General features: G+C 38.7%; 5 protein-coding genes and 3 long non-coding RNA genes across 11 annotated transcripts; 3 read left to right on the top strand and 5 right to left on the bottom strand.

Annotated features, from left to right (window-relative positions):
- Nucleotides 1-7,138: 7,138 nt before the first annotated feature.
- On the top strand, nt 7,139-7,597 carry LOC148847433 (uncharacterized). Its single transcript, XM_088949608.1, has one exon. The coding sequence runs from the start codon at nt 7,139-7,141 to the stop codon at nt 7,595-7,597; it is 459 nt and encodes a 152-aa protein (XP_088805734.1).
- A 5,875-nt stretch (nt 7,598-13,472) lies between these two features.
- APG10 (Aldolase-type TIM barrel family protein) lies at nt 13,473-31,801 on the bottom strand. 2 transcript variants are annotated; one of them, XM_088949696.1, is made up of 10 exons: nt 31,263-31,620; nt 29,178-29,210; nt 26,025-26,172; nt 23,297-23,355; nt 18,524-18,731; nt 16,951-17,036; nt 16,717-16,818; nt 16,067-16,200; nt 14,416-14,464; nt 13,473-13,807 (listed from the first exon to the last, which is right to left on the bottom strand). In XM_088949696.1, exons 2-10 carry the CDS (start codon nt 29,190-29,192, stop codon nt 13,631-13,633), a joined length of 978 nt encoding a protein of 325 aa, XP_088805822.1. In that variant the 5' UTR covers nt 29,193-29,210; nt 31,263-31,620; the 3' UTR covers nt 13,473-13,630. The 2 variants fall into 2 exon arrangements, with proteins under 2 accessions (XP_088805822.1, XP_088805824.1); XM_088949698.1 differs by lacking the exon at nt 29,178-29,210 and having other exon boundaries at nt 31,263-31,801.
- Nucleotides 31,802-33,053: 1,252 nt separating this feature from the next.
- On the bottom strand, nt 33,054-35,938 carry LOC148847431 (uncharacterized). 2 transcript variants are annotated; one of them, XR_016100357.1, is made up of 2 exons: nt 35,845-35,938; nt 33,054-33,695 (listed from the first exon to the last, which is right to left on the bottom strand). It is a non-coding gene; the product is annotated as an uncharacterized LOC148847431 (long non-coding RNA). The 2 variants fall into 2 exon arrangements; XR_016100358.1 differs by lacking the exon at nt 35,845-35,938 and adding an exon at nt 33,807-34,132.
- Nucleotides 35,939-36,070: 132 nt separating this feature from the next.
- On the top strand, nt 36,071-40,750 carry LOC148847430 (pentatricopeptide (PPR) repeat-containing protein). 2 transcript variants are annotated; one of them, XM_088948381.1, is made up of 2 exons: nt 36,071-37,685; nt 39,952-40,750. In XM_088948381.1, exons 1-2 carry the CDS (start codon nt 36,212-36,214, stop codon nt 39,960-39,962), a joined length of 1,485 nt encoding a protein of 494 aa, XP_088804507.1. In that variant the 5' UTR covers nt 36,071-36,211; the 3' UTR covers nt 39,963-40,750. The 2 variants fall into 2 exon arrangements, with proteins under 2 accessions (XP_088804507.1, XP_088804508.1); XM_088948382.1 differs by lacking the exon at nt 39,952-40,750 and having other exon boundaries at nt 36,071-39,153.
- A 1,374-nt stretch (nt 40,751-42,124) lies between these two features.
- On the top strand, nt 42,125-102,460 carry LOC148847427 (Iron-sulfur cluster biosynthesis family protein). Its single transcript, XM_088949057.1, has 13 exons — nt 42,125-42,870; nt 54,684-54,791; nt 54,901-55,001; nt 55,175-55,258; nt 64,007-64,079; nt 64,167-64,232; nt 65,361-65,447; nt 66,056-66,121; nt 92,118-92,260; nt 92,353-92,439; nt 92,549-92,612; nt 94,427-94,570; nt 101,961-102,460. The coding sequence occupies exons 1-13, from the start codon at nt 42,472-42,474 to the stop codon at nt 102,102-102,104; spliced, it is 1,566 nt and encodes a 521-aa protein (XP_088805183.1). The 5' UTR covers nt 42,125-42,471; the 3' UTR covers nt 102,105-102,460.
- On the bottom strand, nt 71,395-76,794 carry LOC148847429 (uncharacterized). Its single transcript, XR_016100590.1, has 2 exons — nt 76,118-76,794; nt 71,395-72,360 (listed from the first exon to the last, which is right to left on the bottom strand). It is a non-coding gene; the product is annotated as an uncharacterized LOC148847429 (long non-coding RNA).
- On the bottom strand, nt 93,232-94,558 carry LOC148847428 (uncharacterized). Its single transcript, XR_016100591.1, has 2 exons — nt 94,348-94,558; nt 93,232-94,136 (listed from the first exon to the last, which is right to left on the bottom strand). It is a non-coding gene; the product is annotated as an uncharacterized LOC148847428 (long non-coding RNA).
- A 1,645-nt stretch (nt 102,461-104,105) lies between the features above and the next one.
- LOC148847426 (glucan endo-1,3-beta-glucosidase 14-like) lies at nt 104,106-108,889 on the bottom strand. Its single transcript, XM_088949056.1, has 4 exons — nt 108,675-108,889; nt 106,736-107,766; nt 106,244-106,398; nt 104,106-104,671 (listed from the first exon to the last, which is right to left on the bottom strand). Exons 1-3 carry the CDS (start codon nt 108,730-108,732, stop codon nt 106,342-106,344), a joined length of 1,146 nt encoding a protein of 381 aa, XP_088805182.1. The 5' UTR covers nt 108,733-108,889; the 3' UTR covers nt 104,106-104,671; nt 106,244-106,341.
- Between the last annotated feature and the right edge of the window lie 7,241 nt (nt 108,890-116,130).

Here is a 116,130-nt window from a genome sequence, read left to right as displayed (position 1 = left end):
TTTATTTGTAGTCATCCAAAGTCTTGAATATATTTTGTGCCATTGATGCATTTATGGGTATTTAATAAGTGTTTTCCTACTCTCTCTCTCTCTCTCTCTCTCTCTCTCTCTCTCTCTCTCTCTCTCTCTCTCTATATATATATATATATATATATATATATATATATCTTAATCAGCATTTTAAAAATTACCTAGAAATGGAACCGTTCTGGCAACTGGTTTTCGGGTCGACGGTCTGAACGTTCGGTTCGAATGAATAGCTTGTTTTAACAAATAAATTAAAAATAATTAAAATTGAAAAAAATGGTTAAAAACCGTTAAACGGATTGATGGATCGACGATTCGACTACACAGGTCAACTTGTTATTTACTTTTTTTAGCGGGTTTTAACTAAAAATTAGGTTTTGAGTAAAATGGAACCGATTGCCTGGATGGTTCTTGGTCCAAATGGTCCGACCATCCGGATCAACAACAATTTGAACCGAATTATTCCACCGAATCCATGCATTTTCTACATATATCCTAATATGCTTCTGAAAATTGTATTTTTTATACCCTTTGATGGCCTTATGTATATATATTATCACCAAAGTATGGATACAACTTAGCTGGTTTTGTAAGGTTCAAGGTATAGTTGGGTGTGATATTTAAATAATAAGAGTTTGGTGATTTGAATTGTTTTAAATATTAATAATTGATTTGACAGATATAAACTCTCAATGTCCTAATCTTGCATATCGAGAGTGTGGATATATATACTTTGAATATAATCTTAATTTCAGCCACACTTATATGTGGTTGAGTCTTAATATGGTTGCAGTTTCAAGCTTCCATTTTTCTTCTTTCTGTGAGATCCAAAAATGGAGGGGTGTATTCAACCTTACTTCAAACAAAGTTTGGTTCATTTTGGTTTCTTAATCAGTCATACATCTCATACTACTTTTGAAGCATCATCCCATTGACAAGCACAAACTTACACTGGTAAACAGTGGTGACCCATTTCTGTATTGATGCTTACATGTTTAAATTGACATCTCACAGTGTTTTTCAAGCAATGACAGTACCAAGATGTTTGGATGAAATTAAGCTTCCCAAAGTACATGTAAAACAACAAAAAATTTCAAGTCAAAAGGAGTGACCAATGGAGAAAATTCACCGCGGCGGTGCCGGCCAACCATTCAGCTGACGAGTATCGCAATAGTGTGCCAAGTCAGCCAGCAATGGTCCCTTCTTCCCCACTTCATCTAATCCACAGGCCTCAAAGTGGCCCAAAAGGGTTACTTTTTGAGGGGAAATGGGTGAGGCTTGTGAGTTGGTGCAACAAAGAGAAAGAGAGAAAAAAAGAGAATGAGAAAAGAATATTGTAGACTTTGAAAGAAATGTTGCTTTCTCACTCTTATGCGAGCACATAAAGCAAACATTTTATGCTTTTCACAAGCTTCCACTAATGGCAATAACATTCCTTCCACCAAAGACCAAACAACCAACTCTTGGTTCTTCCCAGAATGAGTGAGAGCATATCACACTAGCTACTTCATTAAAAGGTTTTAATTAAAAATTATGTGTACAAACAAGTATGTATGTTAAACAATGATATCTTATGTAATTTAATGGTGGAATTTGGGGCCAAACAACCAATAAGACTCCAAGGACGGTGTGTAACATTGAACCTGTACAAAGAAAAAAATAAGTTCGTAAAAATTAAAAAAAAAAAATCCTTTTTATAGAGAAAAAAAAAATTCAGCATTCTTTACTAAAAAACATAAAAATAATATGAAAAACATTCCGATCTGTCGCAAACGCGTTGACGTGTATTAGTGGTGAATATAATAAAAATACAAACATGTGTATAAGACATTCAGACATCTTTTTTTTTTTACTGTATCTTTGACTAATTTATGCTAAATACTTTTCATCCAAGTTGTTTAAATTTTATAACGTAAAAACAAGCCATTAATCAAGGTTTTTAAAACCAACCCGGACAATGAACCGTTTAGGGTCCGGTTCCTGGGTCGAATGGTCCGACCATGCAAATCAAATGATCAGCCTGTTTTGACAAAAAAATAAAAAAAAATGGTCAAACCATTGAACGGTTTGAATGGTTCAACCGTCTAGATCAGCGGTTTGCAGACCAAATCAATATTTTTTTGGTAAAAATTCGATTTTGAGAAAAAACGGAACCGAATCACCTGCCCGGTTTTGAAAACCATGCTATTAACAATTGCAAATTATGGATTAAGCTTGAACAATCCAAATTAATAGAAAAATGCGACTGATTGCATTTATCAGATGAAGCAAACATGAAAAAAGTAAAATTGTCTTGATTTTTGTTCTTTGAAATTTTATCTCTTATTCTTATGCAAATATTCTCCATTCCTTAATTTGTCTTTTATTTCCTCTTCATATTTCTATGAACTCAGCAAATCCATTCCTGTTGTATTTTTATGGTTGAGGAGGAAAAAAAAAAGAAAAAACTCTTGACATTCTAACACTTTCTTCCCTAAACGTGTTTCTCAACATCATATTAATTAATTAATTAATCAAAACTAGATGTCCTAATTTGTAAGTTACTTGCTTTGTTTCAAGAAGACAGATTGATCTCCTATATCGTTTTCCATCAATCACTGTAGCTTATCAAGTTTATGTTCATAAATTATAAGAGAACACCCACTGTAATCCCACACCATATACATACTTGTTTGTACACAGATTTGCTAAGTTTTATAACCTAAATCTAGCTGGTTTAAAAGGATTGACCAAAAAGAATACCTGTTTTGCGAGTTTGGTTGCAGTGTAATTTTATTTGTACTAGTACAAATACAAAGAAGTGCAAATGAAAAGAATGTAATTTCTGATTTAATTAATTTTGTTTTAGGTTTTACTTTATTCTGCTTTAAATCTTATTTTACTTTATCTGTACTGCAATCAAATAAAATAAGCTAAACTTTAAAATTAAAATAAATCAGAATTTGCATCAGAATCATTTGCACTATCATTATTTTTGCATCGGTGCAAATAAATTTGCATTGCAACCAAACACAGCCAAAGGATGTCTCTCCTCTATGGGTGAGCATTATTTGGTTAAAACTGAAACCAAATTTTTTTGTTTCAGTTTTTTCGGATGTATATATATATATATATATATATATATATATATATATATATATATATATATATATAATGCATATATAATATGTATAAAATATATTATATTGTATTATATTATATATTAAAATTTATAATTTATTATATATATTGTACAATATATATATATATATATATATTTAATATATATTACATATATAATATCTATATTGTATATTAAAATATATATAGTGTTGAAATTCAGTTTTAACTGAAATAACCAAAAACTGAACCAAAAATTTTGGTGTCGGTTTTTCAATGTTTCAGTTTAGTTTTTCATTTAAATTTTTGGCCTATTAAGTTTGGTTTTTAACCAAATAAACCATTTTCTCACCCCCCCCCCCCACCCCACTACACTACTTTGGAAGAAGGAGATCTCTTACATGAGTAGAGGCCCAATTTCCCTTTAGGCTCATTTATTGCAATCCAATTTCATTAATTTGCACTAGTACAAATGTATGGAAATACAAATCAGAATAGGATAAGTCTGCAGTTTCAATTTTGTTTAGGATTTCACTTTGCTTCAAAATTTATTTTACTATATTCACATTACAAACAAACAAAACAATAAAATTTAAAATAAAAATAAATCAAAATTTGCATTCAACTCATTTGCACCTTCAATCCTTTTACACCATCACAAATGAAATTGCTTTGCAAAGAAACTAAGCTTTAAGTTCTAAATAAATCAATCTGCAAATCATGCTTATTCTATAGAATCTATGTTTCTTAGACCTGAATGTTCCTCCTTAAGTGGTGAAATATATAGTTTGGTTGTTCTAATCAAAATGAAGATTTATAGAGTTTGATTCTCCCCATTCTAGAAGAACTTCAAAATGAGGCAAAGATAGGATTTATCCCTCTCTTTACTTCTTTTTTTCTTCAATGGTCTCTTTCAGCTGATTACAGATAGTCTGCCTCCCACCTCAGTTGTATTAATATGGACCATATGGTTGATCAACTGAAGCACGCATGTGTAGATGATAGAAAAGTATAGTTTTTAATTATTATTTAATTCTTGAGAGGGTTGGGCAATAGAAGAAACCCCATCATTTCTTTTTCCATAATCACTCTTTGAAATCTAGTGCGTGGCCTAAGCAATCTTTGATTTAACTTTTTTTTAATATTCTTTTACAAGCTTTCTTTCATTGAATAATCTGATGTCCTTATCATAACTATTATAAATAAAGTCTATAAGATAATATTACTTGAAGTATAAACATGGAGAATGGAACCAAAAGCTAGCCAACAAGATCAAACGATCAACAGACTGAAAAACTGAAATCATAGGCTGCAATTTTTCAATTGAGTCGATTAAATTTCTAAGCATGGTCATGGCTGCAACGTCTGCAACAAAGGTTCAAAGTACCGATATGCGTGACACACAATTCAAAGGGATGATACTCTTAGATTAAAATATTTTTTTAAGTTTTAAGAATTGAACCAAGACATATTTAATAATGATATTTATATAACCTTCAAAAGTAGTTAGATGTCATCGATATATATCATACAATATATACATCCATCGATATCATATTGATACTTTAAACCTTAGTTTGCAGACAACAGCGTTAATGAATTACAAGAAACGGGCCCTAGACATGTTTGCTTTTTGGGTAACTAGCAAACGGATCCTACGTGTGTAGGACAAAGATTTTCTCCCTTAGAAATTAGAATTCCTTTTCTGATGAATGAGTTATTTATTCTTAATTATGATGACTGCGTCCAATAATTAAATACCCAAGCATCAGCATGCGTGTTGACAACATCACTAGCGCACTAACCAAGCCTTCTCTAAATTCTACATGAATGAATCATGCCCTTATCTCAACTGTATTTCTGACCACACACAATCAAATTACAGTGAAATAATAAAGAGCCATCACTTTTTCTTCCATTTTATCTTCATAATCAATGACAGATGAGCATTCCTTGAAGGCATACTCCAACCCCCAGCAGCCCTCCACCCCTAAAAATAGAAAACCAGAAAACCTGAATTAGGGGTGGCAAATCTTGACCTGACCCATTGACATGCTTGTTTTCTTCTACCTCCACTACATTCATGATTCCTAGACAAAAGGGTCGATTGTAGTCGGTACTTCTAAAGTTTTATGCCCCCATGGGCCTGAGTATACTGTTTAAGGATGGCAATTTTCTTCATTTCCGGCAAGAATTTGACTTTTCCGACTTGATGGGGTCGGGTTGTCAGGGATGGGGATTGCTTTGGTAGGGTGGGGACAGGGGTTAATTGGGATTCCCAATTAGGGTCAGGGTTGGGGATGGAGAATACGGTCCCCGCCTCGCTCCGACTCCAATTATATATTAAATATTATCCATATTATATATATATATATATATTATATGACATTATTTATATTTTCAAAATATATTTAAAATTTTATTTGTATTTTAAATTTTTCATTTATTTTAAGTAAATTTATTTTTCAAAAAATACTGCTAACTAAAAAAATTCAGGGATTCGGGTCCCCGTGGAGAACTCGTCCTTATCAGGGATTAGGGATGGAGGACAACTTTTATCCCTAATTGGGGGACCAGGGTTGAAAACGGGGATTTATTCCAAAATCGGGGTCAGAGATGGGGAATATTGACCCACGCCCCGTTGCCATATTTCTAATGTCTCTAGCTAGCTTGCATTTTCATTTTTTTTCTTTTAATATAATATAACTACTACTAATCCAGTACTAATCAACTAATTATAAACAGTTCTTTAATTTATCTAACCTAGTGACCCCCTTAATCACATTCAACCTCCATTGTAACACACTATGAGTTTAAATCTTATTTGTTTATAGGGTTCTGATGTTTGCCAGGCTAAAATGAAGGTGAACTAATGGTTCTCTTGGGAAATGAATCACATATTCCTAATTTTCCTTGTGTCATTGTTTCACTTAATTAGCTTGAAAAAGTACCGGATTAGTTAAGAAATATATAAATTTTGCAAGATAGATCGAGAGGAGAGCAATCTTTGTTTGGAAAATGACTTGTGGGGTAAAATAGAAGGAACCATTTTCCTTGCTACAATATATTAGTATTCACTTTTTTTAAAATATTTATTTTCCAATGCTACTTTACATTTCTACCGAACAAGGAGAATATCAATTTTCAGGAAATCATTCATGCATTCTCCTTCATCTTAAGTATGTGCAACCAAATGGAACCCTAATTAAGCAAAAATCATGGTGTTATTACATGGTAACAACTTGGGCCAACTAAGCTATTCTTTGGCATGTCCCTCCAAAAAGCTTTTATCTAACTGAAATGCATCCAAGAATTGGCATGTTATGGATTTCCTTCATTAACACACAAAGAAAGAAACAAAAATAGATTGAATAATTAATCAAGTAATAGAAATTAAGCTTCTAATTATATTGGATGGATCAGAAGTTAAGCAATGGATGGAATTTAAACTAATGGTCAATCATGCCTTAAAATTAGTCAACTCAGAATTTAATCACATGATCAGTTGTCCCAGGGGTCAACCACTATCTAGGGTCCAAAATTTTCTCCCACTACAAGCAATGGTGGGTAGGATGACAACCCACTTAGCCTGTGAAATTTGAGGAGCTCTATTGTAATGCAACATGCTCTCTTGGACTCTTGGCCTTTGGGCATGGGATATGACTCTGCTTCAAGTCACTAGGGCATTCAGGGCTACAAGTTTCTAGTGTCATCAGAGCTATATAGCTTAATCTGCCAAAGCCAAGGAAAACAAAAAAATCTATAGAGTGGGGTCAGGCTGTCAAGGTAGAGTAAGGCTTTTCTCTACTTGAAAACAAAAAGAAAATCACTAGGTGGGGTCAAAGGACAAAGCTCTTTAATTCCTGTAATTTGAGGCACATTAATGGGGTATTTTTGTAGACTTCCTCCTTTAAATACAATTCATTCATTCTCCTTCCACCCTTCAACTCAAAATACAAGCTTTCATCCTAACTGAAATTGCTTAATTAGTTTGTTTCGTAGAGACCCAATCATGGGGAACTGCTTAGTTCTATCCAGGGAGTCCATCAAGGTGATGAAGACGGACGGGAAGGTCCTTGAGTATCAAGCACCCCTCAGAGTTCATCAGGTGTTAGCTGATTTCGCCGGCCACGCCATCTCCGACACACTTCCGGTGCTTCGCCACCTTCCTCCTGATACAGATATGCTTAGTGGCCGTCTCTATTATCTTCTCCCACCACCTCTGCCGTCCACCAATGTTGCTGAACCTCGACGTGAAGCTGGTGTTGTGAGAATTAAGCTGGTTATCACTAAGCAGGAGCTCAGGGAGATGCTAGCCAAAGGAGGAGTCTCGGTTGACGAGATGGTCTCTCAGCTTCAGGGCAGACAGAGCGAAGTTGGTGTTGTTGATGATGATACTGAATGTTGTAAAGGGTGGAGGCCTGTGTTAGAAAGCATACCAGAAGGAGAAATGACGACTGATTCAAGTTAGAGTTTTTGAATCTCTTTCTCTTTCTAACCTCTTCTGAGACTAAAAAAAAAAGCAAAAAAGCAATGTTAGGTTTAAACTAAAATACATATATAGCTATTATAGGTCTTCTTTTTATGCTCTTTTTTCTTTTTTTTATCTCTGCTTTTCAAGAAGCAACACTGTAAATACTTTCTTTTGTCCTTATATTGATCATATATAAGAGCATAAGCTCATGCTAACGAAATTTCCAAATACTAATACTTATTTCCATGGAAGATGGTGGTGATGGTGGTGGTTGTGGTGGTCGCTTAGTCGTGAGTACCTTGATGAATCGAAATATGGACGTTCAAACTTCAAACAGCTAATGATGTTGTCTGGGGTGCAATCAACCGAGTCAACGAGTCGACTCAACAAGAAAGAAAGAAAATATGGGCGATTGCAGTGTTGTAAAGACTACTGCACCGGACGGTTGAACCGAATACCGATGACCCAATGACCTTCACGACTCCCAGTCATGGTTTGAACGGGTTACCAAAAAAATCGAGTTAATAGCCGAATTAACCAGTAAAACTGTGACCTAGTGAGCATTAATTCGGGTTTTCTGTCTGGTCGGATCCATCTTGGGCGATTGTTTGAAACCCGGTGGGAATGTTGGGTTGACTCAGCCACAAGCTTGGCACGGTTTAATAGAATGGGTGGCTTACGTTGTTAATTTCCGACCGATGTTGATGTCTGTTTAGTTTATTTACCAAGGGAATGACTACGAGATAACTCGAGTCGAGACCCATCTCTCCCATGGTTTTGTAAACCACAAGTTGCAACCGATTTGTTTGCCACGTGGAAGACCATTACTGGACCAAGACATGGACATGTCACGGCCCACGGGGAAACAAGATGACGTGGAGACATCTTGGAGTTCACACGTGCGAAAATCAAGATAAAAACAGAAGGCTAGAGCTAGCCTCTTCTGCTAAACAACAACCCAAAACAATTAGATAATTGTGTTGAAACTAACTAAAACAAACATTCACCTGCAAAGCCAAAAAGTACAAGAGAGTGGGCCCATATCCATTCAAACCACAAGGAAGACAATACGCCAATTTGGTGGTTCAGTGATGTTGAGGTCTCCTAATAACCTATTCTCATATATCATGCATACACTGTAGCTGTGGGCCCCGTGGCCTGCGTGGCACACTGTTGTAAATTTTTAGGGTAAAATACAGAAGCCTACCTTTGTACATAGGAGTGGTAACACTTAGCCCCTCCCAATTTTGTTTCTGCGATAAAGACCCCAAATATATGGATGTCAACACCTTACCCCGACTCCGTTAATGGGGTTGACTATGAAAGTAAAATTAAGAGTTGATGGGCTAGGAACTATGGTATCCTCTTTTTCTTTTGGACTAGGTTGATCTACTTCAAAGTTCAAAAACCCTTGTTGAAGAAGAAATAGGGTTTCCAAGCACATCAACTCAATTCAAAAGAGATATTGTGCTTTAGCATACCCATTTCATCACTTTGATGCCTTTCTCTCTCAACACATTTGAATCTTGAATGGGTAATTTAATAATTATACCTTGGACATCAACCTTGTTAATGGGGGCAAAGTACTGAAATCTAAAAATTCAGGTCTTAGTTGCAAAACAAAATTTGAGGGGCTATACCCTTAGTGGTAGCAGTCTGTAATCTACCAAATTTATTGATGGGCAAATTTTGTATAAAGTATTTTATAATTTAGGAAATTGACTAATTCTACGTCATTATCCTTACCGTTTACATATTCTGATAATTGTCTAAAACATTCTTTGCCATTAATTTTTCTTTACATATGACACGATATATTTTTAAAAAATTCTTAAAATACCCCTTTTTTTTCAAAAAATCTCCCCTTGGCGCATCGCTTTCGGCTTTCCCTTACTTGTGTGGGGCACCGATGTGAACTCAAAAGCGCCAACGCAACGCTTTCGGCTCAACCGGAATATTGGAGATGATTTTGGTCCGAGGAGGCAAACCAATGGCAAGAGGCAGCGGCTGAATGATGACAAGTGTCGAGTGGGAGCATGATCTTTATCAGGAGGATGAACCACAAGCATCAAATCGCAAAGTTGATGGTAGAAGAGATGTTGAAGCTCCAAAAGAAGGGTTCCCAGAAAGTATATCAGAACGGAAAGGGTACTATTACAGGATCTGAGAAACTATCTGGGACAAATCAGTAGCTCAGCTGCTTGGAAGAAAAAGACTCAATCAAAGGATGGTAAATCAGTGGATGGCTTCATACAGTCTCTAAGTCTCGAAAAGTATTTGATTTATTTTTCAGGCAGAGGAAATTGACATGACTTCTCTGGTTAACATGACTGACGACATCTCAAAACTTTATGGATTCCCATGGGTCGCAGGAAGAAAATACTGTTGGCCTTGGATTCCAGAGTCTGAAATTGGGAATCAGCTAACTAGGTTCACTTGTATGTCTCAAAATACAACACTGAATTGCAATCGTTGGTTCATGCTTACAAGCCTGACATAGTGGCATGTAACCTATTTGGTTTTAATTATTTGGTTGTATTTTGAAAGTGGTTTCAGCGGGACTGTGGGAGAAGTAAATAGAATGCTTACAAGCCGAAGGTGGAGTTTCGATTTAATGGATGTTGTGGTTATTTATGAATAAAAGAAAAGTTCAAGTTTTGCATTATAGTTCTTGAAATATTTCATTTGGGTTTTATTTTGAAAATTTGAAGAATAATAGAGGATAAATTGGACATTTCACTTCATTCCTTAGTATTAACAACAATACCAATTGCCAAAAAATCTTAAGGATACTTTAAGCCAATATATAAACACTAAAGGTAGAGTTAGTCAATTTTCTAAATCATAGGGATACTTCAAACAAGAGGCTGCTCTGATTGTTAACTAAATGGGCTGGGCTTAGATCGGTCACCAAGCCCACATTGCCGGATTGCATTTCTTGGATCAATTATTTGGGCAAATCTCTTAAACTACCCTAATATAAGTTTTAGAAAATAGATTAAAAGTATCCCTATTATTTGTAGAATCCCTTAACTATCTAACTCTGCCCCTACGGTTGGCACATTCTCTCGGCATGTGATTGTACATGACTTGTAACTTTTTAAAAAACCAATTTTGCCCCTCACTATTTGTATTTGATTGCATGCGAGCATGGGACCCAAGTCTCAGTAAAGCCCAGTTTCTTATTCATCTCCATAAGCCCACACCAGTGAACCATATAGGTAACAAGCCGCAGGAGTGGCAATTTTTCACCCAACCTGCCCATTTACTTCGCAAGTTTTAACCATTATAGACATAAGTATTAGTTCCTTAGCATTTTTTTTTAATTTTCTTCATTTGAATTAAATAATTTATAATTAATGCATTAGTTTTCTTTTAATTATTGATTAAATTTAGTTTGTCTTGAATCAATACACTTTACCCAACATAAATCCAAATCAATTTGACCCAAGTCCAAACCAGTTCAACGCGGTCTGACCCGATCCAACATATACCGAAGCGGTTCGTCCCGCATCTGAAATAGACCCTGGACGGGATGGTTCGGTACCGCTTGCTCTGCCCAGTTTGGGTCATCCGGCCCAACCAGTATTCACACAACCCGACCCAACTCGATACAAGCCGATCAGAGTCAATCCGAATCTGAAATGGTTTCGGGCGAGATAATTCGATGTCTGTGTGCTTTGCCCGATCCGAATCGTCCGTCCGACCAATATCCACATAACCCAACTCGATTTACTTACATTGACCCACTTTGGGTCAGTCATTTCAGTCCCAAGCCTGATATGGTCCGATCCAAGTCAATCCACCATTGACTAGATCGGTCCAATTGGACTGATCCAGATATAAACGGTTCAACCACCCTTGATGTGATTAGTTCGAAGATAGTCCAATTAGATAGTTCAAGTTGGTCTAACTAGTTTGAACCTAAGTGGTTTGGTCAAACCCAAAATCCGAACATAGTCAAATGGCTTCATCGCTTGCATAAAAATAACATGCATGTAATGTGATTTTAACCTTCACCACCTGTGTAAATAATAACTACCAAGGTTTTAAATTTCCCAACATATCAGCCAATACGATGCGTATCGTTTCAGAAAAGTTTCAATACACGGAACATGTACAATTTGATTGTTTCGTATTTTTTCGTCTGTACCAAACCAATATGGAGTCGTATCGGATTGTTTTGGATATGTATCGGCCGATACGGGTGCGTATCATTTCAAAAGAGTTTCGATACACGGAACATGTACAATTTGATTGTTTCATATTTTTTCGTTCGTACCAGACCGATACGGAGCCGTATCAGATTGTTTCGGATATGTATCGGTCAATACAATTCGAAACGCACTGATACATACTCGAAACAGGCCAATATGCATTATGTATAAGCCGAATTTAATTTCCCTCACCCTTTTAAATTTAAATTTAATTTATCTCTTCTCTCTCTCATTAATATCAATTTTAATTAAGCTTTGAGATTTCAATAAATGCTAATATAATTTAATTAAATGCTCATCTAAGTTACCTTTAAGGCTTTAATTACAATATTTAATATGTCATTAAATGTTATTTAAGTGAAATAACTTGTTAAAAATCACAAACAAAAAGTAACATGTTTCAAACCCAAATCATTTGGTTACAATAATAATTAATTAACCATTATGCCAACCTTAATTACTTATTAGAACAATATGTTTTTTTATACTTAAAGTAATCTTTCTTGCCTTGGTGGATGTTTCTCAACAAATGCTATAAATTTGATTATTAGTATTTATATAATAATAAGATGAATACAAGTTATATTTACTTATTAATAATTAAGGTATATATTAACTTGTATACATAATAAATATTATCTAAATCTATATATATAATATATATTAACTAATAAATGACTTCAAAAAAATATTAACTAATAAATATTAGTATATATACACACACATTTTAGTTCTTTTACTATTTTTCAATGGTTACTAATTATATCCCGATACTTTATATAAATCATTAAAGAATGGTTTTTATGTTTAAATAAATTAATTATACTCACATAAAACTCATTTTTATTATTGTTTATATTTTTAATGAATTTTTTTTGGATTTTCTAGTGTATCAATGCATATTTTAATTTTTTGTCCGTATCTATACATTTCCAAAGCGTATCTCGATAAATCTCTTAAAATTACCTTTCCGATACACCTTACATTTCTGATACTTTAAAACCTTGTATAAAATTAATGGGTTTGGGCAGATTGGTTTGAGTTAAAGCAGGTTTGAATTAAACCCAACTCATTTAATTTTATATAACTAGGTCATTAATGGGTTGGCGGGCTAGATGGATTGAGTTTAACTCAACCAAAACCATACCCAACCCAACCCAACCCAACCCAACCCAACCCGCCCAATTGCCACCGCTAACAAGCCGTATGCAAATCATTTATCAACGAGTCCAAATTCCAAAATGCTCCCTATTTCAAATTCCAACAATTTGATTTACTGATTTTTTTTTTTCAGTTTCCTCTTATATTCCTTAATTCAAAAGTGGAGCAATGAGTACCAACAGATTTCCTTGTTTCTAATTTACATGAATCGCCAAACTCTCAGTTCCCAAATTTAAGTGTAACCTGGAATAATTTTGATCTTATTTTCAATATCAGATTTGCCCCTCAAGAGAATTTTTCACACCAATTACACAACTACACAGCATATCACATATGTGAATTGTAAACATCTCCCCATAAAGGACAACATACAAGTATGGGAACGCTCTGTGAAGAGCAACTCTGGATTCCTTAGTTTCCTACAACCAGTAATATCGTAACTTATTTACCAAGAAATAACATGATAAGAGATTTGGCATGCATTAGACTGCAGATTCACCAGAAGCCACACCAACAAAAAGATTTTTTTTTGGAAAGAGTTTGGTTTGTAGCAACATTTTCTCATTCTGCACACTTTTTACCAAGTTTTGTCCATTCTAAAATTTTATTATTAAATATAATGAGCAATAATGAGAATTGAACCAAACATAACTTAAACTGCCACAGCTGCCTGCTTATCATGCCAAGCAACAACATCCTTGTATGCCAAGTCACCGCCAAAAATATCCAGAGCACTCCCTACTGTAACATCCACTCGTCCCATCCCCGATGCCTTTATCGTTTCTAAATCGGCCATTGTTGTGACTCCACCAGCATATGTCACCGGAATCTGAAACCATAACAAAGAATGAGGAAAACATAAATGTCAGAGCAATACATAAATCATAATTCTCAGGAATGAAAGAACTTAAATCTATTGGCTGGAGAAGTCTATATTCAGCCACCGATGAATGTATCATTGGAATGAAAATATTCCCAGTTTGCCCATAAATATGCCCATAGGTAAAATAATAATTACATGGTGGATATCTGTGATTCCTTCCCTTTTGGTGACCAGATATTTTTTATTCCAGATTTTAGAATCATAGGATTTTCTTTTATAAATGCAAACAACATTGAAATAAATGTTTAGCTGTATTTTTAACAATTTAGCTATTACATGTTTGGCAATATGATGACTTCCCTCTTTTCTATTGAGAGAACTCACTGTCAATTGGCCAAGTAGCATACCTTTTATCATAATTAATTTAAAGCACTTCAACCATCATTAAGATTTGTGGCATTTTATAACATTGAGTCAAGAAGAACAGAAGTAAATTCGTTCAGATGCTAGTGCATTTGGCTTAGATCATATGGCATTCATTAAGGGATTCCTTCTAAGGTACTTTTTGGAGGCAAGGAAGAAACAAAAGTACAATAGAATCAAATATTACACACCGGTGAGCTCCTCCCAAGCAATGCCACGAGGTCAACATCAATTCCTAGCCTGAAATATACAAGACACTGTAATCAAATTCTCTATGAAAAGAATATTAGAAAGCAAACACAAAGATGCTTTTAGTCTAATGTGTGCTCCAACATCTTTTTCTAGCAGAGGGGTTTAATAGTACAAGAAGCCAAAAAACGGGAGGTGTCTGCCAACCAAATCATTAAAATGAATAGCGACAACTCCAACATTGTATTTACTTATTACAAAGTGAGAAAATGTATGCTGTGTGCATTAGATATTAGTTCTCTTTTTTGTCTTTTTGTATTTTTGGTCATTTCCATTATTAACAAAAATAATTCTCATTTGCTAACTTGTCTTGGTTTAATATGATGAATATATAATATTAGAAATATGCCCAATTTTTCTAGAAGTTTTCTGTATTTCTCTCTATTTATTATTTAATTATGATGTCACAAATTGAACAGCTGACCCACCACCCAGATGGAAAGGCCATTTCATTTCTGGGTCAGTTGTAAAGACAGCTAAAAATGTCTTAGTGAAATAGAAGCAAATACATGCAAATATGACTGTTATATGAAACAGAAAAACAAAATTGCGGTCAAATTCTCATTCCATGTGGACAAAAAACATAATAAAGCTGAACTGTTACCAAAACAAAGACAAAGATAGAAAAGAAGAACAAAGAAATAGAAAGAGGGGGTTGAGGATTGTGAGCACCACAATGTGTGCATCAAGACAGTTAACTATTATTGCCATCATATCCAAACCAAAGACCAAGATAGAACCCTGAAGCTCAGACTATTCCCACTTCATCTCCTCCATCTTCATTGTAATCACTTGCAGATTTCCTTCTTCGCTACTTTAATTCCCATTTGCTTCATCTCCATGATTTTCTCTCCCCACTTATTAGAGGCACAGAGGCGGAGAGGAGTAAAAATAAATAGAAAACCTAGAGATAAATAAAAAGAGGAAAGTTTCAATAGAATAAAGATGAAGGAGAAAGGTCTGAGATGTGGAGATGATGGCATGAATAGGAAGTAGGAAAGACCCTATATAATTGGGTTAGTTCAATTAGGGTCTGCCTAACCTCTTGATAGTTCTATATAAGAGCACAATTGCTAGTAAAAGTTTAAGAGTTGACAGAGGTGAGGAGGCAAAGATCTCATTTTTAATAGGTAATGGATGAATAAAGTGTAAGATCAAAAAATCAAATCTGCAAAGAATTACATGAAGAGTATACAACTAAGATTCATCAAGGTATTCCGTAATTTGGCAAATATGAAAAAGCAAGTCAGAGTTTCCATCAAGTAAATGAAAACATAAGTTTCACCAGGAACCTTTTTTCTTCCAAATCTCACATTTCTAAAGTGAATTATTTTTGGAGTAGATGCAATGACTGAAATTGATACAATTGGCATCTCAACCTTAGTTATCATAGGAAAGGGGGGGGGGGTATCTAACTGTGCAAAAGCGCAGATATGTAAATGTATCCAATATTATCTCACAACATATAAGCAAGTGGAAGCAACCCCACTAAATAAAGTCCAAGGCAATGATTAAAATGCCATCATTGCTGAAAATAACCCCCCCCCAAAAAAAAAAATTGTAATGCCGATGTTAAAATATTAGTGAACTTACTTTTTTCCTTCAACATCAACTCCATGAACCAGAAACTCATCAGCATAGGTGGCAAGAAAATTTAAAGTTTCCTCATCAAGATATACATCACTAAACTTCTGCCATCTATCAGTCACAACTGCATATTTCCCTTCCTGCACACCAAACTAATTGCTGATAAGATTGAAGGAAAACTCGGAAAATCCAAAAGCTCGTTATAAAAACTAAACTTTTCAATGGGAATGTTCTTTGGTTTTCCTCTCAAAACCTTTGGAGTTCCTAAATGGTAATGTAATTACATTATCAGATTTCAAGCTTCTGTAACTATTTATTCGGTGTACCAACGTGCAAGATGGTCCTTACAATATATTCAATTTGTTCTGGTGGGCTGCCTCTTGCATCGATGATGGTTATATATCTACATCTATATAGATGGACATTAATGTTTAAACCTATTAAAAGCATGGTTCAAAGTATCAATATGTATTGTATTGTACCCTATTGTATGATACTTACTGGTTTTCATGGTCAATGGAACGCTAAATACTCACTGGTTTTCCGTATTTTAACACTTACCTGATTGTGCCAAAATTTAAGTGGATACGGGAACTCCCTTTGGCTTCAGAAATGTGTTTGTGAGTGTGTGGTTTCTAAAGGTAGAATTTGCATACCTTCCTTCTGCAGCTTAGATCCAGCACAAGTCTTTGTTTGCCAACAATACGTACAAGATCTTTGAGCCTTTCAAGGTCCATTTGTCCATCTTTGAAAACATACTGCCATAAAAATCATAAAGAGCAAGAGCATAATATTTTAGGAGAAAAGAAATCTAAATAATCCAGACCATCACTGGATGAACATTTTCTTGATAAATAACATGGTATCATTTCAGGACATAAATTACATACTGATGTAACAATGACATGGCTTGCCCCTTCCTCTAGATAACTCAATACATTGTCTGAATTGATCCCACCTCCAACCTGCAATCCACCTAGAAGTTTACATTCCTCAATGTAATTTCAGTAGAGGAATGCAATAATAGGTTTAAACAACCATTATCCCATAATATAAAATATGGAAAAATCCCACCTCTAAAGAACAGTAATAAACTAATAACAACTGAGGTACAAGTAGAGTTCAACATGAGACTAGGTACAAAGCCAGGGGGGACCATGAACCCCCACCCCCACCCCCCCCTGCCAAGTAAAAAAGAAAATTGAAAATACCCCACATATACATTGGTGGTGATAAGAGATGTCACCCATCCTAATTGTAATACCCCCCTCCTTAATTATTATAAGGTTTGTTTATACAATGGCCTCCCACCACCTCTGCATGGAACATGATTCGAGCAACCAACATTAATCCCAATTTCCCCTTTGATGATGCGCATGGGAAGAAACTGAAAGAATATACCAATCAGCTGGGAAAAAACTACTTTTCACTTTAAATTCATTGTCAATCTTTTGTCACTTAGACATCCAATAGAGACCTTCTTACTAAGGATTATTTTGTTCAGCTGGGCATTGTGGAAGACTCAAATGTGTGTTATATTTCACATACAAAAACATTTGTCATCCTAGGTTTGTTTGTTTCATAATAGAAGGAAATAGATGTGATAGCAAGAGAAATGGGAGCCAAGTTTTGCTGCATCCACAAATCAGCAAATTGTTTGGCTGATGCCATGGCCAAACAAGGAGTAGTTTTTTTTTTATCAGCAACAAAGAAATAATTTCATTAATTAAAAAATTGTGGATACAACAAGAAGTTGTGAAAGAAACCAGCTTTAGTAAGCTGACCCAAACCAAATTTACAAATGAGCCCAAAACATGTCTTCTTTGAACCCCTTGCTTAGCTAAGCCATCTGTCAAGCTGTTGGCAGATCTCCTCACCCATCTCACATGGATTGACATGTCCCTTGACAGCCACTTAAATCACCTGAATTCATTCCTCAACTGCCATGTCTTCTACAACCATTTTATCACAGTTTTCAAGTCTCCCTCAATGATCAGTCTATTAATACCCACACAACTCCCATCAAAGTTTCAGACCATGATGGTTTGCTAAGCATGATTGTAAGCAATAATGAACATATAGGTGGTTTATGCAAGCCTATATGATGGTTGGTAGGCATGATTGTAGTTATTTCATTCTTTCTTTCTTATAATAAAAGTTACAAGTTACCAATCAAAAAAAATATAGTACAGAAGGACCATGTATTCCATATACAGTAATTAAGTACTTAACAAAAAGAAGAAAACACACACACACATAACATGAAGTAGCTACTTTCCAGTATCAACCTGGATTAATCTCTCACACACCAAAATTTCAATAACTAAGTACAGTTCTTCGCAATAACAGGACTTCCAAGTCAAAGATAGAATACCATGCAGTAGCACCTAACTATATGAGAGAATTAGATGAGGAAGGGGAATTCAGACATTCATCAGAAGTAGATAGTAACCATCATCTTACCCGGATAGGCATGCAAAGCCTCAATTGCTGCTGACATACTCAATGCATCTGCGCCCAGCATTATTACATGACCACCTGTAAGTCCATCCTGTTTGTACAGGTTTGCATATTCTGCTGCTGACTTATCTGATTCAAAATTTGTTATAAGACTTGACTTGTCCTCTTTCAAATCCCGGAGGGTAGATCCAACAATTTGTTTCACTTTTCCCTGAAAATTTTGAAGTTAAAACAGGAAAAAAGAAAGGGAAAAAAAATGGTGATTCCAGATCACAGTACTTTAAAAATATCAATCACATTAGAAGTTTAACAAGTAGTATCTAATAAGATCCTACAAAGAGGTTAGAAAGAAATGGTTGATCAACTCAACTTTGTTAGGGTAGACAGTTCAATCATTGACTCTAACTGTGATCACAGCATACTTGAACTTGAAGTATGGCTACCAAATGACTGTACCAGAAGGTCCAGAACTAATGTCTGTGAGGAAAAACTTTATAAGAGTGGTCCATTTACAATCTTTTATTTGGAACTTTCCTTTTTCCATTATCTTGAGTTTGTATCAATTGAACAATTTGGATTGATTTACAAGGAACAACAGAATGAAAGCAGTATTCAGTGAAAAATGTTAAACATTCATGGCTGCTCCATTATAACCTGACCCCCAATTATGGGGAGAGACTTCAAGGGAACAATGAAGGATTTGGTTGCCACATTCAGGCTCAGATGGTGAGAATACAGCAACAAGGACAGAGATATTGGCCCTACTATAAGACTTTAAGGTAGGAGACTTTTCGAGCCTAGAGTGTAGATGGAAGGACAATGAAAATTTAGAAGGTACATTCTACATACGGGGATTCCAAATCTGCTACCAAACGTGAATTGCTGGTACATCTAGTAGCAGTACAGAACACTGGCATGTTTATTCCAATACGGTATAGCAGCCCATGTTACCAATCTTGTTTATAGCAGATCTAGAGTCACATAAGGGAGACAAGACCAATGGCAACCAGGACAAGAAACATTCTACATACGGGGATTCCAAATCTGCTACCAAATGTGAATTGCTGGTACATCTAGTAGCAGTACAGAACACTGGCATGTTTATTCCAATACGGTATAGCAGCCCATGTTACTGATCTTGTTTATAGCAGATCTAGAGTCACATAAGGGAGACAAGACCAATCGCAACCAGGACAAGAAACTCGTTCAGATGGCTTCAGAGGTCAGACAACACCCTTGCTGAGAGTGTAGCTAAAGGAGTAGAGAGAGAAGCTTTGTAGTGGGGATTGAGAACTTTTTCTTAACAATTATTTTTATTCTTTTATTTTATATATGATGGTCAGACGTTAGTTCTGTTGATCCTTATTTGAGGTACAAACATTGAATAAAACCATAGTTTTCAAGGCGCCTTGTCACCTAGGCGATGGATTTTTTTATGTAGAAAAAATAGATCCTAGGGTAGTTCCCTAGGTACCATAACCATATTTCCTTAGTAATTATTCATAATTTTCATAAGCAAGTATAGAGTTCATGTTAAAGTATAGAAAATCAACATATTCATGAGAAGAAAAAGAAGGAAAAGAAAATTCAAAAAATATAGGGGCTGAACCCTTATTTTTGTTAAGTTCTTCCTTACTTATTGGTTCAGGCTTTAAAGTCGTTGGGGGTTCGATACAGCATTTAGCAATGTTTATATTGATTAAACCCTAACAAATAAGAAAATAATAAAAAGAAATTAGTATATAAGCACATGAAATGAATATTTTAGTTTAATAGTGCTTATTTTATAATTATAATGTCAAAAAATAAAGAATAAAAAAGTATTTTATAATACATAGTAGAAAACTGTTTGGCGATTAGGCGAAGCGAGCCTCAAAGGGTGCCTTGTCGCCTAGGTGTCACCTTGACAACTATGAATAAAACATTCACGAAAAATGAGAAGTAGACAGAATGTGTTTTGACCAGGGTCACACACTGGTTAAGAGCATTGGATATTTTTTACCAACTCTCCTTTGATGATATTTGGAGAAATTAGCTTACAGTGGCATCTAGCTCAGTGCAGAAGGATAGGGTAAATATGGTGTGGACACCTCCTCCTAAAAGGTTTTTTAAATTTAAATTATGATGGAAGCAGCCAAAGTAACTTAGGCCCTTCTAGACTAGGAGGGGTTATAAGAGAAAAGGAAGCAACTTGAACTTGGAGAACTTTTTTTGATAAGTAAAGAAATTTTTTATTATATTAATTCAGAGGTTCAAACTAATACAAGCATCCCTTGGAGAGGGGCAAGCTGCTGCAGCCTCTCCCAACAGATTTCAAAGGATTAGATATCAAATTACAACTGAGCCCAATAAAATTGTTCTCTACTTGCCCCTTGCTTGGCTAACCAATCAGCCAATGCATTTGCCGAGCTCCCCACCCATTGTATTCTTACAGACATATTTCGTGTCAGCCACTTAAATTTCTTGATTTCATTCTTGTAACACCAAACAACATCCTCTCCCCTCCAATCAATAGTTGCTCCATGCCTAATTGATTTGCAAATTTCACCGCTTGTAAGGGAGCTAGTAATTCTGCCATAGCAGAGTCCCCAATTCCCAAAGGACCCAAGTAAAGAAGTACAACCTCTCCAAGCTCCTTTCTCAGGGCCTCTCCATTCCAAAGGGACTTGAGTTACTTGACTGCTCCCATCAAAATTCAGCTTCAAAGTTCAAAGAACCTTCAGGAGGAGAGTATCCAAATTCCAACTTGCCATTACCCTACTCTTTATAGAGGAACACCTAGCTACCACTGGTCAATTCCTCCATATATCATTAAAAGAGAAATAGTGAAATAACACCAAAGTCTTTAACTAATGCATTACCCTATTCAACAGACACTCCTTTAATTCTTGACGGCTTCTCTCCTTCTCTTGGAAGATTCTAGCACTCCTTTCTTCCTAGATTGTCCAAAACAGTGCTGCCCTGGCACATCTCCCAATAATTTCTCCTCTTTTTTAGGCAAGGAGAAAAAAGAAGGGTTAAAGAGCATGCTTATTCTTTTGACATATTCCACATATACCCAAACAACAAGAAGAGCCAAACCCATAATTGTATAGTAAAAGAGCAGGAAATTAATAAGTGGTAGCAATCCTCACCATGAGACCTGCAAAGGATACACCGGTTAGGTGAAATAGAAAGAAAGGATCTTCTCTTTTGTAAGCTATCCAAGGTGAAATACAAAGAAAGGATCTTCTCTTTTGAAGCTATCCAAGGTGTTTATTTTCCCATAAAACACTTTCCAACAAAAATCCATAATCTTAGGCTATGTTTGGTTTGAAGGAAAATGTAGGGAAAGGAAGGGAAAGGTAGGGAAACCTATACAAGGCATAGCCTTAGGGAAAATAGGCACACACCAAAAATCCCTAGTAGGGAAAAACTGTTGAAAAGGAGACTAACAAAGGGACTTGAAGAAGGAAGTACAAGTCCCTTTGGGCCAAGGAACCCAAACCTGCTTATCTGGCTCAGAGGAGTCCAAACAAACCTTACTGAAGAGATAAGGCAAGTTAGGCAAACAATTAATTTCCTCATCCCTCAATACTCTACAAAATCCAAAGTCCTAGTTTGGTGCCACAGGGGTTTCCAAAGGGGAGAGAAATTTTGAAACCATTTTTTTGTACAAGGACATAGAGAATAAGGAAAGGATGAGGTCTTCCAAGGGGCTATCCCCAACCCAAATATCCTCCCAAAACTGAACAGAGTTACTAACTTAGAGAACGTGGTGATTGAAGATGATACAAAGGTGATAATGGGCTGGCTGAGGGAACTTGAATCAGTTACCTGACATTGTAAGGATGAAATGAAGAAATTCAAGTGGTTAACAAGTAACATCAACCTGATTACACAATGAGAGGGGCAAGAGGCTAATGCTTTGGCTGACTTGTTAGCTAAGCAAGGGTAAATAGGGATTAGTTGTATTGGGTTCATTTGTAATTGATCAATGTTTTGTCTATAGGTGAGGCTGCATCTTGTGCCTCCCCCTAGGATGGATCGTGCACATCATGTTTGTATTTCTGATCTGTTGGTTTTATTATCAATAAATTATTTACTTATAAGAAAGTGTTCTAATGTACAAAAAACTACGCCAACTAACCATTAATCCCAAATAACAGTTTATTGGTAGCATCAAAAGAAGTTATGGAAAGATTCACAAAAAAAAAAAAAAAGTTATGGGAAGGATCTATTGTTGAGATAGCAGGCACTCCATGCCCAAATCTAACAAGTCATGCATATTTCTCAATATAAGAACTTTAGCCCCAGAAAGAAATAGTGCATAAAATTAAATATCATAGCTACTAGAGAGATTCATGATTCTCAAACCTTCTGCCCAACTACTGACCACACCTTAGGAACCAACTAAAGAATGTGTGTGCCTGTAAGGCTATATTATCTATGGTTAACTGAGGTTAATTGGTTATATATAAAACTGGTGTAGTCAAGGTGTCAATGAGTCAACCATCTAGGCATTTGAGGATCCCAATGTCCAACTAAGCAAATAATCAGGGAATGCACACTAATTGGCCACTTGTGTATGATTGGGTGACAAAAATAATAATTCATTGACTGCTCATCCTGCTTAGTTCATGTGGACCCTTTATATTTGGTTTTGGTCTAGGTGGCGAGCGGCATACCACCCACACTGGATAATGCCTAAGTGGCAGGAGCCTAGAAGTGGCCAGGCATTTTTCCTGACTAACAAGAGAGATTCTTCTTGACATTGAAAGGGCATTCATCATTCACCTTGTGAATATCAATGCAAGGTCTAAACCGAACAGCACACTGGATGAATGATCGAGATCCTGCACAGAGTAACAGCTTTAACATTACTAGTCACAACAACTTCAGTTACATTCTTATGAAGCTTCTTTGGAAAATAAGCATATTGGAAGTAGTGAAAAGATTCTGTTAAGGATGAATTAAATCATTAGGATTTGATCAGGTTCTACTAAAGTTTAATTTACACAGATTTCTGCAAGTTCTAGGAGAAATACATAGATAAAGCTCTTAGGTACTCTAAAAGGAAAAGAAAATATTTGAGCCTTGCAATATATATGAATTCTCCAAATAAGGTGCTGTTAGGGCTGCAAATGGTAAAGTTAACATGCACCTATTAGTAAAGAAGGATTGCATGTTGTGCATTTACTAAAGACTCATGGGTTCAAATCTTATATTAGTTATTTTCAATTTATTTCATTTATAATAATACAATATCAAAGTGATTTTTAGCTCATTTTATCAATAATATATAATGTTCTGACTTTCTGATCATTTTTAGTTCAACAAATTGTATTTAATTGAATTATAATCTGGAAATCCCATGCTCCTTCAAAAGTAGCCTTCTTGGTTTGGACTGCAGCACTTGATAAGTGCCTAACCACAGATCTATCAAAAAATAAATAAATAAATAAATGCCTAACCACAGATCGGCTACTCAGAAAGGGGAAGCAGCTTCCTAGTATCTACTGTCCCTTCTGCAATGAAGCTCCTGAATCTTCCAGCCACATTTTTATTCACTGCAACTTCTCTCAGCAGCTCTGAGATATGGCTCTCTCCTGTTTTGGTGTCTCCTCTTGCTCTCCTGCTTCTGTCGCACAGCTTCTTCAGGGGTGGACGGTGGACCTTAGAGGGTCTGAATGTAAGAGGCAAGCTGCTTTGGAAGATTTTTCCAGCTGCTATCCTTTGGGCCCTTTGGAAGGGAACAGCCAAATTTTTGACAACCTTTCCAATGACATAGCTTCAGTCAAAAACAAAGTTATAGGTTTTTTATGTTCCTGGTTAAGTGTACAAAGAGCTTTCACTGAAGTTCAGCTTTTTTCTTTTTTGCAAGCTGAACCATTCTTTATCTAATTTCTCAGATCTTTTTGTAAATTCCCATTGCACAGGTCCTCATTGTACATGGGCTGATATACCTGGTTTCTTTTTGCAATATAATATTCTACCTTCTTCAAAAAAAATGTATTTAATTGAAATCTGATTTAAATCCAATGGATAAAATTCAATTTAAATCCAAACATTAATGAATGATTTTTTTGAAAGGTAATATCAATGAATGAAATTTGGATCTAGGTGTATCCTCTTCGATCCAATCCATTTGCAACCCTAGGTGCTGAATCCATGCCAATTGCTGGAACTGTCCATTTTTAGTGCAAATTCTGTTTCCAACACCTTGCCCATGTTGTGCTAAACTTGTAAAGAGGTTTGCCCCAATAAAGCAGTGTTATTAATAAAATATTATTAGTTTTCTAGTTTGCTAGTAAACCTCATATAGTTGGGACAGGACAGATTTGAGTTAAGATTAGGTTTCGTTTCTTGTATTTATTTTCATGCTCATCACTTGGTGTCAGAGCACTTTTTCAGGCTGAAGGCTGTGGGCTAAATGAAAGACTGCTTGACAAAAGTAAGGAATACATCTGCCAAGTGCAGATTGATTGGAAAATTCAGATACCAAGATTAAATTCATCTTTTTATTAGAAAATAGAAACCAAAAAAAATATCCATGAAGTATTTATGCGTATATATAAACTAAGGGGATATCAATGAAAACAGATGATTGAAACCCCACATGAAGCCTTCAAACAATACCTCCATCTACACCCTAAAAAATGAGATTGATTCAAAATACAGTCCCAAATTGCCACTTCAAAAGTCAAACCTTACTATGACATTTGCATTTTTCCTCTTCTATCTAGAGCTGAGCACATAGAAGTTCTGATTTATAATATTCCTTCTAACATTCACAACCAAACCTACATCAATCAAATTCTGGTAGAATAAACGAATTTGGATTAGCTGAACGCTTTAGCCGTTCAGCGGGCTGTGGAACCAATTATGAGATTCCACGCCTGTAATAAATTCATGGGCCCCACTGTAAAAATGCGGGCCCCATGTATTTAAAGACTGGTGGGGAACCTTATCATTGGTTCCACAGCCCACCAAACAGTTAAAGTGTTCAGCTAAACCTTGCTCAGAATAAACAAGTACTGTCAATTACCATCCACATTACGTATACATTACACAGTAGAACACCAATAGGAACTCCACTTTCTCATAAATCTTGTTTCTAATATGCTCAATAAGAATCTAGAATGGAACAAGTTTATGCACGTCCAGTTCAAAAGTCAGTATCTTTGCCCAAGTGTAAACTGCATCCAACTCTCCAGTGGCTCCATTCCCTCTGAGCAACCAACAAAAGCATTTGCTCTGAGATCCTTCTCATGGAACAGTCTAAAGACAGCACTCATTGAAAGCATTGGTGCAACTTCCTTGCTCAAAAGTTTTCTCCAACCTTTCCGTCTTCAAATTTTATTGATTTATTGATTTTTGTTTCCAACTAATATTCTCCAACAACCAAATCTATTGATTTTTTTTTTCAAACACAACAGAATCTTTATGCTACTTCCACAACAACCATATACAAGAAAGATTTGTAATACATGCAATTTTTAAACTGACTCAAAATAATGCATACCAGATAATTTTGGCAAGGCAACTGTAAACCTCTGCTTCCTTACAGCATTGACTGTAGAATTCAAAGTTGCACAACGAGAAGTAGGCTCATAAGTTGAAATGGAATGCTGTAACTTGGTTATATTCATGGTCTGGGTCATGGACAACCTCTGCAAAATATAGCCGATCCCGTATAGTTAGGATATGATAAGGCATAGAAGCCTTATATGATGATTTATTTGTTACAAAGTATTGGGATTATACTATAAAATACATAGCATACTGGGCATTCAGGATCTATCACAGTCTAATACACTAATAACCATAATATTCAAATCCTATCTCAACCAAGATGTAATTTCAACTGTAATCCTGGGTTACCATTTTTATAAGAGATTGAAAACAGTTGCATTTTGAATGAAAAGAGTCCAGTTTCTTTGGTTTTTAGATAAAATACTAAGCACATTTCTGAACCATGGTTAATGATAGATGGCGAATCGGTGATTATAGCAATATCTATATTCTTCTTGTAGAACCTGCACCAATAATAAGAGCATCATCTACTTGTTCTTGCTTCTTAAGAAGATTCTTCTCTATTTCCCTTAATGCAAACAAATCTTTTATTATCAATAGTGATTAAACAAACCAATATGCCTCAAATTTATTCACGACCAACAAAAAATTAGCCTAATATAACTTGAATTTCAGAGTTTTTACCAAAGGAAATACTTATTAATTCATAAAAAACTCCTCTAAATCACAGTGATCTGCACCTAGAGGCTGACATAACCATGTTGAGTAGCTTATAGCCATTGAGTGGTCATGGGTAATTATTTTAACCAACCAATACAGTTTTTTTTTTTTTTGAGAATAGCCAAGACAGAATATAACTACCATGTTCCAGGCACCATGAACATGCTTGCATTTTTTTTTAGTTCTAAAAGACTTACTAGTACTTTGAACTTAATATTCCTTCTAAAAAAATTCATGGATTTGACAGAAATAAAGCACCAAATTTGGTTTCTAATATGAAAATGTATAAGCTTAAAATTTGAACAGCTCCCACATAGCTGAAACCCTCACTCTAGGATGTTTTGCCATGCATAATTTGTTAACTTTTGGAATAAGTTGAAAGCAAATTGGATTACAGGTCAACCATCAGTAATCTCATTCCAAAACCATAAAACTTGTTCCAGTGTGTGTTACCCACCATAGATGTCAACCCAAACCATCCAAAGATATTTGGTTTCTTCAATTATTGCTTCTAGGAGTTGTTTTGTAACCCTGAAGTTCTACATCTGAGTTTCTTATGTTACTAGTTTTTTTTTTTTTTTTTGATCAATAACACTTTCATTAATTCATCAATAGAAGATTTACAAAAGGAAGACAAACACGCTTATCTTCCAAGACAAACAAAGAACCTCAAGAAAAGGAAAAAAGAAAGAGAAAAGAAAGAAAACACACTAAAGTTACAGCTTGGCCCAAAACAGTGAATCCCTTTCTACCCCTTGTTTAGCTAAACCGTCAGCTAGGGAATTAGCCGATCTTTTAACCCAACGTATCTTAACTTCCATCTCCCGCACCAGCCACTTGAACTTCCTCCTCTCATTATTGTACTTCCATAAGCCATTGTGATCTTTAAGCAGCCACCCTATCACCACCTCTGAATCCCCTTCAATTAAGAGTTTCCTGATGTTCAACTCCTTAGCTTTTTGGACTCCTTCCATAACTGCAAAGATCTCAGCTCTAAGAGAGTCACCCACTCCAATTGGGCCTGAGAACATGGCAGAAATGACCCCATTTCCATTTACAATGGAGTGGATTTGGTCCAATCCAATATTGGTCCATTTACAATGGGGTGTTCCAAATCCATACAAACCAACTCCAATCTGGTCCAAATAAAATGCAAATGGACCAGATTGGGTCCAATCCAATCCAAACTATATCAAACACCAAAATAACATGAGAAATCCAGAAAAATATATTAAAAAAACTACAATACCTGCTGCAATCCAATCCAATTAAAATGCAAATGGACCAGATTGGGTCCAATCCAATCCAAATTGAATCAAAGCCCAGAATAACATGAGAAATCCAGAAAATATATATATATATATATGTAAAAAAAACTACAACACTTGCTGCAATCTAATCCAATCCAATTAAAATGCAAATGGACCAGATTGGGTTCAATCCTGTCCAATTAAAATGCAAATGGACCGAATTGGGTCTAATCCAATCCAAAGTGAATGAATCACCAAAATTACATGAGAAATTCAGCAAATATATAAAAAAAACTACAACACCTGCTGCACTCCAATACAGTCCAATTAAAATGCAAATGGACTTGATTGGGTCCGGTCCAATACAAAGTGAATGAAGAAACAAAATTGCATGAAAAAAAGAAGCTAAAACATATTAAAAAATACAAAAACATCTGCTGCAATCCAATCCAATCCAAATAAAATGCAAATGGATCGGATTGGGTCCAATCCAATCCAAAGTAAATGAAATGCCAAAGTAACATAGAAATCCATAAAATATATAAAAAAACTATAACATCTTCTGTAATCCAATCCAAACCAATTAACATGCAAAGGGACTCGATTGAGTCCAATACAATGCAAATTGAATGAAACACCAAAATTAAATGAAAAAACCAGAAAATATTAATAAAATACGGAAACATCTACTACAATCCAATCCAATCCAATTAACATGCAAATGGATCATATTGGGTCCAATCCAATCCAAGTCCAATTCGTCCTTATTAACAAAAGACTCATCAAGAAGAGAATTTTGTCCCAACTTCTGCAAGTGTTCCAAGCTGCTGCCAAACTCTTCAGCTTGTCATAACTGTTAGATGCAAATGGATTAAATTTTGGGACCATATCAATAGAAAAGGCCAAAGTGACAATATCATAAAAACCCTGCTTTATCTATTTTATTTGTAATTAAATGATGTGTTAATAATTCCTTTTAGACCAGATCACCCAAAAATTAAACACTAGATCACTTGGTTAAAGAGGCTCTAATACAATCTCAAGGAACCATCCAACCTCAAAGTTGGTAGTGCAAGACTCACTAAGAAAACATAATTCTTAGTTGTAACAATAATGGAAGGAGAAGAAGCAGCAAATTTACAATTAGAAAATCAAGAAAAAGGCTTGCATACCAGGCCATACACCATTTATGATTCTGTAATATCCTGCACCCCCAACAAGAACAATTTCAGTAATGACAGCAACAACAAGATTAATGGGGATGTTCTTCCCAAAGTAATTCAGAGTGTTCCCATCAACAAGGTTAGAAGACTTTATTAGTGTTGGTATGATTCCTCCTTAATCTTAGTGCTAGGAGCACTACTGAATGCAGCTTTTAATGCATATGTGGATATCTCTACTGCATGCAAGCGTTCTCTGAAGGTGCAACTCTTCTCCATTATGCATGGGATGATACTGCCAATCTTTATAGGATGTCAGAGGGCGGTGATAGGATGAATGAGGAACAGATTTAGGGGTCACTGGAGATTATTCTAAACAGATCCCACTCATCAATTGATTAATAGATAACATGAAATTGTGCATAGACTGTACCTGGAAAGCCTACCTAAAGCTCAAATAACTGGGTCACCAAGGAGTTAGCAGCTCTGTGAAAACTTAATGGTGGATAAATTAAAGAGTCAATCTATGATATTGAAAAGGTAACATTCCTAAAAAACTGTATGAAGCATGAGCTTGGCCATCAATGCTATTTGGCTTTCAGGGCCAAGCTTCAAAGAATGGTTCCCTTTGCTATGAAGTTGGGAATATGCAAGAAGCAAGACAGAAGGAAAGAAATTGGTTAAATTAAATTTGGTTACAGGCTTACAGCTTGAGCCATCCACAAGAGGGTCATTTGCAATAGTGGATCATGCATCAACTTATCTCTACATGTTTAATCGTTTTTGGAATGGGGCGGTGGGAAGGGGTAGAACAACATATCTAATAATAATTTCATGTATTTGATGGAGACCATACTTTATTGCTGCTAAAATACAAGCAGTAATCCTGTTTAAACCATACAAGTATACAACCAAAACCTTGATGTTTGAAATAATCTTCTACCAACTAATAGATGACATCACAAATTTCAAAACCATTGAAATAGGTGGACCATACCCCAGAAAAATATATATCCTAAACCTTCATCAGTTTGAGGCCAAAAATCTGCCTACTCCCTCCTCTTCTGCCTCCTCTTCTCTTTGACCAGCCATAAAAAAAAGTTATTGAATGGTAATTAAAAATAGCTAGTTTTAAATTCAGATGCACGTAGATAACTTGTTGACTCATCAAATAAAATCATACATAGAATAATTGAATGCCTACACAATTGGGTAATTTATGGATAAGTATAACTGAAGTCCGAAGGTGCTATTATAAGCACAATATCAGGACAATGGCACACAAACACACAGCTTTCTTGATTCAATGTTCATTGGCCATTTGGCCCCAAATGGGGATACCATTAGTGGAGAAATCTCTTAATTCCTCTGCCTTCCCTAGTGCTAAACTAATAAGTCATCATTTGTTTTTCAATCAATAGCATGACCAAACAGAATTGATTGACAATATAAACCATGCTGTGACAATATACGGAAATAGCATATTCGTTTTGGTTTACATAAAGAGCTTCTTAAATAGTGTAGAAGGACTACTAAGAAATATAAACATCAGTATGAGGTCCTTGATAATATGATGATTATCTATACATTTTTCTCATATCAAAATATATTCATCTTTTGCATGGCCTTACAGTTATTCTCATTTTACTCTGTTTTTCCTCTTGAAATAATGAGATCTCATATCAACCTGGACTGGATTGGAGTGGTCCAATTCAATGTCTTATTGGACCGTCCAACCTGTTCAAGTTGATTTTAATTCAATGTCTTAGGATACCCATAAATCCATAATACTGATAATACGAATACAAAAATTATGCTAAACCCCAGTTTTCTATGGCATCTAGGTAGAATAACCCGGAATTTTGCCTACTACAGTACAAATACAGAAACAAGGTTTTGAATAAAATCAAAAAAAGAGAGAAATCAGAAAAGACCGAGAGAATAATATCAAAGTGAAAGTAAAAGGTGAGATAATGATTGATAACCAATCAAAACCCAAAACAATATTGCATAGCCTCTGTATATGGCGTTAGACATGACACTCAAGTAAATCAATCTCAATCACCTATATGCCAAAATACAAAGCATAACCAATACCTGAATTAGCAGATAGAGAGAGGAATTCCGCCAGATAATATCGTTTGAGAGAGGGGAGTTTCGCCAACGAAAGCTTGAATGAGTGAATAATAGAGCCTCTTATCGTTGGAGATCCTAGGAGAGAAGGGAGTGCCGCTGGACAGAGGGGAATGTCGCCAGAGAACACTTGAATGAGAGAAAAACAGAGCCTCCTATCGCTGGAGAGAGGGAGAGGGCGAGAGAAAATCGCCGATAAGATCCTTGGAGAGAAGGAAGTGCCGCCAGACAGAAGGGAATGCCGCCGGTAAAGCCTTTAGTTCCTCCGATTGTTGGAGGTCGGAGCCCTAGTCTCGAACCCGTCCATATAATCTTTTGGACCGTCCGATAGTTGGAGGTCCGAGTCCATATAATCTTTTGGACCGTCCAACCCGTCCAAAATATCCAACCCGACACGACTATGACTTGCAACTACTACTGTTTTGGCTTTGTGATTATAAGCCCCAAACCAAAACCAGGAATGGGGTGGTGGGGAGGGGTCCAACCTTGATGCATGATTGGATGAACAAGTAGAATCATGACTTGTAATTTATACGCTTTCTATACTCTAAAAAAAAACTATACGCACAATGCGATATATCCAAACTTTTAAAACGTATCAATTTAATACATCATTCCATTAATCAACCATTAAATAGCATTTGAAAATATGCAAATGCCCTTCATGTGTCATTTAGTATTTTTTTTTTCAATCATCGTTGATGTAAAATAAACAGTCCCAAATCCTTGCCTCTTTTATTCAATAAAATTGGGGTTATATCTCAATGAGAATTTGGTGACCTCAACTTTCATGATTAAAAGATATAATGATTTAGGATCATTCATTTATTATCACCGATGGTTGATAAAGAAAATTATGGCACTCAATGAGTATTTGTATTTTTTCAAATACCACTTAAATGAACGGATTAATGATATGTACTAGATTGACACATTTTGAAAGTTCACCAAAATGACTGTAAGCCCCCCAAAGTACACGATACTAATCAGTACCCCAAAAATATTCCACATGCACATCTCAACGTGCATTAGGAACATATATACTGTTTTACTGTGAGATGCATGTTTTCAATACATAATTGGGATGTCTTGTAAGACAATTTTGGGGCACATATGTGAATTTGGAAGTTTGATACGTGAAGGAAAAAAAAAACACCGCATTACAAGAAATTACAATAAAGGAGAGTTGGCTCCATTGTCAAATGAAATTTTGCTAGCAAGTGTGTGTGTGCATTACACATGGGAGGTTGTCATGATAACCATTAAAATAAGACAAATTAAAAGGATATTCAAATAGAAGTTAAACTGTTCAAGTAAGAGAGAGATCTTGAATAATACGTTGTGGTAAAGAAGGAACAAAATTTCAAATTAATCTTGAATAACCACCGTTTAAGACAATTTTATTAAAGAAAATGAAGTCCGTTCACTATCATTAGGTGGTAATTGCGTTGATGCTAAAGGTAGATCGGAAAGGTTGCCGATGGTCAGAGGCGAGTGACCAAACAGATTAGTTGGACATGGATTTGAGTCCCGCAATCACTACTTTGGGGAGAAGAGGGGTCAAGGGGGGACGAAACTGCACTGAATGGTCACCTAAACACTACAAAAATTGCTTAATTTTTCAGCGATCGTAGGTCGTTCGGTTGCACCTCTGGACTGCTCCTTCAAACATCAAAATGCCTCCGAATCGTTAAGGCTGCATTTGTTTCCCGTGTAAATGCTTTTTTACATCGATGGAGTTGAGATACGATGGTTTGGTAAGAGTGTAAAATATGGATCGGCCATTGTGTCGATTTACACTCATCCTATTTGGTTACATCAACGTAAAATAAAAGAGAAGACTATGTACAAAGGTGTAGGGAAGTAGGGGAAGAGAAGAAAAAGGAGGAGAAGAGAGAAAGAGAGAAGGAACAACTGCTCCTCTCCGGCTGATTGCAGCGGAGATCTGCCTTAGGTTTCACAAACTCCAAGCAACGGAGATCCAACGCCCACCATACTTTCAAGCAATTGCCCCAGGAAAACGGAGTAGATTAAACCATTGCTAACGGCAAAGATAGAGACAGCGTCAGCATGTTCAATCCATACCCGTTTCTTGTGACGTGTGACACGGACATAGTTCTTCGGTAGATGTCGCCGCCACAAGTTGATGTCGTTTGGTCGGGGTTAGCTGACAGACTCGAATCTTAGGGTCCTGGTGAGCGGTGAATACCTTCCTTTTTGAAAAAGCGAGACTTAACGAAACCCGAGGCGGCATAGAATAGGTCACAGAAGATGGCGAAGCAACCATTATAATAGGTAACAGTCCATTGCTTGAGAAGCTGAACCACATTCACTGCCGAAGGAAGGTTGTTAGACTTGAGATCTTGCATATGCACACGTTTTGGTAGCCTTTTTTACCTGCAAAAGAAACAATGGAGATGATTAATAGGAAGAAGGGAACTATGAAACGTTCTATGCCCTGGTTTTGTGAGAAACAGAGCACGAATGAAGAAGAAGAAAAACTAAAACCTTCTTGTGGCTGGTTTTATTCTATTATACGCTCTACGCCTCAGGGAGGGGAGAAGAGGAGGAACAGGTGGGAATGAGTCAGGGTCTCCTCTCAAGGGTGAGTGAAGACTGAAGAATTCAGCGAGAAGAGTATCAGGGTGTAGTGGAGACCGAAGAGAACATCAAGGCAGGTGGTAGCGGTGGAAAGAGAAAAAAATGGGGGTGAATCAGAGAAGAAGACAGAAGGAGAAGAGTGAGCGAGCGAGAGAGAAGGAGAGAGAGAAAGAGAGCGAGCGAGAGAGAGAAAGAGAAGAAGAAGAAGAAAGAGGAGAAAAGATTGAGAGAGTAATGTAAATTTAAGTTAAAATGTAATTGTACATCGATTTTTGATGTAAAATTACATGTTTACTAAACACTGGTAAAATAAAAGTGAGGTGTAAAATTTACGCTGCTTCGATTTTCCACCCCAAACAAACGTAGCCTAAGTGATTGAGATGTAGCGGACGAAACTACACTTCCAATCTTGCCCCTTCATGAAAATCAAAAACTCAAAAGCTCGTAAGCATATGGTAGTGGCTAGCCTCTCCACCGTTATATTGCACAGCCGCAACAATTGAGCTCTGATTTCATTGTTGCATTTTTTCTACCATTAAAACAAACCAGTTCACTATTAGTTCCACTATCGTTTTTTTTTAAAACGAAAAAAGTCCGTCCTATGCATTTTTTGAACGAGGAACTTTGTTCTGCATTTCTATAATGAAGAGCTCCTTTGTTTTGCATACCCTTGAACAAACCAGTTATGTTCTGCATTTTTGGAACAAGGAACTCCTCTGTTCTGCGTTTATTGATCCACCCTTTGAACGAACTAGCTTTGTTTTGCATTTTTTGAATGAAAAAACTCGTATGTTTTGCGTTTTCTCAAAGAAGGGTGAGGAGAAAAATGATAAAGACATGGAAGATGGGGGAAAAGGATGAGGTGGAGGAGAAAAAGAATAAAGAAGAAGGTGGAAACTGAGAATAAGGGGAGAGATGGGGAGAAGAAAAGCTGCTACTGCTCTCGTGCCGCCGCTCAAGAAGAAGAAATGCGATGGATGTGCAATAAACTAGTAAAAAGATTTTGTAAGAACTTACCTTATGTGTGCCCATGTAAAAATTATTCAAAATTTATACCCTTGAACGAACCAGTTATTTTATGCATTTTTGGAATGAAGAGCTCCTCTATTATGCATTTATTGATCCACCCCTTGAACGGACCAGCTTTGTTCTGCATATATATATATATATATATATATTTTTTTTTTTTGAACGAAAATACTCCTACGTTTAGGGTTTTCTCAAAGAAGGACGAGGAAAAGAAAAATAGTAAAGAGATGGGGGAAGAGGAGGAGGAGGTGGAGAAAATTCATTTTATTTTTTAACATTTATATTCGAATTTATGTTTTATCTTTTTCTCTCTTGAATTATAATTTCTTTATTAATAAATTAATATAATTTTATAATATTTAATAAAACACTATAATATTTGTTCAGTTAATATTGATATTATTTTATATTACTACTCTTTTATTAAATTTTAATCTTATTTATTAATTTGATAGTTTTTTAATATTTATTTTTTATTGTTTTATGATTTTATAATATTTTAATCATTCTCACTATTATTATTTAAATAAAAATTTGAGGCGTAAATTTATAAACTGGACATTTTTTAGATGGCAAAACATTTAGATAACCGAACAACTCCTTTATGTTCAGATATTTGCGAAAGCAGAAAAACAAACTTTCCATTAAATACTTTCAGAGATTTTTCAGTTTCTTTTTTTTCGACTTCAGACTTTAGATTTATTGAAAGTCACTGTAATCTCAATCTGAAAAAAATAACAAAAAAATCAGAAATTAACATATATTACACAAGATGACAGGAAAAAGATATATATGGTTGCTGCCGAACTTGGGTTCGTTTTATAGTCAGGCTGATCCACGAGAAAACTTCTAACCGCTCAGCAAACTATCATTCATCAGTGGTATCAGAAAAAGGAGTGAAACATGGGAAATGCACCTGTTTCATGTAACGAAACTTGAGTTCTAGCGGTTTCTCTCTGATCAAGGTCGTCCAACTCCGGGAGAACAACATGCTGGAAGCAAGCCTCTACTGACAGCGGTGGTGAGTTCTGTGATAAGGGTTTTGCCTCGTTTTGGCCTTTTGGGGATTGTTATGTAATTACTCTTTTACCCCTATTTTCACATATTATATTATCCACCGACCACCGTAGAGAGATATAGTTATTTTAAATTCCCGGGAATCGAGAGGCCAGAGTAGAATTCATATCCATATCCACGCTGGTGGCCGCCGGGTAGCACAAGCATTCCTCCGATCGGAGACTGTTTACTCTCTGATCTCCGCCTTCTCTTTGGAGCTTCATCGAATGGCATTCAAGAAACTGCCAAAACCCGTCTTCAAACCTTTGCAGTATTCTTCATCGGCTCGTGTTATCTCTATAGAAAACACTAATCTAGCCAGCCTGCCTGGAAACTCTTCACCTGTTCCTCTCCCAACAGTCTCACTCTCCCTCACGTCTCAAGAAAAGTTGCTGCAATTCCTTAGAACCCATCTCAAACCCTCATTTACTCCTCAAGATCTCCTCAAGTTTCTGAAAAAAAAGCTACATCATCACCCCAAATTTACACAGTTCGATATCCACATCTTCCGATGGGCTTCCGGGGTCGATTCGTTCCGTCACGATCACTCCACCTATGAATGGATGGTCAGAACTCTAGCGATCACCGACCGGTTCGTTGAGCTCCAATCCGTCCTTGAAAGCATGGTTTCGAACCCTTGTCCTTGCTCTGATGGAATTTTCTCGTGCCCTAGGACTGAACCCATTTTCAGATTCGCCATTAATTCTTACTGTAGATTTGGGCGATTGGATGAGGCGTTGTTTGCATTTGAAAGCATGCGGAAATCGATTGATGGTAAACCTAGTGTAATTCTCTATAATATATTGATTAGCGGTTTTGTTAGATCCAGAGAACATCAGAAAGCTTTGGATTTGTATGGGAGGATGCTCAAAGATAGGGTTAAACCGGATGTGTTTACTTTTAATATATTGATCAGCAGTTACTGTCGCAATGCACAGTTCCAGTCTGCTCTAGGTTTGTTTAAAGAAATGAGAGCCAAGGGTTGTGAACCTAATGTCGTTAGTTTCAATACGCTGATTAAGGGGTTTTTCAGAGAGAAGAAATTCAAAGAGGGAATTGGGATGGCATATGAAATGCTTGATTTGGGTTGCGACTTTTCGAATGCAACGTGCGAGATTCTGCTTGATGGGCTTTGTAGAGAAGGCAGGGCTTTGGAGGCTTGTGATCTCTTGATTGACTTTGCAAGAAAAGGTGTTGTTCCTGATGGGTTTGATTGTTTCGATCTCGTTCAGGGGCTCTGTAGGGAAGCTAAAGCAGATAGGGCATTGCTACTAGTGGGTGAGTTGTGGAATAAAGGGAAATTTCCAAGCCCCGTTGCCTGTACCACTCTGATTGAAGGCTTGAGGGGATTGGGAAGAATAGAGGAAGCATCGTGTTTGATGATAAGAATGTTAAAGGAAGGGATTTTACCAGATAGTGTGACATATAACTGTCTTCTCCTAGTTCTGTGCAATGTGGGAAGAACAATGGATGCACATAGATTAAAGGTTTTAGCTTCTAGCAAGGGTTTGGAACCAGATGGTGTGACATATAATGCTTTGATTTCTGGGTTTTCTAGAGAGGGTAAAACGAAGGAGGGAGAAGGTATGATTGATGAGATGTTGGACAAGGGATTTATAACTGATATTGCAAGTTATAACCGGTTGATGGATGGACTTCAGACTGGAAACAAGTCTGCTCATTGCCAAAGAAATTTCATGGGTGGGTGAGTTAATAATATTTGTTTTGGTTGGTATTCTAATTTTTTGCAGTTCAGAAGTTCTTGAGGCTAATGTTAACTGTCACTTGCTTTACTTATCAAAATGTCAACTTCACTTGTTAGTGAAGAAGAGAGTAGAGAGATTCATTTGAAGTTGCTGATTTTAATATTGTTCACATAGAAAAGCAGGTTTGGCAAGTGAAATTGAAAGTATTGAGGCACTTTCAAGAATTGTTGGATTCATTTGTAGAGGGATCCTAAATTGGGAATTGAGTTCTTAGTGGAATTATTGATTTAAAAATCAAGTGTGGCATTCTAGTTTATGTATAGGGGACATACAAAGGCTGGCATAATACAATGTTTAGTAGTTATTTCCCGGAATATCTTCTGCGCCAAATCATACTTTGGGAGTAGGTGTATATTCATTGATTCTCATCAATGGAATACCAGAATGATCCTGCAGAGTTTCAAGAGATATGGCCAAGTATATTCATTTTCATCCTTCTCTTTTGTAACCATGGCTAAGGCATCAAGTCATTAGAGACCTGAATGTGGTGAAATGGTTAGAGGCTTTTGAAGGGTAATGGGAGCTTTCAAACATCTTCATTGTAGTTTATTAATCAGTCTATGGTTCTTGGATGCAAAGTTGGTACAAGCACTCTAAAGGATTGACAATTGTAGTTCTTGTTCGAGGTCTTACTCTATTTGCTACCTGCCACCTACTTAAAAGCATTTCTCTTGGATTCAACCATGGATCAAACTTCCAAAGCTATATGGTATCTAGTGGTTGAATGTTTTACGACAAGCTTGGCCTTATAAGAGATGTAATATCTCCTTCAAGGGTTACAAATGTGATTCAAACCTTCCAGTGTATTGCCTTTTCTTATTTATGTATCTATGCACATTTATTTAATACGTGGTGCTTATTGCATATAGAGAAAGTTGAAGGAAGATTTTCTGTGGAATGTGTTGAACAACAAAAAGAAGTACTATGGTAAAATGGGAGGTGCTTGGGGGGGTCCATCTAATGGCAAGTTGATTGCCCATTGAAACAACTGAATGGAGTTTGGGCAGATGACCATGGAGATGCTGAATGATAACCGAGCTTGTTGGAAGGTTATCCCTTGCAAATATGAGAACAGAACAGCTAGAGTGGGAGTCAGACTTCTCAAAATGGTGGCTATGGTTCAAGTATGTGAGAAGGGATCTTAAGGTCAATTAAGGTTTGGAATTATCATGGCTTTAGGCTGGCAAAAGGGAATACTGTATACATCAGTTTCTCTCATTGAATGCAACCATATTTCTACTACTGTATATTTGATGTTTTGAGTCTTTCTCCATATGGCCCAAAAGTTATAATAATAAAACTGTAGGGTGTAGTAAGCAATTTGAGTGAGGTGGACCAATTTTGTATTTAACAGTTGATGTATTGTAGCTATCAATTCTCATCTGATTTTTCTCCTTCCTTCTCTTCAACTGTATTCCCACACTTTTTTAAAGCCAGAAAAATCCTGTTCTTCCCTTCCCTATTAAAAGCCTTTAATAGAAGAAGCTATCACATTTTGGTTGAAATGTGATGTAAAAAGATGATATAAATTGGCTGCATTTAGTTAATTGGGTTATGAACAAATAAAGAAAAACAATCTTATTGTTGATCAGTTAACTTCCCTGGTGAAAAAAAAAGAAGCTATGACAATATTGGATATAATCATGGTCTGCCCACCTTGGATAGAGTTTTCAGTATTTGAACTATGATTAATTTTCGGTATTGGATAAGCTCAAAAGCATGTTATTTATGGCTGAGATATTCAAAGCCCTTTCTATTTTATTGGTGACATTCAAACTCATTAACTACTAGAATGCAGATATATGCATTTAGAATGGTAATGCATGATTTTTTAATGTCTGTTCAATTGGTCCTTGGCAGTCGGATCTTGGACTAGTTGAAGTAGTACCTTGGTGATTGAGATGATATGAGTGGCCCTTTCCGATTGATCCTTTGAGTCAATTCCATTTATATGCATAGCCTAGCCTCTGACATTTTTTTTTAAGTCAAGTGGCCAGTTTTAGACTCAACCACATTCTCACACTTGTCAGCCCAATATTTTGCCACTGAACAAAGCAATGGCCTCAGATTTCTTTCTTTTTTTTTTTTTCATTCTCTGTGTTTATTTCTATGCAGGCAGTTTGATATGCCACGCATAGGTAATTTAGGTCAAAAAGCAATCAGAGGAATGGCTTAATGGTTTATTGGTTTGGTCTTTACAGGGAACTGTTGATGAAGTTTCAGATTGCCCCCACGGTAAGCAGCTTTGGGAGATTTGTAAAAAAGTATGAACCACCATCCAAGCAAGGGATACATAGAAAACATATGTTTTTGGGCTCAAATGTAATTTGTTTTGGGACAGCTCCTAAAGCTGGTTTCTTTCACAACTTGTTGTAATCTTGATTTCTTCTAATTAATGAAATCTTTTTTCTGTGTTGCCGATCAAAAAAAAAAGTATGAACCACCATGGCTAGAAAGAGGAAACAATTGAAACTTGGAACTCTATCCGAAGTATCCAAAGCATCTGAAGTTCATATCAACCATAGAGAAACTGCCTCATCTCAGTAGTGGATATTGACATATTACAGATCAGCTAGATCCTCCGCAGAATGGTACAAATAGATGTCCAGATCAAGCACAGGCTAGAGAGAGAAGTTTGGGACCTAAGTTCACCTCTGAAGCTTAGACCACATCTGCTGTAAGGGAATCAGAACTGGTGTCAATGGTTGCATGTGGTAGAGTAATCACATGAAGTCAGGACACGTGGAAGGTCTGTATTGGGTAACTAACAACATACCTAGCTAAAAAGAACTATTAGATCTGGACTCATTTTGAGCTTTTATTGTGGGCTTGACTCAAGCCATGAAAGCTTTTACCTCAACAGCTCAACTTCTTATAGAGTTCATTTTTTCAATCAGGATTGCATTACTTTAGACTATATGTGAGATTTAATGGTTAGATTATGTATTGACATCATCATTCATGAACCTTTTCCCAATTAAATTCTTGTTGGTTTTCTTTTCAATTAGATTTATTTGTTTACTACATTTTTTTTTTTTTTGCATTCATACATTAGGGCAGGCTCCCCACATTAGGACTGCGAATGAATCAAATTGAACTGGATATAGGTAATATCCAAATTTGTTCGTCAGTGTAAGTGGATTTATACAAGTACATCAACCTGACCAACCCGGCATAAATTTGGGATGTATTGAATCGAGTCAAACCAATTATTTATTAATTATTTACAAACAAACCGATAATTGGGATTTGCTAAAAAAGAGATATTCAATAATATTTTATAATGGTAATTAAGGGTACATGCATTAATTAGACATGTTCACATTTGCCCCAAGAATCACAAAAGCAAACAAATCTAAGGTCCCAAGAGATACAATCTTGATTGACTGAGCCACTAGGCATTGCACGCAAGCTAGTCCGTTACTTGATTCGCTTCACGATAAACATACTGGAATGTGATGCTAGAATTGAAGAGGATACTGGCACGGAGACATTTTTCGATGACGTTCTCCAAGATCTCCACAAAGGCTTCACTTTCTTCCTCAAGCAGTCAACAACGAGCTTTTGAATCATCTTTGATAATGTTTGGGTAGTTGTTGAAATTGATAGTAATGTTGATGGCTTCCCAAGCAGCCCAAACTTCAGCTAAATTGATTGATGTGAAACGAGTGCAGATAGGCTTTTTTAGATCAAGAATCAGCACCTAGATGATCCCTAACAATGCAAGCAATGGAGCACTGGCCATTAGATCTGCAATAGGAAATTAAATGCAAGTTCTAGATCCAACCCACCCATCTTCCTATAAAGTGGGCAGAATTGGAGATGATTTTGCATTTTCATGTAAAGGGAGGTTTTGGATTTTAAAAGTCCAACCCACTATTGATCTTGGGTAGGGTACAAGTTGAGCGGCCTAAGGAGGTGGATAAGATATAGAAGACTATAATTTACAAAATCATACTTGCACCCACCCTGTTGCCATCCCTATTGAATAGCAATATTTGATTCTTTCAATAGATTGGTCTTCAATTTGTTGATGGATTTATTTCTCCGTTCTCTCACTTTTTTTTTTTTTCTTTTATTGTCATACCTTGGACGTATTCGAGCACTTTTTTTGAAAATTGTTGAAAACTAACTTTCTCTGCTACATTAAAAAAAAAAAACTCTAACATTATTGTTTTAAAATTTAATTTCATATAAAACAGCAAAGCAAAATCCAAGATTATCTTTTAAAACCCAAATTTTTATTCTATACTCAAGGATCAGAATGTGGGCCAGTGGCCCATTACTCGGTGTCACTGGTATCTACAGGAGGGCCTTTATCCAATTGGGATGGGATCACCATAAAAGTGAGATCCGCCCTGCCATGTATGAGATGTTGGTAAAGAATTGGAACGTGTTTCGTTGATAGGGACGAATTGGTAATTTCGTTAAAACGCATTTTTCTTTTCGGGTAAAATTCATTTTTTTTTGGGTAAATCATTAAAACGCAATCTTGACTCTTCAGTTCTGATGATGATAATTGGTTGATTTCCTTCCTCCCTCGTAGTGTTTAGTTTCGCACCAAAGATTGAAACTTTTAATGGATTTTTAAGAAAGAACGCAAAAAGATCCAAAACTGGAATTTTGAACCACTCAACCGACCTCGATAAAGAGCTTGGACAGCTCTTTCTTTCTTTCTTTCTTTCATGGCGAAAACCTGAAATCCTTATATATCAATCACCATGGCCTCTGTAGCAACATGTTTCGCTGTAACGGCTAGGACCCGCCTGGCTTCTCATCGCGCCTTCTCTGTGAAACCATCTCTCAGTAAAACTCTGCATTTTCAGTCTCCAAGCCTCCAAACTTCGGTTCTGCTTCGAAATGCCTGCAAATATCAAAGCCCTAGAGTTGTCCTCCCTGTAGTTAGAGCAAGTATTGATATTCCTGCGGGAATTAAACCTGGAAATGTTGTTGAGACTGATAAATTGCCGTCCGATGTTCGAAATCGAGCAATGGAGGCCGTTGATTCGTTTGGAGGTAGAGTTACTATTGGAGATGTTGCAAGTAAGGCGGGACTTAAATTGAATGAAGCTCAGAAAGCGTTGCAGGCGCTTGCCGCTGATACTGGTGGATTTCTGGAGGTAGTTATTGGTTACTTTAATTTCGCGTCTCGTTTGCTGGAGCTTTTTGCGAGTTTTTGAACCAGAATTGGTCTTGAGTGCGTAATTTTGATAGCTTAAGGTGCAGAACTCATGTTTTTTGGTCCACTTATCGAGACGGCATTCATAAATGAATATGTTATTCTAGTTTATTTATGCCTTTTCCTTTTTCTGTTGTGTAAAACGTTATGTCATACTTGTCTTTGCTTTAAGCTATCAAAATTAAACGACCTGTCCCCATTCTTAATCTTGGTTCATGCACTCATCTTGTTGTGAAGTTTGCTGATAAACTATTGAGATTGTCAGTTGAAATTTGAGGAGAATAATGGAAGCCTACGAGTTAATTCAGCATGCTCATTAACCAGAAACAAGACTGATATCATCCAAGAACCTATTGCAGAGGGAATTCATTTTCTAACAAGACTGATATTATCCGACACTAATTCATGAAAAAGTACTATTTTAAAAGACAGAAGTACCATTATGTATTAGTTTTTATCATCATAATAAGGTATCTTCTTTATTTTCTCTCGTTTCTGTTTTTTTTTTTTTGAAGAGACAGTTAATAATTCTGTTATAAAAAACAATTATGCATTTACTTTAATTATAAAAAAAAGCAATTGTGCATGTAAATATGTATCATGTGAGCATCAGGATTGTTGAGCAAGAGCAAGTGATAGACAAGAGGAGAGAAGAGAGGGAGAGAGAAGAGAGGGAGAGAGATAGGAAAGCCGAGAGGACTGAAAGCCCCTATTGAACTTAGAGGGCGAAAGAATGATCTATTATTATTTATACTAGTACAGCCGAACAGTAATCAAAGAGGAAATTACAACAGTACCCTTATGGTACTAAACCTGAATACATAAACATAAACAACTGACAACACTCCCCCTCAAGTTGGAGCATAGATATCAATCATGCCCAACTTGTCACAAAGATCATGATGTCTGGAAAGGTTTAAACCCTTTGTAAAGATGTCTGCAAGCTGGTTCTCAGAAGTGACATAGGGGGTACACACTTCGCCTGTGATAACTTTCTCTCTGATAAAATGCTTGTCAACTTCAATGTGTTTTGTTCTATCATGTAGCACCGGATTGGAAGCAATGCTTATAGCTGCTTTGTTATCACAAAATAGGGTTATAGGTTTGGTCATTGGAAAATCCAACTCCCCCAACAAATTCTTTATCCACATGCCTTCAGCAACCCCGTGGGCCATAGCACGATATTCAGCTTCAACACTGGATCTAGCTACCACATTTTGCTTTTTACTTCTCCATGTAACAAGGTTCCCTCCTATGAAGGTGCAGTAGCCACTAGTAGACTTTTTATCACTTTGGGATCCAGCCCAACCAGCATCTGTATAAACTTCAACTTTCAAATGTCCATGCTTTTGAAACAACAAACCAGTACCCGGATACTTCTTCAAATATCAGAGGATTCTCTCTGCTACTTCAAGATGAGAAGACCTAGGAGCATGCATGAATTGACTGAGGACACCAACAACATATGCAATGTTTGGACGAGTCATAGAAAGGTATAACAATCTCCCTACAAGTCTCTGAAACTGTTTCACATCCTTGAGTGATTCACCACAGTTGTCACCTAATTTATGGTTGGGGTCGATGGGAGAGTCAACTGGCTTCACTCCCATCTTTCCAGTGTCCTGAAGTAAATCTAAGACGTATTTCCTTTGAGAAATGAAGATACCCTTCTTTGATCGGGCAACTTCAATTCCAAGGAAGTATCTGGCAGGTCTTAGATCCTTCACTTCAAACTGAGTTGCAAGGAAAAGTTTCAATTTCTGAATTTCATCCTCCCAATCACCAGTAACAATTATGTCATCCACATAAACAATTAGAGCAACAATTTTACCTTCTCCTTTTTTCACGAACAGTGTGTGATCTGACTGACATTGCCTGTATCCTTTCTGCTGAACTGCCACATGGAATCTACTGAACCAAGCTCTTAGTGATTGTTTCAGCCCGTATAAGGACTTCTTCAACTTGCACACTTTCTGTTCATTGCCTTGGGCTAGAAACCCAGGAGGTTGAATCACGTACACTTCCTTCAAGGTCACCATTCAAGAATGCATTCTTGATGTCCAGTTGGTGTAAAACCCAATCCAGATTGGCTGCAAGAGAGAAAATGACTCTAATGGAATTCATTTTGGCAACGGAGGCAAAAGTTTCAGCATAATCAACTCCATACACTTGAGTAAATCCCTTTGCCACTAAGCGAGCTTTATACCTTTCCACTGTTCCATCCGCCTTATGTTTGACTGTGAACACCCATTTACATCCAACTGGAACCTTTCCCTTGGGAAGATCAACAAGTTTCCATGTGCCATTTTTGTGAAGGGCATTAACTTCTTCCCTCATGGCATTTGTCCATTAAGGAACTGAAAGAGCTTTTGCCACATTTTTAGGAATAGGGACACTGTCAATAGAGGTAAGGAAGGCACGGAATGAGGGTGAAATGTTCTCATAGGAGACAAAGTTGGAAATGGGATGTTTTGTGGTGCACAATCTGACCCCCTTCCTGTGAGCAATAGGACGGTCAAGATCATTAGCAGTAGAGGAATCATTTTCAATAGATTCAAGGACATCATTGGGAGCTAAAATACCTGAGTGAGTATGATCCTCCCTCGAGGAGTCTGGTGGCACAGGAGGTACAACTTCCGGATTCTCTACAGCTCTTGGATTTTGTTGGCCTTTGCGACGGCGAGAAAAAAACACGAAAAGGTGGAGGGTCAGGGAGAGAGGGAAGCTGAACTAGTTTCTCCTCATGTCTACACTCCCCCTGAGGAGAAACAAGATAGAAAGACTCATCTTCAAAGAAAGAGACATCCATGGAGACATAGAATTTACGAGAAACAGGATCAAAAACACGGTAGCCCTTTTGAGTGAAGGAATAACCAAGAAATATGCAAGGTATAGCACGAGAGTCCAATTTCCCACGGGTGGGAGACAGATTTTGGACAAAACACCAACAACCAAAGACACGAGGAGGAATAGAAAGAAGGGGAGCCTTAGGAAAGAGAAGTTGATGTGGGGCTTTGTACTCTAACCGACGAGAGGGCATACGGTTTATAAGGTAAGTGGAATAAAGAACAACTTCAAGCCAAAACCGTTTGGGAACATTCATATGAAGTAGTAAACCTCGAGCCACTTCAAGGAGATGTCGGTTCTTCCGCTCGGCCACACCATTTTGTTGTGGTGTGTGGGCACAAGAGCTATGGTGAAGGGAACCATGCGAAGCAAAAAATTCCTTGAGGTCATTATGAAAAAATTCTTTTGCATTATCTGATTGGAAAATTTAGATTTCAGTTTGAAATTGAGTGAAGACCATCCGTTGGAAATCTTGAATGATTTTTGGTACTTCTTCCCTGGTTCGCATTGGATATACCCATGTAAATCTAGAATAATCATCAATGAGGGTAATGAAGTACTTGCAGCCACTCTCAGATGGTAAAGTAACAGGGCCCCACACATCAGAATGAACAATGTGAAATGGAGATTCAGATTTACTATGTCTTTGAAGAAAATGAGTTCTACAATGTTTACTCAACTGACACGTTTGACAAGAAAAGTCAGAGACAGACATTGACTTAAACAGATCTGGGAATACAATTTTCAAAGACTCAAAAGACAAATGACCAAGACGACAATGCCATAAATAGACTTTTTTCTTACAGGACTGACTCATAGACTCTGTAACATGAAGACCAGCCTTATTCTCCAGCATGTAAAGTCCATCAGCCATACGACCCCTACCAATCGTCCTCCCCGAGGCCATATCCTGAATCACACAATGAGAAGGGAAAAAAGTCACTGAGCAATTTAAGGAATTAGTAACACTACTAACAGAGAACAAATTAATGGGAAAGTTTGGAACATGAAGAACATCAGAGAGGGTAAGGCCAAGAGGAAGAGAGAGGGTTCCTTGACCAGCTATGTAAGAGTATGATCCATCGGCTAGTCTCACCTTGTCTCTTTCAGAGAGAGGGTGATTGGTTTGAAAGTAAGAGGACGTACCAGTCATATGTTTAGATGCTCCAGAATCAATGATCCATGGAGAGTCATGGGTGTGAGAAGCAACATGGAAAGCAGTGGCAGGGTTACCTGACGTAGATGCAAATGAGGTTGAGGGAGGAGTATCCATCTGACGAATTGCTCTACCATAGAGCTCTAAATGGTCACGGAAGGAATTCATAATGTCCTCCCTCGGGTCAGGTCCAGTGAGATGTGTCTGAGTCACAGTAGAAATGGTAGGCTGATGCTCCTGAGTAGCCATGTTGGCCATGTGATGTTTCTTTGTATTCTGCTGCCCGTACTTCTTATTCACCTCTGAACTTTGCTTCTTAGTTAGATCTTGAGCCCATTTTGGTTTCCCATGAAGATCCCAACAGGTATCTTTGGTGTGTCGGGGTTTCTGGCAATGAGTACACCACAATTTTTTCTTATCTTCTATTTTTTTCTAGAGATCTCCTTTCCGGGAAGAAGATCCCCCACCAGTAGATACACCCCCTTTTGCAACTAACACAACAATATCCTCACCAGGGCTGTTCATCAAATTTCTCCTGCTTTCTTCAGATTGTACAAGAGCATAGACTTCCTGAACAGAAGGGAGATCCTTAGAGCTGAGAATCTGAACTCTGATAGATTCATACATAGGATTCAAACCATGTAAGAATGCAAACACCCTTTGCTGGGAAACAATCTGTTTGTACTTCTTAGCATCCTCATCACATTTCCAATCCACACTCTGGTAGTGATCCAACTCCTTCCAGGCAAATGTTAAGTCAGAGTAATAGACCGATAAACACCTCTCCCCCTGTCTACAAGTAGAAGATGTTGCCTGCAGTTGATAAATTTTGGCATAGTCTCAATTCTGAATATGTAGACTTTGCTTGTTCCCAGATTTCATTTGCAGTTTCAGTCCACATGAAATTCTTCCTGATTTGAGGCTGCATGGAAACCAAGAGCCAGGACATAACAATACTGTTCTCCTGATTCTATCTATCATATTCAGCACTCCCGAATGATGGTTCTTTTATCCTCCCATTAATGTAGCCTATCTTCCCTCTTGCAGTGATATATAACTTGATCCCTCTTGACCATTCTAGGTAATTTAATCCATCAAGAGGAACAACAGCCATAGGGAAGGATAGGTCACCATCCCCACTCATTCCATTCAGCATCGTGGAGATTCCAGATGTGGCTGAATCTTCACTATTCATGATTTCAGATTTAAGAACACACAACACCCAAGGCACACTGCCTCACAGAGCTGTTACAGAAAAGGGATCTTATGTCCTTCAGTCTACAAAAGAAGAAGCACTTGCTATTTCAGCATACAACTAGGTACTTCTGACCTGCTGTTTCACAGAGAGCCAAGAACAAGCACTGTTGCTGCAGCACTTGGACTAGTTTGTATGACCTACAATTTTTTGTAGGAATCCAATGAACAAACATACAAACATTGCAATGCAGTACATAACAAGGTCTGTATGACCTACGGTTTTATAGTTTTCATACAACTCCTTAGTAGAAAGAGAAACACAAGGTGATAGTTCACCATACACTTAATCGGCTGACACCAACTTCAGGGTAGCCGAACAGTCACTGAGATCAATAAGGTAGCCGAACAGTAAGAACAAGGCAACGAACAGTCAAGGAAAAAGACTGACACTGTAGCCGAATAGTAGTGACTCACCAGAGGAGAACACCACATTCGAATTTTAGGGCATCAACAGTCCATCGAAGGGTGCAAGAAGAAAGAACAACAAAAAACAGTTTCGGTTGAATACCAGGGCACCCGAACAGCAGATGGACAGTACCTTCTTGAACTCCAGCCTCTCTGCAAACCAGAACCTCCTCTTCGTACAACAGGTGACAGCCTCTCTACAGCCGAGCAATCAATGAAAACAGCATATGGGCTGGAATACGAAAAGACTCTGTACCAGAACTCGTTCTGCGCTAGGAAGCTGAACAGTCAGGCCGGCATCTTTTTCCTTCTTGAAGTCGAGCATCAGGGATACAGCTTCTAGGAGATGAAGAGGCAATCTACTCGGCATTGGAGAATGACCTCAACTAATTTGTTTTCAGGCTTGGACGAACTTGTTCTGATACCATGTTGAGCAAGAGCAAGTGATAGACAAGAGGAGAGAAGAGAGGGAGAGAGGAGAGGAGAGCCGAGAGGACTGAAAGCCCCTATTGAACCTAGAGGGCAAAAGAATGATCTATTATTATTTATACTAGTACAGCCGAACAGTAATCAAAGAGGAAATTACAACAGTACCCTTATGGTACTAAACCTGAATACATAAACATAGACAACTGACAACAAGGATGCTATAGAATGTAGATAAAGATCCAAAGACCAACTTTTGAAATGATTATAATTATTATTATGGTTATGATATGGAGAGATGCTCATACTCAATTGGACGCTTTGTAAATTTCCAGCCACAAAGGAAAACAACCTGCGTAAAACTTTTTCCCTTCAAATATGCATCAACTTCACAATATCTTTGCTGTATTGGACATCAGCATTTAACTCTGAAAATAGCCACAAAGTGCACCTAGAGAAGGTACTGAAGTGGCAATGCAGAAGCCTTGAGGATGGGAGTTGTTTACTAGAAAGTGTACTTTTTTCTCTGGCCGTTGGGGTTTACTGCAACCCCTTCTGTTAAGTGAAGGCATGGGGAGCCAACATATTTCTCACAACATTGAAATTAGAGGTCTGACACCATGTCAGGTGTCTCATTTAGTTGATCACTTAGAGAGGCTAATTTGCTAGCAAACAATTTGGCCAAGGCTGCTGGGGAGGTATGGAATTATCTATTACTTCTTTTTCCTTCTCTGAAACTGTAGAAAGTTTTATATAATGAAAATGAAAATACAAAGCTTAAGGTTCATAGAAAAAGGAGAATTTGGGGCTATCCCTACACAATGACCATGGTTGTTTCCCTATGCAAATATTTACTAAGCATGGCATTCTCAGCTAGGTGATGATGTAATGATGTTCCACGGAAAAAAGCTCAATCCTCGTTATACTACTCTAACAGTGCATTAGCTTGAGAGTTTGCTGATCTAGAGCCCAATGGAATAAGTGGTTCCCTCGGGATGCTAAAGGCCTTGTATATCTAGGTCTTCTCTCTTCTGTATTTTGTCCATCTATATGACGTGACTTATAATACCTTGACAAAGTATTTTCTTTTAGGTCTGCTTTCTTTTTCTTTTAATAAGACATTCATCTTTTCACTAGGTACGGTTCTTAGTTGTTCATAAAGAATTCCAACAACACTTAGTTTCAATTATCATTTCTGTTTTTCTTTTTGGTCAGCAACAGTGTAACTTATTTCATTAATTATTGAAAAATGAATGGATTAATTTATCAGAAAAAAAAGAATGGATTACATGTACAAGAATGCCCAGCATCCAATTAGTGAGGCTGGCCCATGCCCCTCCCCTTACTGTGATTCCTCCTACAAAGTACCCCCATACACATGTGTTCTATGCGCACCCATTGTCTAACCATGGTATCTGCCACCACATTTTCAGATCTATACATCTGTGTAAAGCTTTCATTTAATTCTGTTGCTAAAGTTTTTAGCTCTTTCAAGTTGTATTCCAGTGCTGCCTTGGTCCTTGTTTGTTATATTTGAGCCAGTCTATCACCACCTTCAAGTCCCCATTCACAATCAGTTTCCTTGGGTTTAGGTTTCTTGCTAATATGAGACCTTGCAATGCAGCTTTCAGTTCAGCCTTGATAGAATTTCCTTCCATTATAGGGCCTGAAAACTGACCAAGAATATTCTCCTTGTGGTCCCTAAAAACTGCTTCAGTTAGAAGAAAATTAAACTCAAACCAGGTTTCCTTGACAAGTAATACCGTCACGAATCAAAGCAAGTAATTTTAAGACACCTCACGGTTGGAGAGGTGAGATAATGTTTGAAGCTAAGAAGTTCTAAGGATTTTTCCCTTCTTTGTTCTTTGTCTTTGTATAAAAACAAGTGTGTCACAGGTTTTGTTGCTCATCCATTTCTTCCTTTGGGTTATAATTGGGATTTTGGGTTACAAAGAGGGTTGAGGGACACCAAATTTGTTGAGTTGAATGGGCTGTTGCAAATTCTTGCTTCTGTTTGCTTGGATCCTCCCAAACCAGATAGATGTATTTTGATTCCTCACCCAAAGGGTTGCTTTTGTGCTTCTTTCTTCAAGTCTCTTTGTTTATCTTCTCCTTCTCAACCTTTCCCTGCCAAGGAAGTTTGGTGTCGGCCCATTCCAACCAAAATAGAAGCTTTTTGTTGGGAAGTATATAATGGGAAGATCAACACTTTGGACATGTTACAAAAAAGAAGACCCTTCTTGCGCTTATCCCCAAACTGGTGCACTCTGTAAATCCAATGAAGAAAATTATTGTCACTTACTAATATCCTGTTTGCTGCAAATATATGGAAATGTTTTTTTCTTTGTTTGGGTGCAGGTGGTCCTTTCAAACGGAGGTAGACAAGCTTTTTGACCCTTCTACCTTTGTCTAGCCTAAAAGAAGGGGAAGGATTATGTGAAGTATGCTGATAAAAAAACAAAAAACAAAGAGAATTATGTGAAGTGCAAGAGCAGTGATAATATGGACTCTTTGGAAAGAACAAAACGCTAGAATCTTTTCAAGAAAGAAGTAATGAAGTGATATGAGATTGTATAATGGTGAGGATGATCAACTGGATTAGGACCTTGGATTCTTTCTCACATTTGTCTTTTGGTGATATTTGGAGAAATTGGATAGTGGTGACCAGAAGTTCGTCCAGAAAAGAAAAAGCAAATATAATGTGGAAGCCCAGAGCCCCCAATCGAAGATTTCATTAAACTAATCTTTGATGGAAGTAATCGAGGCAACCCTAGCCCTTCAGGCATAGGAGGGGTGTTGAGAGAGAAAGAAGGAAATATCATTGCATTATTCTCTGGTCCAGTGGGAGTTGGGGATTCCATTAGGGTGGAACTTATTGCTGCTTTGAAAGGGGTACAAATTGCAAGTGATCATGGGCTTGATAAATGTGGAGATTGAAGGGGACTCAAAAATTGGTGGTACGGTGGCTAAAGGATCCAGAGTCTATAACTTGGTGCTATAGGGATGAGATGAAGAAATTTAAATGGCTAACCAAAAACATGAATTTGGGAATACTTTGGGTCAGGAGAGCAACTAATGCTATGGCAGTTTTGTTAGCTAAACAAGGGGTAAACAGGGATAATTTGTATTGGACTCAGTTGTAATTGTCAATTGTAATTTGCTTGATGTGTGAGAGGTAGCACCTTGTGCCTCTCTATGGGGATGCTCTTTAATAAATACTTGCCTTATAAAAAAAATCATTTTTTGGCTTTCTCCATGTTTGTAATTTGAATGTTTTACTATATATATGTTCTCTTTCCATTATCCCTCCAAGTTTATGATGCAAATCCCTTACAAATATTTGAAAGCTTCAACTATAATACAATATTATCGAAGTGTTGATTGGTCAACCATCAATTGAGGGCCAGACCAACTGCATCACTAACTAGTTGATTGATACTCATGATGTGGTCACCTAGGATGACTAAACATCGACTAACCACAGTCATTTTACAACTTTATTTGTTTGTTTATAACTTTATATCTCTAATTATAATGATTTTGAAATGAACATAGAATATGTTTGCATTTTGTTATTTTCATGCTGTTGCTTTAAATATTTGTGATGGAACATGGTTGGCTGGATGATGGTATATAAAATAGAAAAAATGCATAAAATAAAACAAGGTAGTGAAGGAGTTCTTTAAAATTTTCTTCCAATGAATGGTGTATTGATAGAGAGTTGTCACAAACAAAGGGCACATCAAATGGTCAAGGTTGTACTCTTTCTTTGGAAAATAAAGGCCGTCATTCCCTATCCTAGCCTATCCAGCCTAATGTTTTCTTTTCTTGCATAATTGCAGTCTATATTAATTATTTATGAGATTGCATCAATATCTTACACTTGGGACATATTTTTTTATTGACTAGTCATCTACTAGGAACTGACAAGTCATTATATGAACTAGAGAGGCAAAAATGACTTGGTGTTCTCCTATTTTTCTTTGTGAATATTCTTCTATTTTTCCCCTTTTTTTTTGATGAGTAATGAATGGATTTTCTCCAATTTTTCTCAATCCCCCCTCCCCTCCCCCCCCCCCCCAAAAAAAAAAAAAAAAAGTATTAGTTGTCCTCTCCAAAGAATTTAGGTCTTAATTCTAATGGAACAACCAGGCATTTGCATCAACTTTGTTCTCTCCATCATGAAAGAGGAAATGCATGAGTAACCTAATAAATATGTATGTTAGACTAGGATTCTAGTTGATCTAAGTCTAGAAGTAGAAGATACCCTACAATCCTTGATGGATATGGTTGATGCAATTAACTATAACAGCAGTTCAAGACATGTATCTGGTCATGTTTAAGTCTATTATCTGCTATATTTTTTGGGAGTTGATGAAGAAATATTAGTTGCTTTATTTTTTGTTAGAATTTTCTTAAATCTTTAGAAGGTGTTATGCTCTTTGGATATTGATAGGGTAGAGGAAAGACATGTTTAAATTGACAAGAAGCTTAGCTAGGTCTATTCTTTTTAGGTTGTGAAATGTATTAGTTGATATTGAAGAAGTATTGGTTGCTTTGTTTTTAGTTAGAATTTTCTTAAATCTTTAGAGGGTGTTATGTTCTTTGGATATTGATAGGGTAGGGGAAAGACAGGTTTAAATTGACACGAAGCTTAGCTAGGTCTATTCTTTTTAGGTTGTGAAATGTATGCCAGAAAAAGTGTTCTGGAGATAGAAAAAGACAATGACCATAGTCTATTCTTTTTGGGTTGTGAAATGTATGCCAGAAAAAAGTGTTCTGGAGATAGAAAAAGACAACAACCATAGATGCTTAAATTAAGTACAAACATGGAATAAAACAAATCAGATTATAGAGGGTTTTGTGTTCATCAAAGCATATGAAACGTTCTTTTTTATTGATTATGAAGATAGTGGGGCTGTTTTTGGTGGTGTAAACCACCCAATGCAAGGGGGTCAAATACCAACCCAAATTTTTAACACCAGCTTTTTATTTCAGAGGGCTTTGTGAAAGATATTTTCATGGCTATCTTATTCACAAATTGTTTAAAAATACAAATTGTGATTCCTTTTTTGCAAGCCCTGGGTACAGCAACTTGTTGTACATGTTTTGATTTATTTTATTATAAATTCCATACTTGCTCTAAATTAGAATGCTTGTGAACCAAACAATTACTATATAGCAGGTAATAGTTGTTGGATTGTAATTTTTTGCACCTTGAATTAGATTGGTCACTTGTTTTGGCTTCTTAGCTTAGTTCAGTGACTTCAAGTAAATGACAGGAAAAAAGAAACCAATTTTAGGCCGAGTTGGAGTATTCTCTTAATCTCTTTTAACTATTAAGACACACACATGTATGTTTGTTTTGGCTTCTTAGCTTTAATTCGGTGACTTCTGGTTAACAGCGGAAAAAAAAACAAGTTTAGGTTGAGATGGTAATATTTTCTTCAACTATTTAGGCACACACATATATGTTTTTTTTTATCAGTAGGCATACACATATATGTTTGCATTTTTAATATCTTGGTTGCGCAGTTTTTGCAAGGAAACAATATCTACAGTTTTTTTCATCAATGACCCAACATCTGCAGTTTTAAATACTTATGGCTCTTCAAAGTTCTTGATTTCGTAACTGCAATTTTCTTTCAAGATGGTGTTGACAGGTTTCAGATGAAGGTGATGTTCTTTATGTTTTTCCAAGGGATTATCGCTCGAAGCTTGCAGCTAAATCTTTCAGGATGAGGATTGAACCTGTGCTTGAAAAAGCAAAGGTATTGATAGCCTCTAGATGTTGTTTCAATTTTTTCCTCTGTCAGTAAACTCCATTGTAGGCTTATACTTTTTTTTTTTCAGAATCAAAGGCTAACTTTTCTATTACAGTCTGCAGCTGAATATTTAATAAGGGTTTCATTTGGGACAGCTCTAGTTGCATCGATAGTTCTTGTTTACACCACAATTATTGCTCTGCTATCAAGCCGAAGGTATTTTGTTTCAATTTCAATGCTTCTAATGTTTTCACTTCCTATTATCTCAATTCAGCATTCTGTGTTCTTTCTATTCTGGCCTTCTGGAAAATTGGCTATTCTGTTCATTCCACTGTATTATGGATATATCAACAGTGTAATCTTGTTATTCTCTGCTTGTTCTACAATAGTGAAGAAGACAGTCGTGGAAGGCGTGGCACCAGATCCTATGATTCAGGTTTCACATTCTTTTTTGGTCCATCTGATTTGTTTTGGTAAGATCTTCTAGACCTGTTATCATCATGGTTTTCTATTTTTTTGGTTGTTTTTGTTGTCACTGCTGCTTTGTTGTACTTAAAAAAACACAATTCAGTGCAATCAATATTTATTAAAAGCACTGTCTATTAACTTTGGCTGTTGTTTGCATTTTTTTATCAATGCTATTGTTTTCATTTTGTTATTGCAAGAGGATGTAGTTGGTTTCTGGTCTGTTTCCTATAACTTAATGACTATTTTGCTAGATCCATTTTTTTTTTCAATATCTATGTATTTCAGCATCTTTTCTTTCTTTCTTTCTTTCTTTCTTTCTTTCTTTCTTTCTTTCTTGTTTTCTCATTGTACAGGGGTCTGGGTTAGTTGTATATTTTGATCCATTTTGATACTTGATACAACACCTTACCTTCTTCTTCTTCTTAAAAAAAGGATAAATAGTGAAGAGAGATTTATTAATTATCAAGCAAGGGATAAACAGGGATCACCTGTTCTGGGCTCATTTTATTTTTCTTTCTTCTTCTTGGTGAGGTAAGTTTATCTCACCTAGAAAGTGGGTTGCTGTTTTATTTTCTGGTCTCATTTGTATTTACTTCTTTCTTTTCTGGGTTAGATAAGCTCATCTCCCATGGATTGATATATATGTACATTATCTCCTGCTTATTAATAAAATCCATTACTTTTATCTATCAAAAAGATTTATTAATGATCAAATCAAAGATAAGAAGTAGAAAGCTAGCCAAAGCACTGAGACAAGTTTCCACACTAGAGGATAGCAATACACTTGACACAAAACCACGTAATGAAAAAAAAAAAAAATAAAACAGAACGTAAGAATCACCCAACAAGCTTCGCTTAGCTACAACTACTCAAGAGAATAGGAAAATCACTATGTATTTCAAATACTTCCCCTTGTCATTGTGCTTCTTTTTTCTGGCTCTTTCATTTTTGGGTAACAGTCCTGTGTCTTTGATACCATGGGTTTGCAGTTAATAAAAAATGTCAATTACTTAAAGAGGGAAACAAATCTGAGTATTGTACTCATGGTGCCCAGTGTAACAGTTTACTCTTCTAGGTGTGAGCATCCAGCATATATATTAGTGAATCTCAGTTTTTTCTTTGATAGGTAACTGTTAGAGTTTTATTCGTTAAGAAGCAAGTATGAATTATATTCAGAAATGCCAAGCAACCTTCAGTATAAGCTGCCATATGGCTTCCCAACCTCTTCCTTTCTAAATATATTAAATTGACACAAAAAATTATGAAAGTTAAAGTGGAAAATAGCAAGAAATTCCATCCCTTAGCAAGCATTAAGTTCAAAAACGTTGTAGTGAAAAATGCCATATGCTCAAACACTTTGCCTAGGAGAAACATTTTCTCTCTACATAGGATTAAACATGGAGTTGGACCAAATCAAATCAGACTCAAAGAGGTCAGAAATTAACTCAAGATGATGGAGAATGCTCACCACATATGCAGCACCATCAGTGGTGTTCACGACCAAGTCTCCTTGATCTCCTCTCTAAATTGACGAGAAGGATGAAGATGGTGCAGCCTTCAAATCATTCCAATAGTTGTCACCTCTTGTGTACAACAACTTTTGTGTCATATATTTGCCTCTTTAAGTGAAGAGTATTTCACCAAAATCTAGCAACTTAAGGGATCGATGTTAGCATTAGGAGGAAGAAGAGAGAAACCTTAGATTGAATCTAGTATGGGAGAGAGAAAAAACTGTCTAAGTTAGGAGGGGGGGGGGGGAGGTATTCACTAATCAGAATGATATTGCCAAGAACTTTGTGGATCATTTCAGATCAATTTATAGAAGACCCTTGGATGAGAGGTTGGAAACGGAAGGGGTAGATTGGCCAAGTTTGGATGAAGATCAGGTTAGGTGGCTGTAAAGAAATTTTTAGGAAGAAGAGATTAGGAAGGCGGTTTTCTTAATGGATATAGATCCAAAGCTCTAGGCCCAAATGGTTTTACAATGGCCTTTTACCAAGATTGTTGGGAGGTGATAAGAATGATCTTTATGAGGTTTTTAATGAGTTTGCAGATAAGCTTATAGTCAGCCGAGGCATTAATGCTACTTCTTTGGCTCTAGTTCCAAAGAAATCTGATGCTATCTATCTATCTATCTATCTTAAAGACTTCGGGCCAATTAGTTTGGTGACTAGTATTTATAAAATCTTGGCCAAGGTCCTGTCTTTGAGGATTAAAGAAATCCTTCCCTCCATTATTAGTCAAGCCCAAGGGGTATTCATCCAAGGACGACATATAATTGATTGGATCTTGATTGCCAACAAATGTGTGGAGGAGATGAAGAGGTCTAAGCAAAGAGGCTTTGTTTGTAAGCTTGATCTTGAGAAATCCTATGACTTGGTGGACTAGCAATTCCTCGTAGAGGTTTTGAGGAAGTGTGGGTTTGGGGAAAGATGGTGTAGTTGGGTGTTTGGTTGTGTCAACTCTTCTCACTATTCCTTCCTAGTAAATGGGGTGGTAAGGGATTTTTTTCCAGCTAGTAGGGGTATTAGACAAGGGATCCATTTTCACCTTTTCTCTTTACCCTGGTAGCTGATGTGTTCAATCGAATTATCACCAGGGCGGATAGGGAAAATGTGATAAGGGGATGGAGAATAGGTACAAACCGAATTCTAGTAACTCACCTTCAGTTTGTAGATGACTTGATGATCTTTTGTGATGGAGGATTTAGTGAGAAGGTGGGAAACCTGAAAGAAATGATTAGAGCCTTCGAAGGAGTTTCCAATTTGAAAAACAATTTAGAAAAGAGTTGCACAACTGGAGTCAATGTGGACTTTGAAGAGGTTGAGGCTGTTGCAGATTGTCTTGAGTGATCCATTTCCTCCTGGCCTTTGTCCTATTTAGGGCTTCTGTTGGGGGCAAACCCTAGGGAGGGTAGGTTCTGGACCCCAATTTTAGAGAAGGTTGAAAAGAGATTAGCTTTGTGGAAGAAAAGTTATATCTCTTTGGATGGGAGGGTCACTTTGATAAGAGCTACCATCACGAACCTACCTACTTATTACCTCTTTGTCTTTAGGATACCGGCTAGGGAAGCGATGAAACTGGAAAAATTAATGAGAGATTTTCTTTGGGAACCAGGAGAAGGTAAGAAGGACCACTTAATCAGTTGGGGGGTTGTGGGTAGAAGCAAAGAGGAAAGAGGATTAGGGCTTGGGAATGTGCTTAAAAAGAATTCAGCTTTGTTAGGGAAGTGGTTGTGGAGGTGGCCTTGGGAGTGAGATAGACTCTGCCATGAAGTGGTGAAGAGTATTATGGATGCTTAGAGAGTGGTTGGGATGCTTGCTCATCAAGGAGGGCTAACTTGGCATCACCATGGAAAGCAATTCATAAAATTCTTCCGCAGTTCCTCAATTGTGTCGGGTTTCCTTTAAAAGACCTTTTTCCATCCTTGTACTTTGTTTCTTTGTATAAAAAATAGGTGATCTCAAATTTCCTTCTGTCGGTTTTAAATTTGTTCGCGTTGTCTTGGGATTTTGGTTTCCGTAGAGGGTTAAGGGATGAGGAAGTTGAGTGTTTGTCTACTCTTCTTTGTCTCCCTGATAAGGTTTGGTTGGATAGTTTGGAGCCTGACAAGAGGATTTGGGCCATACACCACAATGAGTATTTTTCTTGTGGTTCCTTTTTCAAATTCCTTTGCTAAACATCCTCTCAACAAAGTTTCCCTTCCAAAGAAGTCTAGTGTAGGCCAATTCCCCACAAGGTTATGGCTTTGTGTTGGGAAGTATGGCATGGTAAAGTAAACACAATGGATAACTTACAAAAGAGAAGACCTTTCCTTTGTATTTCACCAAACTGTTGCACTCTTTGCAGATCTCATGGTGAGGACTGTAATTTGGTTCCTATCTTTGTTTGGGTGTAATTGGGATATGCCAGCAGAATTAAGCATAATCTTTAACCCTTCTATGTTCTTTTGGCCCCATAAAAGAGGAAGAAAAATGTGGAGTTGTGTTTCGGCAGCTTTGATATGGATAGTTTGGGAAGAAAGGAATGCTAGGATCTTCTAGGAAAAGGGGAGGAGCAGTTAGGCCTTGAAGACTGCATTATGTACGGGGCAATACATTGGTTAAAGATTCTGGAATTGTTTAGCTATGTTCTCTTTTACTGCATTATGTATGGACCCAGCTATTTCTCTTTTAGCTATTGACTAGCTGGGTCCCCCCTCTTCACAGTTCATTGAAGCTGAATTTTGATGGGAGCAGCCAGGGTAACCCAGGTCCCTCTGGGTTGGGAGGTGTACTAAGGAATGAGTCTGGAGAGGTTTCCATACTCTACTCTGGCCCATTAGGTGGTTGGGAACTCTATTTGGGCAGAGCTATTTGCTGCAATACAAGGAATACTTCTTGCAAAAGAAATGGGTGTGGAGCAACTTCTGATTGAAGGAGACTCTAAGACTGGTGGGCTGGTTAAATAATCTGGAGGATGTCACATGGGGCTACAAAAATGAGTTAAAGAAATTCAAATGGCTGACAAGGAATATGTCTGTAACAGTACAGTGTGTTGGGAGATCAGCTAATGCAATTGCTGATGTCTTGGTAAAACAAGGGACAAATAGGAAACATTGTTCTGGGCACAACTGTAACTTTTGTTTTGACATTCATGTACTCTTTGATGTAGTTTATGTGTTTGGAGAGGTGGCACCTTGCGCCCCTAGGGGATTTTCATGTAACCTATCATTGAATTAATGGAATCTGATTCTTTGTTTATCAAAAAAAAAAAAAATCTAGTATGGGAGAGAGTCTAAGAGCTGAAATTGTGTGAGACTAAGAGCTATTGTTAGTCCTAGAGCTGGGTGAATTCCAGCTTAAATAGACCTTAGGGGAGTCCTAATTTGAATCCAAGAAACTTTCCCAATCATATTAGAAAGGTCTCAATAATAGCTAATCTATAATTCGGTTCAGACCTTCTTGACTAGTCAAAGTAGGAAACTTTTAATCTAATTAGAAGCCCTCCAAATTAGTAACTAACATTGTCTTAATTACAAGAGAAGAGAGAGGAGTTAAAGATTATATGGCATGGGACCCACAAGACCCCTTATTTGGACCAATATAAACCACCTCCTCTCTTAGAGGAGGTGGGACCTACCTAGGCCAATTTCTCTCTCTCTCCACTAAAAAGAGATCGTCCTTGGGAAGTGGGCCTCAAACCAGCCCAATTATGTCTAACATAATAATGCCCAAGTAATGTTACCCTAAGAACTTGAGCACATTGGTCCAAGCTGAAATATATTCATCAGAACAAAAGGTTCTTACATGAATATTTGTAGTGTAATTTCTCTACCAATAATATCTAACATTGATAATTAGGAAAGAACCTCTTCCCCTTGCCTCTAAGCCCAATGCAACACTCTCTTCAATGATGGACCCTAGGAAAAATATTTTGCAAACAATTTCAAAATAAATTATTTATTTATATAATAATTTCAAAATAAACTATATGTTTATATAAAGTATTATTTTGCAAAATCAATTCCAAAACACATTTAAAATCTACTATTGACAATTTTGCAGTTTCCATCAGAGAGTATGTATGGGATATTCTCTTTGTTTGACAAAGTGGTAGATCCTATCACAGTGATCACCAGCCCAGATACCATTCCTAATCTGCTCCAACATACCCAGGTATTGGCCCCGGAAGGACTTCACTAGTTGGCATATCAAAAGTAGATCAATCTGGAAAGCAGGGGGTGGGAAGGGATCAAATGTTTTGGGCTGTTCTGTAACTTTTTCTTTTTTGTTATCTTCCTGGAGAGAGTTAAGCCTGTTTATCTCTCTTTGGAGTGCTGTAACTAAATTCTTTTAATCTAATGAATTCCAGATATTGATAAAAAAAAAAGTAGACCAACCTGGAAATGGTATGGTTTAGTGTTTCACAAACATCCATTCTCATACCTTGGGTCCAACCCCAGCAGTTGAGGCAAACTGCTTCACAACTTGGGTGGTATAAGAATGCCAACCTTATTAGGATAAACTCCCCATGTTTATCCACTGGTTGAGAACTTTTAAGCCTACATACTGAATAGGGTGTCTTAAACATAATCCTATAATGTAAGACTTAGGGGAAAACACATACACATTCCAAGTGGCAGATGAAATATTGACTTTTATTCATAATAATGTCAGATCAAATCTTTCTATTGGAACTGACAGCTGAAGGCATACATTCTTTAACAAATTATGCATCCCTTTTCACCCTTGTTTTGTCCATTGCATCTACAAAACTATTTGCTCATCATTGAACCCAAGAGGACATGGTATCCAGTTCCTGTGCCAAGTATATTATCTCCCTCATGATGTGTTGATCGTGCCATAGTCCTTGGCTGTTTTTCTTTAACAAACCTATAAAGTGATTCTCAGTTGCTGTAGCAGTAAACTGGACATGCAACACTCTCTTCAATGATGGACCCTAGGAAAAATATTTTGCAAACAATTTCAAAATAAATTATTTATTTATATAATAATTTCAAAATAAACTATATGTTTATATAAAGTATTATTTTGCAAAATCAATTCCAAAACACATTTAAAATCTACTATTGACAATTTTGCAGTTTCCATCAGAGAGTATGTATGGGATATTCTCTTTGTTTGACAAAGTGGTAGATCCTATCACAGTGATCACCAGCCCAGATACCATTCCTAATCTGCTCCAACATACCCAGGTATTGGCCCCGGAAGGACTTCACTAGTTGGCATATCAAAAGTAGATCAATCTGGAAAGCAGGGGGTGGGAAGGGATCAAATGTTTTGGGCTGTTCTGTAACTTTTTCTTTTTTGTTATCTTCCTGGAGAGAGTTAAGCCTGTTTATCTCTCTTTGGAGTGCTGTAACTAAATTCTTTTAATCTAATGAATTCCAGATATTGATAAAAAAAAAAGTAGACCAACCTGGAAATGGTATGGTTTAGTGTTTCACAAACATCCATTCTCATACCTTGGGTCCAACCCCAGCAGTTGAGGCAAACTGCTTCACAACTTGGGTGGTATAAGAATGCCAACCTTATTAGGATAAACTCCCCATGTTTATCCACTGGTTGAGAACTTTTAAGCCTACATACTGAATAGGGTGTCTTAAACATAATCCTATAATGTAAGACTTAGGGGAAAACACATACACATTCCAAGTGGCAGATGAAATATTGACTTTTATTCATAATAATGTCAGATCAAATCTTTCTATTGGAACTGACAGCTGAAGGCATACATTCTTTAACAAATTATGCATCCCTTTTCACCCTTGTTTTGTCCATTGCATCTACAAAACTATTTGCTCATCATTGAACCCAAGAGGACATGGTATCCAGTTCCTGTGCCAAGTATATTATCTCCCTCATGATGTGTTGATCGTGCCATAGTCCTTGGCTGTTTTTCTTTAACAAACCTATAAAGTGATTCTCAGTTGCTGTAGCAGTAAACTGGACATGCAACACTCTCTTCAATGATGGACCCTAGGAAAAATATTTTGCAAACAATTTCAAAATAAATTATTTATTTATATAATAATTTCAAAATAAACTATATGTTTATATAAAGTATTATTTTGCAAAATCAATTCCAAAACACATTTAAAATCTACTATTGACAATTTTGCAGTTTCCATCAGAGAGTATGTATGGGATATTCTCTTTGTTTGACAAAGTGGTAGATCCTATCACAGTGATCACCAGCCCAGATACCATTCCTAATCTGCTCCAACATACCCAGGTATTGGCCCCGGAAGGACTTCACTAGTTGGCATATCAAAAGTAGATCAATCTGGAAAGCAGGGGGTGGGAAGGGATCAAATGTTTTGGGCTGTTCTGTAACTTTTTCTTTTTTGTTATCTTCCTGGAGAGAGTTAAGCCTGTTTATCTCTCTTTGGAGTGCTGTAACTAAATTCTTTTAATCTAATGAATTCCAGATATTGATAAAAAAAAAAGTAGACCAACCTGGAAATGGTATGGTTTAGTGTTTCACAAACATCCATTCTCATACCTTGGGTCCAACCCCAGCAGTTGAGGCAAACTGCTTCACAACTTGGGTGGTATAAGAATGCCAACCTTATTAGGATAAACTCCCCATGTTTATCCACTGGTTGAGAACTTTTAAGCCTACATACTGAATAGGGTGTCTTAAACATAATCCTATAATGTAAGACTTAGGGGAAAACACATACACATTCCAAGTGGCAGATGAAATATTGACTTTTATTCATAATAATGTCAGATCAAATCTTTCTATTGGAACTGACAGCTGAAGGCATACATTCTTTAACAAATTATGCATCCCTTTTCACCCTTGTTTTGTCCATTGCATCTACAAAACTATTTGCTCATCATTGAACCCAAGAGGACATGGTATCCAGTTCCTGTGCCAAGTATATTATCTCCCTCATGATGTGTTGATCGTGCCATAGTCCTTGGCTGTTTTTCTTTAACAAACCTATAAAGTGATTCTCAGTTGCTGTAGCAGTAAACTGGATTGCTGTTTTGCTTTGTATATCTTAAAAAATTGTCCAAAGTTTCAATAAATTGCTATTTATACAGCAGTTGTAGTGAAATATGATTGTTCTTCTATGTCAAAGACAGTTTGGGAGAGGCAGTTTCCTTCTTACAAAACCTATGACGGTTCCGTTCTGAGTCAATTTACTTATTCTCATGCAACTGCGTGTCAATTTGAAATGCAGAAATGATTTTTTAAACATTTAGATTTTTATGTCTCATAGATTGTCTGTTTTATAGGTATTGGGATCCATATTACTACAGGAGGCGGCGTATAAGAACTGATGAGGATGGGATGAATTTCATTGAATCTGTAATGTGAAAATTGGCTCATTCATTGCATCTTTCTGACATACAATTTCAATTTCTGAAATTAACTTTTATGAGTATTCTACTGTAGGTTTTCTCATTTGTATTTGGTGACGGAGATCCAAATCAAGGAATTGAAGAAGAGAGGTGGAAGTTGGTAATTGTTGACAACTGAATCTAGTGCTTTCTTGTTGTTGGTTTTGTGTTTTGCTTTGTCTTTCTTTTTCTAGATTTCATATTGACCCATAATTTGTACTATTATTGGTTCACCTCATGTAAGGTACGGAATTATTTATTTAAGTCTTTAACTGCATCAAATTGCTCATGCAGTTGATTAAATTGAACAATTGAACCCATAAATTTCAAGAATGTAGGTCAGAAAAGTGAAATTTCTAGCCTTCAAATGTAATAAATAAACAATTCTTTCACAAATTCTGTCCTAAAATCTAGGTTCCTTGGTCACATATTACAAAGTTAACAAAGAAGAGTCCCCTAAATTTCTATGTTAGCATTAGTCTTGGTGTTAGCAGTTCACATGTATCCAGCAAAGGTACGGTGCCCATTTTGAAGTGTCCATGTAACATATTTTTGTTAATTAACATTAGGAGAATGAGAAGAAAAGCACAAAAATAGCCTGAATATGAACTATCCAAATAAAAGCAAAAGGATGCAAATATGTCTGTTATTTCCGAGTCCCATTTTTCTTCTCTTTGAAGCATGCTATAGATATTTATTTTCATCTGAGTTACTTGTTGACAAACGACTTTGACCTTGGGAGGAACAATACCATCCAGACACTGAAAAAGGAAAATAGGATAGCTATCATCTCCACTACAAAGGGTTTCAAAGATGGGGAAAATACCAAGGGAAAACCCAATATTAATGCAAAACTGAATGCATATGTTTTGGAGAAACAGGATTCATGTAGCCAACTCCATATAGGTTGTGTAAGGCACGGATGATGATGTTCTGAGATTTAAAATTTATTAGTATGACTAGATCATCTCTTAGAGCTTATTAGAAAAGAAAAATCTAAAAAAATTCCAGATGGATATTTGAAGATATTATGTAACTTCTTTCTGAATGTTTTGGAAATTGGAAGTAGAATATTGTTTTATACCTTCTCTCCCTTGCTATGTGCCTCACCATGATTTTGCTTGCATGCACATAGACACTGGCACTTTTTATTGTGCTCGCTTAACCGCTTGAATATAATTTCTACTAAGATGTATGAAATTTCTTCCATAAGATCTTTATAATTTTATATCTTAAATTGTTTCTGCAGATTGGACAATACATAGCTTCGAATGGCGGTGTTGTCACAGCAGAGGAGCTTGCTCCTTATCTTGATGTGCTGCCAACAGATGAAATGGTACTTGGGCCTAATGCTATATAATTTTATCAAAGAAGAGGCCTTTTACACCTGAATCTGATTACTTGTTTCTGCTGAGTCCTGAACAGGGATATGCCAATTATCATAGAGTACAAGTCCTTATTAACACAATGATTTATTTATTTTTTAATTTTATAAAGAGACAAAAACAAAATTTGCCAAAGTATGGCTAATTTATTGGTTTAATTCTTAATTCTTAGGCTCTTTTATTTTTCAAGTCTCATTTTGGGTATATTTGTTGCATTATTTTGACGTGGAATTCATTCTCCAATCTTTTTTTTTTTTTCTTTTTTTAATCCTATCAATACCTTCTTCCTACTAATTATTCAACATTCACCCATAGTTCCTCTTGGATTTCATGCATCTGCAATCCTTCATATGGTGGCTACTTCAAAGCTTCATACCTGCAAGGCTGCAAGATGCTTACTCTCCTCTTACCTATTAAATTAAGAAATAAGGATCTTTAGGTTATACATAAATAGATTTTTTTGGCTTTTTAAATTATCTGCAGCTTTGCAGTTTGGAAAATCTGTATATGTTGAGCCCAGCAATCTATTAACCTTCTTTTACGATCATTGTGGTTTCAGAATGATGAGTCATACATTTTGCCTATATTATTACGTTTTGATGGACAACCGGAAGTAGATGAAGAGGTACGTATGGAAAATTATATTGTTTCAGTACTTGATGCAAAATGCATTGTCCTGTTCAATCAATCATGTTTTTCTTTTTTTAGTTGATAACATAATCAAAGACCAAGTAGCAATAGAGAAAGAGTATAAAATATCAAAACCTCCCAAAGGTATTGCGTCCAATCAATCCTGTTCTTTCAGTAATTCTTTGGCTTAGGGACCCGTTTATAACAGCTACAATAGTTAAACTGAATGACTTATTGCTTTGTCTTTTGTGAATAAAATGCAATATAAGATATTTAGGGGTACAGCAATAACCCATCATGCCATGTAGCCATTAAAGTACTCACAACCTACTTAATGACATTCACGAAAAGACAGTAATAAGCCCTTAAGTTCAGCCACATAAACTGTTATCAAACAGCACCTTCGTTGAAGGATGTTTACACCTTGATTATCTAGAATGAAGAAAACCAGTTTATAATTTTCCCTTGCATTCTATCACTAAACAATGGGAGGGTGCTATTGGAAAATAAATTTGTATAAATGTGGAGACAATATATTATTGGATGCCTTCTTAAAAGGTGTTTTTTTGAAAGATGATAATCATCGTATTACAAAGGGTGTAGAAAGTTTATTTTAATAAGCAACTGATTATGAAACGATTAAAAAAATCCATCAGTTGCATGGTTTTACCACGTTCTTCCAATTTATGAGAAAGGCAGAAGTAATTTATCCTTTGTTGGTATAATCATTGCTTTAAAAACTTACCAGCAGTTTGGACTGGGAAGCTGGTTGGTTCACCAGTTCAGCTGTTCAATTGGGTGATTTGCCCATAGTAATAATTAAAATTATCAAAAACTGGGACCTGGTCAGCTGCACAGTTCCCTGGTTCAACTTTCCAGGTCAATGACAAATTCACAAACATTGGGCATGATGCTTCCATAAATAGGAATTCTTAAATCAGCCCCCTACTGAGATAATGTAAAGCTTCTTTAGGACTGGTTCTATTTCCTACCTGTCATTGTTGTAGAAAGCAATGACCTGTTGGAAGGAAATAAAATAAAAGATGTTATTTTGGGCAGATGTGGTTGTGTGTATAAAAAAACATTACTTTTGGAGTCAAGTATGTTATAGTGGAAAGCAATGAACTACCTATTACATTGTAACACTATCATTTTAATGCTAAAAAGATGAAAAGTTTCCTGGATAAAAGGTGCTCCACTCATAACATGATAAGCATGTTAAGGATCTTGGTTGTTATGTGGCTGAAAGCCTCAGATAAGTTAAAAGAGGTTTCCGCATCAAATCTTTGGAGAGAATTATATTCCAATATTTTTCACATTCTTGATTTTATGAGTTTCTCGGTGTTATCCTGCTTAAGACCATAAGATGAACTTTGAAGTTATACCTTGGGCAATTAATGCAAGAGCTATGTTGTCAAATGTGGATTTTTCCTGATCTTTTGTGTTTACAACTGTAGGGGTATTTGGGTGAGTGGGGTTTTCCATCCTAAGAGTTTAAATAGTCTAATCACAATTAGTTTGTCTTCGATTGCATAAGTAATTCAGGAGTTGGTTTTTCTTTGAATCAGTATGATAATGGCAATTCTGTAGTTCCTGTGTTTTCTTGGTTCTAGTAGGATCTACCCCAAAGGGTCTATATGTTTGTTGTGGCGTTGTGTGTGTGCCAAAATGTGGTACACACATTTTGAAGTTGTTAAAACTGTTAGTTTTTTATGTATTATGGGCCGCAGAGGTACTGTGGTCGTTTTACTCTTTATTATGTGATTAGTGTGCTGCCCTAAAATATAAGAAAAAGCTGGCACCACCAGCTAATTTTTTTTGCCTCTCCATTTTCTGTTTCTTTCTTCTTCTTTTCTCTCTACTCTCTTCCTTTCTCTGCTTCTCTATTTTCTCTCTTATTTCTACCCAGAAAACATGGTATCAGAGCAGGTTTTGTGGGTCTGAAGACAGATCGAACCTTGTTTTTCTTCCTCCTTTGTTGTTTTCCAGATCAATCTCAGGAAAAATCACACTAGACTGATCTGAGAGGAGTTTCTACCTTTCTTTTGCTTTTCTCTTGGCGGTGTGCAAGACAGAGCTGTTTGCTCGTGGTGACAGAATGCTGTGAAGTTTTTTGTGGTGTTTAACACCTATATGGATTGTGCGATCCTTCCTGTACCCAGATGGGTGATGTTTATTGGTCGAGAATGATTGATGATGACTGCGACAGCAGACGTAAGTCCTGTTTGGTGGCTGTGGTCATTGTGTGACATTTTTGAATGAATGATTGTGATTGATGGGCCTGTTCTGCTGTTTTTTGGACTGTGTCGATTTGGTGGATAACCTAGCATTGCGACTGCGCTTCTAGTTTTTTTTGGCTCCCAAGTGGTGTTGCGTTGCTGTCAGATGTGTGATTTTTTTTCTGGTAAAGTTTTTCCACTGCTGTCCTATACCAGAACCTTTTTTTGTGTGTTTGAGACATCTGGTCTGTAGTTGGAAGTGATATTTTCAGTTGGTATACCATGTCCTCTGAGGATACAGCTACCTCGGGTATGTCTTCCAGCCATAGTGAACTAGGTGGGAGTGTCAACATGACCTTTCCCATGGCTGTTGTTCCATTAGATGGCCTCAATTATTTGGAGCGGTCGAGAGGAATTAAGCTTTACATTACAGCAAGGGGGGAAATAGGGTATATCAATTGGAGAATTAAAGAACCAAGATCTGGGAGTGCTGAACACGACAAATGGAACTAAGAAAATAGTATGGTGATGTCTTGGTTATTTGTATCTATGCTCCTGCAAGTAAGGAGAAACTTTATGTGGGCTGAGTCTGCTGTCAAAATTTGGGAACAAGTAAAAACAACATATTCAGAACAAAGACACTATGCAGAAATTTATCAACTGCAAGCTGCGCCTACTACATATAAGCAAGGGGAAAGAAGTCTTTCCGTGTATTACTAGGACTTGACTTCAATTTGGAAGTAGCTGGATCACTACTAAAATATGAATTGGAAATGTGAAGATGGTGCCAAAGCCTACAAGACTCTAGTCTCCCAACAGAGGGTGTTTGCATTTCTATTGGGGCTGAACCCTATGTATGAATCTATTAGGGTTCAAATCCTTGGAAGTAAAGACCTCCCTTCAGTCTGAAGAAGTTTTAGTGTAGTTAGAAGAAAGTAGAAGAAATGTGATAAATACTTCTGAGGGGGAGCTAGTTGCTTTTAAGAGGGATGGTTTCTAGAAAAGAGTGGAGGACAAGGATAAACTGTGGTGTACTCATTATCAGTGGCCTAGGCACACTAGAGAGACCTGTTGGAGTCTTCATGGGAAGTCAAAGTGGGCTTAGGAGTTGAGCAAAAAATCAACTAATCAAAATAAGAAGCCAATCCCAACAAAGCCAAAAGAAGTACAATTCAACAAATGTGGCAGCTCAAGAGACTTCTTCCCACACTGTATCTTAGGATCGCCCTACTGTTTTTGATCTGGAGGAAGAAATTGTCAACTCCTTCCGTGGTCATTTGGAATTGTGTGGTAGGACACTTCGTCAGATGGACTCGGGTCCTACACCACCTACCTCCTTGGCATTTACATTAGGTAACTCTGCTACTGCCTTCCATGTGTCATCTCACACATCTGAGTCTCCTTGGATCATTGACTCTGGAGCCTTAAACCACATGACAAATAAGTCCAACTTGCATATAACTTTCTCTTTGGGAGAGACAAGGTGAGACTAGCTAATGAGTCTTTATCTACCATTGCTGGTCAAGGAACCATCTCCCTTCTGTTTGGCCTCACTCTCTCTAATGTGCTGCATGTTCTTAAATTACCTATCAATTTACTTTCTATTAACAGTATTACTTTTTTCTTTTGAAAGAAGTTAACTATTTTCATTTAAAGAAAGAGGGGTGCACAAGAAGGTGTACAAATACAAAACAAGGGCCAGACCCCTGAGAATTACACAGGAGGAAATTTATCACAGTACAAGGTCTCTAGAATGATTCCTAATTTTGCTAGACCATCTGCAATGGCATTTAGCTCCCTTGGGGTCTAGTATAGAGAAACATTTGTATGAGCCAATAGGTCCCTTGCCTCTGTTAAGAAGTGACTAAGTCTCCAAGGTCCAGCTTCTTGTTGTCCTAACCATCTTCTAGTATTTGCTAACTCACCTTCGATGGAGAAGTTCTGAATACCCGGTTTGCTGATTAGGCGAATCCTTGTGAGAGCTGCTAACATTTCTGCCTTTGTGGAGTCAGTTATCCCAATTGGTCCACTGTATACCCAACAGGTGAGTCCGTTTTCATCTCTTAGAATTTCCCCTATGCTGGCACCTCCAGGGTTACCGTAAGCACTTCCATCAAAGCTTTGAGTCCAAGTTCCTTCCCTTCTTATTGAGGGAACTCTGGGGTGGGGTGGGGGGTGGGGGTGGGATAGAGGGGGAGGAGAACAGAAAGTTATACACATTTCTGTTTAAGGTCGTTAACATTGATTCCTGTGAACTCCTTTGAGCTGGAAGCCCACAAAGTGTAGTGATAAGTGATGTGGTTGATCAAATCACCCTTAGATTTTATCTTATTTTCAAACAGTCGATTGTTCCTTTCCTCCCAAATTCCCCAGAGTACAACATGAAGTACTATCAGCCAATAAGTCTTACCTCTCTTGCTCAGGCCTCTTCCTTGCCACTGAGAAATCAGTTCCTGAAGGTGCTTAGGAGCCACCCAACTATAGCCAACTAGCTGTAGGAAGAAGTTCTAGATGTTGCTGGCTACCTGGCAGTGTATGAACAAGTTCTAGATTAGTAGTATTACTCATTCCTTAAATTGCTCAATAACCTTTTTCCCTTTTTGTGTTTTTCAGGATTTGACCTCCGGGAAGATGATTGGTAGAGGTAATAAGGTGGATGGTCTCTACGTGTTGGGGAATAAGTTGGTGTTGTTGCTTTAGAGTCTATGAGTCATTCTAGTAAGAGTCAGGCCTATTTATGGCATGGTTGTCTTGGTCATTTGTTGTTTGAGTCTTTAAAAATTGTGTTTCTAGATTTATTTAAGTTTTTGTTAGTAAATTAGTTGCAGTGCCAAACGTGTCAATTGAGTAAACATTGTAGAAACTCTTTTCCATTGAGAAATAAAAGATTTGATTTTCCTTTTCATATTATCTACTCTGATGTCTGGGGCCCTGTTACATTGCCTTCTAAGACGGGGTATAAATATTTTCACATTGATTGATGACTATTCTCGATACACTTGGGTTTATCCAATGCATTCTAGAGATGAGGTTCCACAGATTGTGCAACTTTTTTTTTTTTGATAAATGATTGAATTTTATTCAATAAAATCAATAAGATATTACAATACAGCCTTCCCAAAGGAGGGGCACGAGATGGTACCTCTCCACAGTAGCAACAGTGTACTACCTCAGACTAGTAATAAAAAGTTTACAAAGCTGCCCAGAAAAACTGTTCCCTTGATACCCCTTGTTTAGCTAACCCATCCGCTATGGTGTTAGCTGTTCTACCCACCCACTGAAAAATAACATTCATGTTCCTTGAGAACCATTTAGCTTTCCTCATAATACCCCTGTAGCACTAGATCACTGAATCTGGAATTTTTAGCCAACCCACAACAATTTTGGAGTCTCATTAAATAATCAAATTTTGAACTCCTAACTGATCCGCAACCTGAATGCCTTGTACAGCCGCTAGGAGCTCAGCTCTGATAGAGTCTCCTATATCCACAGAGCCTGAGAACAAAGGTAATATGTACTATCTTTTTCTCTCAGCACCCCACCAATCCCTGAAGGCCCCGGATTTCCTTGACTGCTACCATCAAAATTCAGCTTTGTCCAGTCTTCTAAAGGGGGTACCCACACATCTGTACCCTGTTGTTTCTGTTACTGCTACTAGCCATAGCCCTCCAGTTCCTCTACATGTCATCAAAGGAATATAATTTGAAGGAATCTAATGATCTCAGCTAGTGGATTGCCTCGGTCAAAATACAATCCTTTACATTCTGCACATTTCTCTCCTTCTCTTGGAGTATCCTCGCATTTCTTTCTTCCCAAATTGTCCACAGAGCAGCAGCTCTAATGCTCCTCCACATTGTTTTACTAGTTTTTATGGTCACACAAAGAAGGAAGGATCAAAGATCTGATCTATGACTGTGGTCATATTCCATCCGCAACCGAACAAAGCAAAGATCCAACCCCAAATAGCAGCAGAAAAAGGACAGATTAAAAGTAAGAGCAATCCTCACCATTATCCCTGCAAAGTACACACCAATTAGGAGACAAACACATAGAAGGCCTTCTCTTTTGCAGTAAGTCTGAAGTGTTGATTTTCCTATAGAAAATCTCCCAGCAGAACATAATAATTTTAGGAGGTATAGGTTTAGACCAAATCTCCTTAGCTGGGAAGCCCACTTGTCCCGAGGGAGAGCAAAGGGACTTAAAAAAGGAAGCACATGTGAAGTAACCTTTTGGGTTTGGAGACCAAAGTCTCACATCAGAACTGGAAAGGTCCAGAAAATCACTTTCAAGCAATGACAACAGGTCTGAAACATGAGAGAGTTCATGATCCCTCAAACCCCTATGAAACCCAAAGTCGCATCTCAAGGAAGATGGAGAATTAGATGTTGGAAGAAAATGAGAAATTGTTTTACCCTTGTAGCAAGAAATGGAATAGAGAGAAGGGAAACTGTCCTTAAGGGCAGAATTGCCCACCCAGATGTCTTCCCAGAACAAAACAGAAGTACTAGAATCGACATCATACCTGATGCAGTTGAGGAAAAGAGGAAGAATATTCTAATTGCTTTCCAAGGAGTTGCCAGAGTGGCTCGACACGATACACCAACATCCCATCCATTGCCCAAACTGCCATGTATGCTAGCTATCACCTCATGCCAAAGTCTCTCTTGTTCTAGGGGCCATCTCCATAACCATTTTCCTAGGAGTGCTATATTCTTCAAAACTAAATTCTCCAATCTCAACCCACCTTCCTCTTTCCTCCTACACACTATTCCCCAATTTATTAAGTGATCCTTTTTTTCCTCCCCTGGCTCCCAAAGAAAACTTCTCATTAATTTATCTAGTTTCTTGGCTTCCTTGACTGGAATCCTAAAAACAGAGAAATAATAGGTCGGCAGATTTTCTAAGGAAGCTCTCAATAAGGTAACTCGACCCCCTGAAGAAATATAGTTCCTTTTCCACGAGGCTAACCTTTTCTCAAACTTTTCTAAAACTGGGGCCCAAAATGTGCTCTCCTTAGGGTTGGCTCCAAGAAGAAGACCTAAATACTGTAAAGGCCAATAGGAAATAGGACAACCTAAAGACAACCACCTACTCAAGGGTCCTCTCATCCAAATTCACTCCCACCACACAGCTCTTTTCCAAATTTATTTTCAGATTTGATACTCTCTCAAAGCACTCTATCAAAGACTTGAGATTACTTACTGCTCTCCTATCACCCCCTTCACAAAAGATTATTAGGTCATCGGTAAACTGTAAGTGGGTCATCCTAATCCCGTTCCTTCCTATCCTCCAACCTCTCACTACACCTTCCCTGTCTGCCTTAGAGATCAAGCTACTAAAACATCTGCAACTAGGGTAAAAAGAAAAGGGGAAAGGGGATCACCTTGCCTTAAACCTCTAAGAGCTGGGAAAAAAATCCTTGACTACCCCATTAACCAAAACCGAAAAATGGCAAGAACTTATGCATCCCTTTATCCAATTACACCATTCGACTCCAAACCCACAACACCCTAGGATTTCTATTAAGAAGTTCCAATCCACCAGATCATAGACCTTTTCTAAATCTAACTTACAAACAAACCCTTGCTTTCCGGACTTTCTCATATCCTCCGCACATTCATCCGCTATTAGAATCTGGTCTGTTATTTGTCTCCCTTGCACGAAAGCTCCCTGTGCTTGACTAATGATGGAGGGTAGCACTACTTTAATCCTCAAGGATAACACTTCAGCCAGGATTTTGTAAATACTAGTCACCAAACTAATCGGCCTAAAATCTTTAGGGTTTTTTGCTTCTTTTTTCTTAGGGATTAGAGCTATGAAAGTGGCATTAGCTCCAGGGCTTACTTTGCTATTAACTTCAAATTCCTTAAACACAGCACAAAGGTCTTCTTTTACCACATTCCAACAATCTTGATAGAAAGCCATGGTGAAGCCATCTAGTCCAGGGGCTTTGGATCTATCCATTGAAAGCACTGCATGCCTAATTTCCTCTTCTTCAAAACTCCTCTCTAACCATCTTTCTTGTTCTTCAGACAGCCTGGGCCAATCTAGACCTTCCAACCTTAGTCTATTATTCAGAGGCTTCCCTACAATTGATTTAAAATGACCCACCAACACTTTTGCTATCTCATCTTGATTTATGACTTCCTCCCCATCCACTTCTAATTTGGCCACGTAATTTATTCTTCTCCTCCCATTAGCTAACGCATGGAAAAATTTTGTATTACCATCCCCTTCTTTGATCCATTTGTGTCTTGACTTTTGCCTCCATGAGATCTCTTCTCTAAGGAGAACTACTTCCAATCCCTTTTTTAACCTACTTCTCAACAACCTTTCTTGCTCATTCATACCTCCCTGGGATTCTTTGGAGTCTAGTTCATCAATCCTAGACATCAAAGAATTCTTTTGATCTTCTACCCATCCAAAATGCTCCCGATTCCACTCTTTAATCCTTGCTCTTAGTCTCTTTAACTTTTTGTGGAACCTTACACCTTTCCACTTAACCCCTCTCAAGTCTTCATTCCATCACTCCTTAACCTTTCGTTCAGAATCTGGATGGGTTAGCCACATGTTCTCAACTCTAAAAGGTCGAGGGCCAAAGCCTAGAACATCTTGACCTAATAGTATAGGGCAGTGATCAGATGTAACTCTAGGAAGGGTTTTAGCCACCAAATTCCTCCAATGATCCTCCCACTCTACATTAAGAAGGAATCTATCAAGTTTGGAACAATGGGGGTTTTCTTGGAAATTTGACCAAGTAAAGTTAGCTTGTAGAAAGGGTAATTCCTTTAGCCCACAGGTGTTAATTAATTCATTGAAGTTTCTCATACTTGTAGTAACCGATCTTTGGGGGTTATTTGATTCATTACAAAACCTGATTATATTGAAATCCCCCCAAACACCATGGGCCATCCCACAAGCCTTGAATACCACACAACTCCTCCCACATTTCCTTCCTTTCGCTATAACTATTTGGCCCATAGACATTAGTTAACACCCAAATGAAACCATCTTCCACATTTCTAAATTTTAAAGACACAGAATTTCCCTATAAGTTCTTCCACAGATTCTACAACATCCTCCACAAAGTCACTATCCCACCCGAGGCTCCCCATGAAGGAGCCAAAGTCCAGCACACTCCTTGATTTCCACACACTCTTGACCCATCTTCTATCCAAATCTGCCAACTTAGTTTTCTGTTACATGACTATATCGGGCTTCTGTCAGCAGGTCTCTGATTGACCTTCTCCCACTCCCTAACCCTCTCACATTCCAGCTGATGATTTTCATTATGAGACTCCTTTCAAATGCCCCTTATGAACCCGGTTCCATCTCACAAAGAACCCTTCCTTCTCTCGCCCCTTCCGCTAAACTCGATATCACCATCTATATCTGACAACAGTCTCTCCACTTCTGATCTCTTTTTCTTCTTCCTTCTCACATTCCCCTCTAACTTTTTAGCCGACCCATTTCCTATACTTACTCCCTCCCCACCAGCCTAGAACTTCTGTTACCCTCCTTATTCTGAGGAGTTTCATCAGGATCCCTATCATCTAACCACTCCTCCAATAACTCACGAATTTGCTCCCAAATTTTTTCTAACTCTTCCTCTCGCTTCTTCTTAATCTCCACCTCTCCCTCTCTTTTCTCTCCTTCACCAATGCTAAGTTCTCTGTTTTCCCCCTCACCTAAAACTTCCTCTCGGGATGCTGGCGTATCTATTTCAACCACAGGAAGAACATCAGTAACAAAAACCGAATTGACAATAGTACCTTCATTGTTAGGAGCCAAAAGAAACTCTTTCAGGGGATCAGAACCAGCATCGGGATGCAAGTCTAAATCTGTCTCCTGAGGTTTGATCTGCTTAGAAGAATTATCATAGGATATCAACAACTTGTCAACTTCCGCATCTGATTAGTCTTCCACTGCTGTCTGGCTATAGGCGATACATCATAGAGCAATCCGGTAGAGTCTTTCCCTTCCAGACCCATAACCTGTTCTTCCTGCGCTACTGAGTTGATCTCCCTTGCCAATTTAGACAGAACCTGGGTCCCAACCGTAGCTATCTTCTGCCGTTCCATCGAAAACTTCAATCCTCCCTCAAAACTCTGATATTCACCTCCCTCCTCCTCCAGGAACAATACTTCCGTCCCAAGGTTCTCTTCTTCAGAAATGTCCTTTGATCTGCTAAGATCGATGCTGCCCAGACTTTCAGAATCATCCAATTCAGTATCACTGAAATCTTCAAACTGAGAGAGCTCCCTCTTTCTTTCCTCTAACTCCCTTCGTTTAAGGCACCTTGGATTTCGTTTTTCAGGCGAAGATTGCTCTAATCTTGCTATAAGAACCCACTGTCTCAAACTTCCATTGCGCGCCGAGTTCAGGCTCCCTGTTGCGCGGCTCGTTGCACTCGAAGAGGAAGAAGATAGATGGTAATTACCATCTATCGAAGGCACATGGTTGGTCACGTACCGTTTTAAGTTAAAATCTTTTGGGTTGGGCCCCTGAACTGGGCTACCTGTCTTACCCGCCTTAGATGGGCCTGATTTTTGTGGCCCAGGTACAGCCTCCGCCCCTGAGATTTTAGGGATTTCTTTAAAGCGCCCGAAGCCCACTGGGCCTTTACTAGCACTTGGCCCTTGCTTATAAGACTGCGGGTTCACGTGACTTTTAAAAAAGTCATGCACATTCAGCCCAAGGCCCAGTTTGGTTTTGTTAGGCCTGGGTTCGGTTCCTCCCTGAACCAACCCCTTCTCCTTGTTTAAAAAAGGCATATTGGTGCCTGTTACCACCTGTGCAAAGGACCTGCCGCCCCCCGGATTGTTTACTGCTTCTACACGCATAAGACCCTTCCCCTGATCACTGCCTTTTTGTTTCTCCAGCACTTGTTTATCCATTTCAGTGAAATAGCTATTCTTGTTTGAACCATCCAATCCTTTATTGCCACACAATTATTCTTCAACCTTATCATCTCCCTCCCTACGAGCCTCTTTCCAAAGCACATATTCAATGGAAGAAGCCAGCCATACTGAGTAAAATTTTCCTTCAAATCACACCTCTATCTTCCGAGGAATCTCCTCAGGTTTTACTCCATTCAATGGAATGGAAGCTGAAAAGAGGTCTCCCAAAAAACACCTCCTAGTGATCCTCCACACATCAAAGCAATGGCTTCAGCAATTTCTTGCTTCCACAAGTGAAAGGGAAGGCCTAAAAGACGCACCAGCACTCCATCTTCAACAAATAGATCCTTGGAGTTTGACCCCAGACACCATCTTGATAATATGAGGTTCCCAAGTTCAGCTTGGATATTGAGAGCCTCAACTTTTACTCGATTCCCAAGCAAATCCAGCAAAGCCTTATCTTTCTCAAATGGTGTTAAAATAAATGTATTTTTCAATTTCAAGCATGCTGTTAACACTTCTTCAACTTTCCTCCAGTCTAAAATGTGACCTGAAGCTTTAACTATCGGTTTGCTTTCCCAATCTCCTCTCTGTATGTTTACTCCCATTCTGTGTTTACCTGCCCCAGCTGTCACTATGAGAGTCTCTTGCTTATTATTGCTCTCCAGGCTAGTAGAACTGCTTTCCTTCCTTCTTTCTTTTACTTCTCTTTTAGAACCCAACCGTTGCAGCAGTCCACATAATACTCCATGAACTGCCTTCCATCCCTGACTTTTCCTTCCCTCTGGGAAGCAGACCATCTGCTTCCTACCCTTGCCAAAATATTTTGTCAAAGAAATGAAGCCTTTGGTGTTTCTCTTACACTCTACTACAAACCTTCTTCCAATTTCTGAGATAAACTCTTTCCAGCTATTTTGTTTGCCTTTGTTACTTGCATCTTTCACAAACTCCTTAAACCCTTCAATCACCCTCAAACCTTCTAACAACACCAGCCCTTTCTTTGCTTCCCTGATTTTCAAGCTCAGCTGACCATTTAATCTATGCTCCTCAAATAGAAACTCCTTTGCTTCAATCTTCAAGGATTTTTTCCATCGGCCTACCTCCACGAACTCTTCCATGTTCTTCCTCTCAACTACCAGAATACTACCTCCACCCTGATGAGACTCATCGGCCTTGAACTAAAGCATCCCTGGACAAGATATTTCTACCTTGACATACCCAATATTGTAGGTAGTTAAAAAGTAAACTTTAGTCCTTTCTCCTGATTATGTTTTTCGGTAGTAAGAATTGACCAACCTTGACAAGGACACTAATAGCAAAGAGTCCAAAAACTGCACCAGAGTCTCCAATTGAGACTGCATTTCTTGGAAGAACTAACCAGGAAACAAGGTTTGCTCCAATACCTGTTAGAATATAAGAAATCCATAATGCAAAGTTTCCTTCCTCCTCCTCAATAAGCTTTCCAAAAATGTACAAAAAGAATAGGTTGCTAGAAAGATGGTTCAGATTGTGCAAAATTTTCAATGCATGGTATTTACCCAGTTTCAGACTGAAATCCACATCTTCTAGTCTGTGTTTGACAATGCAAAAGAATATTTCCATAGTGATCTCGTAGAATTCTTTGCCTCATGCGGTTCTCTTCATCAAAGCTTTTGTGCTAAAACATCTCGACAAAACGGTGTTCCTAAAAGAAAGAACTGACACCTTCTTGAAGTTGCTCGTGGGCTGTTATTGCACATGAATGTTCCTAAACGCTTTTGGATGGAAACTGATGAAGGAAGATTTGGCCCGACCTCACAGTTATGCGACACGTGGCAAAAGCAACAGCTCGGCACAAAAGCAAGCCTAAGGCGCGAGCACCAAGGGGAGAAACCAGCGGTCCGAACTCCCTACTAGGGGCCCGAAATCACCCTTGGCCCCAAACCAGAAAGTAATCCGAACTGGCCCGCCTTGCAACAGTTCGGGATATACTTCGCCGAACTGGCCCGCCTTGCGACAGTTCGGGATACACCTCGCCGAACTGGCCTGCCTTGTAATAGTTCGGAATACACCTCGCCGAATTGGCCTGCCTTGTAACAGTTCGGGATACACCTCGCCGAACTGGCCTGCCTTGTAACAACTTGGGATACCCCTCGCCGAACTGACCGGCCCTATACATACCTCCGAACTCAAGACTCCGCCTCGCTCACCACTCCACTACATCACCTTCAGGGCACCAAAACCAAACAAACTGTACTATGCCTGACATTGAGGAAGTCCGTACCCGAGGGTGCCGCCCCTGACTGACTTGGGATCTGACGCTTGACGGCCGCACTCTAAACGGCCACCTGCCACCGCCTCCGGGCAACGCCATCTCCCGTTAGAGAGACGGTTAGGCAGTGGCGGTTCTGTCCCAGCAGAAAGGATGACGACCGAATTGACAGACGCAAGGGTAATCATACCCGACCTGACAAGGGCCTCGGAGCGAGTGCGTGAAGTGGTTATAAAAGGCCCCCTGCCCCCAACAAACAAGGTATGTGAACTTTGCGCTATTTGGTCTATACTTTGCCTTTGAGAGATTACTGACTTGAGCTTCGGAGTTATCATACCGGGTTCCCCCCGGAGTTCTCTCATCTTTCCCGTTTCAGGCTCCCCGACGCTCCAGCTCAGAGGCGAATTCGTTGATAGCTAAGACTGGCCGGATTGCGCTCCATCAATTGGCGCCGTCTGTGGGAACGCTTCTAAAAGCCTCCCTCTAAATCTCTTTCACCTACCCTTCTTTCTAAAAGCCTCCCTCTAAATCACTTTGTTACCAGCAAAAGGTGTCCCAGAACCAAGGAAAGTATCTTCGGGGTAATCCAAAGAGAGGGAGAACCCATCCGGAGCTACATCAAACGGTTCAATGAAGCATGTTTGCAGATCCCTCGGTTAGACCCCGCGGTACAGCTCGCCGCGACCAAAAGAGGGGTGACACACAAAGAGTTCAAGTGGCACATGGTGGCCAGCCAGCCAGCAATCGTGACCGACTTCCTCAAGCTCGCATACAAGTTTATGAGAACAGAGGAAGAGATCAACCAGAGAAACGAAGGCGGGGTTGAAAAAAGAAAAAGAGAAGGCGAGCCCTCCAACCCCAGCGACAGAAGAGGCCAGAACCGAGAGGCGAAGCCAAGCCAGCCGTCCCGAGCTAACTTAGCAGTTCGGACGGATTACACGCCATTGAACACAAGGCGGACCGAGATCCTGACGACGATCAAGGACGCCCCTTACGTAAAGTGGCCACCTCGCCTGAAGAGCAACCCCAACGAGAGGAACAAAAATTTATATTGTAGTTTTCATAAAGATCACGGTCATAGCACCGAGCAATGTAATAATCACCGCGACGAGATAGGACTCATCCGTCGCGGGTACTTAAGAAATTTTGTACATTATGACAATAGTAATAAAGCAGGCCGGCAAGGGGAACACGGGAAGGATGTCCCCGAGCCGAGCAACAGACCGGCTGAAGCCTTGCAACGATTTCCCCCAGAAGAAAGGCCAGTCCGGGGAACCATCCACGTGATAGTGGGCGGTTTGGTGGTGGCAGGATGCACTTCGGCGGCGGCAAGGACGTCAGTTCGCGAAGTAGCCCGAGAGGAGCAGAACCCTCCCAAGAGGCCAAAGAAGGAAGAACCAATCTTTTTTACAGAAGACGACGCGCGAGGTGTTCACTACCCCCACGACGACGCGCTCGTCATAAAGCTAAGGATCAGCGACTTCAAAGTCCGGCGCGTACTGGTAGACTCAGGCAGTTCGGCGGACATCCTATTCAAATCGGCGTTCGACCAATTGCAGTTGCAGAAAAGCGAATTGAAACCCGCGCACACTCCTTTGGTGGGCTTCAGTGGAGAGGAAGTCGGGCCCCTGGGGAAGATAACAGTACCTGTGGAAGTCGGCACATGGCCATGCGCGATAAGACTCAATAACGATTTTCTGGTGGTCGCGACCCCCTCCCCATACAACGCCATAATAGGGCGACCAATTACGCATGTTCTGCGTGCTGTAGTCTCCACCTATTAACTGGCAATGAAGTTCCCAACGGACTTCGGTGGGGGGTAGCGCGGGGCGACCAACTTGAGTCTTGCAAATGCTATGTCGCCGCCCTAAAGGGAAAAACCAAGGCAGCCGACGACCTCGAACTGGAGCGGCCTGCGGAGCAGGGCGAGGAACGAGCTTCGCCCACTGAGGAAACAGTCGCAGTCCCGACCTCGGCTACAGATCCGACGCGAACACTCCAGATCGGTGCCTCCGTCAAGGAGCCTTTGCGAACTGAACTGGTTAGTTTCTTACTCTAAAATTTAGATATTTTTGCATGGCCTGCGGCAGATATGCCCGGTATTGACCCTGGCCTTATAACTCACAAGCTTAACACTGACCCTGTAGTCAGACCCATTAGACAGAAGAAACGCAACTTAGCCTCGGAGCGCTTGAGGGCGGTCGACGAAGAAGTCAAAAAGCTCCTCGCAGCGGACTTCATAAGGGAAGTTCATTACCCGAGCTGGGTACCCAACCCAGTGCTGGTGAAAAAAGCCAACGGCAAGTGGCGCATGTGCGTCGACTACACCTACCTGAACCGAGCTTGCCCAAAAGACTGCTTCCCCTTGCCCCGATATGACCGCCTAGTGGACGCGACCTTGGGACATGAGCTGCTAAGCTTCCTGGACGCCTACTCAGGCTACAACCAAATCAAGATGGACCAGTCTGACCAAGAAAAAACCAGCTTCATTACCGAGTTCGGCCTGTACTGTTACAAGGTCATGCCCTTCGGGCTAAAGAATGCTGGTGCGACCTTTCAAAGACTTGTAAATAAACTTTTTCGGCCTTTAATTGGCACGAAAATCGAATGTTATGTAGACGACATGGTCGTCAAAACACAGTTTTCGCAAGAATTAATAAGACTTGGATTCTGTCTTTCAAATTCTGCGTCAATATAACATGAGACTAAACCCAAACAAGTGTGTCTTCGGTGTCACCTCGGGTAAGTTTTTAGGGTACATTGTCAACCGGCGCGGTATTGAGGCCAACCCTAACAAAATAAAGGCCATCCTTGATATGAGACCACCTCGGAAAGTAAAAGAAGTTCAAAGGCTAAACGGTCGCATAGCCGCTTTGAGCCGCTTCATGTCCAAGTTGGCAGATCGTTGCCTGCCTTTCTTTAAGGCAATCAAAGGCAAAGGGTTCGAATGGACCCGAGATTGCCAGCTCGCGTTCGACGAGCTAAAGACTTACCTCGCCACCGTACCAACCTTAGCCAAACCCGAGGAGGGCGAGGTCTTAGAACTGTACCTCTCGGCGAGCGACGAGGTGGTCAGTTCGGTATTAGTAAAAAGTAGACCGGGTCCAGCGGCCCGTCTATTATGTTAGTAAAATTTTGCAGGGAGCAGAGACGAGGTACCTGCAGATAGAGAAAATAGCCTACGCACTGGTGATATCAGCTCGGAAACTCCTCCCGTACTTCCAAGCTCATACAATCGTCGTCTTAATCGACAAACCCCTAAGGCAAGTCTTGCTGAAGCCCGAGGTCTCCGGTAGGCTGACAAAGTGGGCCATCGAACTCAGCGAGTACGATCTCCAGTACAAACCACGGACCGCAATTAAAGCCCAAGCTTTGGCAGATTTTATCGCCGAGTGCACTTTTAGCCACGAAGCCCAACAGGTTGAGTTCGAGGTCCCCAGTTTGGGCGAACCCGGAACTCCCGAGCCAATAGAGTTTGAACCCCGTGAAGTAGCAGCCAGTGTGGCATCTCTCCTGGTCAGGCGAAACGCGAACTTGGATGAGGATCCCTGGATCCTTCATGTAGATGGTTCCTCGAATCAGCAAGGCAGCGGGGCTGGAATAGTCTTATGCGGCCCGGACGGCACAAAATTGGAATACGCACTACGCTTTGAGTTCGCGGCATCTAACAACGAGGCAGAGTACGAAGCACTGATAGCCGGGTTGAACTTACCGCAAAAGGTAAGAGAAAAGCACTTGGTCATCTTCAGCGATTCCCAACTCGTGGTCAACCAAGTCACGGGCGAGTATGAAGCACGCGAGCTCTCTATGATCGCATACTTGGCGAAAGTAAAAGAGGCCCTGCTCAACTTCCAGTCACACTTCATCAGGCAAATCCCGAGGTCAGAGAACACTAAGGCCGACGCTCTATCCCGGCTAGCCAACACAAGTCACAACAACATGAGAACCGTGTACATAGAGAATTTACCTCGACCTAGTATTCTCAGGGGGGCAGAGGAGGTCGCACCCGTCCTCGAAGCAGAGCCGAGCTGGATCGACCCACTCGCGAGCTTCTTGATAGACGGAACCCTTCCGTCAAGAGGGTGCAGCACCAGGCAGCCAAATACGTCATAATTGACGAACGGTTGTACCGACAATCCTACATGCTCCCCTACTTGCGTTGCCTGCGACCTGCCAAAGCTGAGTTCGTACTCCGCGACACTCATGAAGGCCTATGCGGCGGGCACCTGGGTGACAGAGCACTCGCCTAAAAAGCACTTCGACAAGGATACTACTGGCCAATGATGAAGGCAGAAGCAGTCGAGCTCGTCAGAAAATGCGACAAATGCTAGAAGCACGCCAATATCCACCATCAGCCTGCTTCTGACCTCAAATACCTCGCCAGCCCATGGCCCTTTGCACAATGGGGCATCGACCTCCTGGGGCCATTCCAGCCAGCAACAAGAGGGAGAAAATTCCTAGTTGTGGCAGTGGATTACTTCAGGAAGTGGATAGAAGCCGAACCTCTGGCAACAGTTACGGCCCGAAACATACAGAACTTCTTTTGGAAGAACATAGTATGTCGTTTCGGGTTACCTCGGGTACTAATTTCTGACAACGGCAAGCAGTTCGAGGATATAAAGTTCCAAGAGTGGTGCCAGAACATGGGGATTCGGCAGAACTTCACATCAGTCGCGCACCCGCAGGCAAACGGTCAGACGAAAGTTATGAATAGAGCCATCCTGCGTGGATTGAAAGCACGTCTAGATCGAGCTAAGGGATTGTGGGCTGAAGAGCTACCAAGCGTTTTATGGGCCCACCGAACTACAGACACCTACGGCAATGAAGCAGTGATCCCGGCGGAAATCGAAGTACCAACATTGCGACTACAAACATACGACGATCGAACAAACGGAGATGAGTTACGGACCAACCTTGACTTACTGGACGAGGTAAGGGACCTTGCACACATCCGGATAGCGGCCTATCAGCAGCTGGTAGCTCACTACTACAATGGAAGAGTAAAGCAGCGAAGCTTCCAGGTTGGCATCCTGGTCCTTCGTAAGATTATGGTGCCCGAACCCGGTGTAGGCAAACTTGGACCAAACTGGGAAGGGCCCTATAAAGTAAAGAGAGCGCTCGGGGGGGGGCATACGAGCTCGAAACCTTAGAAGGCAAACAAGTACCTCGAACGTGGAACATTGTGAACTTAAGGCGATACTACCTATAAACCGCCAAGCGGAGTGGATGAAATCGCTTCAAGGGCCTAAGGGCCATGATGCAGAGCCAAGAGGAACATCGGCGTAAGCAAGCAAATAAAAGTCGGGCATATTATCAGCTCGGCAAAAATAATCAGTTCGCTACAAAATCCTTAGCGCTGAAACAGGTCACGTAAGTACAATAACCCGGACGAGAGTGGCATATTATCAGATCGACAAAGAATCAGTTCGGGAAAAAGAACACTTAGGCAAAAAGATTGTCTATTCCGTTGGAAGAAATAGTACATTGGCCATCAGAAGGCACTTAAAAAAAAAATCTTTACATGCCCGGAGCTACTTCTTCGCCATCAGAAGGCACTTCAACAACACCCGAAGGCCCTGCCTCTCCTTCAGAATCCGGCTCGCCATCGGCAGCATTGGCCATCTCCCGAGTTATACGCGAAGTGGATATGGCACTAACATTGAGGTCGGGGTACGTGTTTCGGATCATCCACCGGCTCAGCTTGAACCCCCTTCTGTAAGAATCCACCATCAGATCGTCAAAACGCGGAGAGGCAATGTAGTCTTCAACGGCCTTCTTCTTGGCATCTTCAATGCCTTGGGAAAAAATCTGCGTTTTCTCCCTGATATCCTCCTGAAAATATTTGACTTGATGTTGCAAGTCCAACCTCAAGTCCTCCATGTGTTTGACGACTACCCCCATGGCCTCAGCATCACGCTGAGACATCGCCTGCCTAGCCATGGCGATGCGAGCAGCTTCTTCGGCAGCATAAGCGGTCGCCTCAGCAGCTCGGGTATTCGCCTCGGCGGCACGGAAAGCCTCTTCAACAGCATGGGCGGCAGCCTCAGCAACTCGCGCCTGTTGCGAGCTCCTCTCCACTTGGGCTGCTAAGGCATGAATTGAAGAATTCACCTACCAAAAGAAACAAGTGAGCAACAACAGCAAAAGTGATAGAAAATGAAGGCAGACGAAATCTGACTTACCACCATAGCGTGTGTTACGGTGCGACAGGCGACCTAATTCAAAGGAAGATCGGTCCACGCCGCGATCTCCTCGAGGAAAGTAGCCTCCCTACTCTTCTGAAGAGCGTAGTTTGGCGTCAACACGCTCTTGAACTCCCCTTGAGCTCCCGAGGGCCCAGCTCGCGTATGAGCGGACCCAGAGTGAGCAGGAGCACTGGAGTATGCAGGAGCGCACCCGTATGAGTGGTCTTAGCGTAAGGCGCCTTGGTAGTTTCATGCATCGGCGGAGTCACCTCGGGCTCCCTAGGCAGATCCTCCGGCGTGTGGCCTGGAACTTAAGGCTCCTCATCCGGGGGCAGCTCGGTACGAGTTCGCTTGGCGACCCGCTTCCTCCTCTTCATGCCCTGGAACAGGCGCCCCCCACGAGTTCTCTCCGCATCCATCACAACTGTAGAAACGAGTTCGACATTAGAAAAAATGAAGGAACAAAGCAAGCAAGAAACCGCAGAACTAGAAACCTACCCGAACTCAGGCCGGCCGCAATAAGCTTGGCCTCCGTCAAGTACTCATGGCACTTTAAACCTTGTCGTGCCCATTGCCGGAGGCCCTTCACCGTCTCTTTGTCGAGACTGACACCAGAATCAGGAGCGGCCTCACCCCACCTGGTCTGAAAGGGCCATCCTTGCGCACTTCGCACGCCGAAGTAGTCCCGCTTCCACGTCGGGACCTTATTAGGAAGATCATGCAGAAGCTTAAAGCCCGGGCGAGGAGAAAGGTAATACGCCCGTCTTCCCCCAAGAAGAGAACCCGCTTGTCTCTTGAGCATCAAGATGGAGGAGAATATCTCCAAGTCTAAAGGAAATTCTGCTTGCAAAAAAGGGAGACTGTCCCCACTAGGTTCCGAATAGAGTTCGGGTGAAGCTGGCCAATGGTAACACCAAAGTGGTTTATGACTTCGACTGAAAGGGGGTGGAAAGGCAGTCGCAGCCCCGCGGTGAGCTGCTCTCGAAAAATCACGATCTCGTCAGGACCGTGTTCCCAAGGAAAACTACCCGAGGGAATGAAATATGTATACCCCCCAGGCAGATTGTAAGACATGAGTATAGATTGGAGCCCCTCGGGCATCATGGTCGAGGGACCAAACTTGTCTAGCATCCGACCTCGGCGAGAGGTAGACGCCAAACTGCCCGAAGCGGCTCGGCCTACGGGTTCATAGTCATCCAAGTTCCACCTCGGGATCACTAAGGCAATCGGGGGATACGACTCGGTTTGTAGAACCTACATCAGTCCTACTTGAAAAGTCGTCTGAGCTATCAAAGCTAGACATCGAGGAAAAGAGGTGGATTCAGGAAGGTACTCACCGGAAAGTCTTGAAGGCTCCGGAGACGGGAACAAGTCAAAAAAAAAACTTGGAAGGCTAAGTAACCAGCCTAGACGCGAGCTGAAAAACTTGGATGCGAGCTGAAAAGTTGGACGCGAGCTCAAGAGGCAAACCGCAAAAGTGACAAATCGACTGGGGTCCCCCACTATTTATAGTTACAGTAACCAAGAACCGACCGTGCAGATCAAAGACGATCCGACGACCCACATTCGCGCTGACCGCACGTCCCCTGAGGTCGAGACGTGATTGGCACACGTCTTTCCGAAAAGAACGAAACATCTGCGCACGTCGTTTTGAAACCGACGTCGCGCCGGCGCACGTCTTTCTGAAACTGATCGCGCCGCACGTCTCTCTGCAACTGACAAAACCGCCAGCGCACGTCCCTTCAGAACAGCAGTGGCACACTTTTTTCAAATTTAAATGACCCGCTGTCACATCCTAGCAGCGCGAATTTTTGAAATTTAAACGCGCGCTGTCACGACTGTCAACATTTATGAGCAGTAGGCACGTTTCCCGCCTTCTCGGAATCGAAGAACCTTGGCAAAAGCAACTCGTGCAGTCAAGATTCGAAGAACAGGACAAATCCACCTACCACCTCGCAAAACTCCCCGCACCAGGGCAAGACCCTTGGCGCGAGGAGTGGGGGGCAATTGATGAAGGAAGATTTGGCCCGACCTCACAGTTATGCGACACGTGGCAAAAGCAACAGCTCGGCACAAAAGCAAGCCTAAGGCGCGAGCACCAAGGGGAGAAACCAGCGGTCTGAACTCCCTACTAGGGGCCCGAACTCACCCTTGGCCCCAAACCAGAAAGTAATCCGAACTGGCCCGCCTTGCAACAGTTTGGGACATACTTCACCGAACTGGCCCGCTTTGTGACAGTTCGGGATACACCTCGCCGAACTGGCCTGCCTTAACAGCTCGGGATACACCTCGCCGAACTGGCCTGCCTTAACAGTTTGGGATACACCTCGCCGAACTGGCCTGCCTTGTAACAGTTCGGAATACACCTTGCCGAACTGGCCTGCCTTGTAACAGTTTGGGATACACCTCGCCGAACTGGCCTGCCTTGTAACAGCTCGGGATACCCCTCGCCGAACTGACCGGCCCTATACATACCTCCGAAATCAAGACTCCGCCTCGCTCACCACTCCACTACATCACCTTCAGGGCACCAAAACCAAACAAACTGTACTATGCCTGACACCGAGGAAGTCCGTACCCGAGGGCGCCGCCCCTGATTGACTTGGGATCTGATACTTGACGGCCGCACTCTAAACGGCCACCTGCCACCGCCATCTCCCGTTAGAGAGACGGTTAGGCAATGGTGGTTCTATCCCAGCAGAAAGGACGACGACCGAATTGATAGACGCAAGGGTAATCATACCCGACCTGACAAGGGCCTCGGAGTGAGTGCGCGAAGTGGTTATAAAAGGCCCCCTGCCCCCAACAAACAAGGTATGTGAACTTTGCGCTATCTGGTCTACACTTTGCCTTTGAGAGATTACTGACTTGAGCTTCGGAGTTAACATATCGGGTTCCCCCCGGAGTTCTCTCATCTTTCCCGTTTCAGGCTCCCCGACGCTCCAGCTCAGAGGCGAATTCGTTGACAGCTAAGACCGGTCGGATTGCGCTCCATCAGAAACTATTACGTCTACTGGATATATTATCAACCGTATGCCATCTCGGATGTTAGGGTACAAGGCCCCACATCAGCTGATGTTTCCCAAGGCTCCTTGTTTCTCCATTCCAATGCGTGTGTTTGGTTGTTGGTGGTTTGTCCATAACTTATCTCCTACTCGTGGTAAACTTGACTCCCATGCTATCTCGTGTGTTTTCTTGGGTTATCCTTCATCTCAAAAGGGCTATCGATGCTTTGATCCCGTTTCTCGTAAGTATTATTTCCATGGATGTCTCATTTTTTGAGAATGTTCATTTTTTTCATGTTTTTTTCTCAAGGGGAGAGTAGGGTGGAGGAGAAACATGCTCAAGCTCAAGTCCAACTCCCTTCTCTTTCTGATCCTCCTCCATTTCGTGTCTTCTTCTATTGTAATAAGGGCCAACAAAGTTCAACAACCATGGAACAACCTGAAGCTTTGCCACCAATACCATCAGACTCTCCATAGGCAAATCTTCTTCACCTAGGTATTCTTGTTCCTATTGATATGTTTGACCCTTTTGATGTTGATACTTTTCCTATTTATAATTTGGATGTTCCTATTGCTAAGAGAAAGGGTGTTAGATCTTATACTATTAAGCATCATATCTCTCATTTTGTTTCCTATGATTATGTTTCACCTTCTTTTTGTGCTTTTCTTACCTCCATTGACAATGTTTCTATCCCTAAGAATGTGGCAGAAGCCTTATCTATACTTGAATGGACAGATGTGATGAAGAAATTGATGCCTTACATAAAAATGACACTTAGGAGTTGGTAGATCTTCCTAGAGGAAAAGATCTAGTGGGATGTAAGTGGGTGTTCATAGTTAAACACATGGGTGATGGTACAGTGGAAAGGTACAAGGCTAGGTTGGTAGCAAAAGGGCTTGCACAAGTGTATGGTGTGGACTATGCAAAGACTTTTGTGCCTGTTGCCAAGATGAACTCCATTAGAGTCTTTTCTTTGGCAGCTAATTTTGATTGGGACCTTCATCAACTAGACACAAAAAATGTTTTCTTGAATGGTGATTTAGAAGAAGAAGTGTACATGGCTCAGTCTCAGGTTTTTGTGCAAAAGGTAGTGAGCAAAAGGTATGCAGGTTGAAAAAATCCTTGTACAAGTTAAAGCAGTCACCGGGGGCTTGGTTTAGCAGGTTTCATTTAGTTGTTCAACAAATGGGGTTTAAACAGTGTCAGTTAGACCATACACTATTTGTGAAGAAGGGTGAAGGAAAACTGCAACTCTAATTATGTATGTTGATGACATAGTAGTTACTGGTGTCTGGACATTAGAAATACAAATATTAAAAGAGTTCTTAGCCACACAATTTGAGGGGAAAGATCTAGGTCCCTTGTGCTATTTCCTTGGAATTGAAGTTGCATGCTCCAAAAGGGGGATATTCATCTCTCAAAGGAAATATATTCTTGATCTATTGGAGGACACTAGGAAGTTAAGAGTGAAGTTAGTTGATTCACCTATTGATGACACTAGCAATTCCAAAGACTTGTAGGCAGGCTCTTATATTTGTCCATGACCAGACCCGACATTGCTTATGTTGTGAGTGTCTCAGTCAATTTATGCATAATCCCATAACTACACATCTTGAGGTTGCTGAGAGGATTCTTAGATACCTAAAAAGTTCCTAGGTGTTGGTTTGTTGTTTCATAAACATGGGCATTTAAAAGTTGAAGTTTACATAGATGCTGACTAGGTAGGGGCAGTAGATGACAAAAAGTCTACTAGTGGATATTGTACTTTTGTAGGAGGAAACTTAGTCACATGGAGAAGCAAAAAATAAAATGTGGTGGCTAGGTCCAGTGCAGAAGAAAAATATAGAGGTATGCCCCATGGAGTTGCTGAGGTTATGTGGATAAAGAGCTTGTTAGGTGAACTGGGATTTACTCTTGATAGTCCCATATCACTTCATTGTGACAATAAAGGCTGCTATCAACATTGCAACCAACCCAATTGTCCATGATAGAACTAAACATATTGAAGTTGACAAGCATTTCATCAAGGAGAAAATCATAAGTGGAGAAGTGTGTACTCCCTATGCTAGCTCTGAAGAACAACTTGGCAAATATCTTCACAAAGGGCCTTCATCATCTGTGGCACAATGCCTTGTGTGACAAGTTGGGCATGATTGACATCTATGTCCCAACTTGAGGGGGAGTGTTAAAACTGTTAGTTTTTTATGTATTATGGGCCGCAGGGGTACTGTGGTCTTTTTACTCTTTATTATGTGATTAGTGTGTTGCCCTAATATATAAGAAAAATCTGGCGCCGCCAGCTAAGCTTTTTGCCTCTTCATTTTTCTGTTTCTCTTCTTTTCTTCTCTTCTCTTCTGTCTACTCTCTTCCTTTCTCTGCTTCTTCTCTATTTTCTCTTATTTCTACCCAGAAAACAGAAGTTACATTTTTTTGTTTGTTTGTTTTTTGGTTAAGTGATTCCCACACTTCATAGTGATCTAGAACCCAACTGAGTGGTTCTAGGTTTTTATTTTCTCTTCTTTCTCTCTAATTCTTGAAGAATCACACAAAGAATTATGGGGAGTAAGAGAGGAGGTGAGGAGGGTGGAATTAAGGGTACAAGTAGTGGGAATAACAGAGAGGAAGTTTAGGAGGTTATGGAATTGTTAAATGGGGGGCACAAGAAATTCATTGAGGAGGGGGCTTTAACTAATTTAGAAGTTTGAAGTTAAAGGTTGAGTTAATAGAAATGAATTGAGAAAAAATTGCAAATTTTTTATGAGATTTAATTTGATTGTTGAGAAGGTTTGAGTTTTTTTCTTGGTGAAGATTGATTGGTATTTCAGATTTTTGGTGCATCTGGTTTTTCTTCATGTTGAAGATTTCTTTTTGTTCATTATTTGAACCTCTATTTATGCTCTGAGGATGGTGAGGATTAGTGGTTCGGAATGTTTGTACTGGCAAGGTTGTTTCTGCTTGAGTGTTTTCTTAATATTATTTGGTGTTCTAATAATTATTTTTTATTAAAAAATATTTCTTTTATTTTTTTTATCAACAAAAAGTCAGCTTGTAGCGATTAAGCTATCAAAAGCCCATAAATTCTTCAATAGAGTTCATTTAGGATTCCTAGAAGCAAGAATTAATTCAGGCAAGTCCCAATAGACAAATTCTTCAATTTTTTTTTTCTTTTATTAGATTCTTCTGGTGTTCCCCCACTCTAGATTGGGTGAACCCGATCTAATCCAACCATCCTTCTATCTTTTAATCCCCAAAAAATCAATGTCTCGCTGGGCTTCATCACTATATCATTATGTTTTAGGATCAGTTTGAACCAAGTATTCATCAAGTAACATTTTTCTGTCTCTCCTAATATCTGACATGAAATTCTTCTACATTGTGCTACATATAATTTCAAGGACTATTTTTCTTCATATATCTTCTTGTCAAACAGGGAAACATTCTCTACCGATTCCCATCACTTCAGAGAACAGCTTCTTCTCAGAGGAGTGGAAAGAAAGAATACGTTGGGAAAAGATGGGCTGATTGGGTTGGAGGGGTTGAGAAAATTTTCAAGGAGAAGATATGGCGATTCAGGTTTCCTTCTAATCCTCAAATGAATCTCTAAATCAGGTAGTAAATTTTGTTTTTAACTATGCTGTCTGACATGGGCAGTTGATGTTCTGCAGTAACACAGGGACCTCAGAGAGGGCAATGGTTATAGGATTGGGTGGACTAAATCTTTTTGGAGTTATTATTCTTGGTACCATGTTAAAGTAAGCTTCTACTTGCCCTAATATTTTCTCTACTGCCCCTTTTTAATGAAAATAATGTCTTCCTATTATTTTGCATCTCTAACATCAATAATTCTCTTTCTATTTCAAGAAATACTGCAGTTACACAGAGTGGGTTCATTTCATTTGTCACCAACATATTTCCTCTACTTCAGGTTTGCCCTGATTTACTGCAGAAATGAATAAGTTGCTTGTTGTCAATTAATCAATCATATAGCTATTGACTGTATTTTGTTTCTTGATTCCACTGTATGGAGATCTTAGTTGATTCTCCTTGAGACTCATAATTTTTGTAGACTCCCAACATTGCTGAGGGCTGATTAGATTACATTGGATTAGCAACACTTGAAGCCAATATATGATTTTATACCAGGATGGGATCACATCAAGTATTGGAAGTTAAAACATGTTAGATCAGCTGTAAATAACTTGGCTGTTTCAATTATTTTATCAATGAATAGCTCTGGAACCGTTAGGATTAACTCCATCCTACTCCTGAAACCCAAAAGTGCGCCAGTTTTATGGACATCAATGGTGTTGAGATACATTGAAACTTAAGAAAAAGTTACATGCCCTGTTCTTTTATTCCTGTAAATATCCAACAACTTATGTTTACTTCTTTCTTCTAAATGATCAATTGTTATACATTCAGGAATCGGACCTTTTAATTGATGCATTAAAATGAGCTACAAATTGTCTAGGATAAAGACACTTAACATTCTCCAGGAACTGTGTGCTGCTTATTTATTTATTTTATTTTTGGGTGCCTTTCAATTTTGTTAATGTAAATTATGTGTAACGTACATAGCTAATTATTGATAAAAAATGTACATAGCTAAAATTACAAGTACAGTCTTTAGGCAGGCTTGGCTACCTAAGCCTTTACACCCCAACCTTATACTTCTTTACAATAGCTTTATAAAAGTTATAACTGATAGTCTCCATCACACCCCTAACAACAGCTCCTTATTTTGTTAAGGCATCTGCCAGTCTATTTGTTTCTCTTCTAGACAACTAGTATTGAACTCATTCATTTGTCAGCTTCTTGATTTCTCTTATTGTATGTCTGTGTCATCATGGACCTGGTTTATCATTCATTAGACAGTTCACCACAATACTTGAGTCACCCTCCACTATGATATCTGAAAAGCCTAGAGTTTTCTCCACTTCAATTCCTTGTAATAGAGCTGACAATTCAGCCCTTAGAGAATCACCATATCCAATCAGACCAGAAAATGTGATGGCATTCTCTGCATGAAAAAACTCTGCACACGCCATGAAAGCTTGGTTACCTCTCTGTACATTGGAAACATGACCCATGAATTAAACATAATGTATGGGAGATATTCTCAATGTGTGGTCGGATGCTGTGTGAGCAGAATTTTTGCTCGAAGGAGATCCAGGCTCCCAGAAAATAGGACCAAAATTCTGCCATAATGATCCGTAAAGCCCCACCAACACCAGAAAATCCTGAATTACCTAAGCTGCTTCCATCAAAATTGAGTTTGATTTGGTTCATGTTAAGTAGAACCCACAAGAAGGATTAGACCTGATTGCTGAGTTCAAAGTTGCAACCTGTTTCCACCTCTTACAATGTCCTCCAATGAGAATGGTTCAAAGATTGGCAGAATTTTCACCCAATGAGCCACCATCATTACTGTGTACTTTTGCAAGGTTTCCTTTGTATCAGAATTGAGAAACATCATTAAGTTAATAATAATATAAAATGAATGCTCTCTCTCTCTCTCTCTCTTGAAGATGGGTAAAGTATATTGTATTAAGATTATGAATGCAAATAGTACTAAAATGAATGCTAATAATAAAAATATAAAATGAATGCCTCTGACTCTGGCAGAGAATTATGTGCTTTTAAGAAGATGAAATTGAAACCTGTGATTATTTTCTGTGACTCTGGGTTGCATCGGTTCTACTTTGTTCCATTCCTACTAATGATATAAAATTAATGCAGATTTATGCTGCTTCTTTCTTTGCAATTCCCCTTTTCCGCTGGTTTCTCCTTCGCAAGACAAATGCTGAAATAGAGAAGAGGAATCAGGCAAGGGAACAGCGAGCTCGGGCACTGGAGGTGCCAGATTTGTCCCTGAGGCGAAAGGTAATTGCAATAAATATAACATTATTTCTTCTCATCTCTCTTTTATTTTGTTTTTTTTTTTTTGAAAAAAAGGTAAAGCATTTCATTAATAAGGAAAACAAATAAAAGCAAATATAAGGCACTGGGCAGGGATCAGAATTTTCTTTGTAGTTCTTACATCCCAAAAGCCCTTTTTTTTTTTTGATCAATAACATCAACTTCATTAAATTAAGAGAATAGAGGGAAAAGAATACAAAGGGAGATAAAATAACTTAGCTCCCCCAAAACAGAAAACACAGGGAATGCAAAGAAAATTAAAAACTAGCCCAAAACAGCCACCCTATTCACTCCTTGCTTGGCCAACCCATCCGCAAATGAGTTGGCACTCCTCTTCACCCAGCTGTACTGAATCTCAATGTCCTTACCCAGCCATAAGAACTGTTTTTTCTCATTGTTAAAGTTCCACAAACCACTGTCCTCTGTCTTCAACCAATTAACCACCACCTTTGAGTCACCTTCCAGAATCAAACGGCTAATATTTAGATCTTTTGCTCTTTGAATTCCTTCAAGCGTTGCAAGGATCTCAGCCCTAAGAGAGTCACCTTCTCCAATAGGGCCAGAGAATAAAACAGTAACAATCCCTTCCTCATTCCTGAAGACTTCTCCAATCCCAGAGGGCCCTGGATTCCTTACACTGCTGCCATCAAAATTCAGCTTTATAAAGCCCGAGGGGGGAGGGGACCAGGATGGACAAAGAGTCCTCTTGCATCTAGCAGTGAAAGCAATCTCTTTCCAATTTCTTAGTAAGTCATCCATAGGACAATCTGAAAACAACTCCAAAGATTTTAGCCAGTGGACCGCTCTTATGAGGATTCGATCTAACAAATCTTCCAAAGTTTTTTCCTTGTCAGAAAAAACGTGTGAGTTTCTTTCTTCCCACAAAGACTAGCAAACCGCTGCCCTAATACACCTCCACATGGTCTTCCCTCGCTTCTTAGGCCAACTAAAAAAAGGAGAAAACAAACCTTGGACAGTCTCCGGAGGATACCAAGAATGCCCAAAACGGGAGAAAACCCACTCCCAAACAGATTTAGCAACCTTACAAGAGACCATGAGGTGGTAGCCAGATTCCCCATCAGCTTTACAAAGAGCACATCTATTAGGAAGTAGACAATAGTTGGGTCTCTTTCTTTGGAGTAAGTCTAAAGTGTTGATTCTTTCTAGGAAAATTTCCCAACAAAAAAACCCCACCCGAGGAGGAATAGGTCTGCTCCAAATTTCCTTAACTGGAAAGGACAACCCCAGGGGGGTAGGAGGCCGAGTTAAGGTTTCAAAGAAAGAAGCACAAGAAAAGGTACCAGAGCTAGAAAGGGTCTAAAATCTGGTGTCTTCCTTTGCAGGGTTTAGGAAGACACCCTCAAGGGAGGCTAGCAGAGCTACCAGGCTATCTAAGTCCTATCCCTAATTGCCCTACGCAGGCCAAGGTTCCAACCAAAGCCCGAAGTGGAAGTTGAAGGGACTAATAAGGAAGAAACGGGTTCATTTTTCGAGTCTGAAAGAGCATACAAGGAAGGAAACTTGTCTTTCAGAGGAGAATCCTCGACCCAAAGATGTTCCTAGAAATTTATTCGGTTACTAGAGTTTAGACCATACCTGATCCAAGGGGAGAAAACTGGAAGCAGATTGTGGATGGATTTCCAAGGAGAAGCAGCTGAAGCCCTTGCCAAGATTTCAGGATCCCAACCATTGTCTTCCAGCCCATGAATGCTAGCCACAATCTTAGTCCACAACTTATTCCTTTCCAAAGAGAACCTCCACAACCACTTCCCCAGAAGAGCCATGTTCCTTTTCTTGAATTTACCAATCCCAAGACCTCCTTGTGTTTTACACCTAGAGACCACCTCCCAACTCACCCTATGATCTCTCTTCTCCTCTCTAGGCTCCCAGAGAAAGTTCCACATTAATTTTTCTAAAAGATTTGAAACCTTTGAAGGGATCTTAAACACTGACAGAAGGTAAACAGGAAGGTTGGCTAGGGTAGATCTAATGAGAGAGACTCTTCCACCTAAAGAAAGATAACTCCTCTTCCAGGCCACTAGCCTCTTCTCAAACCTCTCCACTACCGGAGCCCAAAAGCTAACACTCTTAGGATTATCTCCTAAAGGGAGGCCCAAATAAGTCAGGGGCCAAACCGTAATAGCACAACCTAGCTCGTCTGCAGATTCCCTTAGATCTCTTTCGTTCACATTCACTCCCACCACACAACTCTTGTCAAAGTTTACTTTTAGGTTAGAAATCTGCTCAAAAAGTTGTATTGTCAGCTTTAGATTCCAGATCCAACTAAGGTTCCCTCTTTCACAAAAAAGGATAGTATCATCTGCAAATTGTAGAAGAGTCAAGGGAACCTCCTCCCTTCATACTCTCCACCCTCTTATCAGATTCCTCGAGTATGCTCTATGGATTAATCGCCCAAACACATAAACAATAAGGGTGAAAAGAAAAGGGGAAAGAGGATCTCCTTGTCTTAGACTTCTCAACGCCGGAAAGAAGTCAACTATAGTCCCGTTCACCAGGATAGAATAATGGCAAGTCCTAACACAGCCCCAGATCCACTTGCACCACTTGTCACCAAAACCAAAACTCCTCAACACCTCCATGAAGAAAGACCAATCAACCAAGTCGAAAGCCTTCTCCAAATCCAATTTGCAAACCACTCCTTCTTTGACTTTTTAAAGCTCTCCAAGCTCTCATTTGCAATGAGGATCTGATTGGTGATCTATCTCCCCTCCACAAAAGCACTTTGGTGTTGGGTGCAATAATAGAGGGGAGCACCTTCTTTATCCTAAGAGACAACACCTTTGCAATGATTTTGTACAGGCTAGTCACCAGACTAATAGGTCTAAAATCTTTTGGTTGAGAAGCATCTTTCTTCTTTGGGACTAAGGCAATGAAAGTTGAGTTCAAGCCCGGGTTTATTACACCCCTCTTGTGGAACTCCTCAAAAACCGAAGCAAGATAATTCTCCAAAATATCTCAGCAATCCTGGTAAAAGGCCATTGTGAACCCATCTGGATCCAGAGCTTTTGTCCTATCCATAGAGAATACTGCTTCCTTTACTTCCTCTATCGAACCTTTTTTCCAGCCACTCTCTCTTCTCTGCACTTAGAGTCGGCCAATCCAAACCCTCCAACCATACTCTCATTCATAGGCCTTCTAAAAATAGATTTGAAGTGGTTTACTAGGGCCTCTGCAATTTCAGTCGGGTGAGACAATACTGCTCCATCAACTTCCAAGTTAGAGATGTAGTTCTTCTTTCTCCTTCCATTTGCCACTGAATGGAAAAACCTTGTGTTTCCATCTCCCTCCTTTAGCCACTTACACCTAGATTCTTGCCTCCAACTGATTTCCTCCTTGATCAGGATGTCCTCCATCTGCCTCCTTAAAAACCCATCTCAACTTCCTTTCTTCCTCTCCAAAGGGGCCTCTCTCTTCCTTCAGGTCCAAATCCTCGATTTGCTCCACCAGAACTTGCTTTCTTTCTTCTAATTTTCCAAACTCCAGCCTATTCCACTCCTTTAATTGAGATTTTAGGTATTGGAGTTTCTTGTGGAACCTCATTCCCTCCCAATCAACTACCGGATTAGCTTGCTCCCACCACTCTCTGATTTTCTCAATGAAACCCGGATGAGACAACCACATATTTTCAAACTTGAAAGGGGTAGGCCCTACTCCTCTTAGCCTCCTTGACCAAAACTATTGGCCAGTGGTCTGAAGTAAGTCTAGGGAGAGCCCTAGAAGTAATATTGCCCCAATGTTCCTCCCAATCTGTTGAGAACAAAAATCTGTCCAACTTAGAGCAAATTGACCGAGATTGAAGGTTGGACCAAGTGAAGTTATTATTTAGGAAAGGAAGTTCTTTGAGATTAAAAGAGTCCACAAATTGGTTGAAATTCGTCATACTTGTTGTCACTCTCTGTCTGGGGTTGTTGGTTTCGCCATAAATCTCACTACATTAAAGTCCCCCCCCCCACCCCCCACCCCCACACACACACCAGGGTCCATCCCAAAGGCCTCTAATGTCACTCAATTCTTCCCATAATTTCTCCCTTTGCCTATAGTCATTGGGGCCATACACATTTGTTAGTACCCATTCATACCCATCGGCCACCTGTTTGAACTTCAGGGAGACAGAGTGATCTCCAATTAGCTCCTCCACACCTAAGAGTATCTCTTCTTTCCACAGGGTTACAATCCCTCCCGAGGAACCCCACGAAGGAGCAGCCACCCAATTAATACCTCTAGAACTCCACAAGCTCCTTGCCCAGCTGCAATCAAAATCCATTCTTTTGGACTCCTGAAGCATAACCACATCCGGATTAAACTTCTTAGTTACCTCTTTGATTGTTGCTCTCTTTCTAATGCTGCCCAACCCCCTCACATTCCAACTTAGGATTCTCATTGAAAACTATAAGCTTTAACCCTAACTCTTCCAAGAACTATTTAGACCATTTTCTTCTAATCCCTTTCACTTCGAACTTCTTGTCTCCCTCAATATCTTTTTTTAATCTCTCCACTTCACTCAGCCTTCTGAACTTCATCTTGCTGTCCTCTTTATTTTGCATGTAGGCTTTTAGATCATTCGGGTTCTTCAGCTTGCACCCCAACTTTTTCACAAACTCTGCAACTGACTCTTCCCCAAAAGTTTCATCTTTTTCTAAATAAGCACTCTCCTCACTAGGAAGCTTCTTGTTCCTTCTCACATTACCTCCAACCACAGCCCTGTCTGTCCCCTCTAGGTTCCCTCTCTGCAAGTCCTTCCTTTCCACTTCACCCAAAAGGCTTTCTAAGATTTCCCAAATTATTGTCTCTCTACAAGTTTCCTCACCCACTTCCCCCCCTTGTAGATTCACTGTGGCTTTCAGACCAAGGGCTTCCGACTCTTGGTTGGGAAGAGTATATGGTACAAGAGATACAGAGCGCTCATCAGTATCCAAAACTGAATTGATAGAGTTGAGGGATTTACCTGAGGTAGAGAAGTGAGGAGAGAGCAAAGGCGAAGGAGAGGTAGTCACTTTCTTTTTTTGAGAAAATAGAGCACTCTGTCTCCCAGAGATGGGGGAGGGAAATCCCTGTTGTTGTATCAACACAAAGACCCCTTTCTGTACCCAAGTATGTACCTCTCTATGAAGTACCCTTGTTCTGCTCTGAGAAGACCCGAGCAACCTCCTTTTCGGCCTCTTGCAAAGCACTAGAACTGAGGGGGGCCTCAGCCAGTAATGGGTTAAAATCAAACTCCCGCTCCTCCCCCTCCACCTTTCTTTCCCCCACCTGACCTTTAGAAAGAGCTTCAACTGCCGCACTGCCTAAACTCCCACAGGCATCTGAAATTTCATCATGATCAGAAATGCTGAGATTTTGCTTGTCGCCGGCTGCCCATCGGACCCAGCATAGAGGCCGGCATTCTCCAACCTTGTTCGCTGACTTCGCCCCTCCACAGTCGAGAGGGCGAGACTTAGACGATGATAGATGAAAGTTGTCATCTATCATCGCCCCATGCCTGCCCCGCCCCACGTGATGACTTAAGTTGTCACGTGGGCTTTTAAAACCGAAAGAATGCTCAACCACTGGCCCAACCGGCTCGACCTTTCTTAAAGCCGGTTCGGAGAGACTTAGAGCACAAACGGCTCTTTCCCAACTTAGCCACATCAACTTAGAGCCCATTTCAATCAAGTAGATTCAAAAAGATTACTGCGTTCAAAAAAAAAAAAAGAGCTATATAGTATATTCTTGAAAAGTCTATGTGATGCCACCCAAGACCAAGAGTATATTCTACCCCAAAAACCTTTCATTACTGAGTCTACTATGTTGTACATGTCTTCAAAACTTCTCCTGTTTCTCTCTGTCGAGATTGACCACAGCACAGCTGGTGGAATAACCCCCCAAATTACTTTCCCTTTGTTAAACAGACCAGCTAGATGCAGTACCATAGTAACTTCATCAGTCCTTTCAGGAAGCAGAAGTGGAGAACTGCACCCCAAACAGCCTCAATGATTTCAGCCACATCTCCCTTGCATACTTGTAATGCATGAATAGATGTTCCACTCCTGAGTCTTCTTCATCACACATTGCAAATCTACTAGGCTCCACCATCGTTCCTCTCTTCACCAGAATTTCAGCTGATAAACACTTCCCCAGTGATGCTGCCTACATAAAGAAGGCTTGGGAAGAGCTGCCAAAACCAATTTGTACTTCTTGATCTGTCCACCCTGAATGTGCTCAAGATTTGCATTAATCCCATCCACTGTCCCATTTCCTAGTCATTTAAGTTCCTTATGAAAATGGGCATCATTCTCATCTCTCTTTCATATCTCTGCTATGTCTGCAATATGGAGCCGTGAACTCCAAAATACAAATTTAATTGAATAGCTGATCATTCAGCTTAGCTAGGTAAAGTTCTTCAATGCTCTTAAATCTTCTACATCATTCTCATCTCTCTTTCATATCTCTGCTATGTCTGCAATATGGAGCCGTGAATGTCAATAGAGGGAATTGTTTTTAGGCTCAGCTGTAACTGTAAGAATATGGTTATGCTATTGTTCTAAGAGTTTGGTGTAGCTGAGGCTACACATATTGTAAACTATCTTCCTAAATAAAAAAGGATTTTTTCTGTTGCTGATAAAAATAAAAAATAAAAGGAGCTGTGAACTCCAAAATACAAATTTAATTGGACAGCTGATCATTCAGCTTATCTAGGTAATGTTCTTCAATGCTCTTAAATCTTCTACATCACGGTTTTAACTAAATTCCTTAGTTCCATTTACCTAAATTCAGTTTCCGGCCTTGGACCTGAGAGTATACACATATAGTATTAAAAACTGGGTGCATAACTGTATACTATTGCTCTCTTAATTTTTAAGAAAAAGAAAAAACTCGAAAATTGATTCCAATACTGCAATTCATCATCATCATCATCCACGCCTTATCCCAACTATATGGGTCAATACAGCAATTGGAGTCTTTTGATAAATATGTTTTCATGGAGAAGGTGAGAGTTTGTAATCTGATTCCCCACCCTCCCTTCTGCCCTCATATTATCTACTTTCCCATGGTATTAGACTATTAGTTGCCAGTTGCCGCCTGTTGTAGCGACAGTCCAAAGTTGCAGATTACTAAGAAGTGTGCTTCTCTTCGTATGTACCCATATCCCCCACCTTATGTCACTTCTTAACAACAGCAGCAGCAGCAACAACAAAAACAATAACAACTCATATTTACTAAGAAACAGAGCAATTTAGTTTTTCCCTTCAACCAATGACAAAATTGAAGCTTTCTCTTCAGATGTGTTTAGGGTTGCTTGTCTACACTTTTATTGAATGGCCCTATTCAACTTACGTTTATTCTATATGTTCAGCTTCTAAGTGCTCGAGACATGGCTCAACGAACTGTCATTGGGCCAGACCGCATTGTGTATAGCACTGACAAGGATTTTTATGAACAAGACTATGAAGCCCGAGAATGGGACCGGAGATTTCGGGAGCTTGAGAAATGGGATTGAGAAGACCCTTGGTACAACCATTGATCATGTACAACAGGAGGAATAGGGTAGCTTATCAGAAAAGAAAATTAGCACTACAGGCTTGGAATCCAGTTTCTCTCAGAGAGGTTTGCTGTATCTATTGTACATTATTTTTGGCACATGCATTACATTGCAACCAACAGGTTGGAATTGGCAGTGGGAAGATGCCAGTTGTAACATGTTTATTTATTGCTTTATACACAGACCCATATCTAAGTACGCTTTATCCTTTGATTCAATAGCAATCATTGTTTATTATAAACCACCTCAAATGAGAAACAGGAATTGTTATTTAATACACAGAATGAAATGAAAATAAAAATATTATTAGTTTATTACTGTTTGTTCCCATCAATTTTGGACACTCCATCCCTACTGTACCTGAACTCTATGAGCAAAAAACCCATAAATAGTACTTGCTAAAAGATGGGCAATAACAAAATGGCAACTAAGCATAGACTTAATGAAAAATAATGCATTTCACAAGCAGAGCGTGGTACCAGTTACCACATGAAATTACCTGAGATGACGACTCGTGGATGGTGGATGCATGATTGAATTAAGAATGCCACATTTGTCTCTTTAATTAGAATTTAGAAAAAAGAACCCAATATAGTTGAAATTAAAGCTGCGTAGCTTAACTATTCGGGTTTCATTTCTTTTTCACAAGTGAGGACTGAGGAGTGCTGATTCAGTCAGCTTTCAAGCACCCACTAGAATTTTCCTCTCTTCTTGAGCAGACTCCGACAATTTCAAGGTCTCTGGTACGAACTTGGCTTCCTTTGTTATTTTCGCAATTAATATTCTTGACATTTAGCCACATGGGTCGTCTCTGAAGATCGAAGTAAAACTAGAAGACGGCTTCGTATGCATTTTCGGGCTTCGTTCATGCAAGACTCTACTGGGTAGCAGAGTAGAAACGGTATTGACCTCCTCGAGTTCTGTTGGCTTTGTCTGGGTAAACTGCATTAGGGTTTAGATTTTGGAGGGATACATGCACTTTGAAGTCCTAAGACTGTCAAATGTAAAATGAATCGGATCAACACTCAAACGATCCAAGTTGGTATATTAATTGCCATGCATATATCAACACAATGTGCATATTGCATCTGCTGGTAAATTGAGACTGACCCCCCTGAAAAAAAAAAAAAAAAACATAGAGTTTCCCTATAAAACGGCATATTGATGTTGGAGTGCACTGTTTGGTACGTCATCACTAATTTGTTGCTTGTTTCTCACTACATTGACAAGCTTAAGAGAAACTCAAAGGCGAATCCACTTTTTCTTTTTTCCTTCATTGGAAAGAGCATCTCCCTTTACAGACTTGGTTGTGGGCTCAACACCTGTCGCTCTCTCTCTCTTCTCTTTCTATCTCTCTCCTGTGTTGGACCAGATCCTGATTCCTCTATTTCCTTCCTCGTGATAATAAGAGGCATGTTATATGAATATTAGGCTGCCTATACTGCATTTCAGATTTCTAGATGGTATGTAGTGGAGTCCAGATCTGCTCCACACACCGCCCTCACAGCATGCATCAATTACACATTGAGAACATTTCTTATACTTGTATGCTATTATTCATGGGAGATGCTCTCAATATACAGTGGGATGTGGATGTGAGATCAGTATGCGTTCTTCGAGGAGAAAATCCCAATTCGTAGTGGAGAGTTGGGATTGAATCTCACCTGGACCAGGATGGGGGGTGGGGTGGGGGTGTTATGAGTGTGTGTGGCCCCATGGAACGTGAAAAGCCACCTTTTCACTCAAAGTTGGTCAATATAAAATAGATATTCCGGTCTTAAAGTTTATTTGTATCCATCACAGCCAACCAAATTTATGTTTATACTTATTTTTTTTCACCAAATTTGCATTTACATCAATACTATACATGTACTTTTTGCACTCTTATCAAATCCATCCTTTAGGCCACCTTTGTCACATAAATCACCACATAGGCATTGGAGTTCACACGGTTAGAAATGCGCAACAAGAGCTTAGAAGTTCAGATTTATTTTTGGCAATACAATCTCTATCAGATATAGACATTGGGTGCATTAAGATATGCAAAGGTTCCAAAGAATTTATGGGATCCATTTTCTTGTGATGTGAAGCCACACCGTGGGGAAAAAGAAAGCCCCATCACAAACCAGGGTCCCCCCTAAAAAAATATTCCTTTATTCCTCCACCAAATAAATAAAAGGAAACAATCCCTTTCTCTATATTATAATACAGATGTGGTCAGACACCTAGAAACTACATTACAACAGGAAACCCCATCTAAGCTCTGATTGTTTTCAAGCATTCAACCAATCTTCTCTTTTTATTGGATGTTAATGAAGTGAACTAGTAATGGATATTCCCACCTTATTTCAGTGTTCCCCAGAAATGACTTTATTGCTTTACATAATCTAGTATTGTTAACTTAGTTCTCTGTTGCAGGAATGCTCTGTTAGCTGTAAGACAGGTGGTCGAATAAGACTGCACTGGAACAAGAATGGTGTCGATGGTGCTTAACATGAAATGCAGTTCCTGAAATTGCGCTTACCCTGCATCAAGTGGAAACAGCAATGAATTAACCACATGGAAAGGTGGGGGAAGAGATGAAGAAATTAAGAATGATGCAGCAAATTAAATTGAATTTACTGTAACAACTTATGAACAGAGGCTCTTGTGATGTGGGTTCCATCACTATCAATGAAAATTGTGTTGGAATAATTTGGTCCAATTTGGAATGCGGGTCCCATGGGTTTGAAGTTGGAAACTGTGAAACCATTCAGAGTGACAAGTCATGAGTTATTTGTTGTTTTTCCAAGGTTGGACCCCACAGTAGTTGCCTCTCACTCCACTGCTTGAATGATCCAGTAGATTAAAGGCCCCAAGAACGCACTTTGTGGCTAAGAATCATCTCATGGGTAAGCTTTAGAAAAGAAGATCTACCACAAATGTTAGGAGCAGCCAAATATCTATGTACCCCAAATACCTCAATCTAAGTATTTGAAGAGGGGGTTGACAGTCAAGACATTTCCTTGAGGAAAGTTCAATCTTCGACCTCATTGATCTTGCAGTTCAAATTTATGTACTCCTATCATTTCTCAATCCAGTTCTTTATGATTTCTAAATACATTTCAAAGAATTTGGAGAGATTGGCCTTTCTGGTTTTTAAAGGAGCTGGGCAGCCTTTTTTTTTGTAAGAGGGTGCGGGTGGTTTGACATTAAAGATGTTTTGCTTTTTTCTCCTCCCCTCCAGCCCCACCCCCAAGAGAAAGAGAAGGAGCAAAGAAAAGGAAATCAAAGAAAGAAATGGGAAGAACTAGGACCATCATATGCAGTTTAAGTTTGAAAAGACCAAGGATGTCATTAGAACATATTCATACAACCAAAGGCCAATGTTATTGATTCTCTTTTGGAAAGAAAAAAGAAAGATAAAAGCAACCACCAGAAGCTGGTATCAAGAGATGGTGATTGATGCTGCCAAGAAAGCTAATGAAGATGATGAGCTTTGGACTTTCACACTTTAGGCAAAAGAAGGTAGCCAGAGCCGAAAGATGGACTCACGATGCTTTCTTTTTCCGGGGAGGAGCCAAGTTGAAATTTTGTCTATTGCAGACAAGAAGAATTTTTACATGAGAAGATTCATTTGCATGATAGATGTAAGATAAGAATAAAAATGCATACCCAACTATCAAATTTCATAGGCAAATATAGAAGTGAGGATATATTATTTTTCAAGTATCAGAGCACTACAAACCACAATCTTGCAACTCACCGTAGTCCCATCCAACCTAGTAGATCTTTTAGGCTTAAATCTAACTGAGGGCAAAGCCAGAGGGGAACAGAATAAAAAGGAAGTAAAAGGAAATGTTTTCCCTGGCTCCACCTTTGAACTAACCCAACCAAACTGTGATTCTAACCATGTGATCTGGAAATTTATCTGGAATTCTGGTTAGTGTACTATAATATTTTCCATCCTCTGGAAGAAGCAAAAGTTGTGTGGTCAGACCATCTAATTAGGAGGATTTAGGCAGAATAAATCAACGGAGGGTCTCAATTTATCTCCACCTACTCAGACCAAGGCCTCCAAAAAGATAACGGTAAAGTAAACAAATCGCACCACTCACCTCTGAGATCTCCTATTATATATACGGAAAATTTTGAGTGACTTCAGCTTCAGTTCTTTTTCTTGATCCTTCACTCTTGTGGTTGACATAAGTCCTCCTCAATCACAGATTAAACATGTCGACATGAAGATAAGAATACCCAAAAGGGACATTACCTGCATAATAGAACATGCAAGGATAATGTTAGATTTATGCCCTCAATTTTGTTGTATTGCTCCTTAATTAGATGTAAATATCAGGAAACCAGATTAGCCAATAATAGCACAAGAATTGTGCAGTTGTGCCTAGGGGCCCAGGTTACTATGGAAATGTAATATTTTCTGCTTCGGGGGAAAGAGGGGTTTGCTAATAATGCCGTTTTCAGATTCCCTACTTTGCCATTATGAAGCAGAATTCAAGCCACCAATCTTTAGGTTTTGCCATTGCATTCTACCTCAGTGAAGGTGTTTGTTATCTGAATTCATGGAGTTCGATCTGGAGCAGAGCTCATACCTTAATCTTTGAAGCTGATGCTACTATTTCTGGGAGATAACCACGTAATCCAATGTCATAAACAGGAGTACCATCTGGATAGTACAATCCATAGTTCCTCTCCGAAGCTGGACCTGGCTTCAGATCCTCATTGAACAGTGCAAAAACATATATATCAATTGGCACGGATGGTTTCAATGGAGTACCCTGCTTCTCCTCTATCCTGCGCAGCAAATTCCCATTGTAAATCCCCGCATTCTCTGGTGTGGCCCCTGCCTCATCAGGATCCCCCTTAGAAGGCCAACCTGTCTCAGAAATTCTAACTTCTATATCAGTATGCCCCATCGCCTTGATTGCTGAATAAACAGCATCTATTTGCGCATACAACATGTTATCATATTTTAGATTCGTATTTGGATCAGTCATCCCTTGGTTAGGCCGGAAAAGAACATAGTCCAATGAGACTTCGTTGGGGTTAGATTTATAGGCAAAGTAGGGATATGCATTGATCAGGAAAGGAGATTTAATCTGGGAGTGGAAATTGAGAATGGGTTGAATGTACTCAGCAAGGTCTTGCTGAAAAAGCCCAGAAGAAGGGGGGAAGGAGTTAGCTAAGATGGAAAGAGAATGAGCAGTGGTGATATTCACTTGATCATTTAGTCCAAGGGAAACAAGTGCGCTGTAGATGGACTGCATTGCTGGAAGGAGATAGGACATTAATTGGGTATCATTACCAGATAAGACTTCGTTTCCAACAGTGATGCAGGTTATCTTCGTCTGAGGAAGGTAAGGCTGGACGTGCTGCTTCAGCCAGGACTGGGCTTTATTGAAATCAGTCATGTTTAGAAGATATTCATTTCCAACCCCCACTATGAACTCAACATTTGAATTTGAGAATGCCTGGAGGACATATGGATCAGCATCATAAAGTTTGACTCTGTTGATGTTAAGGGACTCCAGGAGAAAGGCGACCCGTGAAGGTGATGGGAGATTATTAGCGATCTGGCCGTAGTTAATTCCAACTGAAAGGCCGAGAGTCTGGACGACTATACCTGTTAAAATATAACAGAAGAGTGAGTTAATTGGCACTAAATTAGGATTTCTACAGTTCGTGAGAAGAGAAACGAAACTCTATCAAATTTCATAACGTAGACAAATTGAAAAGGCAATTTGATGAGGAAGAATGGCATTATTAGAGAAGAGATACCATAAATACTAAAACTTCAATGCATATAGATTCAGAATATCTATGAATTGAATTAAAAGAAATTCAGAAACAAGTAATAAGGCATTTCATAAAAAAAAAAAACGAGAAATTAACCAAAAAAATAGATTCCAAATGTTCTAACCGCTTAAGTGTAATGCTACTAGATGCAGTCAATTGTAGTTTTCAGAAATCAACCAAGGATTTATAAGCGGCAGCTGTTTCAGTATTGGAATCATCTTGAACTCATCCACCTCTTCACATCCCAAGCTCCATGACCAATAAAAAAAATAACATGAAGTCTTAAAAGATTATGGATAATGTACTGAAGAAGACATTTTAGTGAAAAAACATGAATTTTCAGTTTTTCACAAATAATTTCCAACTTAAGAGAAGAAACTCTGCAGAGCATAGTAACTAACAGAGGAAAACCAGCTAATATATTTGGATTCTCAGTACTAATTCCTCAAACTATTCTCCATTTCCATTGTAAACAGAGAGAGAAATAAAAAACGGACACCATGAAGGAACAAGGAATACAGTTAAGACACATCTGACTGGACGGCAAAGTAACTAAATCAAATCCTCCACCGTTTTTAGCTCCTGAAAATGCAAAATCAAAGAGACCAAACGCATGCAACATAAAAAAAATCTAATCTCTGCTAGGAAACTAACAAAAACGCAACAAAAAGCTGATTCGGAGTGAACGCCACCACCATGAAAGTAGTGGCTTGAAGAAGAAGAAGACATACAGACCTAAAAGGAGCAAAAGTGTCAGAAAAACCGCGCGAAAATGGATAGAAATCGGCATCATTGTGTGCTGCTCTCAGCTCCCTCCGGCGGGAAGTTGGGCACCGACTTTCGTAAATTCCAGCGATCGTTTGGTAACGTCTCTCCATATATAGAGGATATTGATATGGATCCGATTTGAACTCGGTTTCGGTCAAGGAAGATACGGATATGATGGATCCACCCGAACCCGACAATTTTAACGTAAATTTAAATACGATATTTATTTATTACCAGGTTTAGATTGGATCGGACGGTCAAACGAGCTCCCTCTGCTACAACCATGATTTAGAAAATTCTACAGTTGTCTAATTTGAACACTTGATGTAGATGTGTCTACATGTTTTATGGGAAGGTTGCGAGTTGCAGCATATCAAACCCTACCACATGCTCGATGAAAGAGACGGAGTCTGGATACGGTACGCATACTTGACCATCATCCCAAATAATCACATGATCAGCATGCTGACACCTGTCCCTTAAAAAATAAGAAATCTACCGCAAACATTTTATAGGGCACGTGTCATTATAATAATTATATATTTATTTAGTGTATTCATCAAATATCAGATCTATTGTGAGACCCAAAATAAATAATGTAACAGGGGACAATTCTAGATATCATAGACAAAAGTCGGCGAGCAGCAGCGATCACACCAATTAGAGTCAGGGATCTCCTCCCAACATAGTTTCAACGTGATCCATGTTCCCACATTTCACTATAAGATTGGGATCCACTATGTACTCAGTGGAGACATCACACCAGAGCGCATTCCACCAGTGCCCCACATGCATATATTAGCGTGCATTGAGAATATCTCATGCAATTGTGCAGTTCATTAGTGCGCACTGATGGGATGATTGATTTATATCCGCTCAAAAATGTTATACAGTAAATCTTAAGCGTGTATTGAGAACATTTTCTAGTAGAGACCAAATCAGCCCCCATAACATCCCATAGCACATCCCTGTTATGTATGGAAAATATCATCATTGGGAGATACTCTCCATATACAACCTGTGATTATCTTGAGGGACTGATTTGAATTCCTTCCAATAATAAGTTTAAGGGATATTTTTAATGCATGCTGAGATGTACATGTACTGTGTTTTTGAGATGCATTCTATGGGGACAGATGTGAAATCAAAAGTTTTACAAGAAATTCAGAGAAAATCTGAATTCTGTGAGGTGGATGTGAAGAGAGTCTCTTCCCAACAAAAAAAAAAAAAAAATCAACATTTTTCTTCCGTCATCGATATGATCCATGTTGACATTTTTTTTTGTTGGGATAAAATTTGGAAATCCCTATCACCAACGTAGAGAATTTTTGCAGTTGTAATATTGTTTATATATATATATATATATATATATATATATATATATATATCACTTGCTACCACCTAACCAATCTTGTATGCTTGATTTCATTAGGTGGAAGCGGATCTCGGCCAAAGCAGTACATTGAAGAAGGCTAAAACCATAGTCATACCAAACATACCAATGGCACTATTTACTCATGACTGAGTTACAATACCCATCGGACACATGAGTCCCAGTTTTATGGTCAGCCCTACCAATAAAATGCATTCCAACACCCTACCAACAACTGACACTGCACTCTTTATACATACTGGGCTCCACTTTTATGATGAGCCACAGTTTTACAGCAAAATGTACGGTTCGTAGGTGTTGGGGTGATTCCAACTCCTTATTTGTAGCAGATCCGAAGCCTTTACCCTCATTTTGTATTGATTATTCACCCTAAAAAATATTGGTCATTCAATGTTGTAACTGTTTAAAATAAAAATTTATCTAAATAGAGTGAATGGAACAAGATGGGTTCGGGGCAGGAACCCTATTTTTCATCCCCAATCCTGATTTTGAAATAAATCCCTATTTCTGATTTTGATCTCCATTAAGGATAAAAGTTATTCTTCATCCCCGATCTCCAATGGATGCAGGTTCTCCGTTTAGACTCAAAATTAAAACTTTATTTAACAATTAAATAACATTTTAAATATATTTTGATATACATAATATAAACAATATTATAAATAATACAAATAACATCTGATCTTTATTAATCCCCATCCCTATCCCGTCCTCGTGCCTGTGAGGTAATCTCCATCCCCGTCCGGCTGTCCCCATTGGGTCGAGGGGATGGAGAAAATTGCACTTGCCATTGCTGCATTTATGCTGACTTCTATAAGTTTGTGATAGATTTGTACTAGGGAAATCTAACGCTATGTTTGGTTAGTTGGAAAAAGTAAGGAAAGAAAAGATTTCATGTCTTTTCCTATTTTTTCCTTCAAACCAAACATAGACTAAGAGTAACACCAATGAGTCACAATGAATAGAGAGATATTCATACAAAACACATCTCAAATAAGGACTCCAAAGAACCAACAAACTTGTTTTCATCCATCAAACAAAGTGGAGCTCCATGACCCCCACAAATAATAATTGATGAAAGGCTCACTGGAGCAAGGAATTACAGTTTTTTTTTTTTTTAATCATTATATTATTTTTATGACTTTCCAAGTCAAAAGAATTTGGATTTTCTATGTTTAGGTCACAACATTTGATTTAAGCGTGTCGTGATTGAATACAATTCTCCAAAATAGCCATTGACTCCTCAGTGAGCTTTTACATTCACGCTCAAAGTGGGTTGCTTCTGGGAACAGAAAGCCCTAATACTTATTCATCTTTTTTGTTGGATCAATTATTAGTGTTGAAAATACCTTTCACATGTATTCACATGTTATGTCAATTACATGGGATTTTCTTGACTGTGATCATCTCATCATCACCTAAACCTTGTCTCAACTATATGGGGTTAACCACATGAATCCTGTTTCATCATTCTCTTCTGTTCAGTGCTATATCTATCGCTATGAGTGCTTCAATCGTTTCTTATCACTTCACACAAGTCCTTTTCGGTAACTCTTTTAACCTCTTCAATTTGAACTTGATTGTGCTTATATTTATGCTTTTTAATGCAAATATAGAGTGAATTAGCTAAAACCAACCAATGAACCAATAAAAAACAGCCAATTGGATCATTTAGCTAATACCAAGCAACCTTGTGAAGATGTTAAATTAGAGGAGGATGTTCGCATTATGCGGCTGGATGCCGATGCTTTCAGAGTGTGGCAGAGTTTTGTGGGCAGGACATCCTGAGTCCAATAATCATCCCATATTGGCATGTTAGATGAATCAAATTGACCGAATCGATCTTTGGTTCAACGTTTGGTTCCACTTAAATAATTATACTTTTTAAGTGCGTATCCTTGTCATATTTGGATTGTTAGTCTTATCTCAACTATTTGGGGTCAGCTACATGAATCTTGTTTAATTATTTCATTCTATCGAAGACGATATCTTTAATTAATCGGTCACTTTCATCAACATGTATCATATTAGAATTGTCATGGTCCCATTCTCAGAATCATTGACAAATATAAAACCATCCCTTTCGCTGACACAATGAAAATTATAGGTTTGTGGTTGGATGATGTGGCGTATAGTCATCTAATATGAAACCCTAGTTGAATTTTGGGTAGCAATTTTATCAAAATATAGGTTTCTTAACAATACCTTTGCTACAAATGTTTGTGTACGATATTTTTGTTAGGCTCTGTTTGGGAAGAGTATAAATATAAATATGAACAGTGAAAATGTAAGATTTAAAAATACCATATATAACATATTTGTATTTGCACACAGCCATTTTACGAAAAAACATTATGAAGTTATTTTTTAAGGGATCGAAAACAATACTTTTCTCCATGAAATATTTCTTTTGAAAAATTAAAAACATCGTATGACTATTTTATGCAAAAACAAACACAACCTTAAACAATAATCAATTGAATGTGTTATTTTTACATTTTTACTTCTTTTTGCCCATTCATTCATTAATGTTCTTCACTTTTTTTGACTATATATTTAAGAGAGCACATGTCTCAAATTTTGGATCACTTTATTAAAAATGCCAAAAAGGTCAAAGCCATGTGAATATGATGAGAGAGGTGCCAAAAATGGACTATTAATGCTACTGGTTCAGGCCACATGTGCTCCCTTCAAAGGTCGGCTGAGGCTCAGAGACTACACCTCGGAATGGACCATGGGCGGCTTTAAAATACTACTTTTGTATCATAAGGGTTAAGTAGACTGTTCTCCACTTCGGAATTCTGAATTAAATTGTAGATCTACAATAATTTAAAATTATAAACAATTTCACCTATAATACCTATACATACTCGTGAATTGACATTAATTTCGAGCTGGCACCTACCCTCAACTGTACGGTGGAATTAGGATTTTTGAGGGTGGACTGAACAGTAAAAACCCCTAAATTTTAATGTTTGTGACATAGAATATTAGGGTCCACTTGAGAGGGTTAGAGCTTTGGCTGATTTGTTCTCATAGAAAAGTTTTTGTTTGTTTATCAGTATATTATTTATCCGAGTAAATGCATTTATTTGAGTAAGTGTTTCTTAGATAAATGTTACTCAAATGAGTAAATTATCATCTGTGCTTTATGAAATCTTTTGGAATAAGATTTTACCATATTTATCCTTCAACTTTTTTTTTTTTTATTTTTAAAAGCTTGTTTAATGGGTATTTTACTATTTTTGTATGATAATTTTTAATGGCTTTCCCTTCTAGTGGGAAAGTAACTTATTTCACCTGGGAGAAGGATAAGACTTTCCCAAATAATTTCCATGGGTATCACAATCACTAATGAAAGAATAAGAGACGACCCCCCCCCCCAATGGGAGAGCTATTTCTCTAGCTAAAATACAGTAAATTTGGGCTTTCCATGAAGCCAACATCTGCCTCATAAAATCCCTCTCAAATGGGCACTTACGCAATGGCTTCTAGCTTTACAAGTTGAGCCCCTTGCAGACTAGTTGATTCGACTGGTTGAACCATGGCCATGCCCCTGACAAATTCAGTCATACCCCAAAACCAAAATCTATACTATATATAAAATTGTGAATGCAATGTGAAACATTGTTTTGATTAAAACTATCATCTACTTCTTTATTTGAGAAATGGTATAAAAGTCATTTTATTACAGTTTTACGACCAACTTTCATGGATGCTAAAATGCTCATAATTGTGCATTTAGTACATCTCTAATGGTAAAGTTGAAAATATAAGTTCAATTATTATTTCCCACCTCATTTAATTCCCTCTCATTAAGTCTTAAATTAATAACTATCATATTCTCTTATTAAATTAGATTTGCGTTAATATTTTTAACGATATAAAACCATATATTTTAAAACTAACTTAAAAACAAAGCCATTTTTAATCTAAGTGGTGGATAAGCAATTCAACCATCTAAATCAAATTGATCAATTTACGAAGTCATAGTTAGGTAATAAATTTTTTAAAATAGAAGTAAATATAGAAACTTACAAAAATGTAGAAAAAATTACACATTTATGATATTTTTATTAATTATATTAAAAAATAAGTGTAATAAACAAGAGTTATTTTTATTGGTAATGAAAATGAAATACATAATTTAGATATGACAAATAATGAAATTATTTTACTGTTGGGCAAAGATCAATTTCTCAAATTTTGAATCAAATATGTTAAGCTTTAATGTCATAAGTAAATAATAAAAATTAATAAAATATAAAAAAAAATAATAATATAAATTTTGCAAAAAAATACATTTAAGCACATTATAATATCATATATTTTATTTATCATATTAAACAAAAAGTAAGTGTGACATAATAGAATTATTTTTACACATCTATAATTCTATCTTTACATTACTATTAAAAATATGAATTTGTGGAACTTTCTTTTGACTAAAATACTTATTTTTGAATTTAATCCCCATTTAATTACGAGGTTTAATTTAAATTGTAAATTGAACTACTACTTTTCACCTCATTCAATTCTCTCTATTCAAATCTTACATTTTTTTGATAAATGAACAAAAAAAAGATTGACAAAAAAGATTAAATATTACAAAAAGAAGAATCTATCCAAGCAAATAGGCCTATCAATGACACTTGAAACTTCACAACTATTCGGTTATCACATATTTGGATGAAGTGCTTATGTAATCAGATTTGGATTTTTAATCCACATCCGACTAATAATAAAAAATAAAAATAAAAATATAAGAGTAAAAAAATAATAAAATACATAAAGTTTATAAAAAATTCTGGATACATTATTACCATATATCATTATCTTCATCTAGAATTACCATGTGCAAAACACGTGCACACTTACTAGTACGTTAAAATTTGACAAAAACCGTCAATCATCTGATCCAAGCAAAAAAACTGATGAATCGGTCCTTTTTTAGAAAACCAGCCAGTTTGAATTTATTTTTAAACTTAAATGCAAACTTATGAAGGCTATAACTTTGTGGTCAGTTGTCTAATTGGGTTTTTTTTTTTTAATTTTTGGTAATTTTTAATGATCAATGTGACAATAAAGAGATGAACTGGTTTTTTTTTTTTTGCCAAAAATGCCTTTTTTGCTTCAAATCCTAATATTTATATTAAAAAAATAAAACTAGAATAAAATAATATGTGCTATAGCATAATACAATTTGTATGTATGTATATAATTAACTCTTATATATACATTATATAATTATGCATATTTCATGATTCTCCAAGCATTGCTCATAACCCTACCCCCCCCCAAAAAAAAAAAAAGAAAAAAAGAAATTGATAATTGTAAGATTAAATATGGAATCTCTGCTGCAACCAGTCAGAAAGTGGGGACTGGGAGGCTTATAACCTTATGGGAGATATTTTTATAAGATGCTTTAATTGAGGCTATATTTTTTATAACATAAAATGGATGAACAAGCACAAAAAGCAAACTTCATCAAATATTTCATTTGAAAACGCATCTTGTCCATTTCATGAAAAACAAACACAGCCTTGAAAAAAAAAAACAATTTAAGATTTTCTTTAACCTAAACGATTAGGGTCTTTGAAATGCCCAGGTGATGGAGAATTGCCTACCACTTGTAGGGACTTTAAAATGCCGATTCATTCATTAATATTCTTCACTTTTTAACTATATAATTTAAGCAACCTCAGAACACCTGTTTCACACTTGGTTAATTTATTGAAATTTTTATTGTCAATTGAATATGCATTTCTCTCTCTATATATATAGAGAGAGAAGCAACAACCAACTATTTCTGTCAAAAGTCGGCTAGGTCTCAGAGAGATGACACCTAAGAATGACCATGGACGGCTTTAAAATACTAATTTTTGCTTGTAACATGGAATATGAAGGCCCATTTGGAAGGGTTGAAACTTTGGTTAAGTTGATCTGTTGAGATGCTTTGGACAAATCACTAATAAGAGGCTTCATGGAAAAGCCATACAGCAAATTTGGGATTCATTGGAGTTGGTTTCC

Source organism: Nelumbo lutea, chromosome 6, assembly GCF_056320005.1.
Source record: "Nelumbo lutea isolate HS-2025 chromosome 6, American lotus-T2T, whole genome shotgun sequence".
Lineage (NCBI taxonomy): Eukaryota > Viridiplantae > Streptophyta > Magnoliopsida > Proteales > Nelumbonaceae > Nelumbo > Nelumbo lutea.
This window is presented reverse-complemented; position numbering and strand designations above follow the sequence as displayed.

Bases quoted from the DNA above. Each gene is read 5' to 3' on its own strand.
- LOC148847433 (XM_088949608.1), top strand. From the start codon at position 7,139: ATGGGGAACTGCTTAGTTCTATCCAGGGAGTCCATCAAGGTGATGAAG.
- APG10 (XM_088949696.1), bottom strand. The intron at 18,732-23,296 runs GTGAATGATGAA...CAAAATTTTCAG, and splicing joins CTTGCATTGATATTCACAAG to GGAAAAGTGAAACAAATTGT. The intron at 17,037-18,523 runs GTAAGATGATGG...GTAAACTTCTAG, and splicing joins GGCTTTGCATGCCTATCCGG to GTGGATTGCAGGTTGGAGGT.
- LOC148847430 (XM_088948381.1), top strand. From the start codon at position 36,212: ATGGCATTCAAGAAACTGCCAAAACCCGTCTTCAAACCTTTGCAGTAT.
- LOC148847427 (XM_088949057.1), top strand. From the start codon at position 42,472: ATGGCCTCTGTAGCAACATGTTTCGCTGTAACGGCTAGGACCCGCCTG. The intron at 65,448-66,055 runs GTACTTGGGCCT...TTGTGGTTTCAG, and splicing joins TGCTGCCAACAGATGAAATG to AATGATGAGTCATACATTTT. The intron at 92,440-92,548 runs GTAAGCTTCTAC...TTCTATTTCAAG, and splicing joins ATTCTTGGTACCATGTTAAA to AAATACTGCAGTTACACAGA.
- LOC148847426 (XM_088949056.1), bottom strand. From the start codon at position 108,732: ATGATGCCGATTTCTATCCATTTTCGCGCGGTTTTTCTGACACTTTTG. The intron at 107,767-108,674 runs GTCTGTATGTCT...ATATTTTAACAG, and splicing joins GACACTTTTGCTCCTTTTAG to GTATAGTCGTCCAGACTCTC. The intron at 106,399-106,735 runs GTATGAGCTCTG...TCTATTATGCAG, and splicing joins CATCAGCTTCAAAGATTAAG to GTAATGTCCCTTTTGGGTAT.